The sequence below is a fragment of the Galleria mellonella genome, unplaced genomic scaffold (assembly GCF_026898425.1).
Source record: "Galleria mellonella isolate WM207_F2 unplaced genomic scaffold, CSIRO_AGI_GalMel_v1 utg778, whole genome shotgun sequence".
NCBI classification, from domain to species: domain Eukaryota; kingdom Metazoa; phylum Arthropoda; class Insecta; order Lepidoptera; family Pyralidae; genus Galleria; species Galleria mellonella.
Window position 1 is genome coordinate 1,948,511 of NW_026442150.1, and position 103,847 is coordinate 2,052,357.

The 103,847-nt window shown below is 36.3% G+C and overlaps 10 protein-coding genes across 18 annotated transcripts; 3 read left to right on the plus strand and 7 right to left on the minus strand.

The window, feature by feature from the left end:
- The first annotated feature begins 954 nt into the window (after positions 1 to 954).
- LOC113510184 (zinc finger protein 808-like) lies at positions 955 to 5,859 on the plus strand. Its single transcript, XM_031910481.2, has 3 exons — positions 955 to 1,648; positions 2,554 to 3,162; positions 4,940 to 5,859. The coding sequence occupies exons 1-3, from the start codon at positions 955 to 957 to the stop codon at positions 5,857 to 5,859; spliced, it is 2,223 nt and encodes a 740-aa protein (XP_031766341.2).
- A 1,568-nt stretch (positions 5,860 to 7,427) lies between these two features.
- On the minus strand, positions 7,428 to 7,973 carry LOC113510186 (zinc finger protein 283-like). Its single transcript, XM_026893636.2, has one exon. The coding sequence runs from the start codon at positions 7,971 to 7,973 to the stop codon at positions 7,428 to 7,430; it is 546 nt and encodes a 181-aa protein (XP_026749437.1).
- A 3,157-nt stretch (positions 7,974 to 11,130) lies between these two features.
- On the minus strand, positions 11,131 to 17,133 carry LOC113510087 (zinc finger protein 135-like). The gene is made up of 2 exons (XM_052901224.1): positions 16,946 to 17,133; positions 11,131 to 12,366 (listed from the first exon to the last, which is right to left on the minus strand). Exons 1-2 carry the CDS (start codon positions 16,998 to 17,000, stop codon positions 11,630 to 11,632), a joined length of 792 nt encoding a protein of 263 aa, XP_052757184.1. The 5' UTR covers positions 17,001 to 17,133; the 3' UTR covers positions 11,131 to 11,629.
- Positions 17,016 to 17,694, minus strand: LOC113510183 (vascular endothelial zinc finger 1-like). The gene is made up of 2 exons (XM_052901212.1): positions 17,075 to 17,694; positions 17,016 to 17,031 (listed from the first exon to the last, which is right to left on the minus strand). The coding sequence occupies exons 1-2, from the start codon at positions 17,692 to 17,694 to the stop codon at positions 17,016 to 17,018; spliced, it is 636 nt and encodes a 211-aa protein (XP_052757172.1).
- Positions 17,530 to 46,426, minus strand: LOC113510068 (zinc finger imprinted 3-like). 6 transcript variants are annotated; one of them, XM_052901220.1, is made up of 7 exons: positions 46,138 to 46,426; positions 44,777 to 44,927; positions 43,564 to 43,626; positions 42,516 to 42,572; positions 41,274 to 41,393; positions 25,767 to 26,488; positions 17,530 to 17,660 (listed from the first exon to the last, which is right to left on the minus strand). In XM_052901220.1, the coding sequence occupies exons 1-6, from the start codon at positions 46,276 to 46,278 to the stop codon at positions 25,773 to 25,775; spliced, it is 1,248 nt and encodes a 415-aa protein (XP_052757180.1). In that variant the 5' UTR covers positions 46,279 to 46,426; the 3' UTR covers positions 17,530 to 17,660; positions 25,767 to 25,772. The 6 variants fall into 6 exon arrangements, with proteins under 6 accessions (XP_052757180.1, XP_052757178.1, XP_052757179.1 ...); XM_052901219.1 differs by lacking the exon at positions 17,530 to 17,660 and adding an exon at positions 21,846 to 21,980; XM_052901221.1 differs by lacking the exon at positions 17,530 to 17,660 and adding an exon at positions 21,852 to 21,980 and having other exon boundaries at positions 25,772 to 26,488.
- A 2,759-nt stretch (positions 46,427 to 49,185) lies between these two features.
- On the minus strand, positions 49,186 to 60,223 carry LOC113510067 (zinc finger protein 540-like). 3 transcript variants are annotated; one of them, XM_031910625.2, is made up of 6 exons: positions 59,997 to 60,223; positions 58,795 to 58,889; positions 57,517 to 57,652; positions 56,398 to 56,475; positions 54,986 to 55,198; positions 49,186 to 51,370 (listed from the first exon to the last, which is right to left on the minus strand). In XM_031910625.2, the coding sequence occupies exons 1-6, from the start codon at positions 60,049 to 60,051 to the stop codon at positions 50,256 to 50,258; spliced, it is 1,692 nt and encodes a 563-aa protein (XP_031766485.1). In that variant the 5' UTR covers positions 60,052 to 60,223; the 3' UTR covers positions 49,186 to 50,255. The 3 variants fall into 3 exon arrangements, with proteins under 3 accessions (XP_031766485.1, XP_031766483.1, XP_026749285.1); XM_031910623.2 differs by lacking the exon at positions 59,997 to 60,223 and having other exon boundaries at positions 49,187 to 51,370; positions 58,795 to 59,089; XM_026893484.3 differs by lacking the exons at positions 49,186 to 51,370; positions 59,997 to 60,223 and adding an exon at positions 52,644 to 53,674 and having other exon boundaries at positions 58,795 to 59,084.
- LOC113510066 (uncharacterized) lies at positions 59,402 to 60,541 on the plus strand. The gene is made up of 2 exons (XM_026893483.3): positions 59,402 to 59,902; positions 60,314 to 60,541. The coding sequence occupies exons 1-2, from the start codon at positions 59,583 to 59,585 to the stop codon at positions 60,522 to 60,524; spliced, it is 531 nt and encodes a 176-aa protein (XP_026749284.1). The 5' UTR covers positions 59,402 to 59,582; the 3' UTR covers positions 60,525 to 60,541.
- A 2,953-nt stretch (positions 60,542 to 63,494) lies between these two features.
- LOC113510065 (uncharacterized) lies at positions 63,495 to 71,583 on the plus strand. The gene is made up of 4 exons (XM_052901225.1): positions 63,495 to 63,776; positions 66,949 to 68,353; positions 69,264 to 69,465; positions 70,125 to 71,583. The coding sequence occupies exons 2-4, from the start codon at positions 66,960 to 66,962 to the stop codon at positions 70,287 to 70,289; spliced, it is 1,761 nt and encodes a 586-aa protein (XP_052757185.1). The 5' UTR covers positions 63,495 to 63,776; positions 66,949 to 66,959; the 3' UTR covers positions 70,290 to 71,583.
- Positions 71,584 to 75,178: 3,595 nt separating this feature from the next.
- Positions 75,179 to 83,971, minus strand: LOC113510163 (protein TEX261). 2 transcript variants are annotated; one of them, XM_052901226.1, is made up of 6 exons: positions 83,830 to 83,971; positions 82,669 to 82,748; positions 81,665 to 81,886; positions 80,708 to 80,822; positions 78,885 to 79,021; positions 75,179 to 78,762 (listed from the first exon to the last, which is right to left on the minus strand). In XM_052901226.1, exons 1-5 carry the CDS (start codon positions 83,897 to 83,899, stop codon positions 78,903 to 78,905), a joined length of 606 nt encoding a protein of 201 aa, XP_052757186.1. In that variant the 5' UTR covers positions 83,900 to 83,971; the 3' UTR covers positions 75,179 to 78,762; positions 78,885 to 78,902. The 2 variants fall into 2 exon arrangements, with proteins under 2 accessions (XP_052757186.1, XP_026749411.1); XM_026893610.3 differs by having other exon boundaries at positions 75,179 to 79,021.
- An 836-nt stretch (positions 83,972 to 84,807) lies between these two features.
- LOC113510107 (hemolin) lies at positions 84,808 to 94,545 on the minus strand. Its single transcript, XM_026893524.3, has 8 exons — positions 94,390 to 94,545; positions 94,089 to 94,154; positions 92,739 to 92,880; positions 92,117 to 92,349; positions 91,403 to 91,572; positions 90,182 to 90,381; positions 87,798 to 88,000; positions 84,808 to 85,261 (listed from the first exon to the last, which is right to left on the minus strand). The coding sequence occupies exons 2-8, from the start codon at positions 94,135 to 94,137 to the stop codon at positions 84,993 to 84,995; spliced, it is 1,266 nt and encodes a 421-aa protein (XP_026749325.2). The 5' UTR covers positions 94,138 to 94,154; positions 94,390 to 94,545; the 3' UTR covers positions 84,808 to 84,992.
- Between the last annotated feature and the right edge of the window lie 9,302 nt (positions 94,546 to 103,847).

Sequence of the window (103,847 nt, forward strand, 5' to 3'; positions counted from 1 at the left end):
ATACATTCTAAGTATTTATTTTCTCACAGGGGTAGCCTTATGATTTACTAGTTATATTTCATGATTAGAATTAGAATGAAAAGTATCAGTAATCCAAAATATTTATTTAGTCTTTATTACAGAATAAAAATATAAAGAATATTACATTTATGAAGTGCAAAAGCGGTCTTATTGCTAAAGCAATCTTGCAAGCAATTCAACCAATTCGAAATCTTTGCATCCAACCAAAACCGCAAAATAAAAAAAAAAAATAGAAGACCATAGACATCAACTGACCAACCGTTCGATGTCAAATATTCAAAAATTTGTTAAACGATTGTTTAGGCGCTACACGCACATTTTTTAGCTTACGGTTATTAGGGATATCGAATTTTATTTCGTCAAGAACCAATTCTCTCCTTCAAGCGTAAATACATGATATCATTCATTTGTTTACCATATAGTATTCACATCTATTAAGTTATTTACGAATAATTGATTAACAAGTATTTGCCAACGTTCACAATTACAATATCAGTAGATTAGAACCTTTTCCTTATCTGATTTGTCCGTTTGTTTGTAGGTATACACAGCTCACAGATAACAAATCGCACGTTCAGAAACACAAGTCAAAACCAAACCACGGGATCCATACTAATCACAATACCCCCATTGAAGGAAACGAAAAAACAACAAGAAAATTTAAAAAGCCTCCTCTTATATTCAAACGCGACTCTAATAAGAAACAAAGATAGTAATGGATACGCCTGTAATTTCTGTCCGAAAAGATTCCAAGAGCCGAAATGTTTGAAATCGCATTTTTTGGAAGTGCACAACGATGTCTTGGGCTTAAAGTTGCCGAAATCTTTCGAATACCTTATAAAATTGGACATAACCGATTTAAAATGTAAATTGTGTTCGGAAACTTTTGATAAATTAGATAAATTTACTGTTCATTTAAAGAAAGATCATAAAATGAAAATACACACGGATGTAAATAGTCAAATAATACCGTTTAGTTTTAATTCTGAAACTCTCCGCTGTGCAGTCTGTACGACTGAGTTCAGTAACTTCAAAATCCTACAAGAACATATGCATGTACACTTTAGAAATTTTATATGCGATGTTTGCAACGCGGGGTTTGTAACTAAACGTTTGCTGGTCAGCCACAAGAGAAGGCATATAGCCGGCATTCACAAATGTAGTCATTGTGAAAAGATATTCAGTTGTGACCAAAAAAGGCGTGATCATGAGCAAAGAATACATTTAGGTTTGAAAAAGAAGAATAAATGCAAGTATTGTGAGGAGAAATTCGCGGATTATTGGACAAAAGTTGACCATATGGTTAAGGAGCACGGTCAACCACAGATTATATTGAAATGCCAGGCGTGTGAGCGGACTTTTCGGAATAAGAGGGCTTTGACGCGACACGTGAAGAAAGATCATTTGTTGGAGCGAAAACACGCATGCAATATATGTGATATGAAGTTTTTCTTGAAGCACCGTTTAGTTGATCACATGATCGTGCATACAGGAGTGAAAAAGGTCCAATGCCACGTCTGTAATGGGTGGTACGCGTCCAAGAAGTCTTTGAGACAGCATTTAAGATCTCACGCGAATGATAGAAGATTTTCTTGTACTGTCTGCGGCCAAGCGTTTGTACAGAATAGTACTTTGAAAAGTCATGTGAAATCGAAACATGGGAATTAGTGAGTAAATAAATATCTAATTAATTTGTGTGATTTTTCTTGCTTCAGTTTTGCTGTTTGCATTTGCTTTAGATTTTTTTTTAAATATGTTGTTATCTAATGCCCAAAATCACGAATATCGCAGAATATAAGTACTGTATCATTTGTGGCATTTCTCCTACGTCCCATTTTTTTAAGGCTTTCTGAAGTCTTTTAAAGCTAGACTGAAAGGTCTTATTTCAGTTTGCACGAAAAATAATTATTGATGTTGATCAGAATTCAGAAAATTCCTTATCTGACATTCAAATAAAATAAAACAACGCATTGCTATTTTACAGTAGAAATATCTAAGGATGATGTTACCTTTTTTCCATGGGGAATATTTATTTTATACAACTAAGGTGGCAAAACCACTTGATGGATGTTAGCTTATAAACGCCTTCAATACCAGGGGCATTGAGCGTGCGTTGCCAACCTTGAAAAAACTACTTTATCCCATTTTTTAAGAACTCCATGTTTTAGTCTTTATCCATCTATATCCGTCTTGGAGTTCCATCCCTACCCATGGAGATGAACTTTCGAATTCCTACTGATAGGAAAGTATTATTTTAAACTTAATATTGTATGCCTTAGAATACTTAAAAGGCACAGTTTTAAGCTCTTTATATATATTTTTATACAAATTTATAACGGAGTATAGATAGATAAGTAGTTCAAGCATACTTATACGGAAAGTAACATTTCAGAAGCATTTTCAATTACATACATGAATTTAATGACATTTATAAATATTGGAAACTAATCGTTAATTAATAAAATGTTGTTATTGTGAATGTTATAAAAAAAACGGAAGATATACTCAAAGCAATTTTCTTTTTTTTTTCAGGTCAAACACCAAGCACGAAGGAGTCGACAGTAGAGAATATGAAATTAACACTGGACAAACGCGTAAACTTTTCAACATTCATTACAATCAAGCCATCAATACAGGCTTCCAAACGAGCAGCGACAATGGGTCGTCTCACTGAACTAGACTTACACTTTGATAATATAAAAACAATATTGAGATGTTCAAACGCAACGCCGGTTAGATGCAAAGTCGGCGATCGGTATGCTTGTGGTTATTGTTTGGCTCAATTTAACAAACCTAATGAATTAAAAAGTCACACATTACTAATGCATACTGAAGATCAACCTGAGGTTTTAAAAAACCGTTCCCTTTGGAAGCACATAGTTTATTTGGACATAACCTCGCTCTTTTGTAAAAACTGCGATGACAATTTGGACAATTTGAAAGAATTAATGGAGCATCTCAAAACCAAACATGATGAAGTTATGCATTTGCATATCAAAAATCAGGTGGTGCCGTGTAAATTTGATGGGGACGATATGAAATGTGGGAATTGTTTGATGGCGTTCAATACGTTCGATGATCTCGAAGATCATATGGACGAGAAACACTACAGGAATTACGTATGCGATTTCTGTGATAAAGGTTATACTATAAGAAATAAATTGTTAATGCACAAGAAGAGCACGCATCGTGTTTGAGAACTTGCTTAACAATAAACAAATAGGATGTAATGTAATGTAAATTGGACTCTCTTTTCCGCGCTTAGCCTCTCATTTGGGTCGTTGTGCGTAAACAAATAAGATATTATAGCCCTTTTTAATACAATTTATTAAAGAGTTCGAAAGAGAGAAACACTCTGTAAATGAAATGAGTAACAAATCGTAATATTAACAAATTGTTTGATATTTCATTTCATTGGCATTAGCAAACTGTTTTATGCTCGGTCCAATTACTTGTTTATTTATATTTTGTTTCAGTTTCATTGGGTCAGACTATCAAATTTTGTTTTCCATTTCTGGAATTTTAGACTACGTTATCTCAAATTAATCATACCTAATATGCTAAAAATTATTCTGCCTAAAGATATTATTATTTATAATACAAATTATTTGTGCATTTTTAATAAAAAAAAAAAAAACTAAAATTGGTTTTTATTTTAAAATGTCCTTATATAACCAAACTATTTCAATCTTTTGTAATGGAAAACAACGAGAACAAATTAGTCCAAGTAACGGCGATGGATTCGCCCCTTGAAATTCAAAATGTGATGAAGTGTATATCAAAACCAATTAGACTGTACTTGCTATGAAAGTAAATCTCATATTAGTAGTTATTTTTTACAACACAGGGGGCAAACGAGCATGCGGCTCACCTGTCATGAGTGACTACCGCCGCCTATGGTCACCCACAACACCAGCGGCATTGCAGGTGTGCTGCCGGCCTTTTAAAAAGGAATATATTCTTTTCTTGAAGGTTATGTTGTCGTATCGGTTCGGAAATACTGCTGCTGGAAGTTGATTCCAAAGAATGGTTGTGCGTGGAAGAAAGTGCCTTGAAAAACGCACGGTGAAAGACTGCCACTCGTCCAGATGATTGGGATGAAACTTTAGTTTGTGACGGGTTGTACGGTGGTGAAAATCAGCAGCAGGTATCAATCCGAACAATTCCTCAGAACACTCCCCATGATAAATTCGGTAGAAGATGCACAGAGATGCAGTAGTGATGTATTCATACAAAAATGTTAAAGCCTGAACTTTACATTGAGGTACTTTAAAATCTCCAATCTAATCTTATCTAATTCTACTATATTACCAATAAGCAAAGTCACTTAATCATGCCTAAACTACTTTATACACATTGCCATCAGGTAAGTTGGCTGTTTAAGAAAAACCAGATGGAATACGGACAAATCATCGTCGCTACTCATTTAAATCTAAAACCCATACCAACTATGTGACCTTGAGAACTAATTGCGTACTGCCATAACTCACTCTCCAACCAGAGAGCATGCATATCTCATATAGGTAATGCTCACCAGAGGGAGACTTTGTACAAAAGTTGTTTGCTTGGGCATCTCTATCTTATTTGTGTTTCTACCTTGAAGCAGTTGTGTTTGCATGGCTGTGTTTCGGTTTGAAGGGTGGGATATGGCAGTGAATTTTTAGGGTACAGAGGAATAACACCTGAGTCCTCAGAAATGACAACATATGGTGGGTATAATGGGCGAAACAGTATTCTCTTTTATTCCCATGGTACTGTATATGTCTATAAGCAACGATTACCAGTTTCCATCAAGTGGGTCATCAGCTTGTTTATTATTCTAAGTTGTATAAAAAAAGGCTGTTCTTTCAAGTATGTGCGAATTTTTGTACGAAGACATCCCAGTAATAAAATTATCTAATCTTCTTTTTCATTACAGGTAAATCCCGGAAAACAATCATTGTGATGGACAAGAAGTCTTCAAAGCTAGTGAGGAGGGAAATCATCGAAATAAATCCGCAGCCTGAAACGAAAATTGTTGTAAAAAAATTAAACGAAGCACACAAACATCAGGAGAATATTAAACAGATACTTCTCTATTCCAACGCGACTCCTATAAGATGCCACGGTGGAATCGGATACAGATGCTGTTTCTGTAACGACCAGTACCCAGAGCCGGCAGATTTAAAAAAACACACCAAAGAGAAACACGACAAAGGCATCCTCTCCAACTTCATGAAGAATCGATCAATTATAACCTATATAGTGAAATTGGACATCACTAATTTGAGCTGTAACATTTGCAATGAATCCATTAATAATTTAGAATCATTAATAGACCATTTACAAACGAAACACGATAAATCGCTGAATAGAAATTTAAAAAATCATATCGTGCCTTTCAAATTTGAAAAGGAAAGATTGCATTGTGTGGTTTGCAGTAATGAATTTAATAATTTCAAAGTCTTATTAGAACATATGAATATGCATTATAGAAACTATGTTTGCGAGGTATGCGGCGCGGGTTTTATTAATAGAAGGATGCTCCAAACCCATGGTTACAGGCACAAAACTGGCGTTTTCATATGTTCGTACTGCTCTAAAATTTTTGATACCAGAGTCAAGCAGAAGGAACACGAAAGAGCTGTTCATATTTGTTTAAATAAAAGGAATAAATGCGGGTACTGTGGAGAAATGTTTGGGGATTATACAAAAAAGAAAGATCACGAGGTGAAAGTGCACGGGGCGAGACCAGTTGTGCTTAAATGCCATGCATGTAATAAGTCTTTTGATAATCAGAGGTCGCTGACAGTGCATACAAAAGCATTCCATCTGATGGAGAGAAGGCTGGCCAAATAAATTTTGAAATTATAATAAAATTTTGCGACTTTCTTGTCATGGATTATTTAATCGTCGTCTTCTTCGAGTTGTATTCCTTTCGAAGGCTTTTTATTAATGGATGATGATGGAACGGTTACCCCGCCTGTGCTGTCGGTATACATGGACGGATTACCAGTGAGAGATGACAGGTGAGGATAAAAACAGATCTGTTAACTCATCGTGATGAATACTAGAATTAACTGCGTTGGTTACCAGAAATCGCACGGAGGTCGATCTAATATTACTAGCAATGGAGATGCTAGAGCCAATTACTAGCAGTCCCTTTCCGCTCTCCTGTCGAAATAAGGACAACATAAGAGAAATTTTAGTTTTTGAAACAGTCGCTCTGAAGTATTTATCTATTTATTTTTAAAAGGTACATCAACAGTGTATATACAGACATTAATTTTAATTGATATACAGGGCTTGCGTCTTGCATTTACAACAATTACAGATGTACAGAACAGAACGTGACATCCCAGGTGTTGCAGGCTCGTGATCGTTTACCATCAGACGAGCTGTATGCTTGTTTTACAGCTTTATAGTGTTTTTTTTTTTTATATTTTGGTAGCTAAGGTAACATTGAATAAAAAAGTATAATAAATATAAATTATTTTATTTATTTACACTTTATTGCACCAAGTAAAAAGAAAAATAACAAATACAGTAAATAGTAATGACAAGTGATACAAAATAATATATAAAAAAAAATATATAAAATAAATTATAATGAAAGAAAACCAATTTATTCAAATTAAAATATTAAGCAAACATTTTAACGATAACTAGGTATATTTAAGTTGTCAATAATACTTAATATATAGTCTTTCCCAATTTGCCAATCTACAAGGTTGGGTTGGGTCAATAGGGCCTTCATTAGGCCAAAAAAAAGCTAAGGTTTTCTTTGCAGTGCACCTTAAGGAAAACACTTAATCCGTACATCTCATACCCTTTTGAAAACCTGTTCACATATTTCAAATTTTACTCTCTGTTTCATTCATCACTCTTTTAATTAAAATCCTAGCATATAATATGCCTACAGTACTAAAAAGGCTTATACCGCGGAAATTTTTGTGCTCCTGCTGTGACTCGGTGTCTTTATATAGTGGAGACAATAATGGCAATGTACCAGTCACCTAGTACATAACCGAATCGCTGGCATTAATTAAATAGCAGGTACAGCAGGATTATAATGATTTCATCATCTTTTTTACACACTCCAGCAGACATTCTCTTGAATCCCGTTGCTTTACTGACTTCTATTATCTTCATTGCATTCATATTTATATTGTATGATTATAAATTAATTAATGTTATGTAATTAATGGAATTGTATGCCTCATGTATGGGTAGGCTGTTCAAACTAAATGCCAGAATAGCTTTTCGTTAGCTTTAAAATCGTGCTTAATTCCATGTAAATTCATTGCGATGAGGTAACTTGCTTGACTGACTGACTTGCTTTTTCATCTTTACCTATCGCATCCTCAAGCCTTCTATTTAACATAAAAAATCATTCTATTTAACATAAAAAAAAACATTGAAATTCATCAACATGATTCCGGATGATGTTTAGTCATATGATAGTTCAAACTTGCTTTCTGCACGAATCGTTGGTCGCAAATTGTGCATACTTTCTTCTTATCACCTGCATGGATCTTCAAATGTTGGACCAATGTAGTCCGCCGCGGATACCTCTTCTGGCAATGCGCGCATTCATACATTTTAACAGGATTGTGCTTCACAAGGTGTTTCTTCAAATCATAACCTCCGAAAACATTTACATTGCAAATGTGACACGTGTAATTTTTCTCCTTTAAGTGCACTCTTCTCTGATGCTTGATCATCAAACAGCGTTTGTCCACTTGGTAACCACAAATGCCGCAAGTCATCGACATATTGTTGTGTACTTCTTTCAAATGCTGCGGGATTTCGTAATCTTTAAATTCTAGAGAGCATTCTGGACATTTTATTGGTTTGTGTGTTCTAACATGTCTGTTTAATATAGCACCAACATTGTATTCTTTCCCGCAAACATTGCATGGACTTTTTATAGACGATGTTGCCAGATTCGTCTGTGGTTTCTTCGACGCCATGTTTATTCAGTAAGTGTTCGATTCTTTTCTGCTTTCTCGTGAATTTTACATTACAAAGTGGACATTCGAGAAATTCTTTATGTTCTTTTAAATGTTCCATCATAGTTTTAGCGAGCGGGTAATGTTTTCTGCAGTAATTACAACGATATCTTTTATTGCCGCCAATTTTTTGTACAGAGTAATCTGTAAAGTAGAGAGAAATTAATTAAGAAATTGTAAAAACAAAATGTTACTAACTAGTTTATAGGTTCTCAACGTGGTCGATAACGCCCCCTTGCGGAGTTTGAAACTTTCACACAGGCAGTAGAAGTTTCAGAGAAACTTAGGATGCGATAGATGGGATCTTTCGTTATTAAGATTTCATTTTTTATTCAACTAGAATGGCAAACAAGCAGACAGCCCAGCTGATAGAATGTGATAACCTTCGCCTATAGACATAAACAGTACTATATACATATCTGAGATCTCAAGTGTTATACCTCTGTACCCTGTTAATTCACTGCCATGTCCCATCCTTCAAACTAACACAGCGATGCAAACAACTGTTTCACGATAGAAACACGAATAGGCCAGAGGTATTTTAGCAAATGACTTTTACATAAAGTCTCCCTCTGATATAAGATAGCGCAGAGGATTTATTTTTTTATGGCATGATAATGGAATGGTAACTCCGCCTGCACTGTTGGTATACACTGGTGGGTCTCCAGTGAGGGGTGATAGATGATGAAGCAGGTGAGTTGACGTACAACAATCTAATGATTAATTAATGACTAGGACGGATCTAATCAATCTAAAGGCTAATCCATTTATCTTCTTTGTATATAAAAAATAATTTCATTTCGTTTCATTTCCTTTCATTTCATTTCATATAACATACGCAAGTAACTGTTTTTACATTGTATGGTCGACAAGTACTACTTTTCTAAAAATTTGGTTTGCTGGAAAAAACTGGCCAAGTCAAATTTTGAGCTTAAATTTATCCTTATTTATCTGCTATATGTAAATAATTGGTGTATTAAAAATTAAGAAGATACATTTTTAAGTAGCAAACATTGTTACAGTAAAAAAAAACAAGTGTGTTTTAAATTTATAGTTGAATATTGACGTTCTTATAAATAAATATCATGATTACAGAACTTGGCACTCGTTTGGATCTCTATTCTTTTGTTGCCGAAGTCGTCAACTATGCTAATATTAAACTTAGCTCCCTTTTCCATATTTTTTATCATTTACCTTTTGTAAATCTACATTTACACTAATCTACACTAATATTATAAAGAGGAAAGATTTGTATTTTTGTGTGTATGTTTGTAATGAATAAACTCAAAAACTACTTTGCCGATTTCAAAAACTCTTTCACCATTAGAAAGTGACATTCACCCTGAGTAACATAGGCTATATTTATTGCTAGAAAATATTAGGGATCCTTACTACAACTTTAGTAACGTAACTCAAGGTGTAAAAAAATGCTATAAAATATATTTCGTCGCGTGCGTTGCGGAAACTATTGGTTATAGAACAAAAGTATGTTCTACAATATTGAAGAAAATATCAATAATTATAAAAAAACTTCGCGATATTATATGACCAACTATTATCGTTGTGCCACGATAGCCACTTTTTAAAATGTTGTAAAAATGTCTACCCGTGCGTAGCCAAGACGGGCCGCAAGTAAATTATAATTACTCAGCTTTGAACAACAAGTGACCTGTAAATTAATGAACTTTAGAGTGACGAAACATATAACACATCCTTATAGGTAAGGTTTTAAGACAAAACCAGTTATGAAAGTATTTGTGCTTATAAGCCCGTATCACGTAATGTAACGCGTTTAAATTTATCTTTCGCCCCTTTTTTCTTCGCTTTATAGTCTTATTATTTTTCTATTACGCCTTGATCAGACACAACTTCAATTATTCCTTTCCATTGTAAGGTAATACGTGTAAATAAAAATCGAAAATCACTTTGATATGTTTCGTATCAAAAAATTTCAATGTTTTCTGATTTTTTGAACCTCTCAACTTTCTAGGTTATTTGGAAGTGGGTTAGTTTTTTAATCTATCAATCAGTCAGTTATAAAAATACTAATTTTAAATGGGAATGTTTCAATCACCGAGCTATATTTATGAAATTTAGAGTTCTAGTTTTTTATTTATTTTACACTTTATGACACCATTCAGCGATAAGACCACCTTTTGTATAATTGCAGATTAATATAATAAATATAAGTTTACTATTGTAATCTTTTGGAGGAAACAATAAAAAGTATCTATTAATGAGAAGTGATACAAAAGGCGGCAAACAATCTCTTCTAGATAACCTATGGGTAGAGGACATTGAGAATAAAGACAAAGGGTAGGTGGCGCACTAGTTAGTCCATGAGCTTTGAATAAATATATCAGATTTCATTTATATTGAATAAATTTTGAGTTATTAAGGGGTGAACACTTTTCACCCCTCTCGAAATAGATCGTGTAATATAAAACATGGCTGCTGCATTGCCAGTTCTGGGCTTGAACTTGGCTTCACACGCTGCCTAGACAAAGAATTCATCTACGCATGCTAGAACTTAAATGGTCGCGTATAGTGCAGTTTCAGTTTTCTCCTGCAAATGTTCAGGCTATGGAACGAGCTCCCTGCCAAGGTTTTCAAAAGAATATAGTATGGGGTACTTCAAAAAGGGTGTATTAAAGTTTCTTCAGGGCCGGCAACGCACACCTAACCTCAATGGTAGGGGGTAAGGGATTGTTAGTAATGGAGACTAAGAATCCCATTGCTAGCAATATACCCAACCAGGTCGACCTCCTCGCGGTTCTCCCTGGACATTATCATGGTTAATTCTTGATGAATTCATTATGATAGGCTAACTGGCCTATTTTCATTTTCATCTATCACCCTTCACTGTTGCTCCGCCAGCGTATCCCGTTAGCCCAAGCGGGGTTACCATTCCATTTTCATCCATCAAAAAAAAACCTCAATGGTATTGCAGGCGTTCATAGCCTGCAATGACAGTTTCCCATAAGATGGGCTGTATGCTTGTTTGCCTTGCGGTGTAAAAAATAATGTAGGTAGGTAGTAACAACTGTAATCAGTAAGTAGAAGTCAGAGGCAATTTTTTAATTCTGGTAGTTACCATAACATTGAATAAAAGAGTATAACAATTAAAGATTCTTTTATTTATAATAAAAGAAAATTAACTTATTCAAATTAGACATTAACCAAACATTTTAATAATGACTAAGTAAGTGTTAATAGTGTATTATTTGACAGAATTGTTCTTTATCAGTCGATCAGTTTCTCAGTGAATTCTACTCGTCGACACCGCAAATATCCGACTATACGCCTCGAGGTACATTGTGCAAACCGCACGACGTACCGAGATTTGAAAGATAAAAATCCCATACGCCTGTTTTGCCCTCACTCCAACAGTTGGCAAGATCTTGGTGAAGATTTTCTACACGTAAAAAAATTGAAATTGAAATCATTTATTTGCTGGAATAAGGTACATTTTTAGGTGTTACTTTACAAGAAAAATAGTCCAATCTTATTCTGCCACACTGTAGGCGTGCAAATATAAAGTAAATTCTATTCGATGGATCAATTAACTTATTTATATCCTCGTCTATTATCCCTCTTTGGCGCTGAAATTGAATGAATTAACATGACTCCGGATGATATTTCGTCATGTGATAGTTCAAACTTGCTTTCTGCACGAAACGCTGGTCGCAAATGGGGCATACTTTCCTCTTATTCCCCGTATGGATCATCAAATATTGGACCAATGTGCTCCGACGCGGATACTTCTTCTGGCAATGCGCGCATTCATACATCTTAACAGGATTGTGCCTCACAAGATGTTTTTTTAAATCAGAACTGCCGAATAGATTCGCGTTGCAAATGTGACACGTGTAATTTTTCTCCTTTAAGTGCACTCTCCTCTGATGCTTGATCATCAAACAGCGTTTGTCCACTTGGTAACCACAAATGCCGCAAGTCATCGACATATTGTTGTGTACTTCTTTCAAATGCTGCGGGATTTCGTAATCTTTAAATTCTAGAGAGCATTCTGGACATTTTATTGGTTTGTGTGTTCTAACATGCCTGTTATATATATCACCAACATTGTATTCTTTCCCGCAAACGTTGCATGGACTTTTTATATCTTTCTGCACGATGTTGCCAGATTCGTCTGTGGTTTCTTCAACGCCATGTTTATTCAGTAGGTGTTCGGTTCTTTTCTGCTTTCTAGTGAATTTGACATTACAGAGTGGACACTCTAGTGATTCTTTATGTTCCTTTAAATGTTCCACTATAGTTTTCACTAGTGGAAAATATTTTCTGCACTGTTTACAACGATATCTTTTGCTGCCACCAATGTTTTGTACAGAGTAATCTGTAAAGTAAAGAGAAATTAATTCAGAAAATGTAAAAAAGTTACAATCTTTTTATTAAGGTAATGAACGTTATATCCTTAAATTATATAGATAGAATGTATCCATACAAATGCTTCAATAAAAAGTGTTTTTGATGATTTGTTAACGAATTTTGAGATGAATCTATATATATGTACGTAAACAGGCTTACCATAAATTAAATTTCTTACTAAGTTAATCGAAGAAAATATGTTGTACCTATGATTAAATTCAAAAATAAAAAAAATAATTAAAACGATACGAAAATCTATATTTTAATAATTTAGATAAACAAACCATAATGATTTGTAATGATGCTTATCTTTACTGAATATTTTGATTCACATCTAAGTATAATTATATAAATATATATTTTCGTTTTTAAAAAAATAAACAGGGCCGCCATTTTGACCACCGACATGAACAGTAAACTGCCATGTTAATACTTGTTTATTTGTACATTTCTATATTTTATATTATGTCAGAAAAACTATTCTCAATTCTAATTTTAAAATTAGAATTGGGTACTTTTTATTTTTGAATTAAGTTTTAATAAATCGATATTGAAATTGTGACTTCACACTCTCGAATTGCAACACTAGCGACATAATGGTTCCATATTGTTCTAATAGATGCATATTAGTGCAACTTGCCAATGCAAACTATTGTAAACCTGGGGGGAAGGGATTGTTAGTTATGGAGACTGAGAATCCCAAAGCTAGCAATATACCCAACCAGGTCGACCTCCTCGCGGTTCCCCCTGGAAACTATCATGGTTAATTCCTGATGAATTCATCATGATGGGCTAACTGGTCTATTTTCATTCTCATCTATCACCCTTCACTGGTGCTCCGCCAGCGTATACCGTTAGCGCAGGCGGGATTACCATACCATTTTCACCCATAAAAAAAAAAAGAAAAACTATTGTAAACCGATCCCAATTATAAGCTAATTCCTAACTGTTGTTTCATTAATGCAATATCGGTATTAGATTCAAGAGTAGACCTGCTGATCTGGAAAGTTATTAATCCAAATACTTGCAGCAATGAAATAAAGCGCGTTGGTATAAATTTAAAAACGTTTCGCTACATTTATATCTATTTTTTATATCTTAGATAGATAGATAGATATTCTTTACTGTTTCCTCCAAAAGATTACAATAGTAAACTTATTATATATATAAACAATTACAAGAAATAATCACAATGAAAAAACAATGGGCGACATTATCGCTTAAAGCGATCTCTTCTAGGCAACCTTTGGATATCTTACTGTTATTATTATTGGAGAATTATAAAGGAAGAAATGACCATACATTATTCATATTACCGTGAAGCAGTTGTGTTTGCATGGCTGTGTTTCGGTTTGAAGGGTGGGATATGGCAGTGAATTTACAGGGTACAGAGGAATAACACCTCAGTCCTCAGGAATGGCAACGCACGGGGGGTATCACGGGCGAAACAGTATACTCTGTTATATCCATGGTACTGCTCATGTCTATAAGCGACGGTCACCACTTTCCATCAGGTGGGCCGTCAGCTTGTTTGCTATTCTAGGTTGCATAGAAAATAATTATTGCAAAAAAAAACAACTTCAATTGTGGCATAACCAGTTATTTTAATTTAAAAACTTTGGTTTTTCTATCAAACTACCGAACTGATTTTGGTGAAATTTCTATGATACCAATCTACAAGTATATTTTTCAGATAAGAAAATAATTTTCCAAATCGGTTTACAACTGACGGAGTTATGAGGTTAAAAACATAAAAAAAAATACAATTGAATTGAAAACATTTGTCTTTTGACGTCGATTGAAAAGAAAAATAAATGAAAATCATTAGATATCATAATCAGTTATTTATTTATTTACACTTTATTGCACCAATTCAATACACGGTCACAGACAATAAAAATGGCGGCCGTATCGCTAAGCAATCTCTTCCAGACATTTTTTTTTTTATTTATTAATTATACTGATCTATACAATAGGATCCTTTTTTGTGTGATGAGCCTTGCACTATGATTTTTGCAAAGATAAAGGCGTGTATTTGCTTCTGTTATTTTATTGGAACTAAGTTCACAGGTGTTTGCGTTGTCTAACATCTATGATCAGGTAACACAGTATGAAGTTAGCCGTACAACAAGAGAAATACAATTTAAATATAATTTAAATACAAACATCTTATATATAAAATTCTCGTGTCACGGTGTTTGTTACCAAACTCCTCCGAAACGGCTTTACGGATTTTTATGAAATTTTGTGTGCATATTGGGTAGGTCTGAGAATCGGCCAACATCTATTTTTCATACCGCTCAATGATAAGGGTGACCCTCCCCATATTTTTTTTTTTATTTTTTTAACAAATTTTTCCATTTTTATTCTATTATGATTTAGCATTGAAAAATACACACAACTTTAAATTTTCATCGTTTTACGATCAACCCCTGTATTTTAATCGCGATTTTTATATTTCGCAATAAGTGGTAAAACAACGTTTATGGGGTCAGCTAGTATATATACATATATATTTATTCTAGATACATTACTGTAAATTATATGTACACTAAATACAGACATGTTACAACCTTATATTATAATAAAAGACAGTGTCTCCATACAAATGCTTCGAGAAAAACGGGTCATCTTTTTCATACAAATTTGCGTGATAAATAGTTACGAGTGATTCCCTTATAACGTCTATATTTATTTTGTCTTATAAGTTTTGCATCTTTTTAATATGTAAAAACTAATTTTATTTATTAAATAATACGTCAATATACATTTTATGCGTAAATATATAGAATACTGATAAAAAAAAATGGAGTCAGTTAATTTGACAATTAGCTGAGAAAAAGTTGAGCCGTTTTTGAGGCTCGATGCTCTATCCATATAATCTAAGCTTACAATATCTGTATAAATAAAAATCAGTTGCCGAATATATATAAGCGGATAGCTTCAGTACAATTCATTTGTTTGGCCAATTCCTTTTCTTTTTATTTGTTAAACACCATTTATGGGGAGGCCTATGTCCAACAGTGGACACTTAACGGCTTATATGGACTGACAATTGTTTGGACAAGGCTACAAACTTTGGAATAATAGTGTTCTCCCAAAAAAACCGACTTTATTTATTTATTTATTCTTTATTGACCACATTACAAAAAAAATGTCTGGTACAAAAGGCGATATTTTATTCTTACTCAACAAAATTTTTAGTCAAATAGACTCAAAATACAAGTCATTAGTAGACAGTTTAGTTTTCTACCGTGAAGCAGTTGTGTTTGCATGGCTGTGTTTCGGTTTGAAGGGTGGGATATGGCGTGAATTTACTGGGTACAGAGGAATAACACCTGAGTCCTCAGGAGTGGCAACGCATGGGGGGTATCATGGCGAAGCAGTACACTCTATTATGTCAATGGTACTGCTCGTGTCTATAGGCGATGGTTACCACTTTCCATCAGGTGGGCCGTCAGCTTGTTTGCCATTCTAAGTTGTATAAAAAAAAATTGCTAAAATAATGTAAGATTGTGCATCACAAATAAAATCGATCACCACACATAAGCCTTTAATACTGTCAACTGCTGAACAATGCTATAAGTCTCCCCTTAGGGGGTTTAGTCCCTAGTTGCCATGCTTGGCACGCGAATTGGCAACCGCAGTCAGGCTTTAGATATGTTTTTAGAGGGACACTGCTGCCCATCCCTCGCCCTGCCTTAGTCGCCTCTTAAGACACCCACGGGAAAGGAAAGGGTGGCCTATTCTATGCCGGGACCACACGACCAACTGTTGCATAATTACGTTTAATTTTTTAAGTAAAATGGCGTACATGCGTCGTCTTAGCTTCATACATGTCTGTGCTCTGATATATTTTTTACTAAGAGTTACTGGAATGGTAACGCCGTCTGCGCTATCGTTATACGCAGGCGAGGCACCGGTGAGTGGTGATAGATAAAGTCAGATTAGATAGATTAGTTGGCCTATCGCGCCAACTTACTTGCTAAGCGTGGCAACTACTAACAAAAGGAGGAGGCTAATGTTTAGCAATGGACAGTCAACACCACTCACTGGTGCCCCACCACTAAGTGGTGATATGATAAGGGATTACCTGACCTATCGGGCTAAATAAATTTGTTATTAAGTTACCAAGTGTGGCAAGTACTAATAAAACCCTCTTAGGGGAAGCCTATGTTGAACAGTTAACAGCTGATATGAATGATGAACGGATGATGAACCACATTTTCAGGGGGAGCCACGCGAAGATCTATCTGACAGGATATATTGCTAGCAACGGAAACACTAGTTTCCGTTAGTAACAACTCTCTCCACCCCATTGTTCTGATACTATTACATCCCATTAACAATAAACATCATTAAAGCCTGTGGTTGCCAACCCGCCTGCCAAGCATGGCAACTACTGGCAAAATTCCCTCATGAGAGACGCTCATATTCAGCAGGAGACATTTAACGGCTGATATGATGATGATGATGATGAAATTACTTAACATGCCTCAGGATGATGTTTCGTCATGTGATAATTCAAGCTTGCTTTCTGCACGAACCTCTCATCACATATCGGGCAGACCTTCCTTTTGTCACCCGTGTGTATCTTCTCATGCTGCCTCAAAGTGTTCAGCCTCGGAAACTTCTTTCTACAATACGAACACTCGAAGATCCTCAAAGGGTTATGCCTAACAAGATGCTTCCTCAACTGGTGTATATCGAAGAACTTCGCTTCGCAATGCGGACACGACAGATTTTTCTCCTTTAAATGCACTTTCCTTTGATGCGTGATCACCCTCCATTCTTTGCTGTTCTTGTAACCGCACACCCCACATGTTGGAATAGTCACACCGTGGGCTTCAGACCTGTGTATCGCTATCTCATCTTTCCTGAACACTACGGAACATTCTGGGCAATTAAACAGTCTATGAGTCGGTATGTGCCGGGTGAGACAATTCCGGCTCGGAAATTCCTTTTTACAAATCTCGCATACACACTTTTGCGCTTCCCTGACCACTTTGGAGCCTCCGACTTTTATTTCCTCCATGCCGTGCTTCTTTGCGAGGTGCTGCGTCTTCGTGCCCTTGTGTTTGAACTTCGCGTCGCACAGTGGGCACTCAAAGGTCATTATGTTGAAGTGTCCGGCCACTATATGCATCCTCATACTGTCCAACGTACTCAGTAATGTGCCACATTTGTTGCAGCTAAACTTTTTCCTGTTGCCTTCCTCGACGATCGTATAGTCTGTCATATCTTCAGGCGGAACGTATGGATCTGCAATACAAATGATAGTTTCAAATTCTCTCATGGCATGACCAAGTTATTATGTTGTAACTGAATCTTATTGTCTCGTTGTTTAAGAAAAAAATATATCAATCGATTCTTTTTCGTACGCATCGAAATAACGGGCTAGCATTTCTGAATTGGACAGTAATAAACATTGCCTGGATTTAATTGAATGTTTGGTACAACTAAACAATTTGAATTCCATTATTCTTGCTAAAAATATTAATTATAAACAGATAGATTGTCACTCTTTATTGTTGTCCTCCAAAAGATTACAGAATACATTAAAATTAGTGGATTACACCACCATGTGATCTCGGTATAGAATGGACCACTGCTTCCTGTCCCATGTTGTAAGATGCGATTAAGGGAGCTTATACTCGAGGGCCAAACAGCAGCGTCCCTCTTATAGCATCTCCAAAGCCTAACTGCGGTTGTCAACCCGCCTGCCAAGCGTGGCAACTATTGGCAAACCTCCTTCTTATAGGAGACGCCAATGTTCAGCTCCGGACAGTTAATGGCCGACATAATAATTTATAGGTTACATTTAGATGAATAACTGAAAGGCGATGTAGTGACCAAGATTGAAAAGGAAATGTTGCCTTGGTTTGGGTAGTAAATCGAACATCAACGAAATTTATGGATTTATGATATGATGTATGTCGACTAAATAGGCGATGTACTGAAGAGGGATCAAGTGTAAAGTACCCGTAACCGGCGAGCGTGTATGAATAGATTGATGGCAGGGTCGTAGCTAGACCCAAGTTTAAGGTAGGGCAAAAGAACTTTTTGGTACGGCAGAAGCCATTACCTTCTTGGAGCCTTTTATTTTAAGGCAAGGCATTGGGTTTTTTAGGGTTGGACATTACCCCTCAATGCCTCTCTCCCTAGCGACAGCTATGATCGTCGGATATGACTAAATCAAAAGAGGTCTGAATCGGAGGATTTGGCGTTAAATTTTTTGGGATTGTTCACGCGGACATATCCGTTGTTTAAAACTATTAGAAATAAAAGAAAAACACCAATTTTAAGTATATCACATTTTTTAATTTAATTACGTGTTAATTAATATAATTTTTATATACTTTAGTTAAATGGGTTATTTTTTTTTACATGTTTCATTATGTAATATTATAAATTAAAAACGTCGAATAATCAAAACAGGACGTAAAAACCTCAGAGTTTATGTTTAAAGTAATATCTACAATATTTCGATATCCCTATTCACTAACTCACAGACGAATTATGTCCTTGTGGCCAGTGATAAAAAATTACATAGAGAAAATAATAATAAAAAAAAAAGCAATTATTTTGGTTTCTATAATTTTTGCCTATTACTCTCTCATTGTCTCACCTTCTCACCCTCTATTTCGTACCCGTGGATTTCAGGAGTAAAAAAAACTAATGAAATAAGCCTGCATACTTTTTCAAGCTAAAACATAAAGTCCTCAGGAATGGCAACGAATGGGGGGTATCGTGGGCGAAACAGTATACTCTGTTATGTCCATGGTACTGCTCATGTCTATAGGCGACGGTTACCACTTTCCATCAGGTGAGCCGTAAGCTTGTTTGCCATTCTAAGTTGTATAAAAAAATATATCTACGAGCACATTAGATTAAAATCGTGTTCAATTTGTATGCCGTAGTTTTAGCGTGATGTCTTAATAAATATACATACAGACAGACGGAAATTTCTAAATGTTGTCTTGGCATCTATTGTTCTTATATTTTTTCTATTAATATATTCTCGTAATATTTACTAATAATATCTGTATATCGTGTGACATTTCTTGAAAATTCGGAAGGGGAAAGGATTGTTAGTAATGCATGCTACCAAACCTATGGGGGGAAAGGGATCGTTAGTAATGGAGACTGAGAATCCCATTGCTAGCAATATACCCAACCAGGTCGACCTCCTCGCGGTTCCCTTGGAAACTATCATGGTTTTTTTTTTAATGGGTGATAATGGTATGGTAACCCCGTCTGCGCTATTGGTATACACTGGCGGGGCACCAGTGAGGGATGACAGATGAAGATGAAGGTAGGTCAGTTAGCCCATCCTGACGAATTAAACTAGAATTAGTCACGATGGTTTCCAGGGGGAACCACGTGGAGGTCGACCTGACAGAGTATATTGCTAGTAATAGGGCTATTTGACCCCATTACTAACAATCCCTTTCCCCCCAAACTATCATGGTTAATTCCTGATGAATTCATCATGATGGGCTAACTGGCCTGTTTTCATTCTCATCTATCACCCTTCACTGGTGCTCCGCCAGCGTATCCCATTAGCGCAGGCGGAGTTACCGTTACCATACCATTTTCACCCATAAAAAAACTACCAAACCTATTGCTAGCAATATACCCTGTTAAGTCGACCTCTACATGGTCCCCCCTAGAACCATCGTGCTGAATTCCTGGTGTATTCATCAAGATGGGCTAACTGACCTGCTTTCACCCTCGCCTATCGTCTCTCTCTGGTGCCCCGCCAGTGTATACCGTTGGCGCAGGCGGGGTTACCATTCCATTATTATCCATTAAAAAACAAACACTCCAAATATACGTAACCTCTTAATTAATAATGTATTAACTCGGTAGATGGCGTTAACCTCTCATTTAATGATGTGCAAAAGAAGTTGTGTTTGCTACTTGACAGGTGAGTAAAAGCCCACGTAGATAGTTTTTTTTATACCACTGAGATAGCAAACAAGCATACGGCCCACCTGATAGTAAGCGGTTACCGTAGCCTATGAACGTCAGCAATACCAGGGACATTACGCGCTCGTTGCTGACCCTGAAACCCCTTTGCCCCTTTTCTGAAGACTCTTTAACCCCATGCTGTAGTCTCTTGGAAAAAACTCGATAGATTCAATTGTTGATAAATATGGCGTATAAGAATTCCGGGAAGTCCAAACCAAGGGCAGATAAAAATTTTCAACTTTTTGTTTGTTTTAGGGAAGTTGTTTTAGGGAATTAGCATTACAGTTTTGGAAATGAAGCCCTAAAGGTGGTAGAATGTTATTTACATGACAGAGAGCAATTTGTTGAAATAAATCGTGTAAAGTCTGAGGGAGCTCGTATCAAAATGGGTGCACTCAATGGGTCTAAATTAGGGTATTTTTGTTATAAATTTACATATTTATATATGTAAATTTATAACAAATCCCTCCCTCCCTCCTTTATATGGTATAAAAATATTGGATTTAGTTTTATTTGCTGATTTTACTTCGTTAATATATTGTAATTCCTGATTTACAAGTAATAATAGTAAATTAATTATTGTATTTTAGTAAAAACAACAGCCACACGATTTTGTTATAGTAATATAGTAGTATAGTAATGATAAAAACAAAGATCTAGTTATAAGTTCTCAAAAGTTAAAACAAGATTTAACAATTGCAACTAATATACAGTCAACAACAAATTCAAAGCAGTTCAATTTATTTGAAGGAATTATTCCAATTTCGGAAAAAAATGTTCTCAGATTGTCCTGATGAAATCCGGTGCTTAAGTTAACTTTCAGATAGCAGGACTAACACGCCTGAGGGTGATGTTTCGTCATGTGATAATTCAAGCTTGCTTTCTGCACGAATCTCTCATCACATATCGGGCAGACCTTCCTCTTGTCACCCGTGTGAATCCTCTCATGCTGTCTCAAAGTGTTCAGCCTTGCAAACTTCTTCATACAATGCGGACACTCGAAAATCTTCACAGGATTGTGTCGGACCAGATGTCGCTTCAACTGTTTGTTATCGAAAAATCTAGCGTCACAATGTGGGCATGGCAAATTCTTCTCTTTTAAGTGTACTTTTCTTTGGTGGATCACGACTCGTCCCTTTTTCCTGTTCTTGTAACCACACACCCCGCAAGTTGGGATAGGCGCACCGTGGACTTCAGATCTGTGAGTTACCATATCCAGTTTGGTGCAAACAACGGAACATTCTGGACAATTGACGAGTTTATGAGTCGGTATATGCTTCGTAAGAACGCCTTTACTCGCAAACACTTTCTTGCAAATCTCACAAATACATTTTTCGGCTTCTCTCATCACTTTAGATCCTCCAACTTTGATTTCTTCCATTCCATGTTTAGTTGCGAGATGTTGAGTTTTTGTACCCCGATGTTTGAATTTCGCATCGCATAGTGGACACTCATGCTTCATAATATTGAAATGCCTAGCTAGGATATGCACTCTGATGCTGTCCATGGTGCTTAAAACGCTTCCACATTTGTTGCAGCTGTATTTTTTCTTATTACCTTCTTCGATGATCGTGAAATCCGACATGTCTTCAGGTGAGACGGTTGAAACTGTAATACAAACGAAAATGTCATATACTTGTAGGTATATAAGGTATGCAACAAATGGGACATCCGTGTAACATAACTTTTTTCTGTGAAGCTTTGTCAATTGGGTAACTCAAAAACTGGTTGAGGAAAAGATCCTTTTAGGATCAAGTCCTCTGTTAGATCTATCGTTTCCTCTCTTTTCTTAATAAGTTACCTTTTTGCTCAATAAAATCATATAAGCAAATCAATAGATACTATTAAAAAGTCAGTATTGTAACGTATATAATTTGTAAGTTGTATACAATTGCCAGCATTTTTAATTTAACAAAATCACTTAATAATATCATAGCAGAGATGTATTTAATATAGATATAGCACGATAGGACACATATCACGCTATCGTATCTATCTATACGTGTCCCCACTGAAAATCAGCAGCAGCAGCGCTACAGGAACTCGCTGCAGCTCAAGCTGAGTGGTGACCATTTCAGTTGCTACCACAGATTTGTTATTTTAATATAAAAAGTTGACATTAATATTGTTATGTTTTGTAGCTAAATAAATGATTTTATTATTATTATCCAGTTTGTAAATTATAGCGATGTCAATTAGGCAACTGTATCGGAGTGTTGTTCTTTCATTATATCGAAGGGTCCCATCATGGTAGCAAAGAGTTCTCTCCGTGTGGTCGATGACATTTACTACGTGGTATTGGAGTATGATTGTTCCCTTTAAAACGTCAAAGTCTAACTGCGGTTGCCAACCCACTTGCCAAGCGTGGCAACTAAGAATAATAATAATAAATTTATTTCTTTATACAAAGGTAGTTAGTTACATTACAGGGTTTGGTATCTCCTGTTAAGCAGTTTTTGTTTTATACAATAATACTAAAAAATTTACATATCATAAAAAAAAAAAAAAGTGTCTATTTATGATAATAAATGTGCTCGTGTATACGTGCTTATTCTTGTGTGTATGTATTGCAACTACTGGCAAAACACCCCAATAGGGGGAGGCCTATGTTCCACTGTGGACAGTTAACGGCTGAGTGAAAACACGTTATGTTATTGTTCTTTCCCATTTTCAGATACTCTCTGGTAATATCTTACGACATGTAAGAGACAAGTGAGGAAACTTAATCAGAGACGTACTCAAAGGTAAGGCAAGTGGACCGTGTACACATTAGAATTGACTAGTGCCCACTCCAGGATCCGAGAATTTTCAGTTACGCCCAGACATTTCTGAGAGGCTTTTTACAGGGGCCAGCACCCCCTGGAAAATAATCCTAAATAAACCAACGATAATAATGTAAAAGTATGTGTTATAATTATGTACATATTTACAAAAAGAGGGAGACTGTACAAAAGTCGTTTGCTTAGGCACCTCTGTCCCATTCGTGTTTCTACCGTGAAGCAATTGTGTTTGCATGGCTGTGTTTCGGTTTAAAAGGATATAGCAGTGAATTTATAGGGTACAGAGGAATAACACCCGAGTCCTCAGGAACGACAACGCATGGGGAGTATCATGGGCGAAACAGTATACTCTGTTATGTTCATGGTACTGCTCATGTCTATAGGTGACGGTTACCACTTTCCATCAGGTGGGCTGTCAGCTTGTTGCCATTCTAAGTTATATATATATATATATATATATATATATATATATATATATATATATATATATATATTTAGATTTTACTTAATTTATATATTAATCAAGTTGACTTTATGGACACTCATTGTTATAGTTTCTTTCATACATACACTTACGTTACATACACCGACTCTAAGTTGCCTACCTTTACAATTATATTTTTCGTTTATATATTTGAAATCCGTTATTGGCAGTATTTATAAGAGGCTTAGCATGTAAGTTATTTTTTAAGAGATGTGGATTTTTGTATTAAATAAATAAATAGGACTGAGTGAATTTGTTACCGTAGTTCAATTGATCAGAGGGCCTACCATGAAATATTTTCCGAAATTTCGGAGCCAAACGAAACACAAATTTGATGTTAAAATTAAATAATACATGCCGTTTGGAAATATTAAAAATGTTAAAATATGGTTCCTTTGTACTTTTATGATAGGATGTACGACGAACTAAATGTTAAACTCCATTTATTGGTCCGACTTTGGTATAAACAAAAACACGAAATTGAATCCGAAATTTCGGAATTTCATTTCATGGCAGACCCGCTGGCTTCATGCTCGCTTATCCATCACTTTACTGGTATAAAGTCTATGTTTAAACAGTCTATTTTATTGACGTTCCTGTTACTGAAACCCACGTGTATGAAGTAACGGACAAGAAGGTAGTAAATTATAAATGTGAATGTGTACATATGTGTAAATATATATTTATGTCTACGTATGTGTGTGTATATATACGATTAAATTTAATGTAATTAATTATGTATAAACTTGAGTTTAGAAATTAAGTTTTGTCTGTAAATTGTCCCAATATTGTACAGCGCTCTACCCGCTGACATTGACGCTCCTTTCCACTTTTGGGTGTTGCTGGAAGAGAACTCTTTTAGAGTTAACCTCACATTTGTACATTTGATTACCTCTGTCATATTTTTATATATAATTAGTGTGTACAATAAAGTATTAAATAAAATAAGAATAAGTTTTTTTTTGTTGTTGTTGTGTTTATTTGTATCTCTCAACGTCTTAATGGATGAACTAATCGGTCTGAAGTTTTTTCTAATGGATCATCCATCAATGGAATGGTAACCCCGCTTGCGCTATCGGTATACGCTGGCGGGGCACCAGTGAGGGATGATAGGTGAGGATGATAAGGCAGGTCAGTTAGTCTATCGTGACGAGGTCAACCATAAATTAGTCACGATGGTTTGCAGGGGGAACCGTTGAATTCCCAAAGAGGGTTGACGTCAGGCAGGCGGCCGGTCGTAAAACTATAAGCTAAATCCTTTTGTAATATGGATAAAACCATATTACACCGACCACAAATAATAATTGGGATAAGGGTAGGAAGATAATGATGGTTTGCAGGGGGAACCGTATGGAGGTCGACCTTATAGGATATATTGATAGCAATGGGAACTGACCTCCCAATTGATAACAATCCCTTTCCCCCCCAGTCTGAAGTTTGATATATACATAATATATGGGTTGGAGAAGATGGGATAGCCTACTACTTTATCCCCGTCATGAACATATCCTGGGGGCCTACCATGAAATGAAATTCCGAAGTTTCGGACTCAATTTTGTGTTTTCGTTCATACCTAAATCGGCCCAGTAAATGGAGTTCAACATTTCGTTCGTCATAAATCCTACCATAAAAGTCCAAAGGAATAATATTTTAATATTTTTAAACGGTAAGTATTATGTATTTTAACATCAAATTTGTGTTTCGTTCGGCTCCGAAATTTTTTTTTTTTTTTTTTTTTTTTTTTTATAGAACTTAGAATGGCAAACAAGCTGACGGCCCACCTGATGGAAAGTGGTAACCGTCGCCTATAGACATGAGCAGTACCATGGACATAACAGAGTATACTGTTTCGCCCATGATACCCCCCATGCGTTGCCATTCCTGAGGACTCAGGTGTTATTCCTCTGTACCCAGTAAATTCACGCCATATCCCACCCTTCAAACCGAAACACAGCCATGCAAACACAACTGCTTCACGGTTGAAACACGAATGGGACAGAGGTACCCAAGCAATCGACTTTTGTACAAAGTCTCCCTCTGGTAAAAACATTTCATTATAAGCCTTCTGATTACGAAGACAAAGTTAATGGACAACATTTTACAGCACTACCCATGAGACATTTTACAAACTTTACTCTACGGATGATGATTCTTCATATGAAACCTCAGACTGGCACGTTGAACGAACGCCATACTGCACAGACTGCATGCAAACGGTCTCTCCCCAGTGTGTATCCGATAATGAGCCTTGTAGCACTCCTTCCTAGCGAATGTTTTGCCACAAACGCTGCAATCAAACACTCTATTCTGGTCGTGAGTGATCATGTGATCTTGAAGATTCGATCGGGTGTAAAAGGCCTTTTTGCAAATGGAACATCTTTTGTCCTTCTCATTCAAATGCACGTTCCTCTGGTGACGGACAAGCGCGCTTTGCAGAAGCGTCCTCAGCCCACAAATCCCGCATGTTGGCATCGGCACACCGTGGACTTCGTTCCTGTGGAACGGCAGCTTCTTTCTCGCAAACCTGAGATCGCAGTTCGAGCATTTCTTCTCGATGTGAACGTCCATCATGTGCTCAGCCAACGTGTTCTTCCTTCGGAATCTACGGTTGCAATTCCCGCATGTATACTCCGGTTTCTGATCTGAATGGGTTCGCCACATATGGTCTTTTCTCTGGCTGTGGTACATGAACGTGTCTGGGCAGAGTTTGCACTTAATGAACTTCCTCTTAAGGTGTGTTCTGATGACGTGGTACCTCAGATCCGATATTCGTTTGTAGGAAATTTCGCAAGCTTTGCACGTGTACTGTTTGTTTTTGTCTGTCACTGTTATGTAGGCGTCAACCTCGTTACCTAGAAAGAAGAACAGCTATTGAGGTTGATTCAGAATATCCTCACTTTTTATGCTATTTGTAATGGCAAACTTGACGGGTAATCTGATAGAAAGTGGCCTTTTTAATGAGTGGCAATGGGATAGCGACCCTGCCTGCGCTATCGGTATACTCTTACACTGGTGGGGGTTATTTTTTGATGGGTGAAAATGGTATGGTAACCGCGCCTGCGCTAACGGGATACGCTGGCGGAGCACCAGTGAAGGGTGATATATAAAATAAAAACAGGTCAGTTAGCCCATCATGATGAATTCATCAGGAATTAACCATGATAGTTTCCAGGGAGAACCGCGAGGAGGTCGATCTGGTTGGGTATATTGCTAGCAATGGGATACTCTGGAAAATGATATTTCAATAACAGGGCTATTCTGTATTTGTATCTAGTATTAAGTAGGCATGGGTAATATGAATACAGATCTGACATCTATATATTGGGTTTCTCTAGACATTGATAGCGGAAAAAAGATCGTCACCCATTACGATTTCGCCCATGTCGGTCGGGTATCTATTTTCGAATATGTTGAAAATCTGTTTTTTTTTATACAACTTAGAATGGCAAACAAGCTGACGGTCCACCTGATGAAAAGTGGTAACCGTCGCCTATAGACATGAGCAGTACCTTGGACATAACAGAGTATACTGTTACGCCCATGATACCCGCCATGCGTTGCCGTTCCTGGGGACTCAGGTGTTATTCCTCTGTATCCAGTAAATTCACACCATATCCCACCCTTCAATATTATTTTTTTGATAACAGACTTTTAACATATCCGTTATTGGATTTGTATATAGATATTGTAACTAAAATATATAGGTATTGCCCACCCTAGGGGTATTAAGAGTATTGAGATAATTGTTTTTAGGAAAAAATACTTTTTAAATATTAATAATTGTTTATTAATAAGATGTACAATATAACCACAATACTATATAGCCTATATACATATACATATATATATATATATATATATATATATATATATATATATATATATATATATATATATATATATATATATATATATATATATATATATATATATATATATATATATATATATATATATATATAGGTAAATTTGAAAAAAAAAATCTGTACGTACAAACATGTCTGTACATAGAAAAAAACGCTAAAAACACAGTCAGGTCATGTTAGAAGTGAAATAGAACACATTTCGATTTTTTTTAAATTTTTTATTTCTCTGTCTGTTTGTAAGGGCTAATCTCTGTAACTGTTGGAACAATTTAAATGAAATTTTGTAAAAAAGTATTTTGTAAAAAAAATATATTAGGTATTTACCGATTTCAATCGTTGATATTGAAAATAGAGTTTAGTAACGTTTCATATGGGTCTTAATTAACAACATGAAATAATTTATGAATATCGGCTGTTAAGCAACTTTGTACTTTATTTTCTTAGTTGAAAAATTTAAAATCCAATATAAAAATAGAAATAGCCCAAGCATTGGGATTTTCAAATCACGTCTGAAGAATTATTACCTCTCACAATGCTGATGTACGTACTTATTATATTTGTGTATTATATATCTATCTATTTATATGTATTTACTTATATATATTTTTATTTATTTATTTATACCTATCGGTCTTTTCAATTGTAAAGACATTTTATTTATTTATTTTTAACTAGGTATAACATTGAAGTCGATTGGTACACATGTATGTCTGTAACTACTAATGAACTGTCAGTTTTCTCATATTGGGTTTGCTGGAAGAAATCTCTATTGGAGATAAGCTCGCCTTTGTGCACTGTTATGTTTGTTTTTACATTTTAATAACCTTTTGTGTACAATAAAGCATAAAGAAAGAAAGAAAGAAACTTTATCACAGATCACACATACGAGTAGAATACATAGATCAAAACACGTCCACTCCCGGATGATTCCTGACTCCGTGTTGTTTCAACGTGGACTTCTGTACAAAGGCCTTAGCGCAAACTTTGCATACATATCTCTTATCGCCCGTGTGTATCTTTAGGTGATCTTTTAAATTGTTCAACCAGCGGAACTCTCGGCCACACACGCTGCATTTGAACCTCTTCGCATCATTATGGGTGGTCATATGCAACCTCAAACTCAAAGTACTGAAGAAGCCTTTATCACAGATCTGGCATATGACCGTCTTCTCGCCCATGTGCACTTTCTTCTGATGCTGCAGTACATTGTGGGGATATCTGAACTTCTTGTTGCAAACACCACATTTGGGTGCTGGTATGTTATGGGCTTCTTCTAAATGGTATGCTCTGAGGTAGCCTGGGACTCTTTGGTCGCAATACGGGCACTTTCGGTCTCGGGGCCGTCTTTTGAGGTGAACGAACCTGTAGTGTTGGGACACAAGGGGCTGTGATGAGAAGGATCTTCCACAGGTTTTGCACGTGAACCGGTCGTCTATGTAGACGTAATAATCACCGGTTTTTTCTCCTAGAAAAGAAATGGCTGTGTCATTTCCCTGATTGTATGAATCGAAATATATGAGTGAACGCATTCTACATTTTGCATTTGTAATTGAAGCTAATATTTTATAATCTTGAATACGCAGCAATAACGTATAGTAAAATCGGTCGTTAAATCAATCAAGCATTAGGTTCGTCCTAAGAACTTCTAATAACAGCAGTAAATTTCTTGCTAAAGTGAAGAATTCATACATTGTCATTAACAATTAACATTTAGGGAAACTTAATAAAAGTGGAGAATAGTTCATACATTGTCTTTAATAAGTAACAATTAACATTTAGAGAATCTTAACAAAAGTGGAGAATAGTTCATACTTGGAGTTTAATAAAGAACAATTAAAATTCAGGTAGTCTTAGCGAAAGCGGAAAATAGTTCATACTTGGAGTTTAATAAAGAACAATTAAAATTCAGGTAGTTTTAGCGAAAGTGGAGAATAGTTCATACTTGGCCTTTAATAAGTTACAATTAACACTTAGGGAAACTTAATAAAAGTGGAGAATAGTTCATATTTGGTCTTTAATAAACAACAATTAAAATTTAGGTAGTCTTAACAAAAGCGGAGAATAGTTCATACTTGGCTTTTAATAAATAACAATTAACATTTAGAGAATCTTAACAAAAGTGGAGAATAGTTCATACTTGGTCTTTAATTAAGAATTAAATTTCAGATAGTCTTAGCAAAAGTGAAGAATAGTTCATACTTGGTCTTTAATTAAGAATTAAATTTCAGATAGTCTTAGCAAAAGTGAAGAATAGTTCATACTTGGTCTTTATTAAACAATTAAACTTCAGGTAGTCTTAGCAAAAGCGGAGAATAGTTCATACTTCGTTCTTAATAAATAACAAAATTTAAGTAAATTTTGCAAAATTAAATAATGTTCATTCTCTATTTATATTTGATCCACAAACACACAAAAAAGTACAGCAAAATGTAGACGCAAAGCGGGAAATGTTCACAGTTCCTCCCTGTAATACTAGGCCGCCAGCATAAGTTGCGTGAATAGTAGTAAAGACAAAGCAGACGAAGGTCGTGGCAGCGACACGTGATACTGTACAACAACAGTTCAATTGAATAACGCTTAATTCTAGCCCTGGGGTTGAATTAAATCCCGGCCTAAACTTAAAATTCATTTTTCAATTCTTGTTTGGATCATTTCAAATTGATTGTGGCTTCAGAGGGCGTGTGAGACCATCACCCGACATACCATATCTTGGCTCCCACTACCCGAAAAGCAGTGTGTAGTGACTTAGGATATTTATTGAACTCGGACTTTCATCAGAAACTTTGCAGAAAGTTTCTAATGAATCCCACAAATGAAGGACAGAAGGAAGCAAATGATAATTTTGTAGCCGACCCCGAACGGGGAACTAACCAGTTTGGATTTTTCACAAGTCTTCGAGTCGAGCTGGGTGTGGATCGTGGCGTGTTTGGGAAAAGTAACTTTTTTAATGAATGATAATGGAATGGTAACCCCGCCTGCGCTATCGGTATACGCTGGCGGGGCACCAGTGAAGGATGATAGGTGAGAATGAAAAGTCAGGTCAGTTAGCCCATCGTGATGAATACATCGATAAATAAGTCACGATGGTTTCCAAAGGGAACCGCTTGGAAGTCGACCTGATATGATATATTCCCTTCCCTTCCCATTACAAACAATCCCTTCCCCCCACTTATTTATACTATATGTACACGGAAGAGGGCATCGCGATACATACAAACACGGTTACTGAGGAAACCATAGTGGAGTCCGTACTCGACAGTAGTGAGAGTAGAGGCACGCATTACGTGCGAATGGTAAGCCGCAGGCCGGACGACTGACTATGTGGGCGGGGCGGTATCGGTGGCGCGGGGACCGCGGTAGCTAGGGATGGGATCAACCTGGACTGTTATAATTTAATATTATATATTTTGTAGGATCAGAAAGAATCAGTAAAGTAGAACTAAACAATAGTCGTCACATTTTTTCTTATTGATGCAAACTAAAAAAAGACTTAATATTAACTAACATAAAATATGTTGGCGCGGTTTAAAAGAAGTAGCAAAATAGGTCGTTACAATAGTAAGTACACTGGCCAGATAGAAAAACAGGAAAATGTGAAAGTAAAACACTATGTTTTAGTATATAATTTATTTTATAATAATTCGCGTAACCATATTTGTTAATCTGCTGTAATGTATTACAATGAATCGGTTTTGAATTACTTAAAATCTAATTTCTAATAGCATTAGATCCCGCCGCTGACTTCTGCATGTATAAAACTTATGAAACTTGGTTTAAATGAAATATGGCGACAATATAATATAGTGTAATAGTGTTGCCTGCTCTCAGACAGCTGAAACTTAGGGTTGCCAGGTAAGGACTCTCATTTGGGGCTATCAAGTTTTATCAAAATGTCTTATACCCGCAGAAGTCATTGACGGGATTAAGATCCCGTCACTGATGGCTATAATAAGTAAAGAATGGTATTTTTAGACTATATACAATTTATTTTGTATAGTAGTAGTCTATCTCCTTCTTTTATGGGGAGAAACTGCTGGCCAGCAATGTGACTTTTGTGCCTGAGGCATATTACAAACTAAAAAAATTAGCAGGTTTAGTTCAAGTGACTTCAAATCGACTATTTTGTTTATATCCTCAATACCAATTTGCAGAGCAGTTCCTTTTGATACCAGAGAGAGAATGTGCAAAAATCAACTGCATGGCCACCTCTGCCCTATTCGAGTTTTTGCCATGAAGCAGTTATGCTTGCACGGCTGTTTCGGTTTAAAGAGTGCAATATGGCAGTGTAATTACAGGGTATAGAGGCATAACACAATGGTCCTCAAAATTCTTCATTGCGTTACAGTGTATTGTTAAATCCACGGTACTGTTTATATCTATAGGCGACGATTACCATATCTCATCAGATGAACCATCTGCTTGTTTGCCATTTGTATTATAAAAAATATATAATCTGTAAAACCGTCAGATTAAAAAAAAAGAATATTATAAAGTTACTATGATTCCGTGCAATACTTTAGAAGCGATCTGAAACTAGTAAAACAAGGAACCTGTTACACGTAATCTTGTTCAAGTATAATAACAATTTCACAGGCCTGTTATAAAAAATAACAGCTATTCCAAAATAACCTAACCTGTTCTAGAGCAGATAATAGCTAGCTACTCTTTCTAACATAGGTTAACCTTATATGACAGACAACAGAGAAGTATGTTTAACACAATAGACAGAGAACACTTGCTATCTCGTTCTAACACAAATTAACTCCATATGCTATATATAAGAGAAGAGATTGTTCAGTGTTTAGCTAGATCGATGCGGTCGGTTGTGGAAGTGGAACAGTTGTTACGGTTTCACTAGATAATTCCCGAGTAGTTATCAAAACCTTTTATGTTTGGTTGTTCCTGTATACGTACAGTTTTTTTATATCACAGATGGAAAACAAGCATACGGCCCATTTGATGGTAAGCAGTTACTGTAGCCCATGAATATCAGGGGCATTACGTGCGCGTTGCCGACCCTGAAGAAACCTCTTTATCTCTTTTCTAAAAACCCCATGCTGTAGTCTCTTGGAAAACTCTCGATAGAGAGCTCATACTATAACCTTAGAGTTCGTGGGAGGAGAAGGTTCAGAGATGTTCTCTGAAACCGGGTTGTATATAATAAAAATAATAGTATTAAAACATTTTTTTACAATATTCTCAAATACATACAAATTATTTCATTAATATTTATTCCGAGCCCAGCGGTAGAATCATAAGTGACGATTAAAGAATTAAAAAAAGTTCAAACTATATCGTGCCTATTTATTCTTTTGATTTGTTAATATTGCACAAAAAAAACCACTTAGCACAAAATTCTTAAATTATATAAAAATAATTATAATTAATTTTTAAATATTCATAATAAAAATAGAGAATTATCATAAAAAATAACTTTATATAAAAAAATAAAATTAAAGTCACTGCTTATTATATTATGTGACGTTAAAGTTTCAAATCATATAAAGATATCTATTTTAAATCTATAATATTATATAAAATAAAGAAATAGCATCCAAAAATATCATAATAATTATTTTATATAAAAATAATCAAATTGCATACAAAAAATACTATTACAGTCGCTGAATATTTGTGTTATATTACACTCTCATAAGTCACAGTTCCAAATAACATGATACGTGTTAAAAATCACATTTAAAGAAAATAGCATCTAAAAAAAATAACATGATATAATCACTGCATTTATGTGATATATTCGCCAAATCACAGTTCTAGATTAGGCAATAGTTTTTAAAAAAAAAAAAATTAAAAAATACAAATAAAATTACACAGTTCACGTTCCAGTTTCAATTCCACATGATATCTATTTTAAAACTATAATACATAACTTAGGGGGGGAAGGGATTGTTAGTAATGGAGATTAAGAATCCCATTGCTAGCAATATATCCAACCAGGTCAACCTCCTCGCCGTTCCCCCTGGAAACTATCATGATTAATTCCTGATGAGTTCATTATGATGGGCTAACTGGCCTGTTTTCATCCTCATCGATCACCCTTTACTGGTGCCCCGCCAACGTATCCCATTAGCGCAAGCGGGTTTACCAGTCCATTTTCTTTCAATAAAAAAAAAAAGAAAAAATACATAACGTAGGATTAGTTTCACAAAAAAAGCACCAATTTCAATCGTGAAGTAACCAGTTACTTGGATTTAAAACTAAACTCCTGAACGGTTTTCAATAAAATTTGTATGAGACCAGTCTGGAAGGATATCTTTTCAGATAAGAAAAAGATGTTTCAAATGGCTAAATGATAAACTATGATATGGTAGATAATGTATGAGAAGTAGGCAAAATATGAGGTAATAAATATAAAAAAATACAACAGAATTGAGGACTTCTTTTTTTGAAATCGGTTGAAAAATAAGAAATAACATCTAAAATTCAGCACTAACGATACAGTCACTGTATTACGTGATATTCTCGCGAAATCACAGAGTCATTATATGTCATAAAAATAAAGAAATAACATTAAAAGAATAATAATACTAGTTGGGCATCCCCGAATTTAAAACGTGAGTAATACCGTAGTATAACTCCCGATAGTTATTATTTAACAATACGAGTAAAATTCCAATCAATACATATAATGTGATACAATTTACAAAATGCCAGGTTGTCTGTAAGAGATTGCTTTTAGCGATAAGGCCGCCTTTTGTATATGCACATTCTGTATAAATACTCCTTGTATACATCTCTACTGTGCGCAATAAAGAGTTTATTATTATTATTATTTACGTCACCCGTTAAAAAATGTTTAACACGTATAAAGAAATAGCATTTAAAAAAATAACAGTTTGTAATAAATGACGATATGTGACGTCACAGTCCCAAATAACGTGTTGTCAAATATTTTACATATATATTATTGATGTAATAAAATTGTAACCAAACCATGTACATAGGGATTTTTTTTTAGATAAAACAATATAAGGGGTCTTAATAAGAGTGATAAATGCGACAACAATTTATAAAAATTTTGGCTGTCTGTGTGTTTATTACGACATCACGCAAATATATTGCAAATACAAATAAATACAAATACAAAGACTTTACTGTGGATCATAGGTTAAATTAAGGTATTACATGAGTTAAATAGTATCTCCATGTCCTGCTATATAAGCGTACAATATATGGACATTTAAAATTATACAGTGAAACAAAATACATTTATATGAGACATTATTTATTTATTTGCACCAAATTAAAAACGAATTTCACAGTTGTATTCCCGCAGGCCTAACTTAAAATCTGACATATGTTTATTTTAATACGCCATATTGAAGTGGTATCTACCACCAAAATCCATACTAAAATTACAAATGTGAAATCGAGTTTGTTTGTCTGTTACCTCTTATCGCCTTAACCAATCTCTATAAAATCTGGTTAACAGGTACTATATCGGATGGAGAAGGACACAGGCTATTTTTTCACCCGGTCAGCGAACATATCCTCGTCACACAGACAAAGTCGCGGCTAAAAGTTGTTAAAAAACACTAACGTCATTATAACAGTCACTATGATCATTTGACATACACATCACCGTTTCGCATCACTAGAAATTCACCTCTGGATGATATTTAGTCATATGATAATTGAGACTTGCCTTCTGAACGAACGCTTGGCCGCACACCTTACATATCTTCCGCCTGTCACCTGTGTGTATCCTCTCATGAAGGTCCAGGGTCGTCTTCCTCAAAAACGATTTCCTGCAGAACCTACAGTGGTAATCTTTCACAGTTTTGTGTTTAAACTTATGTTTGTACAGACCTTCGAAACTGAATGATTCGTACTCACAAAATTCACACTTGTATTTTTCGCCCAGCATATGGAAATTGTTTATGTGCTTCCTTAACTGTATTTTAGTATTGAATGTCCCTTTGCAGGCGTTACAGTTAAACCTATCATCTATGTTGTGTTCCTGGAGCTTGTGGACGGTCAGAGGAGCCGGAGTGAAGAAGGTCTCCATGCAATACGGACAAGAGAACCTCGGTATCTTGTAATGTTTGGTCTTCACGTGAAACCTTAGGGAGAAGATCTTGTCGTATCTCTTATCGCATCGTCCGCACACGTACTGCTCTCCGTCTCTGGTGTAGTCGGCCTCTTGCAGCCGAAAGATGGACTTCGTAGGCGTCTTGCCGCCTAGAAGCAGAAAACAATTATTGCCATTTCGTTCTAACTCTTCTGTCCTCCGTCTGGTAAATTCTTCTTTTGGTTAGTTAATATTATTTTATTTGCGATTCCTTGATACTTTTTATTCTGGCATTATTTTATCTCGTATAACTTGAATAATTTTATAGGTAGCATTTTAAATATCATACAATATGCAAAATCATGAGTCACAACTTCTACAAGTAACACTAATTGTAAAATCGCAGCTAGTCGATGCGTTCGGATTTATTCGTAAGTTATCGGCTGAGTTCGGTTGATAATAATATGTAACAGACGATCGCCTGGGCGATAGGAACTGAATAAAGATTTTATCACAGTGATCATAAAATTTATAATTTTTAATATCATATAGTAGCATGTGTGATATCTAGTTACTGCGAACAAAAATCACAGCCTGTGATTCTTCACGAACGAAATCACTGTTATAATAAAACTTAAATTTTAAGTGATAAATGGTATGGAGATGATTCCTACTTTTTAATAAATTAAATTAATTAAAAAATAGAAATCATCTCCATACGAATGTGTCTATGGAATTATGTTAGTTCTCAAGAATGGCAATACATGAGTAACGCAGTATATACTGTGATGACCATGGTGCTGTTCATGTTTATTGACCATAGTTACTGTTTTCCATTAAGTAGACTTATCTGCCACCTCCATACAATTCGGCCAACTTTTTCTTGCGAAAACGTATCTATCAAACGAATCAGGTTGTCAACCTAACCTAGACAAGTGATATACATATCTGTCTACTTTTGCGGTACACAAATAAGATAGAATGAGATAGGAAGAACCTACGTCTTATTCTGCCTCATACGTGCGGTAACGAAAACGTGTCTATTGACATATTTTATTTATATAAAAAAATATTTGATGTTTTTATGCGTTATAGGTTTTTTTTTGTATTTTATGTACTTATTATATATACATAGACTTTAGTAATAGGATCAAACAGCCCCATTGCAAGGGGGAAAAGGATTGTTAACAATGGAGTTTGACAGGCCCATTGCTAGCAATATACCTTATTAGGTCGACCTCCACATGGTTCCCCCTGGAAACCATCGTGAACAATTCTTATTGAATTCGTCACGATGGGCTAACTAACCTACTTCATTCTCACCTATCATCCTTCACTGGTGCCCCGCCGGTGTATACCGATAGCGCTGGTGGGGTTACCATTCCATTATCATCCATTTAATTAAAAAAAACAGCCCCATTGCTAGCAATATAGGGTATATTATTATTAGGTATTAGGTTGACATAGGATAGGAAATTATCGTGTTAATTTCTTTTGGAATTCATCACATTGGACCGATTGATCTGCCTTCATCCTCACCTATCATCCCTCACTGGTACCCCGCCATGGCGCCAGCGTATACCAATAGCGGCGACCGACGTCAAGGTAAGCAACGTGCACGTGACACCTAGTGTTGCAGGCGTCCATAGGCATTAATGGCTGTTTACGATCGAATGGACTGTAAGCTTGTTTAGTTATAAAAAAAAATCGGTACCAGTGTTGCCAGATGCGATTCTTAATTTCCATGGAATTTCAAAATATATATTTGTCTAAATTCCACGCCGCTAAATGCCACGACTTCCTAACTTTTTCAAACGACTTCAAAAAGGAGGTTATCAAATCGGTTGCAATATTTTTTCTTTATTTTATGTTTACCAGAGGGAGACTTTGTCCAAAAGTCGATTGCTTGGGTACCTCTGTCCCATTCGTGTTTCTACCGTGAAGCAGTTGTGCTTGCATGGCTATTTCGGTTTGAAAGGTGGGATATGGCGTGAATTTACAGGGTACAGAGGAATAACACCTGAGTCCTCAGGAATGGCAACGCATGGGGGGTATCATGGGCGAAACAGTATACTCTATTATGTGCATGGTACTGCTCGTGTCTATAGGCGATGGTTACCACTTTCCATCAGGTAGGCCGTCAGCTTGTTTGCCATTCTAAGTAGTGTAAAAAAAGAATGTTTGTTATATCATTACACTGTCAATTTTAAACAAGTTTCTTATGGAAATTTTATCAAAATCGGTTCAGTAATCTAATTTTTAAACAAAAATGACTGGTTTTGCCAAAATTTAAGTCGGTTTCTATTGTAGAACACAATTTATTACGATTTCTGAGTATTTCAGTCGAGAAATTAGAATAGTGAGCGCTCAGCGGGCCGAAGCGCACGTCACAGCCGCTCATGACTAAGGGTTTCGGATGGTCCCGAAACTAGTCGAGGTTTCTCGACTAAAATGCACGTCAATTAAACTGGTCGTTATTACATTAACATATGTTTTCACTAACCATCGAATGACGACAAATGCCATACTTTACGTTGACTTGCTTACATCATGCACTGGCTTCACTGATATATTATTTAAAAATACAAAAAAAAAAACCCAATTTATTTACGTTTTTCTTCATAAATTTCAATTCACCATAATTTTAATGAACACAATTTTTCTTTTATACTAAATTGAAAGATGTAAGAAATAGACACCCAACCAGGCAACCCTAATCAATACACAACTTATTAAGTTCTCTAATAGTGTACTTCCCGTGGCAATTTAAATATGGAATAAATTATTTCAGATTAAATATATTTTCGTGTTTTGGAGCGAAGCCATCTTGCCGGCACGCACGAAACTACTGCACCACCTAACCGCTAAAATGATTTCTTATTGGCTGGTTTAGAATCTCACTATCATGTTATTTCAGCTTCGTGCGTAAAAATGAATTGCGCGCGGTTTTAGAATTTTTTTAAGTTACAACTCACGCCCGTATCGTTCAGGTCTGAAAACGCTTATGACGTATTTATTATAACGTGTAAATGGTGTAAATTGTATTGTTCCATAATAGAACAATGCATTTTTTTTTAAAATAAACAATACCGACTCGCCATACGTCCTTCCAGTAATTTAAATATAGAATTAGCAGAGAAAATAACATTTAAAAAAAATAGTACTGACTAACCATACGTTCTAGTAATTTAAATATGGAATAACATAGAAAAATACATTTTAAACAAATAGTACCGACTTGCCATACGTCTCTCTAGTATTTTAAATATAGAACAATGGATTTTTTATAAATTGCTTGCAAAACAATTCTAATTAACTAACCATCATTTTTTTTAATGAGTGAAGATGGAACGGTGACCCCTTCTGCACCATCGGTATACGCTGGCGGAGTACCAGTGAAGGGTGACAGGTGAGAATGAAAACAGGCCAGTTAGCCCATCATGATGAATTCATCAGGAATTAACCATGATAGTTTCCAGAGGAACCGCGAGGAGGTCGACCTGGTTGGGTATATTGCTAGCAATGGGATTCTCAGTCTCCATTACTAACAATCCCTTTCCCCCCAAACTAACCAGCACTGTAGTATGCCAAGAAAAAAAGGGGATAAAAACTAGCATCACTTTTACTATTATGTCCCTAGTAAATCAAACATAAAGCAATAGATTAAAAATTTTACCATCGCACCGGTCGCCATAGACAAGGAATTCATCGTTGTACCCTAGAATCAAAATGGTCACGCACTGTGCGGTTTCAAAGGTCCTTCCTACTGCAAACTCTAAGCTTTGGAATGAGCTCCCTGCCGAGGTTTACCCTAGACACTACAGTGTGGGGTTCTTCAAAAAGGCGTTCTTAAGGGTCAGCAACGCGCGTGACAACCCTGGTGTTGCAAGCGTCAATAGGCTACAGTGACCGTTTACCATCAGACGAACTGTATCTAATTACATAGATACTATTTATGTATGGTGGTCAATCAATTAATCATAGCCTATGGTGTCCCACTGTTGGGACACTGGACAAAAGCCTTCTTCAACTGTTTACTAATATAATAAAATTGTAACTGGGCCATGCTAGAAATTTTGTGCGTCTGTCTGTATGTTTGTTACGTGTATCACCTAAAAGCTATTTCACCAAATTGGATGCGGTATTCACACTTGCGTTCATGAGGCTCTAACTTAAAATATGGTGTATGTTTTATGTCGAAGCGCCATCTATGAACGATCTGTTTAAGTTGTTTTCTAATATCTGGAATTGACACGTACAAAACGGCGGGAAAAATCTAGATTTAAAATAAAAAATGTTTTATGTCAAAGCGCCATCTTAGAATGGTCTATTTAATTTGATTTCAAACATTTGAAATCCACACGTACAAAATGGCGGGAAGAAAGGTAAATTTAAAATAAGAATGATTTTTTTAAGCCGCTGTTTTTTGCCGAAAATTTCAAAATGTATTCTTAAATTAAATATATACAATGACGTTTGGTTTCGGCATAGAATAGACCAGCCGTTCCTTTCCCGTGGCTGTCGTAAGAGCCGACTAAGGGAGGATGAGGGATGGTCAGCAGCGTCCCTCTGAAAACACCTCCAAACCCTGACTGCGGTTGCCAAACCGCCTGCCAAGCGTGGCAACCACTAGGAAAAGCCCCTAAGGGGAGACTTATGTCCAGCAGTGGACAGTTAGAGGCGAATATGATAATGAATGACGAACGGACGGAAAGTCGGTACTACGCGATAGATAAAGTATGGAGCTACTAACGACCACACTGTACCATGTTCACTACATAGCAGAATAGAAAATAAATAATCTTCATTTAAAGGGATTGTTAGTAATGGAGACTAAGAATCCCATTGCTAGCAATATACCCAATCAGGTCGACATCCTCGCGGTTCACCCTAGAAACTATCATGGTTAATTCCTGATGAATTCATCATGACGGGCCAACTGGCCTGTTTTCATTCTCATCTATCACCCTTCACTGGTGCTCCGCCAGCGTATCCCGTTAGCGCAGGCGGGGTTACCATACCATTTTCACCCATCAAAAAAAAAATACTATTTTACTTAAATCGTCATATTATATAAATGTCAATATATTTACGTATTAATAATAAATTATACAGGTTACAAATTACAATAATTTTACAAATTACAATCGTTTTACAAATTACAATCGTTTTACAAATTACAATCGTTTTACAAATTACAAACATTTTACAAATTACAATCATTTTACAAATTACAAATTACATTAATCGAGTCATATATTTAAGCTTTAAAATATTCAAAATATTCATTAACCGAGTGAAAACATTTTTCTATCAGCCACCTTTTTAGTTTCTTTTTAAATATATTCAAGGGTAGTGTTTTTATTTCGTCCGTTAATTTATTATAAATGCTTATTGTCATACAGTAGGCATTTATGCTGTACAAAGTTGCAGTTTTATAAGGTAGTACTACCAATGAAGCCGGATCGAATCGATCAGTATTAAATCCGACGGTTATGAATTTATAGTTATTAGTGTTTACCATTATTGGGAGAGTCAGTCCAAAGTTTCAAATCCCCCCTCCCCCCCTCCAGACCCTAAGCTAGAGACGAATAGCAAGTTTTAAATGCCGACAGTTTTAGCTTATAATAAGCTAATTTCACAATCACCGTTTCCCAAATTGTAGAGTTATTCCAAAGAGACTCTCGTTAGCAACTCCATACGTAATTCTATCGCAGCCAATAACTGTTGTCCACCTACCTTTCTTCTCTCCGTTCCCCGCGTCAGTCTTCTTCGGCCGGCCGAGTTTCTTCTTCTGTTTCGCCTTCTTGGGTTTACTTTTCTTCGGGTCCTCCTGTTTGATTTCTTCGCTGTTGAGATCTATTGACAATAAATCAATTTGATAGATAGATAGATAGATAGATGACATTTATTACCATTACTAAGAAAATAAGTATTAAAACAACAAAAAGAAAAAAAAAAACAATTAATGTTGCTGGTTGCTGGAGCCGCCTCAGCTGTTGCTATATATGTCCAGCTCCAGCGAGATGTACCTACATATATAGCGCTGATTTACAGGCGGCCCCTTAACTCCTTTGCCTTTAGCATGCGTGCGGGTCGCCAATACCTATTTCTCGGATGGGAGACTCAACACGCTTACCAACAAATACATAATACATTACAACACATACATAAAACAGTACAATAAATACATAAAACATTACAACAAATACACAAAAAATTACAACCAAAACCGAAAAGAATAAACTCTGAATAAATTATCGCACTTCACAATGACAGCATCATAAAAAAAATAAAAAAAAGAACGTGAAGCGTCAGTTTCTCAACTGTTTTGAATTTGTTTTTTGAACTGAACTGAATTTTGGATCATTCAATTGATCTTTGGTATCCCACTACCCCTATGCTCCGAGTCTCTTTGCGTGATAAAATCCGAAACGAGGATATCCGCAAAAGAAACAAAATAACCGACAACCGATGGGGAAGAGAGGTTCTTGAGCGGCGACCGCGTACGGGCAAACGCTGTAGGACGACCCCCCCCCCCCCCAACTAGATGGAGTGACGACCTGAAATGCGTTGCAGGGAGTCAGTGGATGCAGGTGGCTCAGGACCGTTCTTTATGGCAGTCTATGGGGAAGGCCTATGTCTAGAAGTGAACGGATAATAACTGAAATGATTACAATCCCACTGCTGGGACACTGATTAAGGACCTCCGCCAACTGCATACTAATAGAACAGAATTCGGGGGGAAACGGACGGTCTACCTCCACTCTGTCCTCCCTGGAAACCATCGTGCTGAATTCCAGGTGTACTCATCACGATGGGCTAACTGACCTGCCATTTAATTCTCACATATCATCCCTCACTGGCGCCCCGCCAGCGTATACTGTTAGCGCAGGCGGTGTTACGATAAAACAGATATGTATATTTTAGTTTCTACGAATAAGGGGGGTGAGTAGAGTGAATAAATAAGGGTATACATACCATTTAATGGGAAATCATCGCTATCGTCACCATCCATGGTCGGCAGGTCTGGTTTGCCTGCAACAATTATACTATTACTCGCAGCCGGAATAGGCCATCCCTTCCTTTCCCGTGGGTGCCGTAAAAGGCGACTAAGGGAGGGCGAGGGATGGGCAGCAGCGTCCCTCTTAAAACATCACCAAAAGCCAAACCGCGGTTGCCAACCCACCTGCCAAGCGTAGTAACTACTGGCGAAACCCCCCTTATGGGAAAGACTATTTTTTTTACAACACTGGGGGCAAACGAGCATGCGGCTCACCTGATGGTAAGTGACTACCGCCGCCTATGGTCATCCAAAACACCAATGGCATTGCAGGTGTGCTGCCGGCCTTTTAAAAGGGAATATGCTCTTTTCTTGAAGGTTATGTTGTCGTATCGGTTCGGAAATACTGCTGCTGGAAGTTGATTCCAAAGAGTGGTTGTGCGTGGGAGAAAGTGCCTTGAAAAACGCACGGTGGAGGACCGCCACTCGTCCAGATGGTTGGGATGAAAGTTTATGGCGGGTTGTACGATGGTGAAAATCAGCAGCAGGTATCAATCCGAACAATTCTTCAGAGCACTCCCCATGATAAATTCGGTAGAAGATGCACAGAGATGCAACATCTCTACGCAATTTCAGTGGGTCGAGTCGGACAGTAAGGCGCCGATCTTGCTTGGGTACCTCTGTCCTATTCGTGTTTCTACCGTGAAGCAGTTGTGTTTGCATGGCTGTGTTTCGGTTTGAAGGGTGGAATATGGCGTGAATTTACAGGGTACAGAGGAATAACACCTGAGTCCTCAGGAATGGCAACGCATGGGGAGTAACATGGGCGAAACAGTATACTCTGTTATGTCCATGGTACTGCTCATGTCTATAGGCGACGGTTACCACTTTCCATCAAGTGGGCCGTCAGCTTGTTTGCCATTCTAAGTTGTATAAAAAAAAACACACTTGGTAAACAATATCAAATATGTCTATGGCTGTATGCTTGTTTACCTTTACTGTCTTTGTAGTGTAAAAAAAAATTACCGTCAACTTCAGGATACTCTTCGGGCACTTCTTCTTTCACTTTTAAATCACCAGTTGTGAGCACTGAAAGAGTTATATACAGTTAGAAGTAAAATTTTTAGTTTACTTTTTTTTACTCGCTTTAAAAAAAAGAAAGCTCTCAATTTAGCAGTACATTTTCTTTTACGTATGTTACCTCATAACTTTGGGTCTGTCTTCGGACACACTGTGCAGACTGTGCGGGGAGAAATCGGAATCCATGGAACACTTAGTGTGCAACTGCGATTCGTTAGCGGGCATGCGCATGAGGCAACTGGAAACGGCTTATCCCGAGCCAGGGGACTACAGATATCTTAAACCGCGGGATATCGTTAGGGTAACACATAGGATCTATGAAATGATGGTATAAGGCAGGGGGTAGCACAAAAGATCCCGATGGGTCGACGCGCAACGGCTTAGCTGTCCCCATATGCAAATATAAGATACGTCATAACTTCGATTTGTAAAATAAGTTTTTTATCTGAAAAAAACGTACTATCAGATTGATCCTATAGAAAAACTATCAAAACCAGTTCAGCAATTTGGTTTTTAAAATGTAATTACTTTTTTTTTAATTAAAATAATTTTGGAGCCATTAATTTTTTTTTGTGGATTTAAATTATTAACAGAATGAATATAGAACGGGGTAATCCCGCCTAAGGAAGGAAAAGGGATTGTTGGTAATCTAATAAACCCATTGCTAGCAATATACCCTATCAGGTCGACCTCCACGCGGTTCCCTCTGGAAACCATCGTAATTAATTCTAGCTCCAGCTGCTGCATGCACCAGTGAGGGATGATAGGTATCATTCCTCACTGGTGCCCTGCCAGCGTATACCGATAGCGCAGGAGGGGTTACCATGCCATTACCACCACGGTCACCAGTGGGAAGAGATGATAGGTGAGAATGAAAGCAGGCCAGCTTTATCGCAAGAACTCTATGTCGAGGCTGTTTCAATGCCGAAGAAACGACTACTCACGTAATCCTGGAATGTGAAGCTGTGGCCCATCAACGTTTCGAAACCCTCGGAACGGTGAGCGACCTCACCCGTGAGACTTGTGAAGATCCCAGGAAGCTTCTATGCTTCTGGGCGGAGCAGGGTTGGCTGTACTAGCCACGACTCACACGCACAACAGCCTAAATAAGAGGCTAAGCGCGAAAAAGAGAGTCCAATTTACATTACATTATATGTACCTTTAATGCCATCCTTGTCATACATATCCCGAAATCGCTCCTCGCACTGCAGCACTTGCCGTTTGAAGCTGACCGCATCTCGCAGCCTGTCTGAACACTGCTCACATATCGTGTACGTGACACAGCACAGCATACCAGCTACTGGTAACACCTGGAAGTTCAATACTCATTAGATAAAGGATATATGCTTGTTTTCTTTTTATGCTAAGAAGGTATTTTAATCTGTGGCTGTGTGTAATTAGGCAGTATAGGCAACTGTCTATGCACTGGTTTGATTTTTTTTCGAGAAAATTTCTTTTTTACTTTATTTCCTTGATTCGAGACAAATTATCACACTGAAGACTAAGCAGCATGGTCTCCGACCTTAGCCTGTTCCATAACGGAACACTTGGGTGATTGTGCCAGCGTCATAGAGTATGTTTGTATGTAAGGATTGTCATATCAGTTTGTCAGGAACACTTTGCCCACAAATATTATCAAGAGACTTCCGTCTAAACCATTATTAAAAAAATTATGTTCACTTTTATACTTTAATCAAGTAATAAGTATTCTCTACTATACTCATTTTCATAAATACTTCCATTGCTAATAATATACCCTAACAGGTCGACCTCCCCGTGGTCTCCCCTGGAAACGATCATGCTGAATTCCAAGTGTATTCATCACGATGGGCTATCTGACCTGCCTTTTCATCCTCACCTATCATCTTACACTGGTGCCCCACCAGCGTATACCGTTAGCACAGGCGGGGTTACAATTCCATTATCATCCATTAAAAAATATATATATATATATATATATATATATATATATATATATATATATATATATTTTATATATATGTAAGTATATTTGTTATTTATATATATTTATTCCTTTATATATGTAATTTTAGTATGCATGTATATCAATAATTAGTAGTACCGCATTCAAGTATTCTGACACTTCCCTATGGTTGACTGAGAGAGAATGCTTTCAGCATTAAGTCCACCATGTACACACACATGTACTAATGAATAAATAAATAAATATCGGTGTTTGGCAATGTGACTGCCAGATTGATCATGTATTAAAATGACACTACCATTATATAAAGGTATGAATTTTCTATGAGACATTCAAAAGATTATGTGAAGAACTCAAAACATACAAAGTACTTCGCTTTACTTACTATGTTTTAATACCAGTTATACATAATTATATTCTTTTTAAACTCATCTATTATGGTCTTTATGTTAAAAAAAAATATTCGACAGCATCTCTTGACGCTCGGCTGTTTGTGGCTTGCACCAAGCGTACAAGTCCTAGATTAAAAAAACTATTGACTAGTGAGAATAAATTAAAAGTATAATAAAACTCACATTAATATCTAGAGCGAACTGCAACATATCGGAGTATACTTCCTGGCCCTCGTCAGAAGTCTCCGATAGATTCTTGAAGGAACCTTCTGAATGACAACAACGACAGAGATCCTTCTCAAGTTTCCAGGTCTCGTTAGACATGTTTATTATGTAATAACATCACAACAACTACTTAAATAATACTAATTAATAACTGTATACCATAAATAGTTTAATTAAAAACAATTAAAATTAATATTAACTTTTGTATACTATATTGAGCGAATGCCACAAACAAGATTCACTAATGATGAATGACGTGAATGAATGAAGCATTGAAGTTATGTCACTTACGTCAAAGATACATAATGACCATCGCACATTGTCAAGTATCGGGCTATTTTTTTTTAAGGGTGAAAATTGTATGGTAAGGGTAACTCCGCCTGTGCTAATGGGATATATTGGCGGAGACCCGTGAAGGGTGATAGATAAGGATGAAAACAGACCAGTTAGCACATCATGATGAATTCATCAGGAATTAACCATGATAGTTTTTAGGGGAAACCGCGTGGAGGTCGACCTGGTTGGGTATATTGATAGTAATGGGATTCTCAGTCTCTATTACTAACAATCCCTTTCCCCCCAATGGGGCTTATTATTATAATCCTATTTTTTTTAATGGGTGAAAATGGAATGGTAATCCTGCCTGTCCTATCTATATACGCTGGCGGTACACCAGTGCATAGATGATAGGTGAGATTAAAATGCAGCTCAGTTAGCCTATCATGATGAATACACCAGGAAGAGGGGAAAGGGATTGTTAGTAATGGGGTCAAATAACCCCATTACTAGCAATATGGTTATATTATTCGTATTTTTTTTAAATGAGTGATAATGGTATGGTAACCCCGTCTGCGCTATTGGTATACACTGGCGGGCACCAGTTATAGATGACTGATGAGGATGAAAGCAGGTCAGTTAGCCCGTCCTGACGAATTCAACTAGAATTAGCCACGATGGTTTCCAGAGGACGTGGAGGTCAACCTGAGAGGGTACATTGCTAGGAATGGTAATCTTCATTACTAACAAACCCTTCCTCCCGCTCCGAAATCGTAGATGATAGGTGAAAATGATGGCAAGTCAATTGACTCATCGTGAAAGTTTCCTGTACGGGTGGGTAATATATAACAATAGGGGGGAAGAGATTGTTAGTAATGCGAATTACCACTCCTATTGCTAACAATATACCCTAACAGGTCGACCTCCCCATGGCCCCCCCTGGAAACCATCGTGCTGAATTCCAAGCGTATTTATCACGATGGGCCAACTGCCCTGCCTTTTCATCCTCACCTATTATCCCTCACTGGTGCCTCGCTAACGTATGCCGATAGCGCAGGCCGGGTTACCATTCCATTATTGCCCTTTAAAAAAAATCATTAAGGTAGTTTAATTAAATTCAATTCTAGTATAATATTATATTATCTGTGGTGAGAATTAATTATTTTTATAATTTAGATTTGAAGGCTGCTGGATAAAAATAAGGGTGAAGGACAAACCTGGTTCACTTAGTCCCCGCGTGTAGGTCTTTTGTACGCATTCTCGTTCTCTCTTCAAAGTGCTTAAGTATCACTGTATGTTGCGCGGAGATCGCGGCTGATTGAAGAATTCGCAACTGGCGGAGATTTATTCGTGATCTTAGCGGAACTTGACCAGCTCGACGCGCAGTTGGATTATAGACTGATTTTGTCCATCTACCCCCCAATGTGATCCCACATTTGATAGAGAATATGGATAGGAAAGGAGGGTAGAAGGATATTGCGTTCGGAAATGTTTAATGCATATACAAATGGTGAGATAAAATTTACCAAAGGCAATATACAACTGCAGATAAAGCAATGAAATTGTAAGGCACATATAGGCATAAGAACTTAGTTCTCAAAACTGTTAACACACGCCACGGATGTCACAGTATAGTATGCCAGTAGGCGATAGTTGCCGCTACCATCAAATAAAGCGTCAGATCGTTTGCTATTCAAGTTTCATCGTCAGTTACAGCCTGCAATGTCCCACTGCTGGAAAGAGGTCTCCCAGCTACTTAGTACTCTGTTCGCTGTTCAAGGCCACATGGAACCGATATTGTTTATATATACAGAGTGTCCGGTAATGAATGGATAACCTTGAAATGTTGTGTTCAATGTTCAATGTTCAACAATGTTACACGCTGAGCTTCGACCTTTTTGTATTGCTGCAGATCACACGTAATAACACAATTTTATAAATCTTATGTTGTTTTATGTATTATCTATTCTTATGTACATGTTGTGTGTGATTAGTAACAAACAAATAAACGATATATCTATCTATCTAAATGCCTTATAGTCCAACTTATGGCCGTCCTAAAAAAAAATACGAAACAAAATATATCATAAGTAGTACCTTTGTTATCTTTATTTTAAGGAAAAGTCAATTTTTTTCTATCTTATTTTGCTGTCCTGATCACTATGACCAGAGATGAATGAATTCTATTGGTTTTTTGTTGTTTTATTATTATACACTAACTGTGCTGATAGAAAGTGAATAGTATGACTAGCTATTGCAATTTTTTTTTAATACGCAAACTAATTTATTTTCGAAAAATATGCAAAAAAAAATATATTTTTTAAGCAAAGTTCAAACCTCTAGGGTATAAAAAAAATGTATGAATACATTATGAAGAAACTCCAAATAGTTTTGCCGTGTTAAATTCCCCGGTAATTCTGGGCAAAGCTATTTGGAGTTTCTTCAAGGAGCGCAAGAGGGTCGCCATTATGTTTTCATCCATTAAAAAAAATAACGTATAGTATCATGCTTTCATACCACAATCGGTGACTGTGATAAAAAAAAATTTAAGATTATATTTATATATTTTTTATTATCACTGCCAAAGAACAGTACAATAATAAAATTTTCCTAATTCGTAATTAGAATATTATTCTTCGACATGAAAAAAGGCGGGAAATTTCATTTTTTTTATTTTAAATAAAAAAAAATTGTAAACTACCCAAATCATCATCATTTCAGCCGTTGAAATAAACACAGGCCTCTAAACTGCTATAAAAAGAAATAGTCCTGAGCTTTTAAAAAAAAAACTCGTCGCTACAGTGATGAAAAATTGTTCTAAAATGTGTTAGTTTATACAGAAAAGCCACTCTAGAAATTTTCTTCCCTGTTTATTTATTTATTTACCTCTTTATTGCACCACTTAAAGAATAATACAAAGTTACATAATACATATTACACATACACTTATAAGAAATAAGATTCTCGTTACGTTTGTTTAGCTGCATACTCGTGTGCCTCTTGTATTATTAAAAAAAAAAAGAAAAAAAATGCAACAGGCTCATTGCTAGTTCAGCCCGTAGGAGCCACATTAATTCTAAACTTTGCCTTATCAATGCTGGCCGACTACGCATTGTATTTGCACGTTTCTTAAATTACAAATCATGTTTATTTAAATACACTTGTTTACAAGCACGTTAAATCGTCGTATTTTTTAAATCTACTGCAGGATTCGGAAAGTTGTTATCTGTTGAGAAGAGCCCGCAAAAAACTTAACAGTTACTCTTTTAAATCTCTGTTAACATTATGTGTATTTATTTAAATGTACTATGTCTAAAATTACATGGTCGTTAAAAACCCCGTGCATGATCGACTAACACCTGTCATTAAAATTATCATTTAGAGTGTAATAGGTTTTGTTCAATAAGTGTTTTTAATAACAGTTTTAAACTTATTAAAAGGAAGAGAGAAAGAAAATCTATTGGCCAGCCTTGACATATATCCTACTCTATTATGTATGTATGTATATATGTATGTGTATATGTATATGTATGTTATATATATGTATATATGTGTGTGTATATATGTATATAATTTTTTTATATATTTTTAATTTGCAAAAGATGTTTTTTTTAATTATAAAGCACTAATATACCTACTTGTACAACAATTAGTCCATTACCTTAAGGTTGTCTTGAAAAGATTGCTCTCAGCAATAAGACCGCCTCACTGTACTTATACAATTGTATCGTTGTGTTTGTAAATTGCCTTGCTTATTTCCTATATTGTATAATGCAAATAAAGTATACTCATTCATTCATTCATTCTATTGTAGTCTCAGGGTGATGTACTTTAAAATGATTTTTTAAACTACATTTCTGTATAAATGCAGTTTTACATACGTCACAGGAAAACCTTTTGTCATTCATATGTATTCTCGTATGCATCTGTAGAGTGTATGATTTGGCGAATTTTTTATTGCAAACTTTGCATTCGAAATTTTTCGCGCCACTGTGTACCGCCATATGGCGTTGCCATATCCATTTATATACGAATAATTTACCACATAATTCACATGTATATTGGGTGGTTTTTAAATGGGAGTACCTTATATGAGCCGCTAAACCACCCGATGTTGCCAGCTCTTTCTCACAGATATGACATTTGAATTTAGGTTTTTTCATGTCGTGACTATCAACTAGATGCCTCAATCTTTGGTAATATTGTTCAAATGTTTGTGAACATTCGGAACATTTATATTTAACTTCGCTATGAACCTTTTTAATATGATAATTCCTAGCCGATACGGTTTTAAAACTTTTATTACAGTGTTTACAGTTTATATTTTTTTTATTGTGCATAATGACATGCGTTTGTAGTCTATGGTCCGATACGAAGTTTTTACCGCATCGGTGACACATGAAATTAGTGCTGTGCTCGTTCATGTGCATAGACAAGTTTTTAAAGAACCTAAACTCTTTAGAACACATTAGGCATTTCAAATTTTCCGAGCTCAAGTCGAAAGCCAAAATGCCATGCGAAGGGTTGACTCTAGACAAACTGTAATAAACTTTATTGTGAATTCCCGTGAGGTGTTCAACGAAATTGTCTATGGTTAAAAATTTGTCTTTGCACAGTTTACATATTAAGTCGTTAATATCAGCTTTCACCAAATCCTTGGGCGTTTTTAAACACGCAGTAATTTCATCTTCTTCTAAATCATTATGTATTGATATAACATGCTTTTTTAATTTATTAAAAAGCAAATACTCATTGGCACAATACAGACATGCATATTTACTATTATTTACATGCCTAAATGGTATTACGCTTGAATATTTCAATATTAAAGTTATGTTTGAACGCAATTCGCGGTTGTCGATATAATTTTGTGATTTAATCTTGCTCGTCTTCGATTCCAATGGTTTATTTTGATCTGAAACAATTACTAGTGGTTATTTGAAGCAAATTTACCAGAAATTGTCATTAAAATAACGTCTATCTCAGTAATTGGTACACGACATTCAGTTCAGTAATGACAGAGACGTTTCGTGTGCATGTGTGCTCGCGCACAAGTGCGTGTGTGTGCGCGCGTACAAATGCATTCATGTATGTGTATGTTACGTGCGTACAAGTGTGTATACGTGTGAGCACGTGTATGTGCGTGTGTTTGAGCGCACGTATAAGATATTGCGTGTGCGCAAGGGGTGTGTATGTGGGCGTCTCTGTGTCTGCCATACATAAAAATATTTTTAAGCAGACAAACTTTAAAACTGTCATTGTACCAAGCTGTTTATATACGAGGTCTGTCCGGAAAGTTCGTATAAAAGTGTTCTGGAATGCGAGAAAGAGGAGTGGGGAGGCCAGGTAAGCGCAGGACCCCTTCCTTATGTCCCTAACAATGCTTCAGTTCTGGTCTGACCGCCGTGCGGTGCGAACTGGCTTGTCACGCCATCTGTGAAGTTACCTCTTAACGAAACCCCGTCGGCATGGAGCCCGCTTCCGTTGAAGAGCAGCGCGTCGTAATCAAGTTTCTCTCGAAACTCGGCAAGAATGGCCGTGAAATTTTTGCCGATCTCAGAACAGTTTATGGGGATGATGCTGTGAAGGAAAATCCCGCTCAAATGTCAAGACAATGTTGATTGTTTTTTTCGATGTTCGGGGGATTGTCCATCAAGAATTCGTCCCTCCAGGCCAGACAGTTGATGGAAAATTCTACGTCGATGTGCTCAGACGCCTCAAAGCTCGTGTGGCACGAGTTCGTCCAGAATTGGCGCGAGAGGGGCGTTGGATTCTTCACCACGACAATGCCCCTGCCCACACCTCTCTTGTTGTCCGTGAGTTTTTGAGTAAAAATTCCATTACGGTGACCGAACACCCCCCTATTCGCCGGATTTGGCCCCGTGTGACTTCTTCTTGTTCCCAAAAACCAAATTGGTACTTCGGGGGCGGCATTTGGGGGACATAAATGAGATAAAAAAAGCTACGACGGGGCAGCTGAGAAACCTACAACCAGAGGACTTTCAAGGAGCCTTCTCACAGTGGAAACGGCGTTGGCACAAGTGCATTATGTCACAGGGGGAGTACTTTGAAGGGGATAAAATTGATTTACCTGAATAATTGTAAAATAAAATTTTTAAAAAACTTTTATACGTACTTTCCGGACAAACCTCGTAGTATAAACTTATATATAAAATAATATTTAGAAATAAATGCATATTTTACAATAATAAATTTATTGAAACAATAACAAATTATTCGGGATCAGGACACGTGTACGTATCATTATCATGCGCCCTCATATGTTCCTTCAATGTATAGCTTCTAGCATACGATTTGTTACATAGATTACATATGAACGGCTTCTCGCCAGTATGTTTTAACATATGCTTCTTCAAACCATGGTTCGTGATGAACGCCATGCCGCATTCTACGCATTTTTTATTCTTATGACCGTGCGTCTGACGGATGTGTGTGGCCAAATAGTGTTTTATGTTGTACTCCCGCCCGCAAAACGGGCAAAGGAATTTATGCGTAATGTTATGCGCTTCGGACATGTGTTTTATTCTATCATTATAATGTTTCATTGGCTTAAAACATATCTGACATTTCAGTTGTCGTTTAGAATGAGCACTTTCCATATGATTGGCCTTTGACGTTTTAGTTTTTAATATTTTCCCACACTCGCCGCACGGATACTGGCCGCTTTCATGCGTACGCTTGTGAACCTTGAGCCTTTTCGAATTCAGAAAGGATTTCCCGCAAACGTCGCAGATACAATTCGCGTAATGCTCGTTTAGATGCGTGGTCAGTGTTCTGAACACGTGGAATTCGCGTTTACACAAATGACACGTGTACGGACTAGCGTCGACTTTGTAATCTGCGATGCATTCCCTGTATATCACTTTGCCGTGCGCCTCGCTCAGGTGGCGGCGCATGTAGTCGACATCTGTCAAATTCAAATTACAATGGCGGCATTCCAAATTCGAAATCTCAATTTGGAGGGAGCGCGGATAGCGTTTTATTTTTTTCAATTCGGCCTCCACGTCCGCGTGTGTTGCCAGTGTGTGCGTTCTGAGGAGATTTAGTTCCATAAAGTCTTGAGAGCAGAAAAAACATTGGAACCAGCTCTTGTGGTGGCGGAAGGGGCACGCGGTCGTGTCTCTTAGTACCGCGCAACATGTCAGCATTACTCGTTTGCGCTCCGACACAAGTTTTGTACCGTTCGTTTGCGGTTGTCCTAAAAATAAAATGAACTATCAGTTACTATTTTTTTACTTCCCATTAGTATTTTTTTTTAATGCATGATATTGGAATGGCAGCGCCGCCTGCGTTAACGGTGAACGTTGGCGGGGTATCAGTGATAGGATAGTGAGTGATAGGGATGATAGGTGAGAATGAAAAGGCAGGTCAGTTAGTTCATTGTGATGATCTGCAATTTAACAGGATGGTTTCCAGAGGGGTGGGGTGGGCACGTGGTGGTCGACCTGACAGGGTATATTACTAGCAATGGGACTAGTAGTTCGCATTACTAACAATGACCGCCCCTCCCCCTTATGAGTGACGTCATAATTAATCCTTCTTTGCATGATTTTTTTTTTATTGGAGAAATAAATCAAGGTGATATAATTCACATTCAAAATTAAAGGAAAAATGGTTAAAGAAAATCAATATGACAGCTATGTTTTGTTTTTTGCAATGGACATTAACAAAGGTATCCAGACACGATCGACTTAAAGTGAACTTGGTCTTTTATATAATTTTTGGGCATTCAATTTTATGATGGAAATTTCCACCGTTATGCAAATAAGGGTTAAATAAAAAAAATGTTGCAGGAACATAGGCACCTAAAATTGAAGCAGGCAAAAGAAGTCTGAATTAAATACAGTTTTTAAATGGTATATATAACTATTAGAGGAGGAGAGAAGGGTTAACAATGCGAAGTACCAGTCCCATTGCTAGCAATATACCCTGTCAGGTCGACCTCCACGTGGTCTCCCTTAAAAACCATCGTGCTGAATTCCAGGTGTATTCGTCACGATGGATTAATTGACCTGCCTTTTTATACTCACCTATCATCTTTCACTGGTGATAGGTGATCACTGGTGCCCCGCTAGCGTATACCGTAAGCGCAGGTGGGATTAGAATTCCATTATCATCCATTAAAAAAAACTACTAAAGGAAAAATTGGTACAGAATTTAGAAAAAATGACCAAAACGCCCCAAAAAGAATTTAATGTATAATGATTTTCAATGCAGGATTAATGCAAAGTAGCTAAACTTTTTTTTTTTCTATTACTACAGGAGCACTCTGAAACGTTAATTGCGGAAAACAGAAGGGGAGAGAAAGAAGGGTGTCGTTCATTCCCCTCTGTACGTACATGGATATAGTTTTACATGTCAAAATACCCTTATAGCCACCACAAGTCTGGTAAAAAATAATAATTTACATAAATTAACAAATATATATATATATATATATATATATATATATACACACATATTAATAGGTTTATATTTAAAGATATCAAAAACTAACTTATACACATACCTTTAGTCCTTACATCTGTCTCTTTCTTCCCTTCAAGTCTCCCCATATCGCCGTCCTTCACCAACAACGAAATTGGCACGTCAGAATCATAGTCGTCGTCCGAACTGATCTTTTTTCTCTCTCTTTTGCTCTTTACGCCCGACTTCTCTCTCTTTCTTAACGCCTTGGATTTTTCTGGACTTATGTAACTGTTCAGTGTAATATTGCTTTCGTCTGAAATTAATTTATAAAAAATATAAAACTATTTTCATTTTTTAAATTTAAGCTAGACAGAAAAAGTAAAGAATGGGGAAGTCTTGAAAAGGATTAAGGAGAAACGAACATTAGTAAAAACAATAGAGAATAGAAGAGGCAAAATGCTGGGCCGCCTTATACGACATGACGATTTTTAAAGAATACAGTAGAAGAAAAAATAGAAGGCAAAAGAGGAAGGGGAAGACCGAGGAATAACTATTACATGGAACAGATAAAAGAAACACTAGGTGTCATGTCGTATAGGGAGGTCAAGGATATGGCCTGGGATAGAACCAGCTGGAGGAAGATGCATGAATTAGTTGCACCGACAAGAGGGAACTCTTAAAAAAAAAAAAATAACGCAAAATTATTAGCTACTAGCTTTTACCCGCGAGTTCGTCTCCATGATTGGGATATATTTACTGACTGGAATAAAAAGTAGTTTATATCTTTATTTATTTCTTATTGCATTCCATAAGGTGATTGGTAGATAACATCCTGTTTTTTTTTTGATGAATGAAAATGGTATGGTAACCCCGCCTGCGCTAACGGTATACGCTGGCGGAGCATCAGTGAAGGGTGATAGATGAGAATGAAAATAGGCCAGTTAGCCCGTCACGATGAATTCATCAGGAATTAACCATGATAGTTTCCAGGGAGTACCGCAAGGAGGTCGACCTGGTTGGGTATATTGCTAGCAATGGGATTCTCAGTCTCCATTACTAACAATCCCTTCATTGTATGTTTTTTTTTATTGGTGAAATAAATCAAGGTGGTATAAATTCATGTTCGAAATTAAAGGAAAAATGGTTAATTAAATAAATTTGACAGCTTTGCTTTTTTTTTCTGCAATGGTCATTAAAAAGGTATCCAGACACGATCAACTTAAAGTGAACTTGTTCTTTTATATAATTTTTGGGCATTCAATGTTATGATGGAAATTTCCACCATTATGCAAAGAAGGGTTAAGCGTGAACAGATTCAAAATCTTTGATCATTCATATAATAATTAACTGCACTGGATTGGCTGGAAGAGATCTCTTTTAGAGACAATCCTACCCTTGCTAACAAGTTATTAAACTAAATAATTTTAAATTTAGATTTAGCGCGATCAACTCCATGCCTTTGCCTAGCAGTGGGACATCATGAGTTAATAATAGAATTATAAAAGTACATACCATCTGTGTATGGAGGCTCAGCTGAATCCGAATGTGGACTTGCGCCTTCGCATTTTATTGGAACATCACTGAACGCTTCTGAAATCAGATGGAAACATAATAGATTGATATTAGAGATGTGTAACATCCAATATCTATATATTACGTATCCGATATCTATATATATTATATATTTGTTACCAGAGGGAGACTGTACAAAAGTCGATTGCTTGGGTACCTCTGTCCCATTTGTGTTTCAACCGTAAAGCAGTTGTGTTTGGTGGTAAAGTGTCCTAGGGAATTTAATTGTCGAGGGATAGGCAGCAACATCTCTCTTAAACATCACCAAGGCCTAACATTGCACCACAATCCACCTGCCAAGCATGGCAACTATTGGCAAATAAACTATTAGCATATCCCACCTTTCATACCGAAACAGAATTATGCAAACACAACTGCTTCAACGATTGTGACAGAGGTGCCTAAGCAAACAACTTTTGTACAAAGTCTCAGTCTGGTAAATCCAAACTCAAAGGATCCCTTATATCTATACTTTTTTTAAATATCTCTTATAATTGTTTGTATCTATAGTAAGTTTACTACTGTAATCCATAGAAGTATCCTGTAGAAGATACCATCTTATCTTATATTCGCCTATGGAGTCAGCTAAACTGTTGCACGTCGACCCATCGGGATTTTTTGTGCTTCCCCCTGCCTTATACCATCATTTCATAGATCCTATGTGTTACCCTAACGATATCCCGCGGTTTAAGATATCTGTAGTCCCCTGGTTCAAGATACCATCTAGTTACAATTTATTAATATTTTTTTAATGGGTGATAATGGAACGGTAGCCCCGCTTGCACTATTGGTATACAAGCGGAACACCAGTAAGGGATGATAGATGAGGATGGAGGCAAGTCAGTCGGGCCATCATGAAGAATTCAACAAGAATCACAATGGTTTTCAAGGGGAACTGGGTGGAGGTTGACCTGATATACTGATAGCAATGGGGACTAACCTCCCCATTACTAACAATCCCTTCCCCCCAACTTATTTATATTAGTAAGCTAGTGCAGTTAATGGCTGTATGTTGATTATGATGATGAGTAAGATAGTGTAGATGATGACTCTACTTACCAGGTCGGCTCCAGTAAGCAGTGAAATGCTTGTCAGCTTGCAACACTTGCTCCCGGAAGGTGTTGGCATCACGGAGATGAGAGGCACATAACGAGCACATTAGATGGCTGGGTCCCCATTGTGTTAGGTGAGAGAGCTGAAAGAGGTCACTTTAAGTCCACAGAAGCCGGGCAGTTGCTTAGAGGCCCTAATTGGCTAAGGGCCCTGTGGTATAACACCTATTACAAAGATTGTTAATGAAAATCTCCTATTGCCAGCAATTTTTCTTTAATAGGTGATGAATCAGTAACCCAGCCTACGCTATTGGTTTAGGCTGGCAGGGCACTGGTATGGATAATAGATGAGAATGACGCAGATCAGTTAGCCCATTGTGATGAATTCATCAATAATTAACCATGATGATTTCTAGCAGAAAGGCATGGAGGTCAACCTAAAAGGATACATTGTTAGCAATAGGACTGTTAACCCCCTTTCCCTCTATTGCTAGCAATATCTGTCAGGTAGACCTCCATGTGGTCCCCCCTGGAAACGATTGTACTGTATCCCAGGTCTATTCCTCACAATGGGCCAAGGGAATGAACGACAGATGATGATGGAATATCAGTTGGCCCATCATGATAAATTTATCAAAAATAATCATGATGATTTCTAAAGAGAACCATATGAAAGTCAACCTGATAGAGCTTACCAATGGGACCACTAGTTCCCATTACTAACAATTACTTCTCTCCAAATGGTATCACCATTTTTTTTTTTAATAGATGATAATGAAATGGTAACCCCACCTGCGCTAACGGTATGCGCTGGCGGGGTACCAATGAGAGATGTTAGGCGAAAATGAAGCAGGTAAGTTGGCTCATCATGATTATTTTTTCAAAAATAAACTACTACGGTTTCCAGGGAGAATCATGACCTGTCAGGGAGTATTTTTAGTAATGGATGTGTTAAACCTCATTACCATTAGTAATGAGATTCCTGTGTATGTTCCTAGCATCTCCATTAGGAGAAGTGACAGCACATCGCCAGGACTTCGAGTCCTAGGTTGTTCTATTAAATTATAAAGGAATGGTGCTCAAGATTTAACAGCTTAATAAAATGCTACGAAATTTGGTATACACACAGTATTTGAGATAAAAAAGAACGTAGGCTTCTTTTATGTCGGACAATCAACATATTTCGGTCAAAGGATGAAGTCGCGTGTAAAAACTAGTGATTAATAATTACAATAAAAGAGATCTCTATAATTAATGTTATAAATCATATTTTACAAAGACTTACAGTTATTCCATAACAGTCTTGCAGCATATCATTGTATACTTCCTTAACTCCAGACTCGGTAACATACGAAGCGGTCATATCCCAAGTGCCGCTGGCTGAAAGACAGCATCTACATACATCTGGCTGCGATACCCAGCTTTTAATATTATCTATATCCATTGTTTATATTTTTTTTAATTTTTGTTATACTTCTATAAAATAATAAAAAAAAAGTAAATAAAATTTTAAAAATTGAAAATACCTAATACCTATACCGACCTATTCGGCTCAATATTTCTCTTTTGACAATGACATTGACAACATTGACTTTGACAACTTTTTATATCTTTTTTATTTCAGTCAGGCATAATTCAAAATAATATTTTTTGAATATTTCTTTTACTTTATATCAGACATAACTAATTTAAAAATAGTAAAAATGAATAGCGCTTGAAATGTTTTATATTTAAAGTTTCTTTACAATAGGATGTATATTAAATTGTTTGGTCCACATAATTTTATTTTTGATTAATACCTTTTTTTTTTTTTTTTTTTCTTTTTTTGTGGGATTAATACCTTGTTATTTAAGGTAAACATCTAAAAAAAAATAATGTCAAAAGTTACATTTCAATGTCATAAATTTTCCCGCCATATGATCTTATTTTTTATCTGCTTTTAGACATATTTTTTCATAATTTTTATTTTTTCGTTACCTTTTTCCGATTACAATACAAAAATATCTTTTTAAATTTTTTTGCGCTTGACTTGAAACTATCAATTAAATCTATTAAAGAAACTTCCAATAAAAAATGCGGAATATTGAAATTAAAGCTCGTATTACAAATTACGATAACATTTGTAAAATAGCCGAAGAACTCAGCGGCGGTCCACCGAAAATTATTTTACAAGATGATACATTCTATAAAGTGAATCGAGGACGATTGAAAATGAGATTCTATTCAGACTCTTCAGCTACGCTGGTTCGCTACGATCGGGACGACGAAGAAGGTCCGAAGCTGTCTGACTACGATTTGGTTGAATTCTCCGCAGTTGATGGCCAGAAAGCTAAACAATTAGACGAATTATTAAGGAAATGTTTGGGTTCTCGCGGTCGAGTCGTTAAAGAAAGGTTAGTATGCAAATCGTCCAATTGTTTGGTAAAAAAAAAATAAAAAAGTTGTAATTTTTTTAACAACTACTAAAAAGTAACATGTCAGCCTGACCTTCTTCATCACCATCTGCCGCATCCAGTTGTTTCTGTAATATCATCATCATCATACCAGCTGTCTACTATCCACTGCCGAATATAGGCCTCCCCTGTTGGGGATTTTGCCAGTAGTTACCACGCTTGGCAGGTGAATTGACAACCACAGTTAGACTTTGGTGATGTTTTGAAAGGGGCGCTGCCCATCCATTAGGAAAAATATTGTTTTTGTTTCTGTTGAGACTGTTATTGGAATCTACCAAATAAATATCTCTTTCTGCACTCAATTATTTCCTGTTTATAGCAACTTTTATTTGGCACTTATTTCATTTATAGGAAACTATACATGGTCGGTCAAACACGCGTTCACATAGACTCCGTTCAAGGTCTTGGACACTTCATGGAGCTTGAGGTGGTGCTGACACCAGAGCAGAGTGTGGAAGAAGGCCAAGCCATCGCCCGTGACCTTCAAAAAGCTCTGCAAGTAAAAGATGAAGACTTAATAGAATGTGCTTATGTTGATTTGTTGGATAAAGTGAATGAATAAAAAAATTTACTAACTTTCATGGTTTTTTATTTTCTTCTATGAGTAGATAGAATTTTCAAACTTCATTTATGTTATTCATTAATAATGTAGCTTTCTATAGATGAAAACTTTTTTTTAATTCATCTGAATAGTTTTTGAGTTTATCTTATACAAACAAAAATCAAATCTTTTGAAGGAAACAATAAAGAGTATCTATCTGTCTATCTTTTGTCTTTATGTTACAGATAAATAGATACTCTTTATTGTTTCCTCCATAAGATTACAATAGTAAACTTATTATAGATACAAACAATTACAAGAAAATATTACACTGAGAAAACAATGTGCGGCCTTATCGCTAAGAGCTATCTTCCATGCAACTTTTGGATGGAGAAGAGTAATTATATATTTTTTTTTTATTTATTTACACTTTATTGCACCAAGTAACAAGAGAAATAACAAATACAGTAAATATTAATGAGAAGTGATACAAAAGGCGGTCGTATCGCTAAGCAATCTCTTCCAGACAACCTTTGGGTAGAGGACATTGAGAAAAAGACAAAGGGTAGGTGGCGCACTAATATATAAATATTATCATATACAAACATATATACATACATACATATATGTATGTACATACATATATGTATGTACATATATAATATATACACAATAAAATATATACATAACATACACATACTTAACAGCACACATACAACAGAAGAGTAATTATAAACAGTGCGATTGGGGCACACACAGTATACATTAGCCTTTTACCCATTATTGTGTTAGTGTGGAATTTAGAGGAAAAAATGTTAATATCTAAATCACTTTTATCAACATCTCATCCACTACCTACCCACTGTCAGACATAGGCCTCCCTATAGACTGCCATAATTAATCACTATGGTTTCCAGTGGGATCCACGAGAAGGTCGACATGAGAGTATATTGCTAGCAATGGGACTACCAATTCCCATTATTAACGATGCCTTCTCCTTCCTGCGGTAGGTATTTACCCTACATACGTAGTAGTGTTGCCTGATAATCGAATGAATAAATATAAAATCCGCTCCCGTTAAATATCGTTGGGGAAAGGGATTGTTAGTAATGGAGACTGAGAATCCCATTGCTAGCAATATACCCAACCAAGTCGACCTCCTCGCGGTTTCCCTTGGAAACTATCATGGTTAATTCCTGATGAATTCATCATGATGGGCTAACTGGCCTGTTTTCATTCTCATCTATCACCCTTCACTGGTGCTCCGCCAGCGTATACCGTTAGCGCAGGCGGGGTTACCACACCATTTTCACCCATCAAAAAAAAATCGTTATTAGGTATTCAGAAGGTTTTAGTTTGTATAAATAAATAGGTTAATTTATATACTGTAGGTATTTACCCTTTTATGCGTAGTAGTGTTGCCTCATAATCGAATAAACAAAAATAAAATCGGCTCCATCTAAATATCGATTATATGGAATAGGTTATCGATATGTTGTTTGACATTTAGCTAGTAATAACTAATAGTTCTATATCTACTGTCGTTTAATTTATTTATTCTATACTTGTAATTGATTAGTAAGAATTATTAATTATATCTGTTGATATAGATAGATATATAATTTATTTGCATTACTTACAGCACACAAATTACAACATATACTAATATACGTAAAAAGCGAGATAACATAAATTATAAAAAAAAAAAATACACAAAGCTAAATACAATTTTCGTTTGTGAGTGTGCCATAGCAATACAAAATGGCCACAACTCAGTTTATCGCTTCGCCCTCAAAAGAGCAAAGCACTGATATTCTGTTGCGGCGAAAGGGAATAGTGTAACAATAAAACAATACTACCAGATTATCCGTACAATAAAAAAAAAAAAATAGATAGATATACAGTAAACAGACAGATATGACAGTTCATCTAGCAGACAAATGGTATATTTTTAATAAATATATTATGAAGACAGGCAGTGATAGATAAGGCCTATAGACATTTTAAAGTTTACTGAAGAAGGCCTACGTTCAGCAATGACTTGATACATGCTAAAATGAATCAAGTATATCACATTAATCATTATTCCGTGTAATTGTATCCCAATAATTTATTAATGTTTGTTTATTGTTTAAATAACATGCTTATTTAATTTCTCTTAAACAATTGTAATATTCGTCATGGTTTTATTATTTAGCATGACAATATAAATACTGACGGGGGAAAAGGGATTGTTAGTAATGGAGACTGAGAATCCCATTGCTAGCAATATACCCAACCAGGTCTACCTCCTCGCGCTCCTCCCTGGAAACTATCATGGTTAATTCCTGATAAATTCATCATGATGGGCTAACTGGCCTGTTTTCATTCTCATCTATCACCCTTTACTGGTGCTCCGCTAACGTATCCCGTTAGCGGAAGCGGAGTTACCATACCATTTTCATCCATAAAAAAAAATATATATAAATACTGCTAGCACAGATACTTTTTTCATAAATGTGCGTAAAAAAAATTAACAAATGAAATTGGTGAAGAAGTTTTTGAAGAAAATAAAATAGATGTACAGAAATTTGAATAATATATTTAGCAATTTCGTTATTTTGTAGGTCGTATAACAGTTATAAATTTAATAGAATATATCAAAGAAGTTAGCAATGTAGCAGCGACTTTGAGAAGGGTGATTTAGCAGTATGCAAATTCGAATGGTTTTGTTTTTCGATTAATTAGTACTTAGGTCTAAACGATTAATATTACAAAAAAGTATGTCCTTTTCAAACAAAAAAGTCTCGTCATTCGAGCGATCGGCCCGACTCGGCTACATTCGTACCGACTCGTATATGAGTGAATGAACTTAGTAGAAGCAGTATGGTGAATTAATAAAATCCGCAGTCGAATGATTTTCAAACACATTCGAATAACTCGAATTAATTACTCAGTCGATCAATTTGTGGTCATATAAAGTAAATTCACGCATTGATATAGCGATTTTTCTTTGTGAATTGATTATGCGGCAAAAATGTTGTGAAAATTGAGGAAAAATTGTGACATTTGGTTAAAAAATAACATCTGGTAACACTTTTGATTTGGGTAAATCACACAATTTAAAGTGAATTCTTTATAATGTCGGGCTTAAAAGGACGTGTATCCAGAGCCGTAAAACATATTAATAATAAAAAAAAAGGTTAAATCACAATTACCTCCCTATTTTGAATTGTTTCCAAATAATTTTTTTTCACATTAACTTTCTTTTTTTGGTGTGTGAAAATTAATTGGGTAAGTGAATTATATTATTATATAAATTGTTTAATTATTATTTCATTTAATTTTACTATTACTAACTTTTACTCGCGTATTCGTCCGCGTGATAGATATGTTGATTTACCAAGATAAATAGGCAATTATGCCCCCGTTTATCCAAATATGAGTTACTTCTATACCCAGAGGGTAGAGAGATTGTTAGTAAATGGGGTGTAATTGTCCTATTGCATTATATAAAACTTTACTCTTTGCATACAAAATAATTGTATACAAAAAATATTGATCCAGAATATGCAATAAAAAAGACTTATTACTAATTCTCTTGCAGACAACCTGCCATAAAGTAGTAGGTAAATACACAGAAGGTAGATGGCGCTAGTAAGACAGTAAATACAGAGACACAAGAAAGACACAGTAAATATGTATTCTTTAAGATCTATCTCCACATGATCTCCTATGGAATCTACAATCTCTAGTGAATTGATCATGATGTCTTAACTGTCTAATATCTTGTCTTTGGGGGGAATGGAATTGTTAGCAATGGAGTTCAACATTGCTAGCAATATGCCCTATCAGGTTGACCTCCACGTGGTTCCCCCTGGAAACCATCGTGAATAATCCTTGTTGAATTTGTCACGATGGGCTAACTGACCTGCTTCATCCTCACCTATCATCCCTCACTGGTGCCCCGCCGGTGTATACCGATAGCGCGGGTGGGGTTACCATTCCATTATCATCCATTAAAAAAAAATATCTTGTCTGTGTATACATGAGTTTATTAATTTAGCACAGGGGATGTTACGAGTGTAAGTTGACCTGACATTGGTGGGGGAAAGCATTTGTTAGGATCTAACTGCCCCATTGCTTGCAATATATCTTATCAGGTCTATCTCCATGCGGTTACCTGTGGAAAGCATTACAGTATATATATATATATATATATATATATATATATATATATATATATATATATATATATATATATATTAGAAAATATTTATTTCTTATTGCATTCCATAATATACTTAGTAGATAACATTTCAATTATGGACCGTGTTGGGCGCAGCGAGTACGAGAGAGGAGGACGACACTTTTTTCACTTTAGAAATAGTCTAAGGATCCGTTACAATGTTATCCAGCCATTGATATTGTATCACGATAGCTACGTATTTCCTTATTATTATTCATTATTTAAGTATTGCTGTGTATGTATTCATGTCGTAATTGTTGTTAGTATTATATAGTTATTTAATATATTCTGTAGTTTATAATTATTTATATTCATATTGTAAATTTTTTTAATAAATAGTTTAATAATAAAATTGGCCATAAAACAATTTCATTGATATATACCTTCAAAATTGCAAAAAAAATTACCATAGTGTCCTAATATCAGGCTAAAGCCATTAACCATGGACACATAACCCACTGTATTCTATATTACATATATATATATAAAATAAAGTCACTTCTGCCAATTGTTCGCTTAGATCTTTTAAACAATGCAATGGATTTTAATGCAGTTTTCATCAATAGAAGAGGAAAATTTTTGAAAAATGGATGATAATGGAATTGTACCCCATGAGTATATGCTGGTGAGGTACCAGTGAGGGATGATATGTACACAATTTGGGTGAAAATGAAAAGGCAGGTCAGTTAGCCCATAGTAATGAATACATCTGAAATTCAGCACGATGGTTTCCAGAGTGAACTAAATGGAGATCAACATAGGGGCCATGATCCCCGTTCTGGTTCATATATGGCTCAAAGGATATCTCTGGCAATCCAATGTAAAAATGCCATGTGTCATGGGGACCTTTGGGTCGGGTACTGATCATGAATGGGACTGATCTATAATTTTTTTTGTGATTCTATGAAATATATATAATATTATATATATATATATATATATATATATATATATATATAATAGATTATGTAAGTAAATAAGTTCATAATTAATCAGGCTGTTATTTAAGTTTTTAAGAATTGTAATATATAACTAGTTTATTTAACTATATATATATATATATGTTTATCTTTCACTGGAAATGCTGAAATATAACAAAATAATGAATGATAATATAACAAAATGATATAATTGTCCCTCTATATTAGGACCACAAAAGCAATTATGTTCTATATTATACAGATATTTTTATCTAATTATTTTAAAGATTAAAAATAATAATAATATACCAGAAAATATTAAAAATATAAAGACATTGAGACAATTTAAGAGCACACTGTACAATGGCTTTTGGACAAGTGTTATTTTTCAATTAAGGACTTGTTAGACTAGAAAAAACATTCCACTTATGTTCTTATAGCTTATACATACATATGATACTTTTGACATTAGTATTTGAAAAAAAAAACTATAATATACTAAAATTGTGCATGCCATTGTTTTGGCAAAACAAGCATGTTCATATTATTACTGGCATATCTGTATAACGTGTTTTTGAACATATAAATAAATTATTTTTTATTAAAAAAATTACAAATACTAACAACAAAACCAAAGTAAATATGACTAACAATACGAGTTAAGTCAAGGCATTCCCCGTAAAACATAAACAAAAAGGGTTGTCGATTTAGGATAACTAATTGAGATGACGGGGTGGGGGGGGGAGGGATTGTTAGTAATGGGGTGTTAAACAGTCCTATTACTAGCAATATACCCTGTCAGGTTGACCTTTACATGATTCCCCCTGGAAACCATCGTGACTAATTCTAGTTTAATTCGTCAGGATGGGCTAAATGACCTACTTTCATCTTCATCTGTCATCCCTCACTGGTACCCCGCCAGTGTGTAGCAATAGCGCAGGGTTACCATACCATTAACACCCATTAAAAAAAAATGAGATGACGTGCGTACAATACTGTCGAGGGATTCCCTAGAAAACATAAACACGAGGGGTTGCCAACTTGGGAAATTTTAATTCTCTAGTTTTTATTTAAGTAAAAAAAAAACACTTACGTAACACATTGTTTAAACCCCCTCCCGCCCCTGTAACGCATCGTGATGTTTTACACCCTCAAATTGTATTACGTATTACTTGAACGCTTCCAAAAGAACGTGGCATACTCATACACCTGTGTGTGTGCGCCATTATTCTTTTTCTGTAATTTTTTTTTTATTATTAATTATAGCAGGAAATAAATATATTTTTTTTCTTTATAGAATACACAAACATGAATGACGTCTGTGGCAAAAGATTGCCTGAAATACTAACAATTTTGGCCTCAAAAGGTTATCTGGCCAAGATGTATACAGCTTTGGAAGACGATGGCATTGCTAGCGTCATTAAGATAGCTCTAGATGTAGTTCGGAACACAGAGATTGTTCCCTTGCCTGACATTAGAAGAAAAAATAGCGATAAAGCGGCTTCCTTTATCTACGAAGCCCGTGCTTACTTACGTTCCAGATGCATAGACGTTGCGCTAGAGAAATGCAACGAAATGCTCTTATACGCTCCAAAGAACTCTGATCATATGTTTTCCGTTTACTACTTCAGAGCAAAGATACTGTGTCTTGTAAAAGCCGCAATTGCCGGCTTGAACGACATTGAAAATTGTCTGGCCGTTATGAAGCCACAGGATAGAGACGCTCTCGAAGATCTGATGAAAATGAAAAAGGAGCTAACATCTATTTTACCTTTTGAAAACTTTAAAAACTTAGCTTTACAGAGCTCATTTGGTATGGACTATTTTACGTTCAACATGAAACGCAATAAGGATATTAATTGTGCAATCGCAGACATTGGAGTCGTTAGAGAAAATGGCCTACCAAAGGTTGTAGCTACTAAAAATATAGACGTGGGGAAACTTGTAGCAGTAGAACGCGCGTATGTTACCCACCGAAACGACATGAACCAACTGATATCGTGCTACAACTGTCTCAAATTTAATTTGAACTTAATCCCCTGCGACGGGTGCTGCTACGCGCTCTTCTGTGACGAGATGTGCAAGAAACTCTGCATGGACGAATTCCATAGAACAGAATGTCAAATAATGGATCACATTTTTCCCGAAAGATCGGATGCCAGATTCGTTTTGCCAGTGAGAGCTGCTCTAAAGATGAAGCAGGCGAAAAGCTGGGACGAGTTGGTGGCGGCTTCACAAGATCTAACCGCCGACAAATTGAGAAACCGCTCCGATTCGGAGATCTATGATTCTCGGAATACCTTCTCGATTTTGAACTTCAATAACGGGAAACATTTTGTTCATGGAAAGATTTTTAATCAAAGTTTTTATTATGCTGCCATCGTCAACCGTTTGTCAGAGATCCCAGGATACTATCCTCAGGACCCGAAAAAGAGATTAGAGGCAATGTACGCACTGGGAAGTATCATGTTGCATTTGTTTGTAACGTATCCTTTTGAAATCGAAATAATAAATGCAGCTCAAAATTATTTGACGAATAATGTGACGAGCGAGCCGGAGCCCAATTTCGGTTGGTTCTCCTTCGCGAATAAATTGAAGCATTGTTGCGAACCAAATCTCCTGGTTGTCGGACTCAACGATAAGATTGGATTAGTGGCTGTGAAACCGATAAAGAAGGGGACTGAGCTTACGATTTGCTATATGTAAGTAAGCTGGGGGACGCTGAGTGACTAGCACACTGTTTTTTTTTTATACAACTTAGAATGGCAAACAAGCTGAGGGCCCACCTCATGGAAAGTGGTAACCGTCGCCTATAGACATGAGCAGTACCATGGACATAACAGAGTATACTGTTTCGCCCATGATACCCCCCATGCGTTGTCATTCCTGAGGACTCAGATGTTATTCCTCTGTACCCTGTAAATTCACGCCATATCCCACCCTTCAAACCGAAACACAGCCATGCAAATACAACTGTTTCACGGTAGAAACACGAATGCGACAGAGGTACCCAAGCAATCGACTTTTGTACAAAACCTCCCTCTGGTAAAATCTAGGCATGGATAATATGGATACCGACACGCTATATATATATTATATTTATATATTATAGATATCGGATCAGTATCCATATTATAGGATAAAAGTATAACATTTTAATCCTTATTAGGTATAAGTTTATTGATACTCTTCCAATATCTGTATATCGAATTCCTCTGGACGGGGAAAAAGGTCATCACTCATTTGGATATTTGGATATATATATATATATATATATATATATATATATATATATATATATATATATATATATATATTATGGGTGACAATGGTATGGTAACCCCGCCTGCACTAACGGGATACGCTGGCGGAGCACCAGTGAAGGGTGATAGATGAGAATGAAAACAGGCCAGTTAGCCCATCATGATGAATTCATCAGGAATTAACCATGATAGTTTACAGGGGGAACCGCGAGGAGGTTGACCTGGTTGGGTATATTGCTAGCAATGGGATTCTCAGTCTCCATTACTAACAATCCCTTTCCCCCCACAATATATATATTGCTATATATTACCTAGTTCTAGTTCATAGATATTTGTTTTTTTTTTTCAGGGGCCATTGGTATGAGAACATACATCACGAGGGTAGAAAGAAGAAGCTCTTCACCGCACTGGACGTGGTGTGTGAATGCCGTGTGTGTGAAAATAACTGGAGTAACCAAACAACCAGGTCGGCCAAGTTGGAGCCTGAACAGCTCAAGTCTTTTCGTAAATGGCGCGCCACCGTCGGCACCGTGTATCCTAACTCTGACAAGGTACTTGAATTATTTAACGATTAGTTCCCTTTTTTATAACACAATAGGCAAACGAGCATGCGGCTTACCTGATTCGCATTCTAAGTTGTATAAAAAAAAAACGTGTCCACTGTATATGGAACTATAAGTATAACCAAAGTATATTATATAAGTGTAACCAAACTGTACTGGAATCAATATCAATAGGAGCGCCCAGTAACTACGTGCGAGCACGTCGACGGCACTTATTCGATGTTCCATTACGAAGAACAGAGTTGGCTAAGCAGGCTCCTCTATCTCTTGCATTGAAACTACTCAATGATATTTTGAGCCGGTATCCGCAATTGGATGTATTTGCCTCCAACTTGCTGGAGTTTCGTCGGGTGACCACAGAGTATTTGTGTTCAGACGTTTTTGTTTAAGTCTTTTTATATTATTCTTGTTGTATATATGTAATTTTTTTTTATATGTTGTTGTATTCATGCTTTCCTGGGTGGGCGTATTGGGAGACTGTAAGGCACACCCAGTGGATGTAATAAATAAATAAATAACTAAATCGTAACTTGGGAAGGCACTGACTCCTGGCATACAGTTAACGCTAGTTTGGGAGTCAGGACTACATGTAAATATATTGTATATAGTTCAATAAATAGATTATTATTATTGTTTCCGTCCCTAAGGTGCACTTCAAGGAGACCTGCCACGCGCTAAGAGTACTGCAGGACCTGCCCAACACCGAGGAGCATCACCAGTTGTTCAGGCAGTTCCGCAACTCTCTTAATGCCTTCCAATATTCCGTCACCGAGAACAGTATTATTATGAATAGTGATTTTATTCATGAATAACTAAGTTTTATTTCGTACTCTCTATTTGTCTCTGAGGGCAATTATGTGACACTGAACTGAACTTAGACGTCATTTATCTAAACCAGTGATTCTCAACCACTGTGCCTCGGCACTTTTGTGTGCCGCCAAATTTTGCAAATATTTCAAATTTTTGTCATAATGTCGTAAGTAAATTTTTATCTTTTTCTTTGTGTGCCGCCAAATTTTGAAATCGTTAAATATGTGCCGCAACAAAAAAAAAGGTTGAGAATCACTGGTCTAAACCAATCTCGAAATTTAAATTTATACACAGCGCCATCTCTAAAAATGTGTATGAACTAAGTTTCTAATAGATTTTAGTCAATAATTGTTAGCGCCATCTCTAAATATGTGTATGAACTAAATCTCTAATAGATTTAAGTCAATAATTGTTATTGAAGATAAACATCTCCGTCCTAGCTAGTACATACCTAATACATATTAATATATTTATCTTTACATTAGTTTATATATGTATTATTTATTTACGCTTATTATGTCACGCCTGTTTCCCATTAGGGTAGGCAGAAACAATGGAACGCCAAATGCTTCGATTCAAACAAACCTCTTTCGCTTCCTCCACATTCATCAATCGCTTATTATGTGTAAGTATATTTTTAATTTATACTGTCCATATTGCGTTTAAATTTATCTTTTGTCCCTTTTCTTCTCGCTCTTTTAGCCTTATTATTTTTCTGTTACGTCTTGACCAGACACAATTTTTATTATTTCTCTCCATCTTAAGGTTGCCTGGAAGAGATAGCTAAATAGTGACTCGTTCGTTTAATTTATTTATGTATTTTTTTTTATTTTTTATTAAAGAAAAACTAACAGCTAGAAAATGTTATACCAAAAAAGAAAAATCTTATATTATTAATATTAAAAGAGTATTTACAAGTCCAAAAAATTACACTAATTTTCTCCAAGTTCATTTCATTTTTCTCAGTACTTCGCTATATGTGTCAGGTTGGTTTGAAGAGGCGACTTGACGTATCGTGACATGCAGTGTTTTTTTTAATGGTTGATAACGGAATGGCAACCCCGCCTGCGCTATAGGTATACATTTGCGGAGTACCAGTGAGAGATGATAGGTGAGGATGAAGAAGCAGATCAGTTAGCGTATCGTGATGAATACATTTGGAATGCAGCATGATGGTTTCCAGGGAGGGCCATCTGACAGACTGACTATATTGTTAGCAATGGGACTGGTAATTCCCCCCCCCCCCTCTCCCCATAGCGCATTGTTATTCATATCTATTACAGATATTCATGTGGAGACATGAATGAATAAAGGTGATATGTCGCATATATATATATATATATATATATATATATATATATATATATATATATATATATATATATATAATGTAGGGGTGTCAATAACCTCTCGTTGGTTATTGCATTTGTTTTGTTTGAATATTATTATTTTATATAAGACTTTATTAGTGCGCTGCACTAGATTTTAAGTTATAGTTTGAATTTTATACTTAGAAAGAGAATGCGGCTCTTGAAGCAGGCGAATTCTTTATCTATGATTTACTACAAAAAGGTTCTTAATTTGAAAAAGAAATTTACTTTTTTTTTTGTTCGATTTACAATCGGCAAAGTTTATCGATTGCTGTTATCAACGGATTGTTTTTTTTTTTTTTCATTATAAGAGTTTATTTAAAGCGTGATTTAATTATGAACCGATTTTAATATAGTTGTTTTCTTTTTCTTTTGTTATAAAAGGACTTATTATCAGCATTGTCTCGCATTAATATGTTAATATCGGTTTCATGTTACTCTATCTATTTAATAGTCTTGTAAGTATAGTACTCAGTGCCTTTAATGACAATTGAAGCTGTGATTTTGTATTAAATAGTTATTCATTACGCATTTACTGTTTTATTTTAATATAGAGCGTCATCATCATCATTATCATGTCAACAGTGAATTGTCCACAGTTGAACATAGGCCTTCCCCATAAAAATGGGATTTGCCAGTGGTTGCCACGTTTGGCAGGTGGGTTGGAAACTACAGTTTCAATTCCTCTAAGCCCAATCTGTTGTACAAGCGGTAGAACACGCTGAGTGAGGCAAAACCTCTCCTAAGACTTAAGGGTTCGTTACCGCTTGTAAGCCTGGGATTACCGATAATTCTCATAGCTCGTCGTTGCATTCAGTCGGAAGGATTCAAGCTGGTATTTAGGTGCTCCCGTCCATATGTGAAATACGTCTGGATAATATTTTATTAATTCACCCAGACATGTGATACTGCAGTGGGATGATTAAAGATTGTGTACAAAAAAATGTACTTCAATTGTAAAACACAAATATCATTTTTTTTTTAATTTTTTGTACATGTATCTTTTTTCACTTTGCATTTGTGTCTTTTGCTGTTTGTGTGCTGTAAGTGATGCAAATAAATTATCTATCTATCTATCAATTTTGATAAAATTTTATGGGTTTAAACTAATTAAACCATTCTATATCTTTTCAGATAAAAAAAAGAATTTACCAAATCGGTTTACAACTGATGTTGGAGATATGAGGTTACAAACATAAAAAAAATTGTAAACCTTGTTTTTGAAGTCGGTTGAAGAAGCATACGGTCCGCCTGAAGGCAAAACAATGTTTAAATGTACAATTTTTCTCCAGTTACGCTTACACAAAGTGATTTTTTTACACGACTCTCGGCATAGAATGGGCCAGCCCTTCCTTTCCCGTGGGTGTCGTAAGAGGCGACTAGGGGAGAGCTAGGGATAGGCAGCAGCGTCCCTCTTTAAACATCACCAAAGCCTAACTACGGTTGCCAATCCGCCTGCCAAACGTGGCAACTACGGGCAAAAACCCCCTATAGGGAGAAACTTATGTTCAGCAGTGGACAGTAAAGGGCTAATATGGTATGTTAAATTCCACGCAGGACTCGGAGAGGACTTTGTTTTCATTTGAGAAAGCCCTAAGCACGTAGATTGCAACGCATGGGGGGGTATCACGGGCGAAACAATATACTCTGTTATGTGCATGGTACTGCTCATGTCTATAGGCGACGGTTACCACTTTCCATCAGGTGGGCCGTCAGCTTGTTTGCCATTCTAAGTTGTATAAAAAAAAAAGGAAAAAAATAAAACCACACGAGTCTTAATCCGAATCCATTTTATTATATATATATATATATATATATATATATATATATATATATATATATATATATATATAATTATCACAACATATATATATGTACAAAATGATTTAATTAACACTCCTTATATGTACAATTTATTAATAAACATTTAATACAAGGGCAGAATATTACAGCGTCATATATGTAGAATCATAGATTCGTATAAGATTTTGTACAATTTTTACTGATATACAGATTTGTTCCACAAAACATACCAACTTATATAGTAATCAAACCAGTTATTTCGTTTTAAAAACTAAACCACTGCACCGATTTTGATAAAACTTCTATAAGAACAATCCGAAAGTATACCCTTTCAGATAAAAAAGGAATTTTCCAAATCGGTATATTAATGACGGAGTTATGAGGTAGCAAACAAAAAAAAATATATAACCAAATCGAGAACTTCCTTTTTTTGGAGTCAGTTGAAATGTACGGCAGAAGCATCATTAATAAATGTAAAATATTTGGAGGCCGTATGCAGGTCGATCTGATACACCCTGTATTGCTAGCAATGGAACCAAGAACTCGCCCACCTACCAATCCCTTTCTAGAAGCACGATTTCTAGCAATATATACATATAGAGTTGCATGCCGCATGCTCGTTTGCCCCCTGTGTTGTAAAAAAAAGATTGATTCATTCTGATCCCCCTGGAAACCATCATGGTTCCAGAGGGATCAGAAAACAAAATAAAAATAATAAAAAATATAATAAAAATTCGTGGTAATTTTGTCACGATAGGCCAAATCATCGGACTCCATGTTCACGGATCAACCCTAATTGATGCCCTGGCTTCTGCTCCAGGATTGTTAGTAATGCAAACTACCAGTCTCATTGCTAGCAATATACTAATTCCTCCACGCGGTTCCTTCTAGAAACCATCGTGCTCAAGTTCAGGTGTAATCCTCACGTTTTTTTTAATAGAAGATAATGGAATAGCAACCCTGCCTGCGCTATCGGTATACACTGGCGGGGCACCAGTGAGGGATGATAGGTAAACATGAAAGCAGGTCAGTTGGCCCATAGTGATGAATTTATAAAAAAAAAACAATCAAGATGGTCTCCAGAACCGCGTGGAGGTCGACCTGATAAGGTATGGAGCAATGGATCTTCTAATCTCATTACTAACAATCCCTTTCCCGCCTATTCATCACGATGGGCTAACTGCCTTTTCATTTTCACCTATCACCCCTCACTGGTGCCCCGCCAGCGTATACCGTTACCGCAGACGGGGTTACCATTCCATTTTCATCTTATATAAAATACACAGAATTATATAAAATCTACCACTGTCAAAAACATCGGATATACAACATCGATTATACAGGTTGGAAGGGATAGATTGGCCACAACGAAAACAGCTGATTCAGACGAATGGTCTGAGGGCCTACCATGAAATTTCGGAAGTTCATTTCATGGTACACCCGCTGAATCAGATGGCAGATTGTTTTCCCACCGGAAATACCCCACAGCCATATAATTAACAATTTTTAGTTTTGACGCCGCGCAATGTATTTGAAATTTTACGATCCACACGACGCGTGATACCTACACAGCGCGCTCAATGGCGCTTCTTCGTAAGTAGTTTTCGTACGCTTGTGGCGTTGACTTTACACAGCTGATTTCGAACGTCACGGTAGAATTTCATTGCAAATATTACATTGCTGTCTTTTGGTATTTCATAGTATTTTACTATAAAACATTATTATTTCTTTATATTATGACATAATATTATAGTTTACCTTTTAAATGATAAAAAAAAAAACAGGAGAAAAATAGAAATTTTCCGGAAAAGATTTCCACTGATTTTCAGTCCAGAATAATGGCTTGAATTCACTGTTTTAATTTTGCCAACCTGTCCCTTACACCCTGTATACATATTCTTAAATTTAAAATAAAAATATTGTCTTTTTAATGACTAGATGTTAGCAATAATATAAATACACATACAAATAAGTACTTTACATTGTTACTGGATAGAACAGAATCACAGAACTTTTAGGTTATGCGTAGATATACCATAGACAGCTATGTTTTTACCAATGAACTTAGGTTTAGACATAAACTTGTATTCCGGAGCATTTTTATTATCTACACCAACTTTCTTCTTAACTTTTTTTACAGCAGAAATATTCAATTGTAGATCTTCCCTTTTACAAATCCTTGGATATTATAATCATTTTTAGGTTACAATTAAACGCACATTTGTTGTTGTCTTGAAATATTTTCGCATAACATAGACAGCTAAGTCTTAGCTATCTATGGTATACACAGTTTATACTTTTTTTATTAACTGCCAATTTATAACTATGGTGGCGCCACTGTATTCTAACGTAAATACAGGTAACATTTATTGTAGTCTATGGCGCTTGGCTGATGGCTTTCGCCAAAGTCACAATAAATGAAAAAAAAAAGTCTATGGCGATAGGCGGGAAAATAAATATAATAAAAAATATGGTCTAAAATAAGTCTACGTGTTGTTAAAAAGTCCAATATTTTTTTTTATAGGTATAAAAAATAAAACTTCCTACTAACTTAAACTATTACACTGTTTTATTGTCAGTTTCATTCAAATTGTAAATTTAGTGTAAAATTAAAAGGGAGGAAACAGTACAATAGCTAAAAGGGGTTTCATGTTTCGAATAAGGAAGTATGCCTGCAAAGTGGCGCCATCTTTGCCAAATTTAAGAAAGATTCTTTAGTCGATAAATTTAAATAAATAAATAAATTAACAGTAATAACGACTGAGTCGTATTACGAGTACTTCCCAATTCATTACCAGCAATGAATTATGTTGGTATTCTCACAAATTCACCACCTCTTGGTAAAGTGCTGCGAAATACTTTTTAATTCATCACTAATAGTGAAGTAATTACACAACGCCCAACGCTCTTGTTCATAAAAACTAAATCCTTCTAACATACAAACCAATTTTAATTTTTACACTGTTTTGTCACTTATTTTCAAATTAGGAATTTAGTGTAAAAGAGACGAAACAGTTCAACAGCTATGTACATGGTTCTTATGAAAAAAAAAAACTACATTTTTTATGTACATTGAGTATTAGCCTTTACTGAAAGGGGTGGATAATATCAGAGACGGACTAAAGAGGGGCGGAAGGGGCAAATCGCCCAGACCTCTGATACTGGATGGCCTCCAAACGCCTCCATTTCTCTCATCCAATCCATATTCTATGTATGTTTAAATTAAATTCCATTTACAAGATTTTAATTAAATAAACATATATATTTATACTTTGATAGATAGATAGATACTCTTTATTGTTCCCTCCAAAAAATTACAATAGTAAACTTATTATAAATATAAACAATTACAAAAAACTTACATTGTTCTTTTTTTAGTTCTGGTTATAGTTTTTTATTTATTTATTTTTTGTTAAGCGTATTGATTCTCCCATCCGAAAAATGGGTATTGGCGACCCGCACGCATGCTAAAGGTAAAGGAGTTAAGGGGTCGCCTGTAAATCAGCGCTATATAGGTACATCTCGCTGGAGCTGTACATATATAGCAACAGCTGAGGCGGCTCCAGCAACCAGCAACATTAATTGTTTTTTTTACTATTATTGGTATTTTTTTTTATATAACTTAGAATGGCAAACAAGCTGACGGCCCACCTGATGGAATGTGATAACCGTCGCCTATAGACATGAGCAGTATCATGGACATAACAGAGTATACTGTTTCGCCCATGATACCACACATGCGTTGCCATTCCTGAGAACTCGGATGTTATTCCTCTGTACCCTGTAAATTCACGCCATATCCCACCCTTCAAACCGAAACACAGCCATGCAAACACAACTGCGTCGCGGTAGAAACACGAATGGGACAGAGGTAGCCAAGCAAACGACTTTTGTACAAAGTCTCCCTCTGGTGGTAACAAAGACTATCTATCCACATACAAATGTGAACTGGATATAAAGCTTATAAAAAATTTAATCAACTTTTTAAACTGGTAGCCTCATTCAGCATTACCGGCCCGGTCCTAGTCCGTCACTGGGTAATACATATATAGCAATATCTATAAATTTCTGTTACGATATCTATATTATTTTGTGTGTGTAGCCGCGAGATTAGCTATTTGGTCATAGCTAGTAGCATTCTCTACCATTCAACCTTTGGGGTGAATACATTTTTTATATTTTTTTTTTTTTTTTATAGAACTTAGAATGGCAAACAAGCTAACGGCCCACCTGATGGAAAGTGGTAACCGTCGCCTATAGACATGAGCAGTACCATGGACATAACAGAGTATACTGTTTCGCCCATGATACCCCCCATGCGTTGCCATTCCTGAGGACTCAGGTGTTATTCCTCTGTACCCAGTAAATTCACGCCATATCCCACCCTTCAAACCGAAACACAGCCATGCAAACACAACTGCTTCACGGTAGAAACACGAATGAATTATATAAATATTCATAATAATAATTTCTCTAATTGGATTACAACTCATCACGTTTCAGTATAAAACTTAAAAATCTATTTTATTAATAAACTAGCGACCCGTCCCGGCGTCGCACGGGTGGACATTTTTACATTTTAAAAAGTGGCCATTAAGGCTGCGCACGCGCCCGCCCGCCCTAGACGGACGTATGTCGACCAAATAGGCGACGCGCTGAAGAAGGGCCAAATTAAAAGTACCCGTAACCGGCGAGCGTGTATGAAGAGATTGATAAATGAAGTTTGTTTGTATCGAGGCATTTGGCGTTCCAGTTTCTGCCTACCCTAATGGGAGATAGGCGTGACAGATATGTATGTATGTATATCATATATGAAGGTTTAGAGTAATCCAATAAAATAATATCGCATCAGTACCGATATTATCCATGCTACGTTACTGTAGGTATGCGTAATATCTGATATCTATATATTACCTATTTCGATATCGCCCATACCAATCGGATATCTATGTTCAATATGATATCTCCAATATCATTATTGGATCACTGATATATAATATAAGGTTATCTGGAAGAGATTGCTTAGCGATAAGGCCGCCTTTTGTATCACTTCTCATTAATATTTACTGTATTTGTTATTTCTCTTTTTACTTGGTGCAATAAAGTGTAAATAAATAAATAAATAATATACTAGCGACCCGCCCCGGCTTCGCACGGGTGCACATCACATCACATTAGAAACCTCTAAATTTATCAGTGTTTCTCCACTATATTATGCATGTATTATGCATACAAACCTTCCTCTTGAATCACTCTATCTATTAAAAAAACCGCATCAAAATCCGTTGCGTAGTTTCAAAGATTTAAGCGTACATAGGGACGGACAGACATCGGCAGCGACTTTGTTTTATACCATGTAGTGATCTGTTATATACATAGATATTGGTAACTACCATATATATATATTGCTATATAGTTGCCACCTTTATTGTAACTAACTATTTAAAATGCTTTCTTGGTTCGTTGCGGCAAAATGGACTCTTTGGCGAAACTGAAGAACGACAGAAGACTGTACCTTTTCGATTTGCGCGACAGGTAGTCCGTGACCACGTTGTTATCGCCTGGTGAGAAGAGAAACAACTTAACTTAATATGGCAACTTTATTAGTCTATGTTAATGGATGATAATGGAATGGTAACTCCACCCGCGCTATCGGTATACACCGGCGGAGCACCAGTGAAGGATGAAGGTGAGGGTGAAGTAGGTCAGTTAGCCCATCGTGACGAATTCAACAAGAATTGTTCACGATGGTTTCCAGGGGGAACCACGTGGTGGTCGACCTGATAGGGCGTATTGCTAGCAACGGGGATGTCAAACTCCATTGCTAACAATCTCTTTCCCCCCTGTCGGGGGGTGTTGAGAAAGCAATCCACACATTTCTTAATATGGCAACTTTATTAGTTTATGCTTGATGTATGTAGAGCGATGCTCTCTGGTTGCTGTCTGGTAATTGTAAGAAAAGAAATATGTCGCCTCTAATTAATTGTATAACTAATAGTACATTACTATAGCGGCATGCAACTGAGGCATTGATGGACGAACGTGCAAATGTAAGCCGAGGCGTAGCCGAGGCATACATACGTGAGTCCATCAATGCCTAGTTGTGGCCAAGGCTTGTATAGTACTTTTCTCAAACAATGCGCGGAAAACAAAAACACAATTTTACTTTTTAAGTTCAATGACGAATAACGAACAATAATAATTTTTCACGCGCCATAATGTTCCTTTATTTTTTTTTTCCAATAAACAACTTTCTATTTGCAAGCCAGTTCGAAATTTAAATAAAACTTTTTATTAGTTACCTCCTTGGTAGCCGTATTTCGAAGTAAAAGGTCATTCCATTTTTAAATTACAGGACAGAGATGAGTTTACATAGTAATTTATCTGGCCGCAAAACACGATAGATATAGATTTTCATACAACTTTTGCCGGCTGCTGCCCGCATGTATCTGGCCAGTACGGCAATTTTGATTTATCTCTAAGAAGATTGTCAAAATAATGCTCACATTTCCAAGCATGTTTGAGAAAAATATATTAATAATTACATGAATATGAATAATGTGTCTAAATATTACAATAAATACTCTGCTAAATTACTTCAAAATAAAAAGGGGGAAGGGATTGTTAGTAATGGGGAGGTTAGTCCCTATCAATATATATCAATAGACTATCAATATATACATACTATCGGGCCGACCTCCACGCGGTTCCCCCTTGAAACTATAGTGATTAATTTATCGTTGAATTAATCACGATAGGCTAACTGACCTGTCTTTTCATACTCACCTATCATCTCTCACTGGTGCCCCGCCAGTGTACACCGATAGCGCAGGCGCGGTTACCATACTATTATTATCTGAGGAATTGTTCGGATTGATACCTGCTGCTGGTTTTCACCACCGTACAACCCGCCACAAACTAAAGTTTCATCCCAATCATCTGGACGAGTGGCGGTCTTCCACCGTGCGTTTTTCAAGGCACTTTCTCCCACGCACAACCATTCTTTGGAATAAACTTCCAGCAACGGTATTTCCGAACCGATACGACAACATAACCTTCAAGAAAAGAGTACATTCCTTTCTAAAAGGCCGGCAGCATAGCTGCAATGCCGCTGGTGTTGTGGGGGATCATGGGCGGCGGTAGTCACTTACCATCAGGTGAGCCGCATGCTCGTTTGCCCCCTGCGTTGTACAAAAAAAAAAACATAAAAAAACCTTCTTAAATAAGTTGGCTAATAAATGACTCACCCAACAACGGCTGCTTCTCCGTTCCAGTGGTGGGCAGCACATAATCATTGGCTGAGAGAGATACGAAGAGCGCGAACGGCACCACCCAGAGGCACAGCGTGAAGTATGCTAGGACCTGATTGCAATAGATTTTTTTTATTATATCCACTGTTAATTGTAGGCATCCCCCTTAAGGGGGTTTTACTAGTAGTTGCCACGCTTAGCGAGCGGGTTTTTTTTTGATGGGTGAAAATGGTATGGTAACTCCGCCTGCGCGGATACGCTGGCGGAGCACCAGTAAAGGGTGATCGATGAGAATGAAAACAGGCCAGTTAGCCCATCATGATGAATTCATCAGGAATTAACCATGATAGTTTCCAGGGAGAACCGCGAGGTGGTCGACCTGGATCGATATTGCTAGCAATAGGATTCTCAGTCTCCATTATCAACAATCCATTTCCCCCTAGCGAGCGGGTTAGCAACCGCAGTTAGGATTTGGTAATGTTTTAAGAGGGACGCTGCTGTCCATCCCTCGACCTTTAAGCTACTATAGTAGCTGGTTAGTTAGTTAGACGGACAACAAAGCGACCCTCTAAGAGAATTTTTTTATGCAACTTATAACGGCAAACAAGCTGACGGCCCACCTGATGGTAAGTGGTAACCCTCGTCTATAGATATGAGCTGTACCATGAACATAACAGAGTATACTGTCTCGCCCATAATACAACCTATGCGTTGCCATTCCTGAGGACTCAGGTGTTATTCCTCTGTACCCAGTAAATTCACTGCCATATACTACCGTTCAAACCGAAACAGCCCTGCAAACACAACTGCTTCACGGTAGAAACAGGAATGGGACAGAGGTGCTCAAGCAAATGACTTTTATACAAAGTCTCCCTCTGGTAATCCATTTCTCCTACAAAGGTATGGGACCTCAAAAATAATGGCATATGTATAAAGTAAAATAATATCACTCACCTCTGAGAAACTGAAGTATACTGTGCCGAAGAATTTGAAGGCGAAATAGTGATGCGCCACGAGCACCATCACAGAGGTTACGAACGTGGGGCTGGTCACCCTCACAACGGGGAACTGCCTTAACAGCAGCCCGTGCAACGTCTGCTGAACAAGTCCTAGCACATTCAGGTGGAGTGGCAAGTCTTCGAATATCACTAGACCTATATGTAGGGAAGCCGTTATCTGGAAATTAATAAAACAATTATTAACAACTAGCTGATGCCCGCGACTTTGTCCGCGTGGTATTCGTTACTCCTGTTTAGTATGTATCGATGTAAAATGTGAATAGGACTCTATTTTCCGCGCTTAGCCTCTCATTTGAGCCGTTGTGCGTAAGAGTCGTGGCTAGTACAGCCAACCTAGCTCCGCCCAGAAGCGCAGAAGCTTCCTGAGATCTTCACAGGCCTCACGGAGCGACCTCACTGTTCCGAGGGATTCTAAACGTTGATGGGCCATAGCCTCACATTCCAGGATTACGTGAGCTGCCGGATGTATCGATATGTGTACCTATCCATTTATTATGTCCGGGAATACTGGACCAAAAGTAACAAATGACGTGTCCTTCTCATTTTTTGTCTTAGGGCAAAATGACTTTACTTAAGTAGGTTGTGTCTTAAGCTGTACAAGTTACTATAGTTTTTTTAACTATCCCACGGGAACTCTTTAATTTTCCGTGATTAAAAGTCTCTAAAATTTTGCCCAGGGATGTAAGATACCACCATGAAAATTTTCATTTAAATTGATCAGTAAAGTTTCATAGATTAGCCCCTACAAACAGACGGAGAAACAAAAAAATTGAAAAAATCTGGATGTGTTATTCCTCTGTACCCTGTAAATTCACTGCCATATCCCACCCTTCAAATCGAAACACAGGCATGCAAACAACTGCTTCATGGTAGAACATGAATAAGGTCTTAAGACACCTTTTTTTTTTTAATTTTGTTATATTAATAAGCATTACTCACAAACACTGTCCAAGATATCACAGACTTGGCCAGCACTGTGTACTCCTCTACCAATTCAGCTAGATAGTACAGGCCAGCAGCTGCAAAGAGAAGTACAGAATGGATTATATCATCTTCATAGTGAGTTATTGTATCAGCCCTTAATAATCAAGATGGGTTAACGGACTTGCCTTTTCATCCTCACCTATCATCCCTCACTGGCGCCCCGCCAGCGTATACTGATAGTGCAGGCGGAATTACCATTATATTATCATTCATTAAAAAAAACAGTACTGTAACTTGAAGTCCAGGTGATCGGCGTAATCGTAGTATGTATATGTATTACTATGTTAAATAGAAATTGGTCCATAGTTATCCTGAAGGGTAATTTACTTCTTGTTGAATTAAATACAAATATTTCAGATACACAATCAGAACTTAACAAGATCTAAAAATCTTCACATGTAAATAATTTATTTATTTTTTATTTATTTCTTATTGCATTCCATAATATAATTAGTAAATAACATTTCAATTATGGACCCTGTTGAGCACAGCAAGTACGAGAGAGGAGGACAACACTTTTTTCACTTTAGAAATAGTCTAAGGATCTGTTGCAATATACAATATATAAAATACAATATAATGCCTTGTTATAGTCCAAGTCAAGTCTGTGAGTTGGAATGAGACATTCAACATCGCTATCTCATTCTATCTGCCGGATTTGCTAGCGATGTCGATTCCATCGACGAATTCGCTTCCCACTTGTCTAGAGTATGTAGGTACTATTTACCTGTAAAATCTTTTACATCACGTTAAGTCCCGATTGTGTATTTAAAATATGTGTAAACAATTTAAAAGTTAAAATTAAATATAAATTACTAAAAAAAATTTAATGAAATTTAACACATACATAGACAATAGCCTGCAGTGAGGTATACAATACTTTTTACCCTGTAATATGTTCCCAAGGGATACTTTTCAATACGTGCAACAAATACACGAAAATACGTATAAAATCCAGTAATAAGATAGAAATTGGATTATAATATTTGGGCTACATTAATAAGAAGAATATAGTTTTAAAACTATTACTATAAAAGCATTTCTATAAGATGTTATTACAATAATTTAAAAATTCTTTATGTATGAATACCTATTAGTTTTTGTTTATTTACTCACCAATAGCTAATGTTACAAACACTACTTGGACAATTAAAGATAAAATACTCATTAAATATAAGAAAAACATGTTTAAATTTGTATTTTTTCGCTTTGTTTTGCTAAATTCTAGTATATTTTTATAGGTTATACGCGTTGTCACTTGTCAAACAAAATGAAGTTGTCAAAAATGTCAAATTGAAGTTTTGTTTAAGAGCCTAGACTACAGGATAGTTCTTATTATCAGAAAATAAAGGAATAGGAAGTATGTTTTCTTTTTTTAGTTGGTGATAATGGAATGGTAACCTCGCCTGCGCTATCGGTATACACTGGTGAGACATCAATGATAAATGAAAGCTGGTCAGTTGACCCATCGTGAAAAAATTTTCAAGAATTAACGATGGTTTCCAGGTTGAACCGCGTGGAGGTCAACCTGATAGTGTGACCTCGACCACTAACAGTGGGCGAGGGGCTGGGGGGGGGAGGGATTGTTAGTAATGGAGACTGAGGATCCCATTGTTAGCAATATACCCAACCAGGTCGACCTTTTCGCGGTTCTCCCAGGAAATTATCATGGTTATTTCCTGATGAATTCATCATGATGGGCTAACTGGCCTGTTTTCATTCTCATCGATCACCCTTCACTGGTGCTCCGCCAGCGTATCTCGTTAGCGCAGGCGGGGTTGCCATACCATTTTCACCCATCAAAAAAAGACAATGGGTCAGTCCATAGACCCCATTACTAACAATCCTTTTCCCCCCACCTACTAGAAAGTAGGTTGGGACAAGAACATTTCTACAAGTAAGCAAAGCTTGTGTTCGTAGGGCTCTGCTCGCACGTAACATAGACGGCGCGTTGGAATAATCCAGTTTACGTCGGTTCTCTCAGTGTCACAAATTGAGGGGTAGGCTACGCATAAAAAAGAAAAAAATAATAATGAGACTGTTTTTATTGGAACATTACTAGGGCATTTCAAATGTAATTGAATAAAAAAAAACTTTTTTGTTATTAAATATTTTAATACGACATAAATAAGTAATTAAATTACATTTTGTTAGTAATAGTTAACAAGCTGATCGACCACTATGACTCTGCGCTTCGTTTAGAAATGTAGTGTAACCATTTCTGACACGTGTCAATTTATTAAAAAAAAAAGTGATCGACCCGCCATCTGTATTGCTGTTTAGGCAACAATTAGAACTGTTTCGGCATAGTTCTGGCCATGAACGTTTTTGGCACTGCACCCATAGTATCCAGTGTCAGTCTTCTGCACTTTCTTTATGGTTAGCCCTGTGTTGGTAACTGTCATTCTATCTTTGCCAATAGGAGCAGCGTTGTACGTCCAAGATGTTGTCGCTGGAGGGATAGCTGTGATCTCACAGGGGATGGTGACGTCCTGACCTTCGCGCACGTTCATTTGTTGTTCAGGTTTCTTCTTGAAGATTGGAGCGCCTGTAAAAGGAATACAAAAGTAATTAATATTTTTTTTATGCAATATGGAATTATTAACAAGTAAATGGCCAACCAAAAAAACTTAAAATCTTTTTAATTGATAAACAAAAAATTGGCATACCTAATAGGTACGTAGCCGAAATATTTATTGCCTGAATATCTGAATGTGACAGAAAGTGATCTCTGACTACCTCTCATCTAATGGTATCTGTTATTTATTTATTTATTTAGAATATAATATCAAGTGAAGGCAAATATAATGGACACATACAATGCAGTTTATTTATATATACATTATATATATATATATAAATGGTAAGAAAGGAGATTGTTAGATTATATATTTTGTTTTTGTATTTTTTTATTTGTGCTTTTTTTATTTTTATTTTTTTGTCTCTTTTGCTGTGTATTACGTGTATGTTTTTTTTTTATTGTAATTTGTGTGCTGTAAGTAATGTAAATAAATTATCTATCTATCTATCTATCAACCGGGTGAAAAATCGTAACAGTCGCCTATAGACATGAACAGTACTGTAGCAGTCACAATATATACGGAATTAATATATCTAAGTGTGTAAAGGTTCAAACGAGTTTTTTTTTTATGTTTGAAAATGGTATGGTAACCCCGCCTGCGCTAATGGGATACGCTGGCGGAGCACCAGTGAAGGGTGATAGATGAGAATGAAAACAGGGCAGTTAGCCCATCATGATAAATTCATCAAGAATTAACCATGATAGTTTCCAAGGGGAACCGCGAGGAGGTCGACCTGGTTGGGTATATTGCTAGCAATGGGATTCTGTCTCCATTACTAACGATCCCTTTCCCCCCAACGAGTTAAAATCACGTTGTATATAGGAAGTTAAGTCAGATATAGATATTATATCAGCCGTTACCTGTTCACTGCTGAACATAAACTTCCCCATAAAGGGAATATTGCCTGTAATTACTACACTTTTTTTTTATACAACTTAGAATGGCAAACAAACTGACGGCCCACCTGATGGAAAGTGGTAACCGTCGCCTATAGACGTGGACAGTACCGTGGACATAGCAGAGTATACTGTTTCGTCCATGATACCCCCCATGCGTTGCCATTCCTGAGGACTTAGGTGTTATTCCTCTGTACTCAGTAAATTCACGCCATATCTCTTGGGTGGGCCCTTAAAACCGAAGGCAGGCAAGTTGGTAACTGCAGTTAGGCTTTGGTGATGATTTAAGAGGGACGCTGCTGCCTATCCTTCAATTATTAAGTTCCCTTAGTCGGCCCTTACGACACCCACGGGAAAAGAAAGTGGTCGTTTCTATGGCGGAACGACACGGCGAGGATAGTTGTATACGAATCTAGAATTTGTTTGAACCTTTAGCACGAGAAGTCTGTTTAAACTCACCGAGTTATATAAAGAATATCATACCCTGATTGATGTAAGATAGACTGTTTTTTTACATATGCAATGGACCTAATACAGTCTTCTGCAGTTTATAATACAGGAAAAAATCCCAAGGTTGCCGAAGACTGGGAGACGCCGAATCTCCGGCGTAGCGGTTTTTGTATTAATTGCCGCATGCATTCTTATGTAAAATGTGAATACTATAACTATCAGATGGCAATTGTGAGTAGCTTTGACGTGGTCTAGGGTTTTAGTAGTCATGCTCACTAAAATGTCCAGACTTGTGGCGGCGTGGTGGGCCGGGTCATTGGGCTCCCTAAAATATGGTCGAGCGCAGTGATGGCTGGCTCATCCGTCATACTCGTGAACGGGTGCTGCTTGTAGGGACTGGTCTACTCTAATCACTATGACTGATTTCCTCTTATTAATTGTTTAACCAGTTGGTTATGTATTCAATATTTTTTCTTTTTGAGTATTTAATTGAATTAGTGCTAATTGGTGGTTTGTATTCACACACTTAAACTTAAAAATGTAAAGTAATAATAAAATTATTTAAAAGAGCAACACGCAAGTTTCTTGCTCGTTCTTCTTGTGATGAGACAGCTTTCCGAACGAGCGGTAGATTAAAAAAAAATGTAATGACTATTCAAAAGTGCTTCAATGTAAGTTTATTTGAATAAATGATTTTCTAGTTTCTATTCTATTCTATTCTATTCTCCTGGTTAAAAAATCTACGGTAGTGGTTTGGAATGAGCAGCAGATCCTTTTTCAGGATGGCAGAGAATACAGTCAAGATCGCTTCGATGATCGCCAATCGCCGGTAGGAGATGGCGCCGTAAGAAGAAAGAATGAAGCTAAAAGCATATATCATAGAAAACTGTTACTTGGGGGGAAGGGATTGTTAGTAATGGGGTCTAATGAACCCATTGCTAGCAATACACTATCAGGTCGACCTCCACGTGGTTCCCCCTGGAAACCACCGTGAACAATTCTTGTTGAATTCGTCACGATGGGCTAACTGACCTGCTTCATCCTCATCTATCATCCCTCACTGGTGCCCCGCCGGTGTATACCAACAGCGCGGGCGGGGTTACATTAAAAAAAAAACAAACTGTTACTTTTATTGTACAAATTTTTAGATACTCACTAATAACAGAGAGCTTCATGGTATGCTTCTTGACTTTGCCAACTTCGTTGTTCGCCACGCACATGTATTCACCAGCGTCTTCGGGCAACACTTCGCGGATCAGCAGTCGCTTGCCGGCGCTCCTATTGTATCTGGTTATGCGGGAATTAGGTTCGTTGTTGATGTCCTTCCCGTCCCTGAACCAGTCGGGGTGGGCGAGTGGGCTGTGGGAAACGTTGGTAAAACATATTAAAATTCATGTCATGTGGAGTACTGATGAATTTGTTCATATATTTTTTATTTAGAAGATCGACAGCTTCCTTGTCATTCAAGATCGAAAGAAAACATTGTATTTGGGACAGAAATTCCGTGTTTCTACTGTAAAATAGCCGTGACCTATGCCCATAGCCGCTTCCATGGCTATGGGCATAGTAGTGTAATTACTGGGTACAGAGGCATTTTTTACAGATTTTTGTACAGACATTTTTGGACATTTTAGTACAGAGACATATCACAGTAACTAAAGTACGACGCTGCTGTCCATCTCTCGATTATTAAGTTCTTTTATTCGCCTGTTACGACACCTACGGAAAAGTAAGGAGTGGCTCATTCTAATTTAAAAATTCTAAATTTAAAAATTAGTGATTTATTAAAAAAAATTTTTTTTTTCATTGTTCAAGCTACTAAATACTGGAACGCAGTTTCGCTTGACATGAAATCTACTACAAATAGACTAGCTTTTAAACATAAATTGCGCGCCTATTTCTTAGAACAATGACTTTGCCTTTAATCTTGCTGGCTACTCTGTGTTGTAGATTGCTATTTGCTCTTCTATTACATTTGTTTTATATAGCAATATTTTATGTATTTATTATATGTATAAATTTATTTATTTAATATATTATGTTTATGTCCATATTAGAGGGACTGGCTGAAAACCAGCGCCGTGCAGCTGTTCACATTGCACTGGGACACTCACAGCATCCGCTAAGCCGGTTCCTTTTGCCGAGTACGGGACACTTTTTGTATATGTTATTTATATTTTATATTGTGATTGTATGTTTACTGGCAATAAATGTTTCTATTCTATTCTATTCTAGTGTAATTATATGTTTATAATATATGAGTATATTAAGTATTGCTTTTTACTTTTTCTCTATTCAATAATGCACCGCCTACTTAGTTCTCTGTTCGCCCAATGCTCGACTGGTAGAGAACACCGTTCGGTGTTAAGTCCGTCAAATGTACACAGAATTTTACTGTGCATTAAAATATAAATATATAAATAAAATATAAATATATCTATAGAAAACTATTGATTGTAAATGTCATGGTATTGTCCGTTACAAAATCAATTGTTTGCGTAACAAATAGAAAATAATGGTGAAAGTGTCATACGAGGGTATGCCATTCAAAGCGCACGATCGTACAACCCATGAAGGACATTGCATTGTATTTATTATGTTTAGTAGACATGAGTAATATTGATACCGATCCGTTATCTATATATTGGTTTCTTCTGGACACTGATGGCGGAAAAAAGGTCATCACCCATTTCGATATCGCCCATATCGGACGGATATATATTTTTGCATATGTTAAAAGTCTGTTATCCAATATTATATATATATATATATATATATATATATATATATATATATATATATATATATATATATATATATATATATATATATATATATATATACCTTCGAAACTCGAAGCAAGTGACAATTCCTATTTTCAACCGAACTTAAAACGAAAGGGCTTCTCAATTCGACTGTATTTTTTTTTATTTGTTTCCTCATAAGTCCAACGGTTGTAAACCGATGGAGCAATTTTTTTTATCTGGATGGATGTATTTTCAGATTAGTCTTACACAAACTTAATTTAAGTTTAGATTTTAGATCAAAATAACTGGTGTTGCCATGACTGAACTCGGTATTTTTTTATGGAACAACATTTAAAAAAAAATCGTTTTAATATAATAAGCACGAACGTTTGTAACGATGGATACATGTTTGTTTGTTTATGCAAAAAGTAGTAAATGGTTGACTGGGAGAGAATGCTTTTAGCATTAAGTCCACCATGTACACATATTTGTACTAATGAATAAATAAATAAATAAATAAAATAAATGGATTTGAATTAAATTTGGTACACGGGTATTTGGTACAGCCTAATTTAACTTAAATATATATTTATCCCATCAGCTCGACATCCACGCGGTTCCCCCTGGAAACCATCGTAGTTAATTCTTATGGAATTCGTCATGATGGGCTAACTGATCTGTTTTCATCGTCACCTATCATCCTTCGCTGGTGCCCCGCCAGCGTATGCCTTTAACGCAGGCGGGGTTACCATTCCATTATCACCTATTAAGTAAAGCAAACATGCATACTCACTTTCCACCGTAAATGCAGTACAAATAAATCTGCTCGCCCACTTTAGCCGTAAGTTCTTTGGTGAGGTACTGTTCCACGACCTCGTTGTCCTTCTTCTGTTTGTCCTCCGTGAGGGAGTCGATGAAGTGCTTCGCGAGGGGCACCTCGTCGCGTACGGCCGGCGACTTGCCGAGGCACACGTATACGAATCTGTCGCTCACCTGTATTAAAAAAACAAAAAAATAATAATTTTATTAAAAAAAAAAAAACTAAAAAATATATCAATAATATTATAGTCAGAGCCGTAGATAGAGAATCTCACTATCTATTTTTAATCTATGAATCGATTAAGATTGCTTCGATTTGCGCTTTTTTTGGTTACTGACGACGTCAGCGATTGTGACGTCACTAGTGATGGATGATAAGTGAGGATGAAAGTAGGTTAACCATAACAAATTGAACAAAAATTAATAAGATGGTTTCCAGACAAAATCACGTGGACTCCGATTTGATAATGTATTTTGCTAGCAATAAAGCTGCTAGATTCCCAATAGGGTACTTTTATTTATTTTATTTATTTATAAATTACTCACCACACTTACAGTCTCCCAAAACGTGTAGTGATCCATGGGTCTATTTTACAAACTTAAAAATGTTAAACAACATTTTAATAATATATATATTCATCCCGGTCCTTGAACATATCCTGGCTACGAGGACCAACAAATGGGCTGTGCTCATCCCAAGATGTGAGCGAAACTTTCGGCTATGGGCAAAGACATGCCTAAAATACATATGTGTTTAAGGGACCAGACTCTTTTGAAAAATATATATAAATAGGCCAATGCGGTACCAGTGAAGAATGATAGATGAGGATGAAATAAGGTCTGTTGGCCTATCAAATTCACCGCGATCGTTTCGAGATACCGCCTGGATAATATATTATACACATACAGAATCCGTAGTCTTTATTCCTAACTAATCCCCTATCGGGGGCAGCTGATTGCTAGGTTATAATCGCTCATATTAGAAACCTTAGATTGCGTACCTTTAAAAGTTACATTAAAAGAAAAAAAAATAAACCTTTTTTTGGTTAAACGAAGTACAACGTACCATCAGGGCCAACAGTGATCCTCTTGTCGCGGACGTCGTCAGATATGCTCAGGTTTGACACCAGAAGGCTCAGCTAAGTGATTACGCTTACATGCTATTGCAAATTATATTAAAAAAATAAAATCAAACCTCTTTTTCGGTAACGTTGGCGATGTACAGCGCACCATCAGGGCCAACAGTGATCCTCTTGTCGCGGACGTCATCAGATATACTCGGGTCTGTTGCCAACTGGCTCCGCCAGGTGATCGTCGGTTCCGGGTACGCATTAGGCTTGGGACAATCCAACTTGTATGGGCGACCTGAAAAATTACTTTATTTTTAAGTAAATTTTGAAAAGTTGATATGTTTTAGCGATACTTCTCCCTAATTTAAAATCGGCATGCAGTGTTGCTAGATTAAATACTTTTTCCGCAATTTTGAGTAAACAATATCGTGTTGACAAATTTTATATAAAATATATGTAGGGAAATTGGTTGTTGAAGAAATTTTTGGAGAAAAATAAAATGGGTGTGGTGAAATTTATTATGCAATTTTGCAATTTGTAAACTGTATATACCTACATCTATAGACTAGTGTAGAGAAAAGACGTATCTTTTACATAGTTCTTTTAGTGATTACTTAGTAAAACCACAGTACAAATAACTAACTTGAACTACTAAAACATTATAAAAACGCATGCAAATTTGTGTTTAGGTAAAAAATACATGTCTGCCAATTCAACCAATAGGAAACAAGCGTACCGTGTGTGAGTGTGTTTCTATGTGTGTGCGCATGGATCGTATGTGTATTCGTATGCGTATATGTGAATGCGTGTGTGTGTGCGTGTATATGTATGAATTTTACCTTCAACAGGCTTATGATGTACTGGTTCCGCTTTAGGAACTTCCAAGAACGTTGTTTTGACGTTAATCGGACGAGTGCTGGCGATTCCTTGTGGAGTTTCCGCGAAGCACTGGTACACGCCCTGGTCATTCTGGCCCGGATTTATGAATACTAACGACCCTTCGCCTTGTCGTTGGACGATGTTCGGATTGGCTTTCAAATCCAAGGGTTGTCCATTTTTCGTCCATTTGTAACTAAAACATAATTATTTTTATTTAGAATCGTATACATTATATGTATTTTAGGGGCTGGCTCTTAAAAAAAGACTCATTAGCAGACAATCGTGTAACAGAAAATAGGGTATGAGTGGAGCTTTTAACTAAAGGAAAAGGCATGTAGCTGAAAATATATAACATACCCACTATTTTAAGGGATCAAACCCCCACTTAAAAGAAAAATAATCTTAAACAAATCTTAAATGTCAAAAATGACAACTGAACTAAATAATTATACTCACACAGAAGTATGACATTTTTTTTTTTATTAAACTAGGAATGGCAAACGCGCTGTAAAAATATTAATTACGAATTCGAAATTCGAATTTAAAAACATAGTTTATAATTTTTTTTTTTCATACACTAACCTCACTTTCTGGCTATTTTTATTAACAGTCAGGCATTCGAGGACGAATGGTGACTGAGCGTCCAGCGTGTTCTTGTAGGGGAACAAGACTTCAGCTGGGACATCGCGGAGTATCACAGGGTTGGTGGCGGGCTGAGCGGCGCCTGTATTAGAAACGAACGAATGAACGAAAATTATATATTTATCAATTTACTAGCTTTTATCCGCGACCTCGTCCACATGAGCGGGATACCAGTGTGGTCACTGATCTATGTCATTCTCCATCCCATATCGTACATGTATACCAAATATCATTTATTTATTTTAATTATTTATTTATAAATTACTCACCACACTTACAGTCTCCCAAAACGTGTAGTGAGCCATAGGTTTATTTTACAAACTTACAAATTTTTAAAAACATTTTAAAAATATATCTATTTTGTCATTAAATATATCAATATCTGGCTGTTGAGCAATCAGAGAATTGAGCAGAGAAATCATGATTGATTACGTCGTAACAAAACTCATTTCCAAATTTATAACTTTTAAATTATATTTTATTCATAATAATGCTTAGTTATATTCTTAAATAATAGAAATAGGAATTATGAATAATAATATTATTTTTTTAATATATAATTTTGTAATTTATTTTTAGAAAGTGGGAAGATCTAGACTTATCCCTATTTGCTTTTTATGTCAAACGTATTTGAAAAAATAATTTTTATTCATCTCCCAGTACTAGTAATTTACATAAAACAAGGTGGTATAGAAATCTTTTGCATTATTTAATTTCTTTATTAGTGAAATAGATTTAAAAAAAAAATGCTCGAAATACACTCTTAAAAAAATTATATATTTTTTTAAGAGTAAACTTTAAAATATAATAATCATTAATAATGTTTTCCTTTAACTTTTAAAATTACCTGGGTTCTTTAAAAAAATGTCATAAAAAATAAATAAAAAAAAGTTGGCGCTCTAAACTTTTAAGTGCTAGTCAGACGTGAACTTAATATCTTTGGGGTGTTATATTTATACAAATAAGTTCCGTCATATACATATGTGGCAAAAATGGTGGATTCTTTCAAAATAAAGTTCAAATGAAAAAGAAAAAATTGAAAAATAAACAATTAAACAAAGAATTCGAATGTTACACCTTGATCTCAACAATTAAAAAATATAAAATTGTCATAAACAAATTCAGAAACAAATAAATAAAAAATAAAAAATAAGTGGCACTACATTTTTGGTGTTGGCCGAATGATCGAATTGAATCAAATATATTAGAGATCTATAAATTCAAATAGTATTTATATTGTTCAATTTATTTAACATTAAATAATATTAATAAATAATGTAGCATACTTACATAAAGCGCTTAGTACGCTCAAGGAGAGATAAATCCCGAATCTTCTCATTATATCTGGTAAAATACCTGAGAAATAATAAAGTTTTTTGATTTATTATATTTGTTATTTTTTAACACTGACTCACTGACACACTCGGTTTATTAATACAAAAAAACAATTATTTTTTTTATATTTACTTTAAAAATGAATTACCAATTTGAAATAAGAATGTAAACGAATTAGACAAAATTGTGACAATGAGGTAGATTTCTTTTTATTAAAAAAAAAAATATATAAGATTTTATGTTTAAAGGAACGCACCACTTTATATATTTTTAATCTGTAGCCGGAAAATGTCCGTTGCCGACTGCCAGGTAAAGCGCGGGAAAGATGTTTTATATATGGCCGACTGCTATAAGTATTGTTTGCATCCAACTGGCTAGAATAACACGATTTTCATGTAAAGTATATTATAGGTATGCCTGCATTATACCTAACCGATAACCTGTGAGCTAAGGTTAGTCACATGAAAATGAGAAACATTACACATGTGTAGTCAATTAATTTTACTAGGTTTGTAACACCACTTGATACTTGCGAATTACCATCCTACTTATTTCGACGTGAGATCAATTGATCAATCGCTGAAAGTTCACCAAGAGTATAATGGTTTCTAGAAGAACCGCATGGAGGTCGACCTGACCTGACCTGTATTGCTAGTAATGATGATGCTAGATTTCTATAATTAAATTATATAGAAATTTTCAAAAATATATCAGAATCAAATATTCAGAAGTGGCGATCATGTACAGACAAACGTAGTGAAGGGCGACGCCCCTACTAGTAGGAGTAACCACGACATACACATTTAAACAATTTATATACGACGTGAATAAATTTGAGTAATATGTAGCATTTAACTTTTTATATTCTCCGTAAAAAAATCTTACGTCCACCATCTTTTCAGTATTTAAATCTCGACACTATCAGTCGAAATGTAATTACTTTCACTTATAAATTTTTAATTCTTCAAATTTTCAAGGGGCGTGCCATGTTATCGTAGACAAGCATAAAAATAATCAAAAATGTCATCCATATTATATGTATTAGTCAGATTTGAGTTACATTTCTATGAATAGAGGAAAAGGAAAATTAATATATATTTAATAAATAGATCTTGTCATGTAGAGCGCACTATACACGGCCATGACAGTACATTGTCATCACAGCATGGCGACGAACGCAGGGAATCACCGCGGGCATGTCTTGATATAAATAAGGAAATAATAAACTGTAGCATTTTCCCATAGTTGTAGGTGTGCTGGTGCCTTGTACATAATCTTCTTTGTTCTAGAGCAGTGTTTTTCAAAGTGTGGGGGGTCCCCGAGCCTTTACGAGGGGGGTCCCGAAAGGTTGCAAAGCCATAAAATAACAACAATTTTGCAAAATATCCGAAGTCTGTGTTAGGTACTTCATTATTTTTATTTATTTATTTAAACTTTAATGCATTATGTGTTATTTATTGTATTTTACAGATTTTTTTTTATACTACTTAGAATGGCAAACAAGCTGACGGTCCACCTGATGGAAAGTGGTAACCGTCGCCTATAGACATGAGCAGTACCATGGACATAACAGAGTATACTGTTTCGCCTATGATACCCCTCATGCGTTGCTATTCCTGAGGACTCAGATGTTATTCCTCTGTACCCAGTAAATTCACGCCATATCCCACCCTTCAAACCGAAACACAACCATGCAAACGCAAATGCTTCACGGTAGAAACACGAATGGGACGGAGGTACCCAAGCAATCGACTTTTGTACAAAGCCTCTCTCTTGATACCAAGCTATAAATATAAATAAAAATACACAGAAGTTAGAAACCGCGGAGAGTAGGAGGTCGCAAAATATTTTTATCTTTGATTATATAGAGATATATATGATTATATAGAGCATCGAGCCTCAAAAACGGGTCAACTTTTTGTCAAATTAGCTGACTCGGTATTTTATCAGTTCTCTATACACTTACGCACACAATGTATCTTGACGTATTATGTATTTAATTATTTAATAAATAAAATAAGTTTTTACGTATTAAAAATATGCAAAAATTATGAAACAAAATAAATACTGAAGTTATAAAGGAATCATTCATAACCTCATTTATCACGCAAAATTGTATGCAAAAGTTGACCCGTTTCTCTCGAAGCATTTTATATGGACTCTTTTATATAGACACTCTATCTATATAATCCAAGATTTTTACATACTAAGTGTGTTTACCATTCGTGTTTCAACCGTGAAGCAGTTGTTTGCATGACTGTTTCGCTTTGAAGGGTGGGATATAGCAGGGAATTTACTGGGTACAGAGGAATAACACCTGAGTCCTCAGGAATGGTAACGCATGGGGGGTGATCATGGGTGAAACAGTATGCTCTGTTATGTGCATGATACTGCTCATGTCTATACGCGACGGATACCACTTTCCATCAGGTGGGCGTCAGCTTGTTTGAATTTAATAAGTTTTGAATAATAAAAAAAAAACATACAAAGTGGGTCACATCATGAAAAAGTTTGAAAAACACAGTTCTACATTCGTGATTAATGAATAAAGTCTTATTGACACATTGTTTTTACAAATGACTATGCATAAAGTGATGACGCAATGAAGGAACCCTTGTTTTTAAATTTTTGTTTAAATCTAGCTTTTTGCCTGCAACTCTCAGCCGTTGTTCTTTGTTTTCAACCCCAACGCTGCATGCGATTGCGCGCTTGTCGACTACTATCGGCACCGCCGGTTCGCATCTGTACTGCTCAGTTTGCTTCCACTTATCAGGCTATTTCTCTGCTCAATTCTTTGATTGCTTAACAGCCAGATATTGACATATTTAATGACAAAATACATATATTTTTAAAATGTTGTACAAAATTTGTAAGTTTGTAAAATAAACCTATGGCTCACTACACGTTTTGGGAGACTGTAAGTGTGGTGAGTAATTTATAAATAAATAAATAAAACAATGGAGTGGTAACCTATAATGGAGTAACCTGTAATGGAGACTGAGAATCCCATTGCTAGCAATATACCCGACCGGGTCGACCTCCTCGCGGTTCCCCCTGGAAACTATCATGGTCAATTCCTGATGAATTCATCACGATGGGCTAACTGGCCTGTTTTCGTTCTCACCTATCACCCTTCACTGGTGCACCGCCAGCGTATCCCGTTAGCGCAGGCGGGGTTACCATGCCATTTTCACCCATCAAAAAATAGAACCCCGGCTGACAGACAAAATTCCTAAAAAATATTCTCGGATAGATAGATAACAAAGATTTCCTTGTTCTTGGACAGATGTATATTATAATTTATTCGCATTTCTCAAAGCACACAAATAACAACATATATAGATAGACATATACAGTAAAAAAACACAATACATATACAAAAAAGAGGAAAATACATAAAAGAAATAACAATTTTGTACCACAGTAACACAAAATGGTCCCAACTCAGTTTATTGCCTTGCCCTTAAAAGAGCAAAACACTGATATTCTATTTTGGGTCAGAAGCCAGCCGCGTAATTCCCTAATAAAAAATAATAATAAAAAAGAAATATGAATAAAATATACCAGGGGGAGACTTTGTACAAAAGTCGATTGCTTGGGTACCTCTGTCCCATTCGTGTTTCAACCGTGAAGCAGTTGTGTTTGCATGGCTGTGTTTCGGTTTGAAGGGTGGGATATGGCGTGAATTTACTGGGTACAGAGGAATAACACCCGAGTCCTCAGGAATGGCAACGCATGGGGGGTATCATGGGCGAAACAGTATACTCTGTTATGTCCATGGTATTGCTCATGTCTATAGGTGACGGTCAGCTTGTTTGCTATTTTAAGTTGTATAAAAAAAAAAGATAAAATTAAATCTTATATTATATATATGTATGTATGTATATTTTTTATATGTATGGGGTAGTAAAAAGCATTATATGTAGATGGGACGGGACACGACGACATGCATAAAATTAATTTTATAGCATTTTGTCTCGTGTAACCTGTATACTGACGTTGCCTTAGCGTCTGTTAATAAAAATAAATGGAAAGAACACATAAGAGTACATACCCGCTGATTTATTTACTTATGTACTTACTATACCTACCTGGTCGACAGGCCAGGGCCGGATTTGGTATTATTATAATTTCGGAATGTAAAACAAAAATAATATTTAAAGATTGTTTTTTTTTTTTTATACTACTGAGATGGCAAACAAGCATTCGGCCCACCTGATGGTAAGCGGTTACCGTAGCCTATTAACACCTACAATACGAGAGGTATTACGCGCGCGTTGCCGACCTGGAAGAAACCTTTTTACCCCCCTTTTAAAGAACCCCATGCTGTAGTCTCTTGGGAAAACCTCGGCAGGGAGCTCATTCCATAACTTTAGTGTTCGTGGGAGAAAACATCTCTGAAACGGCGTTGTACGCGACCATTTAGGCTGTAAGGTAGAGGGTGAACTCCCTGTCGATGGCGAGCCGTATGATGATAGAAAATGGCCGTAGGCATCATATTGAATAATTCCTCTGAGCACAATCCGTTGTGTATTATGCCCAATAAAAAATTTACTTCAATTGTACCAAAACCGGTTATTTGATCTAAAAACTAAATTACTGAACCGATTTTGATAAAATTTCGATGGAACCAATATGTGAGTATATCCTTGTAGTTAAAAAAAAGTCCAATTCTATTCAGAACGGACGGAGTTATAAGGCGAAAATAAAATTGTTACAATTAATGCGGATTATCAGTCCCATTGCTAACAATATACCCTAACAGGTCGACCTCCCCGTGGTCCCCCCTGGAAATCATCGCGATGAATTCCAAGTGTATTCGTCACGATGGGCCAACTGACCTGCATTGGTTCTCACCAATCATCTTCCACTGGTGCCTCGTCGGTGTATACCGATAGCGCGGGCGGGCGTTACCAATCCTTTTTCACCCATTAAAAAAAACACGGGTTGTCCTTGGAACTGAATCCGGCCCTGATTTGTGTCCTGCAGCGTCTCGTAAGTGAATCTTGAATACCAATATATGTATATGAAATCCATAGTCACACACGTATAGTGTCAATGAACTTGTAAACTAGTTGTACAGTCTTCATAGGCTTATAAGGGGGCCGGGTGTGCTGTGCCCACCCCAAATATATCTTTGTTTGTTTAGGGATTGTTAGTAATGCAGAGTGAGCATCTCATTGTTAGCAATATACCCAACCAGGTCGACCTCCTCGCGGTTCCCCCTGGAAACTATCATGGTTAATTCCTGATGAATTCATCATGATGGGCTAACTGGCCTGTTTTCATTCTCATCTATCACCTTTCATTGGTGCTCCGCCAGCGTATCCCGTTAGCGCAGGCGGGGTTACTATTCTATTTTCACCCACCAAAAAATCTTCATTACTAACAATTCCCCCTCCCCCCCCCCCCCCACATAACAGTTATGCACTATCAGGTAAATGCAATAAAATTACCAAGTGATTTCACTGCTCGTGCGTCAAAACATGATTCAGTCGCATGAATGTATGCAGTATGCAGCACTCGTCTCGTTGACTCCTTCGCAAGTAGGTACTTACTATGTGTAAGCATTCTAATTGTGCTATTAGGGGAAATAAAACGGCGGTTCGTATTGCAAGTTGTACTGCTATATTAATAAAAAAAAAAGAAAAAAAAATATAAAAACACAAATTACATAATTTAAAGATCGTGTCCCACAAAAAAAGAAGCTGGTCAAATGTGAATTAGACTCGCGCAAAGAAGGTTCCGTACAAAATCATCAAGATTAAATTTTTTTTTTTTTTTTTGTGAAATAACTACAAATATTCGGGTTTTGTATTTTTTTTTCCTTTACTTGTGCTACATGTATTGGAAAAAATCCCGCCTAATGCTTCTTCTTGTCAAATTTCATGAGTTTTCTAGGTCAACGGGAACTACGCTATAGGTTTTGATTCCCTTTGACACTACCGACATTTGACATTTACCGCATATTTTGACATTCGCAAAATATGCGGTATAAATGGAACATAAACGGCCGTATCTTTTGCTTGCGTCGATTTAGAAGCTTGATTTTTTCACTGTTTTAGAAGATTGCAGACCTGAGTATATGATATTAATTTCAACTTGATACCTCGACGCGTTGCTACGAAAAAGGATCTTGACAGACGGACGGATAACAAAACGATACTGTTAAGGGTCCGTTTTTTCCTTTGGAGGTACAAACCCTAAAAACCGACTTCGACCGACCGAAACTAATTAAAAGTAATTAAACTAATTAAAAGTAATTAAACTAACTAAAACTAATTAAATTAATTACTGAAACTAATTATTTTGAACTAGAAATACAGCTACTGAACCGATTTTGATTCTATAGGACCAATCTGTAGGTGTAATCCTTTTTCTCAAACATGTTCGGAAATGTGAGCATTATCTTGACAATCTTCTTCGAGATAAATCAAAGTTCCCGTACTGGCCAGATACATGCAGGCAGCGGCCGGCAAAAGTTGTATGAAAGGCCCATATCTGTCGTGTTTTCTGGCCAGATAAATTACTATGTAATCTCATATCTGTCCTGTAATTTAAAAATGGAATGACCTTTTACTTCGAAACATGGCTATCAAGGATGTAACTAAAACAAGGTTTTATTTAAATTTCGAACTGGCTTTCAAATAGAAAGCAGTTTATTGAAAAAAAAAAACAAAGGAACATTACGGCACGAGAAAAATTATTATTGTTCGTTATTCGTCATTGAACTTTAAAAGTAAAATTGTGTTTTTGATTTCCGCGCATTGTTTGAGAAAAGTACTATACAAGCCTTGGCCAGAACTAGGCATTAACGGTCTTACGTATGTGTGTCTCGGCTACGCCTCGGCCCACATTTTTGCATTGCACGTTCGTCCATCAATACCTCAGTTGCTGGCCGCCGCAGTAATGTATGTGTATTAGATAAAAAAAAAACCAAATCGGTTTACAACTAACGAAATTATGGGGTAACAAACATAAAAAAAACATAACCGGATTGAAGGTTGTCAATCCGGTTGTAGCCGATTGGAAAAGGTTTTGTAACACTCCCATGATATGTTTTTCCTCTTTTGTAATAAACATTTTTATGGATATTCTGTAGCGTGTCTTCTCTAAACCTATCTTTGAAATTAAAACTTCAATTTGATATTACAGTGAAATTTGACAATAAAGGACCAATATGAATAAATTTACTTATAATTTTTTTTTAAAGGAAGATAATGATATGGTAACCCCGTCTGCGCTATCGGTATACACTGGCGGGCACCAGTTATAGATGACTGATGAGGATAATAGCGTGTCAGTTAGCCCATCCTAACGAATTCAACTAGAATTAGCCACGATGGTTTCCAGGGGGAATCACGTGGAGGTCGACCAGACAGGATATATTGCTAGTAATGGGGCTATTTACTCCATTACTAACAGTCCCTTTCCCTCCAATTTACTAATAATTATAAATTTATAGTTCATGATTATCCATAAAGAGGAAGACCGAGAATTAACTACATGGGACAGATAAAGGAAACACTAGGCGTCATGTCGTATAGGGAGATAAAGGATATGGCCTGGGATAGAGCTGGCTGGAGGAAGATGCATGAATTAGTTGCACCGACAAGAGGAAACTCTTAAATGAATAGAAGATGCTCCATAAAATAATAATTTCGTGAAATTATTAAATTCAAATATTGGGTTAAGAGACAGGTTTAGAGTAATGGCAACATAGAATCGGCCCCATTTTTGTTTTGCAATTGGCAATCACAAACAAGCTAATGCCTTTTTAATCAAAAGTTTTCTCATTCCTCACTGCACAATCTGCATCTTAGATTTTTTTATACAACTTAGAATGGTAAACAAGCTGACGGCCCACGCCTATAGACATGAGCAGTACCATGGACATAACAGAGTATGCTGTTTCGCCCACGATACCCCCCATGCGTTACCATTCCTGAGGACTCAGATATTATTCCTCTGTACCCTGTAAATTCACGCCATATCTCACCCTTCAAACCGAAACGCAGCCATGCAAACACAACTGCTTCACGGTTGAAACACGAATGGGACAGAGGTACGCGCAAGCGACTTTTGTACAAAGTCTCCCTCTGGTAAACCCAGGATAAACCCATCCGTATATGCCTTACTGGCATGTGTCCAGTTAAGGCACTCATTATGATTCTTGCCTGTTGTCTGCCTCTACTGTACATGTAGTTTATCCCATCCTTCAAATTTGTTGTTTAAGAACAATTTAGAATGTCTGAGACACTACAATGTCCTCCATTTCTTTTGATATTTTATTTTCACATACTCCTCAAGGTCATAGTTAACGACACTAGTTGCAAGTGCATTTTTTATTCTAATTCCCTTCTCGCCCACTCATAGGCCTTTCTATTACCTATATGTTATTATCCCTATATGTAGCAGCAGTATTTCCGAACCGATACGACAAGACGGAAGACGAAAAGAGTATATTCCTTTTTAAAAGGCCGGCAGCACATCTGCAATGCCGCTGGTGTTGTGGGTGATCATGGGCGGCGGTAGTCACTTACTATCAGGTGAGCTGCGTGCTCGTTTGCCCCTTGTTGTAAAAAAATATCCAGGAACCTATACCAGATTAATTCTATTTTAAATCAATAATTTTCTAGATTTAAATAACTAGTTTTAACTCTGCGTTGATAGACAATCTGGACAGGACCATAAATTTGCTATAACATAATTTGTATACTTTTTAATCTGAAGTCAGGATAGACAATTCTATAAGTATTAATTACTGAAGTGTCCCTTCCATTAAGCCGTACATACTTATTTATAATGTCAAGTACATTATAATTCTTTGATGAGATAAGTAAGTGTACTTATGGGATAGTAATGTAAACGATAGAACGTATACCTACTAGACAATAATTACAGATTTTCTCACAAAAAAAAAAACTTTTTACTTGCATATTTACTAATTTAATATATTAGGTATGTGAATGTGACTAAAGAAAAGAAAGACTCTGTTTTCCGCACTTAGCCTCTCATTTGGGCCGTTGTGCGTATGAGTCATGGTTAGTACAGCCAACCTAGCTCCGCCCAGAAGCGCAGAAGCTTCCTGGGTTCTTCACTGGCCTCACGGAGCGACCTCACCGTTCCGAGGATTTCTAAACGTTGATGGGCCACAGGCTCATATTCCAGGATTACGTGAGCAGCCGTTTCTTCGGCGTCGAACTCGACATAGAGGGCTGTCTGTGGCTCCTATTGTGTATAAATGTTTGTTTAATGGACAACGGCCCGTTATTGTCCCTACCATTATTTTGAGGTTTTTTTTCTATCTAGATATATTAGGTATATATATTAGTCAAATTATATGTTTATATTATATGAATATATCAAGTATTGCTTTATGTTCCCTCTATTCAATAATGCACCGGCTACTTAGTTCTCTGTTCGCCCAATGGTTGACTAGTAGAGAACACCGTCCGGTTTTTTTATTTTATTTTTATTTATTTATTTTTTTTATTATCAGGGAGGCAAACAAGTAGACAGCCCACCTGATGGAAAGCGGCTACCGTCGTCCATTAACATTTACAACACGAGAGGAGTCGCTTGTTGCCGGACCTCTGAATGTTTATAGGCACGTCACGCATACTATAGATATTTTGCTTTAAAATTTTACATATATATTTTGTTAAATTCACATTTTCACTGATAGCTTAATAAGAATATTCTTGCTCAATT

Excerpts from the sequence above, each read along its gene's own strand:
- LOC113510184 (XM_031910481.2), top strand. The coding sequence starts at position 955 with ATGAAAATACACACGGATGTAAATAGTCAAATAATACCGTTTAGTTTT. Across the intron at positions 1,649-2,553 it reads CCAAGCGTTTGTACAGAATA|GTCAAACACCAAGCACGAAG; the intron begins GTACTTTGAAAA and ends TTTTTTTTTCAG. Across the intron at positions 3,163-4,939 it reads ATGCGATTTCTGTGATAAAG|GTAAATCCCGGAAAACAATC; the intron begins GTTATACTATAA and ends TTTTCATTACAG.
- LOC113510186 (XM_026893636.2), bottom strand. The coding sequence starts at position 7,973 with ATGGCGTCGAAGAAACCACAGACGAATCTGGCAACATCGTCTATAAAA.
- LOC113510087 (XM_052901224.1), bottom strand. The coding sequence starts at position 17,000 with ATGAGAAGATACACACGGGTGACAAAAGGAAGGTCTGCCCGATATGTG. Across the intron at positions 12,367-16,945 it reads TGCCCGATATGTGATGAGAG|ATTACTCTGTACAAAACATT; the intron begins GTTCGTGCAGAA and ends TTTACTTTACAG.
- LOC113510183 (XM_052901212.1), bottom strand. The coding sequence starts at position 17,694 with ATGAGAGAATTTGAAACTATCATTTGTATTGCAGATCCATACGTTCCG.
- LOC113510068 (XM_052901218.1), bottom strand. The coding sequence starts at position 46,278 with ATGTCTAACGAGACCTGGAAACTTGAGAAGGATCTCTGTCGTTGTTGT. Across the intron at positions 43,627-44,776 it reads TGACAAGGATGGCATTAAAG|TGCTCACAACTGGTGATTTA; the intron begins GTACATATAATG and ends TAACTCTTTCAG. Across the intron at positions 21,981-41,273 it reads GGGGAACGGAGAGAAGAAAG|TTTCAACCGTCTCACCTGAA; the intron begins GTAGGTGGACAA and ends TTTGTATTACAG.
- LOC113510067 (XM_031910623.2), bottom strand. The coding sequence starts at position 58,953 with ATGGATATAGATAATATTAAAAGCTGGGTATCGCAGCCAGATGTATGT. Across the intron at positions 56,476-57,516 it reads TGCTTACTGGAGCCGACCTG|AAGCGTTCAGTGATGTTCCA; the intron begins GTAAGTAGAGTC and ends ATCTGATTTCAG. Across the intron at positions 51,371-54,985 it reads GACAGATGTAAGGACTAAAG|ATCAAAATAAACCATTGGAA; the intron begins GTATGTGTATAA and ends TAATTGTTTCAG.
- LOC113510066 (XM_026893483.3), top strand. The coding sequence starts at position 59,583 with ATGCGGAATATTGAAATTAAAGCTCGTATTACAAATTACGATAACATT. Across the intron at positions 59,903-60,313 it reads GGTCGAGTCGTTAAAGAAAG|GAAACTATACATGGTCGGTC; the intron begins GTTAGTATGCAA and ends TTTCATTTATAG.
- LOC113510065 (XM_052901225.1), top strand. The coding sequence starts at position 66,960 with ATGAATGACGTCTGTGGCAAAAGATTGCCTGAAATACTAACAATTTTG. Across the intron at positions 68,354-69,263 it reads GAGCTTACGATTTGCTATAT|GGGCCATTGGTATGAGAACA; the intron begins GTAAGTAAGCTG and ends TTTTTTTTTCAG. Across the intron at positions 69,466-70,124 it reads TGTATCCTAACTCTGACAAG|GTGCACTTCAAGGAGACCTG; the intron begins GTACTTGAATTA and ends TCCGTCCCTAAG.
- LOC113510163 (XM_052901226.1), bottom strand. The coding sequence starts at position 83,899 with ATGTTTTTCTTATATTTAATGAGTATTTTATCTTTAATTGTCCAAGTA. Across the intron at positions 80,823-81,664 it reads TATACTTCAGTTTCTCAGAG|GTCCTAGCATACTTCACGCT; the intron begins GTGAGTGATATT and ends TATTGCAATCAG. Across the intron at positions 79,022-80,707 it reads GGAGAAGCAGCCGTTGTTGG|GCGATAACAACGTGGTCACG; the intron begins GTGAGTCATTTA and ends TCTTCTCACCAG.
- LOC113510107 (XM_026893524.3), bottom strand. The coding sequence starts at position 94,137 with ATGAGAAGATTCGGGATTTATCTCTCCTTGAGCGTACTAAGCGCTTTA. Across the intron at positions 92,881-94,088 it reads GAGCGTACTAAGCGCTTTAT|GCGCCGCTCAGCCCGCCACC; the intron begins GTAAGTATGCTA and ends TTTCTAATACAG. Across the intron at positions 85,262-87,797 it reads CATGAAGCTCTCTGTTATTA|GCGCTCCAATCTTCAAGAAG; the intron begins GTGAGTATCTAA and ends TTCCTTTTACAG.